General features: G+C 41.4%; 3 protein-coding genes across 7 annotated transcripts in view; 2 read left to right on the plus strand and 1 right to left on the minus strand.

Moving 5' to 3' along the window:
• Positions 1 to 8,506, plus strand: part of zbtb20 (zinc finger and BTB domain containing 20) — a 35,918-nt gene extending 27,412 nt beyond the window's left edge. For all 4 annotated transcript variants that reach the window (XM_061739681.1, XM_061739680.1, XM_061739677.1 and 1 more), the window contains one exon: positions 1 to 8,506. This exon is cut by the window's left edge and continues 732 nt beyond it. The gene's annotated coding sequence lies outside the window, so the exon portion shown is untranslated.
• A 7,737-nt stretch (positions 8,507 to 16,243) lies between these two features.
• si:dkey-251i10.1 (uncharacterized protein LOC100038774 homolog) lies at positions 16,244 to 18,499 on the minus strand. The gene is made up of 4 exons (XM_061739682.1): positions 18,270 to 18,499; positions 17,001 to 17,484; positions 16,769 to 16,909; positions 16,244 to 16,681 (listed from the first exon to the last, which is right to left on the minus strand). The coding sequence occupies exons 1-4, from the start codon at positions 18,378 to 18,380 to the stop codon at positions 16,524 to 16,526; spliced, it is 894 nt and encodes a 297-aa protein (XP_061595666.1). The 5' UTR covers positions 18,381 to 18,499; the 3' UTR covers positions 16,244 to 16,523.
• Positions 18,500 to 25,122: 6,623 nt separating this feature from the next.
• Positions 25,123 to 73,422, plus strand: gfra3 (GDNF family receptor alpha 3). Of its 2 annotated transcripts, none has more exons than XM_061739683.1 (8): positions 25,123 to 25,479; positions 55,507 to 55,773; positions 55,879 to 55,971; positions 56,076 to 56,445; positions 59,167 to 59,276; positions 59,758 to 59,892; positions 68,121 to 68,257; positions 71,052 to 73,422. In XM_061739683.1, exons 1-8 carry the CDS (start codon positions 25,356 to 25,358, stop codon positions 71,253 to 71,255), a joined length of 1,440 nt encoding a protein of 479 aa, XP_061595667.1. In that variant the 5' UTR covers positions 25,123 to 25,355; the 3' UTR covers positions 71,256 to 73,422. The 2 variants fall into 2 exon arrangements, with proteins under 2 accessions (XP_061595667.1, XP_061595668.1); XM_061739684.1 differs by lacking the exon at positions 25,123 to 25,479 and adding an exon at positions 48,470 to 48,823.
• The last annotated feature ends 55,312 nt before the right edge of the window (positions 73,423 to 128,734 follow it).

Raw genomic sequence — 128,734 nt, forward strand, 5'->3', positions numbered from 1 at the left:
AGTTTGACATTGATCTACTGGATGGATCCAAACTACAGGCCTCTAAATGTATGCTTTCCTAAAATACAGATTTATGTGTTGAACACTACCGAAAGGCCTACGAAAGAAACACATACACACAAACACACCTTTAGTGTAGAAATGTCTGAATGACTATAAATGAGCAAATATGTTGGAGCATTTGTGTATTTGCATATGTCTGTCTGTTTGTCCAAACATATGTGTTTGTGAGTGTGTGTGTGTTTGTGTGTGTACATGCCATGAAACATACAGCATGGCAGTTGTGAACCCATACTGACCAGTTTGGAAACTATAGATGTCCAAGCTTACTGTGGTATCATTTACAACTACAATAATACAACAAAAAATAATAATAATAATAATAATCCGGGGTTGGGCTACATATTCCCTCTAAAAAAAACAAAAACTGATGGTCACAAGTTTGCCTTCTTATATTAAAAAAAAAAAAAGGAGAGTAGTTAATTTGACACTGGGTTTTATTTATTCCAATGGTATTAAGGGATTATAAAGCAGCTGTTATCAAGGTACCAATTTCGATCATTTTACTGAAATGTAACTTCCTATCAGAGGTGATGGGGACAAATATTTCTATTATGTTTTATGATTATTGTCCATGAATTTTAATGGTCAAGAAAACGTTTACTAAATTTTCTTGTTTAAATGAGACAGTATTTGAGAATTTTTTTTTTTTTTTTTTTTTTTTTTTTTTTTTTTCATGAAGAACTCTCGACTTATTTCAGCTTATTCGCATACACTGCCACTTGATATCTTAAAAGACTGTTAAGGCTAGTAGACCTCTTCCATTGCAAATTATAAGGAAAAGAAAGACAAATTCTCCTGCCAATTTTCTTAAGCCTTTTACATTCACAGTTATAACATCGTGAAATATGCGACTAAACTCTCTCCTTCATAATTGCTGCTCCCCAACTAACTAGCACCTGACTGTTATCGGTAATAGATTAGAAAAGAAAAGATTTGTCACTTCAACTTTTGTTGTTGTTGAGTAGCCTGAGTGCTTTAAATTACAGAACTAATTTAGGATTTCCGGCGGGAGCGGGGGGGGCTAGTTGTTGATTGGAACAGCAGATGGGATCATTTCATTTGAATCAAACTTAAAATAATTACCATCCTGAGACCACCCGTATAGCCTTTTCATTACAACTGCTAAGCCATCTCAGCACACGGGAGCAAAGTGCATTCCCCGTGTGCTTCTTCTCACTGAAAGCTCAAATGGCCTGCAACGTTTTGAAAGGAAATACAGTCTGAAAGCAAAACAAGTAGCTCCATCGATCAACATCACGCTGTTTTATGATATACCACAAGTTGCTTCTGGACGCTGAAGACAACAGCATTACATTCCTGATTTTTCTCAAACCTAGACACAACATGTTCAATGTAGATTTGGAGGCTTGTGTGCAAGTTGTCATCCATGCATCACTTCACATATGGCTGATTTATGATATTTCAATTTTTTTCATGTTGTATTTTTTTCTTTCATTCAAAATAGGTCACACACACACACACACACACACACACACACACACACACACACACACACACACACACACACACACACACACACACACACACACACACACACACTCATGCAACCGCCTGCAACTACAAACTGAAGAATTTGCTCCTTTAAGTGAGCAAAACAGTTTCGTAGTTGTACAATTTAGAGAATAACTAACTGCTTGCAGGGGTCTTCAAATGACCCCCCGAAAAAAAAAAAGAAGTGCTACTTTGCACATTTTCTTAAAATGCCTGTGCTTAATATTTAATCATTTTCCTTAAATAAACTTTCTTTTATTCAATTTTAAAGGAATTACAAACATTTTGTTTTTAAATCTTGATAAGTGGACTGCATTATTTTCTTGCATATATGTTGCACTGCTTAAACCAATAAGTGCACTACTGTTAACAGAGATATTATAGTTTTAGAAAAGAGGATTTAAAAAAAAAAATCCAACATTTGGTTGTAGAACTCACATGTAATAGAATAGATTTATTTCAACTTCTTCATTAAGTAATTCAGCAGTTCTTGGCTTTCATTATTGCTGGTTGTTACCTACAGTATATTCTTGTGTCATCCTAATGCAAGCATTTACTTTTATTTAAACCATTATGCATGCTCATCTATTTTTTAACCTTTGAATTCTTCTATAAAATCAGTTCCCTATAAGAGTTTATTTGATTGCATTTCTTTAAAAAACATTGCAGACTTTTCCTATGACAGAAATCCAAGCCAAACAACATAAACAGTGAAACAACAACAGTAATATTAAACAAACTCTCATCCAGTTCTGTTGGCGGAGATAATAATAATGATAATTATAATAATAATAATTATAATAATAATTATAATAATTATAATACCTATTATCGTATTATCAATAAACTTATAACGTGTGTGTGTATGTGTGTTACATAGGTGATATGTAATTCCTCGGATGACTTTCTGTGGGTTTTAAAGGTGCAGGAGAGGTGAAGGAATGCAGCTTCTGTGATATCTGTCCGTCACTTGTACACAGTCGTGTCTCTTCCTCAGTGTTCGTATGTCTGCGACTGTTTGTGTGTCGTAATTAGCCTAATCAAATTGTTAATAAGTGGAATATCGCAACTGTAGGGCTTCCTTTGCAATATGCAGTGCAGGTACTATGTGAAGCAGCTCTCCCAACCTTTTTTGGGCAAGTAAGGCACCCGTAACATTGGTTCTGAGATGGGACTAAAGCTTAGGTCAAGTACTGTCAGCTTCGTTGTACTACAGTAGTTTGGAGATGTTAAGTCAAGCGCTTTGATGCTAAATTTCATATATACTAGATTTCAGAGTCACGTGAAGCCAGTTTCACACGAGCCCTGCAGAGATTCTGTACTCTACTCCCTTTAGCTCAACAAATAAGACAAGAAAAACAGGAAATACTCCAAAAGCATCAGGTTGGTCCTCGGTAAAAGTTATTATTGAACATTTGATCGGGCCTGTCTCTATGGTGTGCATATAAGCCTAAACTGTACGGTTCCCATTTGTAGCTGTTGTTGCCAGGAAGGCAATATTGCTGCATGTTAATGCTATATTTGTCTCTACACAGCACATGGAGGGTAATCTCATGCCTTAACAGACAATGCACTAAACAGAATATGTAAGCAACTGCCGAGATCTTTTTTCCAACAGTATTGCCACATATATGGCACACAGCTCATGACGTTGGTGTTTGTTGTCCGTTCAGGTTAAAACACTGCCAAACTAACATCAGCACTTCTTCAATAGCAAAGGCAGAGACATCGATTTTAATTGTTTCAGTGTGTTAAGTCTATTCAGTAACCTAGCATTCCTTCATGGCACCTAAATTTTAGATATTTTTGTGTAAACACATATATAAAATGCACTATTGACTGTAGCTAGAAGAGTACAACCCGCTTTGTGGTATCATTGGTCTATAAATAGTAGGTTAAGTAGCTCGATGTTGTTTTTTTTTGGAATTATTTGATTTCACAATTACTCAATTGTTTCTCTATCACTTTTATTGGAATAACAAAAGTAGCCAATCTTAATCGGGGTGAGGGCGGATGACTCGCCCCGTCATCAGTTGACTTGTGTATCATAGGGTGTTTGATAGCAGACCAGGCTTGGAAGGGGAAGAACCTTTGCTCCAGTGTGTCATAACCCGTCCCCGCGCCCTGTCGCCCCGCGCCCTGTCGCCCTGTCGCCCTGTCGCCCCGCGCCCTGTCGCCCTGTCGCCCCGTCGCCCCGCGCCCTGTCGCCCTGTCGCCCCGCGCCCTGTCGCCCTGTCGCCCCGCGCCCTGTCGCCCTGTCGCCCTGTCGCCCTGTCGCCTCACCCTCACGTTCTCGTCACTGTTCATAGTTATATACTCCTTATATTGCTTCGGCTACTTGTGGTGGTGCTTAACTCTCTTCTCTCAGTGTTGCAGAAAGTCGATTTTAAAAGTTGTCGCAACATAATCCAGAAGATTAGTCTTTATCTCAGTTGTGCTTCATGGAGTTGTAGGTCTAGACTTTATGTTTGCAAAAGTGTGCGCATATTTTCCAGAACAAAACATGTTGAAATGTAGATGATAGCCTTGATCCTTCCGCTGTTTGTGTTGTGTTTTCAAATATAGTCCTGTTTTCTGTTTTGTTGATCCTAGAGTAGAGACACAGGGTCTATAGTACATTGCTGTTCTTCTCGCAGTCAGTTTTATTCACTGTTGAGCTCTCATTTCAGAAATCCTCCTGCTTTTCTCTGGTGACCCTATTGATGTTCATCATAGCTTCACGCTGCTGGACAAAGGATAGTTAGTTCTTTTTCACTGTGTGCTTTACATGCATACGGGCTTTGTGCTGAGATGAAAACAAGGAAATGGAAGAGAATTATTGGTAAGAGTCGTTTTGAGCGAGACACAGGGTCGTTATTTTCCTGATAAGCATGTGTCTGTCTTTCTATTTGTCTTTCAGTCTGTCTCCAGACATTTTTAGCCAGTTTTTCTTTTCATTTAGGCAAAGTCACAAAGTTAAAAGTAGAATGCAGAAGACACCAGTCAGATAGCACTTAAATGCATTTTTTTGTCCTTCAACAATACACATAAAAGTGAAATAGATAACTTCTTACAAATATTCTATATATATTTTAAATATAATCATCTCCACACAGATAAAGAATACATTTTCAGATAGTTTGATAAACTCTTAACTGCAGCTAGAGTATACAATACCTTGTAGGATATAGGGAAATGCCTATCAAGTGCCTATCAGTACATACAGCTACAATACAGAATATTCATAGTTTTTCTCTCCTACGTCGCACAAACTTGGTATATACACAATGGACTATAAAAAATACTATTTATATTATTACTGCTAAAACCTGGTGGTTGTGAGTACAGCATAAGAGAACCCTTTAAAATACATTAAATGTTTTATTATACAGTAAAGGCTAAATCTACAAGCTTTATTTATTTATCTTATTTTGTGTCTCATTTATACCATCTGGAGGATTCAAAGATTCAAAAATGTGATCGCGGCCTCGCATGAATTAAATATGCAAATGCATTTAGTAGTTTTAGATGTGAACTGAAAATCAGATATCAAATGTTTTTATTCTTTTGACGTTGCTCTCTCTCTTTCATTGATCAGTTTTTTGCCATTTTGCCATCAAGCCATATGCTGGACTGTGCTGTGTTGGGGGGGAGAGGGCAGTGGCGGCGCGTGAGCAGCAGGGGGAGCCACACAGGAGATGACAGAGGTGACGTTTACACACCTGCCTTTAGTCGGGGAACCAAAAGCCCAATGAAATCCTTGGATATTCCATAGTCTCACTGTTGGCAGATCTTCCCATTCTACAGATCATAAGATCCTGCATGAGCACGGCAGGCTTTGTCTCCGCTTCCTTTTCACTGAGGGAGATGGTTTGCAGTCTGTAGGAGCTGGAACCTGCTCTTAGGGACGGGGGGGTTGCAGAGAAGAGTGTGTGCGCTTTGATGCTCCCCAGGCCAATGCCCAGTTTCCCCACAATGATTAATTCAGTTTCATCTTATTTAACGACCTTATTATCTATATCAGCAAAGATGTAAAGGGAAAACTAGGAACGATGTGGACAAAAACGAAAAAGACGAAGAAGAAATCATATATTAAACAAATGCTGGCGTGGAATATTTTATTTTTGTCTCCACAACTTGGAGACAGAATGCGACTGCAAACTGAAATCTTTGGCTGCGGATAGACACAGCTTTGTGTTCGCTTCGGTCCTTAAGTGTTTGGACGAACAACATGGAAATAAAACTGGTTGAGTAAAAAACAAAAAGCAAAAAAAACACATAAATCAAGTTTTAGGAATGAGTGGCTGTGGGATAAAAGGTTTGGGGATGGCTTATTATTCCGTCCCCTGTGGACTAATTACCACAGTTTTCTCTCTAACCTTCTCCCGCTTAGTAGCTGTGCCAGTTTTGGGGAGGGGTGCACTTTTAATTATACCTCTATTGTTGCATTAGAAGTGGAAAAACAGAAAAGCAAAAAATTATAGTTCTTTTTATGTAAAAAAGTTTCTGTAAAGCAACTCACGCAGCAAAACCAAAAAAGCAAGTGATTGCCTTCGTTTTGAGTCTTTAAATCCTCCACAAAGCATAGTTTTCAAGTAAATAGGAGAAAACAGCTATGATTAATACATACTTAGCGTCACAGACATTTAATGTTAAAATAATAAAAATGTAATATAGGCAGTGAGTATAGCTAGTCCCTGTCATCCAAAACATCACTCTAACATACAAAGCATCAGTTTAGATTTCACTAATATACAGATTCTGTTTTGATTTTTGAGCTTTACAAACACAGTGTAACAGCAGATTTTAAAGATCAAAACAGTTATACTAAGCTATTAAAACATCTATAATATTATATTCACAATTATGCTTTTTTTTCTGGAAACATGCAGTTATTACACTACCCCTGATGAGATTTTCACTGAGACACCATCGTCAGGTTCCCAGCGTGGATCAGTCCAGTTGAAGCATGCAGTCCTGCCGGCTCTGGCCCAGAGGAGGCTTGTGTTTTCCACAGAGCACAAACTGTATTTTCAAATGTCCCTCAGTAACATTTTCTTTTTCTTTATCGCTGCGATGAGGGGACCCGGGTGTGTTTTAGCCCTCTGAGGACTAAACACTGAACCTCTTTGTGCTCTCCGTCACTGCAATCTTTTTGGCTTTGTTCAGCTTGATGAGACAATTAAGTTTTAAAGTGTGCAGCAGCGTAACTAAAAACTTGCATTCCTGTTTAAGTCCAGCACATTCCAGCTCTTAGTCTGGCATTTGTTTTCCACACTTCACAGGTCTAACTAACATCACACAAAATGTCCACCGATTAATCATTTTTTTAAATATAGTAGTACATTTCCTTGTTTGACTTAGATTAAGCAGAATTAATCTCCCAAAGAAAAATTTTAAAACTTTTTTTTTTTAATCTCATCTTGCTGATCATTCAAAATTTTGTCATGAGATCACACAACTCCTAAGCTTTGAGTGCAGCTCATGCTTGTGTGGACTAGTTTCATAGAGAACACGTTATCACTCTGACTCTCTACATGTAAGTCATTCTTCTATCAAGCAGCGACATTAATAAAATAACATTAAAAAAGATGCATAAATTGCAAAAAAAAGAGAAGTCAAGGTTTTTTTTTTGTCACCACAATCCTGGCCACTGTCTCAGCAAAAGCGCTCTCTGCCGTCACGGCGGGCTTTGACTAAAGGGGCCATGCTAATCACTGTACTTGACAATGTTTGCTCTGCCAACCAAAGAAGGGTTAGGATAATATACGTTTTTTGTTTTTTTTTTTGTTGGAGAAATTAACTTAAAACGTGCTTGTGGTTCCTGCGATCAGGCTTGATTGCTGTTACTTTTTTTTTTATTTTCTTGGCAGGATGGTTGTGAAAATGCGTGTAAGTTTTGTCAGTTCATCGGTCCCTTATAGTTTTGTGGTTGTGTTAATTTGTCTATTGTAGACCAAAATAGATTTTTTTTAATTTTATAAAAAAAAGAAAGAAAATGCAACAAAACATAAAGTGAGTCCGACACAGTAGCTGTGATGTAAACTATGGCATGTTAAAACATGTATCAGATTGTAAATGTTGCATTGTTCCTCTGGCAAAAACATAATAATCAGTAATCATCAGTATGTCTTCTACACACACTCTCATACACACATACACACATTTAGCAAATCAATGTACACCTATTTCACGTTAAATCTAAATAGTTTTTCTTTTTTGACATCATTTTTTTTTAAATATTGACACTGTCTAATATTTTAAAGCTAGCCCTAAAATACTAATCTGACGTTGTGACTTAGACCATTTATACTTGAGATGGACCAAGATGTTAAGTTTTGCACATATTTGTAAGTTGTTTATTTAAGCCAAAAAAAGGAAAAGAGAATAATAATACACGCCTTTCAGTCTTGACTGCTTAAAAAATAAAATTTTGCTGAATTTCCAAACTAAAGAAAGCAACAGAGCCAGCCATCACTACATAATAGACATACGATAAAAAAAAAAAAAAAAATAACTGTAAGATGGGGTTTATCCATCACCACGTGCTCCAGATATGTGATTAGTTACCATTTATCAGTGTGATTTTTTGCAATAACACATGGTCTCTGAGAAAACTGTAAAGCATTTGGTAAATTTTATTAATAGGTATAAATCTAGCTGAATCTGCTGTATACGTTTCATCCTGTGGTTTTAAAATTGGAAATTACATTTCTGTAATTCAGGCGATGTTTTGTACCCGGGCCGAGGATTTTGATATTGTCAAACAAAATGTTCATATACCCAAATAAAAAAAAAGCAGCTTAGTGTTTTTTTTTTCTTTCTTCATCTGGCTTTCAGGCTTTTCGCAGCCATATCTCATATTTAGAGGCTTTTGTAAACATGCACTTGAGTTGAACGATGAAATGTGCTTATAAATATGTGTATATTTTGTCAGACATTTTTTTTAAACGTGTTAGTTTGATACCTTAAATATATATATATATATATATATATATATATATATATATATATATATATATATATATATATATATATATATATATATATATATATATACATACATATATATATGTGTATACACACATTTATGTATAAAATTCTTTTCCCTACAAATTATTTCTTGGAGATAGTCCTGAACTTGGCAGAAGTGGAGCTGTTGTAGTAAAGGTAGTTAACATCACAACTAAGCAACCCTGAGATATATGCTGCAGTAATGTGTTTTCAGTTTGTTTTTTTTGATAATTTATGCTTTGTTTGTATTTTATTATTTTGTTGTTGTTATGAAACAAGCTTGTTTGAAATGTATTGACTGCTGTTTTGAAATAGGGGATAAAGTTGTGTTTTTTTTATGTATGTGCAAGAGCGTTTTTATAATATGATTTGTCAAACACTGGACTGGGGTGAGTTTTCCAACATTTCCAAGTTGAGAAATATATTTGACAGACATAACTGCACAGACGACAGCCGTTAGCACAGATGTGAGTGGACAGATGAGGCGCGTCCCCCCAGCTGTACAGGGGGGGGGGGACAAACACACCATCGGCCTGTTCAAAATAGGAGACATTTGGTTGAAAAATGATAAGATGTTGACTTTGTGCCAGCTAATTGCATTCACTGTGGGATGAGTTATATATAACAGGAAATATTTATTAGGCTTTTCCTTCCAAATTGTTGCATGGCAGAGACTGGTGACAGATTTTTTTTTTTTCCTTCGCTGAAAAAGTAACAGTACTCTTTTAAATCTTCAGAAAAATCAAAAAGGGACATCACATAACAGCAAAGCCGTTATCACAGTCAGCCGGTATGTTTTTTTGTTTCTATGGTGTAAAAGATTGTGTGTCATCACACTAAACACCACTTCAAACCAGAAAAGAGATTTGCACTAGACTGATTTTGGTCTTCTTCTATCAAAAGCAATATAATCAACTCTACTCATTTTTGAACCATAGTTGTCACTGTCCCATTTAGGGGAAATGCTGAGTAAATGGTGATATTTTACAATTTGTTTTTGTATTCAAAAGGTACAGAATCGGCCACCTTTTCCATGTGCGCATCCACATATTGTTTGTAGCGTTTTATTTTTTCTTTACCCAGCATTACCCCGAGTATTAGTGTCCAGAATAAAAGGGGCATTAAAGCTGTTGTTTCTTCCTGTGATTGTTTTGGACAAATCGCGCCGCTTTTTACACATCTGGACGACCAAAGTGGGAGTCGGGATGTCATGAGGAAAGGAATCATTCAATATCAGTCGTCTTCACACAGTCTTTAAAGAAAAACACTAATGCCAAAAGAGAAAACACAGCCGTCCACTGTCATGCTTCCCCGACTAACACTGGTCCTGGATCTCTGCATATTTAGTCGCTTTGAATGCTTTTTTTTTTTCTTTTAAACAAAAGATACTTTGAATTGAATCACTAATGGATAACTTTTTTTTCTTAAAATGCATGTGCAGACACAGCATCAGTGGCTACTTATGTAGAGAACTTCACTTCATCCTTTTTTCAGTGAGGTCGTCCACAGAAACTGCAGTTATTGGCCTCAGTGTCATCATTTTGTTGATGGATAAGTGTAAATGTTCCAATCATCCACAAAGAGCAAAAAAAAAAAACGAAACAAAAAAACGTCACCATTTTAACTGGATGTAGTGGCTTTCCTGTTTTCACGGCTTTATGGTGTTGTTGAAAGATGTGGCGGTTTGTCTAAATATGTTGCGTGTTAGAGGAAGCATAAGTATGTGCCTTCTTGTAATCTCCTTGGTGAGCTCATTATTATTGAGAAGCTGAAGCCAGCCAATTGTGTTTGCACTAAAACCAAATTGCTTTTGTGATGTGGACTATTTAAGCAAGCTTGTTGCGTCACTTTAACCGTACAGTATGCATGAGGGTGAATTTGGTAAGTCTAAGGCTAGAGCTCTCATCTGTTGACCTGTAAACCAGTGCAGCTTTGAGGATCTTTGTGAATATATCTTGGCTTCATTTTTTTCTGCATTTACTTATTAAGTCCATTTCTTTATTCATCAGTTTTATTTTCACAATTTCAACAATAAAATCAAATAAAAATAGAAAAAAAAAAATCAAATAACACACTAATAATACAGCTTTTACTTTCACATACCACAGTTTGAGTTACACAACTGCAGAAGAAATGTTCATTTTTCTGAATCCATGGGAATGCATGAGAATACGAGGTCGCCTCAAGACTATTGGTCAAATTGATTTAGATTGTTTTTGAAACGTGTATTTAAAACATACTTTGGTGACACCTTCAAAAGGCCTACATGCTTTGAGTCTTACAATTGCACCTTATTCATGTCAGTCCATGTGGGGAAATTTAAAAAAAAAAAGAAAAAAAAGAGAAAAGTAAAGAAAAGAAAAAAAAAGGCTGACAGTGTAAAATCTCTAATTTAGCACCTTACTACACAGCATGTTTTCACTTTATGCCAGTTTAGCTTTTCTTCCATATGTATGATTTTGAAATTAAATTGCATATTTTGTGAAACTGTTTCATGGGATGTGCCAAAGTTTGGAGGCGATCTCCCAAGTGTTTATGCTTATCGTTTTCTTTTCTTCCTCCTTCAGTTATAGCAATGGTATGTCAAAACTTTCCTATTACAGTGTGTGGAATCAATTTATCTCAGCAAACAGTATCATTACTTGCCATTTTACAATAAGCCCTGTATTTCACATATATTTACCAGTGATGTGTATTTGTTATTATAAAGAAAATAGCCGTAAAAGCTTCATTATGTTACATAATATTGTGACTTTTTTCGAAAAACTGTGAAGACTTATCTTGCATATACTTTCTAAAGAAGTATTAAGCCTTAATACAAAAGACTAAAAAAAGTGTGGAAGAATAAACTGATTGTTGCTAAGTAAGGATGATTTTTGTAAATGTTACCAGCACTTTTTTTGTAATTTTCACTCTGAGGTATTGTACAAGTTCAAGCTGTTTGTGAAGTTTGATTATGAAGGAATAAAAACTAGTACTTTCCTGTACTTCATAGAAAGTCTTGTTGTTGTTTTCTTTTTGTCCTCTGTCTCGTGGCATTTACACGACTGTCTCAGAAAATTAGAATATTGTGATAAAGTCCTTTATTTTCTTTATTTGTAGCGCAAGAATGTCATACATTCTGGATTCATTACAAATCAACTGAAATATTGCAAGCCTTTTATTATTTTCATATTGCTGATCATGGCTTACAGTTTAAGAAAACTCAAATATCCTATCTCAAAAAATTTGAATATTCTGGGAATCTTAATCATAAACTGTAAACCATAATCAGCAATATTAAAATAATAAAAGGCTTGCAATATTTCAGTTGATTTGTAATGAATCCAGAATGTATGACATTTTTGTTTTTTTTAATTGCATTACAGAAAATAAATAACTTTATCACAATATTCTAATTTTCTGATACAGTCCTGTATACGTGCTATTTTTGTTTTTTATGAATCAACAGTCCATTCACATATAGTATAAATATTGTCTGCTAAAGTTTGTAATCTGTATCACAAAGCGTTCACATTTGATCTTTCAGGACAAGTGATTCAAGATTCCAGTTGTCAAAATGAAACCCCCAGGTAACCTGGTGTGTCGTGGTGTGTGTTGATTCCAATTACGTTTGGAAGTGCACAGAATCTGAACAACAGGCTGGATGTTATCGGCAGGAATCCCCCTGGACGAGCTGTCAGCTGCTTAACAATCCTACCATGATTTAGAAAAAGGTTGCAGTGATTTATTTTTGATTTTTTTTCCTTTACACCTATAGGCAATTCAAGCAGTTTCAAGCGTTGGCCTGTGGGAGGAGACTGATTCAGCTGACAGACATGAAACTAAAAAGAGAAATGAAAAAGAAAGTGCAACACAGCTGGAAACAGGCCAGGAGTTACATCCTTAAGGATGACTAGATTCAACACTTCCCACTCAGCTCGTCCTGTAGTTAACACTGCAGAAGAGAAACAAAAGCTTGTATTTGCTCTTTCTGTTGAGAATTGTCAATAAATAAATAAATAAATAAAGGCATTTAAGATGAATGAAATGAAATCATCAGGAGGATATAAGAACGCCCCGTGATAGTAGACGTATCCTGGTGACTGTAAACAGATTTGTTTCCGTCTGTAACCAATTTAGGTGGAATTAATCTGACATCTAGTGTTCATTGTTTGCAAATCTTCCTATTTGCTAGATTTTGAATCAGATTTGACACAACGTTGCTGAACAGTCTGAGAGACGCGTGGAAAGGAAATAATGTGTTAATGGTGTCAAAATATTCTTATTCGAGGGAACTAAATGTTGATTACACTGTAAAGGCTTTTTTCTTTTAAATGTTATTGTAAATTATTTGTGTAATAAGTGTGTCACTGTCTTGCATTTTTTTGCGTTTTTTTTTTTTTTTTAATTTAGGATTTCAATGCACCGTTATCACATCCAAATAAGACACATTAATGGACATTTACATAAAAACACAAGAGATGCTGCATCTAAAGGAGCCCCAGTACCACGCCCTGTGTACCGGATTATTTCGAACAGGGGCTTTCCTTTATCACCAAGATATTCTAGGCAGGAAGCGATTTTTAAAAAATATATTTTTATTTACTCGGGTGACAAAGGTCAATTTAAACTGAGCCAAAATGCAAGTGCCGTATGCTGAAATGAAGTGAAGTGGCAGCACAGTATTAACATTCATTACTCAGGTAGAAGTATAGACACTAGAGTTTAAAAATACTCCTGTAGAAGTTGAAGTATCAACTCAAGTTTTTTACTCAAGTAAAAGTATAAAAGTACTGGTTTCAAAACTACTTAAAGTATAAAAGTAAAAGTAATGTAAGGGGGAAAAAAGCCATTAAGGACAAAAGCCATTGAAAATGAATGCATCTTAGTATAATGCAAATATATTAAAGAACCATATATGTGTACTATTGAGCATTAACATGTGTTTCAGAGAGCAGCAGATATGATGACTAGTTGCCTATAAGTATTGTAATGGTGCAAAAAGTCAAACTTCAGAGGCATGTTATCATTTATCCTAACCTTTATTGGAATGTACATCCAAGTTTAGTTGCAGGAATCTGAGGGAACGGATGTAAGAACAAAACTGGACAAGAACATCTGAAACAACCACAACCAAATTCACTCTATCCGGATGGAGCAATTTAACTGGATAGTTTTTATTTAAAGGCCGAAATGAAATAGAGTAACAAGGCTGTTTTTAAAATGTAAGGAGTAAAAAGTACAGATAATTGTGTGAAAATGTAAGGAGTAAAAGTAAAAAGTCCTCTGAAAAATAATTACTCCAGTGAAGTATAGATAACCAAAATTTTTACTTAAGTAAGGTAACAAAGTATTTGTACTTTGTTACTTGACACCTCTGCGAGAGATGAGGGGGTGATAAGCAGCCTGATGCTTTGAATCCAATTGAATTGTTTAACTGATCACCAAAAGGTGAGACTGCATCTATAAAAGCTAATATTTTGGCAATATACTTGGCCTGGAGTGTTCAGGTGTGTTAACATGCTCTCCAGGAGAAATTAGTCCAGCAATGACTGTTGCAATCTGGGAAAGATTATTTTCCCCTTCCTCTCCTTTTCAGTTACTTCATTCAATCTGTTGACAAATTACTTCACATCATTACTCCTAAAGGTGCTTCCAGAAACTTTTTTCTAACTTTTAAACTTTTTCTAACTTCATGACCTGTCAAAGATAGGTGTTTTATTCTGTGTAACGACATAAAACTTTAGATGTGTTTCTTTTACAATGTGCCACAAAGCAATTACACGTCACAAGATCCTGGATCTATAAAGATATTAATCCTGGTCCAGCAGGAAAACCTGCACCTCCTTTAGCTGTAAACACTGCCACCAGTGAAGTGGCGTTTGATGTTTTGGTCTTAAATCAATACTCAATGTTCAAAATAGATCTTCAAATCAGCTGGCATTCCTGTGCCCTGACTGCAGACAGTTTAATGCAGGAGGAAGTTTCTGATGTTTTTTGGAATAAACATAATCAAGGCTGGTCTCAGTCGGTAGCTTACTGTTATTCATTTTTCAATCCAAAAACATTTCCTCTGTCATATCCCAGAGGTTTAGCTACAAATGCGGCAATCACACTTTATTTAAATTAAAATGACATCTTTTGCATAATTGGTCTACTGTAAAGTGTTTTTCGTGGCCCTGTGATGAACTGGCGACCTGTCCAGGGTGTATCTGCCTCTCGCCTGAACATTAGCTGGGATAAGCTCCAGCAGACCCCCGTGACCCTGCAAAGGATATAGTGGGTATAGATGATGGATGGAAAGTGTTTTTCAGTTAGGCCCAAAATTCCCTTTAGAATGATTGAATTATCCATTTATCTAATTTGGTGCCATATGAGACAAACTTTCCCTTGGCCTTAAGGGCACACACAAACCAACCTTGATTGCAATAAGTTTAACACAGAAAACAGTTATCTTAAATTGTTCTGCATCCATCACCTTTATTAGCAGGTTTATCACTTTCATAAAACACTAATATTTCCATGCACAGGAGTCTGGACAAATGCTCATTTTTGGCAGGCTATTTTTTTTTATTTTCTTATTTTGAAGCATTGTGCCATTTTGAACAATGTGGTGTGAAGCTCACTATGCTGTTGCAACAATACACCCTGAAACGCATCTATGCAATTTAACCAATCAGTGTTACATTCAGCGACATTAGAATAAGCAAGTATTAATTATGGTTGCGTGCTCCCCTGTGAACAGATGTGAAATGCTGTAACTTAATTGTTTTGGTCACATTAGTTTTAATTAGGAGTTCTTTCCAAGCTTACCAGAGCTTCAAACTTGCTGTGAAGTGGCGCCCCCTGCTGTCAAACCCCAGACTAAGCCGGGGACTGATTCAAGTCCCGATACCCCACGTTAGTGTAGTCTCTTCTGGACATTTTGATTGCACATAACTGGAAAGATCTCCCAAAACAATTGGACATGTTCTAACCAATACCGTGTTGTATGTCACATGCAGAATAATTTCTCTTCACTGAATCAACACGGACATGACTAATTAAGGAAACATGTATCCAACCAATCCTTCATACCAACGACTGCCCCACCCAACAAACAAGACTCGTGTGTAAAAAGTACATCAGCAAGCTGCAAAGCATTTACACATTTATAGTGTGAGAAACATATCTACATGTGGTTAATGTTTTCCAAATCAGTGAAGGACAGCACTCTTAAAAGAGTAGGAAAAAAAAAAAGTTCCTCTGCAGCAAAAATCACAACACTAAAGCAGCACCTTCTTTTATGGTCCCAGCTGATTCAGCTGAAGTCATTTCTATCAGGGAAACGTCTGAAAGACACGCAGGGCTGTGGCTCTGAACAGTGGGACTGTCTACATATCAGTGACATTTGAGTGATTGAAAGCAGTCCCAAACATCTTTTAGATAAGATCTTAGAATAATGTTTCAGATACCTGATAACTGATCAAATCAACACTGGCTATTTTCAGATGACTGTCATGCTGAAAGGAGCAGCCACTCGGGCGTGTTCTCCTGCTCAATCCTAGAAGTGATCATGGTCAGACCGGGGAGGCTCAAGCGGAGATAAGCAGGAGTAAATATAGCAGCCGAGTGTAATCCACTTCGTACACTTCATTATCCGGCGAGGGTTTGTGCCATGCTACGACAGTAGAGGAGAAACTCGACATCAATGTTTAAGTTTGTTCCCCAGAATAGATTTATTCGAGTTTTGGGACCATACAAACCTAGTGAATGACAGGAGGAGGTATTCATATAGCTTTAACAGGAATGACATTGGTAACAAGGATGTGGAACGTTTTAAAATCAAAAGATGCACAACGTACAGCCATTGCTCACAACTACTGGTGAGACACTATTTTTGTTCCCATAAATAAGGCAGAATGCAAAGTCCATAGAAATGGAAAGTTAATACATTTAGCCAAATTGGACTGTGATGTGAACACACGGAGAAATTAGAGGACTTTCTTCAGCTCATCGTACAACACCAGCACGAAGGCACCACCCATGCCTCTGAGCACGTTGGACCAGGCTCCCTTGAAGAAAGCCTTGCCGCCCTCATCGCGTGCAATCTTGCGCCAGCAGTCGATTGTCCCGGTGTACATGATGTCGGCTAGAAAAGCAAAGAAAGTTATTAAACAACTTGTATGACTGCAGCAGCCAGAATGCAAATCCTTTCAAAAACTAGTTATAGTCTTACCTCCTTTGCGTCCAGACTGCATCATCATACGTCTACGGACAGTATCGAAGGGGTACGAGGTCAGCCCGGCCACGGCTGTTACAGACTGTGCAATCATCCAGCTCACCAATATGCTGGCGTTCTTGGGATCTGGAAGCATACCTGTACAGCACAAATTAAAGTGTTAAACTGAGGTGGTCTGAACTTAACGCTGCCTGACTCATCACTCTACATCATCATGAAATCCACGTACCTTTGGCTGTGTCGTACATGCCGAAGTAAGCAGCCCTGTAGATGATGATGCCCTGCACGGACACGTTGAAGCCCTGGTACAAGCCCTTGATGCCGTCGGATTTAGAGATTTTCACCAAGCAGTCGCCCAGACCTTTGAACTCTCTTACTCCTGCCTTTCCCACGTCGGCGGCCAGACGGGTACGGGCGAAGTCGAGGGGGTACACGAAGCAGAGGGAGGTGGCTCCGGCCGCCCCGCCGGAGGCCAGGTTACCGGCGAAGTACCGCCAGAACTGGGTGCGCTTGTCGACGCCGTCGAGGAAGATCTTCTTGTACTTGTCCTTGAAGGCGAAATTTAGGGCCTGGGTGGGGAAATACCTGATGACATTGGCTAAGTTACCTCTCCAGAAGGAAAGGAATCCTTGTTCCTTGGGGATACGGGTAACGCAGTCCATGATGCCCTTGTACTGCATGTCTGCAGTGATCTGCTTGCTGGCATGCTGGACCTGCACAAGTGAAACAGAAAACATTAAAAACCCAGGGAAAGCAATGACTGTGACACATGACAACCACAAGGTCCCCTTGTGGTGACCTTGGCCCATATTATAAGCTGTAAAAGATGATCAAAAGTCCTTTTGCTTGGAGTCTTTAATCAGAACTATCAGCTTTTACCTCCAATCAATGACATCAGGGTTTGAGGTGTTGAGGCTAATTTGATAAATCAAAGCATTTAAAAGTCTTAAATATAAATGCAATTACGAGAGCAGCGACTGAGAAGGGTTTTAATATCAATATTTGTTAATATGTTGAAGGGAAAAGGCTGTAATCTAAGTTTCCAGGGTGAATCCCAGTGTCGGGCCTGGGCTGCAGAATCCCTCCTTCTGGGGGGGAAGGTTGAAATAAAACCACAATGCAAATAACTATTCTGCTGCAGCGGCACTTGCAAATGCAAAATCTGCAAATAAAGAAGATGAGTTGTGGAGAGTTTGTACAAACTGTCCCGATGTGTGAGGGTTTGTCCTTTGTTAGCTGCGGTGGCTAAGGTTAGGCTGCTAGCGCTAGCTGCGCCGTAACCTTAGCAGGTCATTTCCTCCAATGATGACCTCAACCCTCCAAACTCTCTCATCTGCACAGCAAAATCACAGCTACAACATACACACTTCTCTCACTCAAAACTGTGATGCTGTCACAGTTTGGGTGTGTTCTGCCCGTAGGACGCTGCAGTTCTGCGGCTTGGAGCCGCTAGCCGGCTAGCCGGCTGGCTAGTGCCGGGAATCTTCCGGGATTTTACCTGAAGGAGCAGCTTCACTCTCTCGATGGGGGCGACGGCTGTTTTTGAGATGGCGGCGGAGATTCCGCCGGCCAAGAAGTCCTTAGCGAATGAGATGGCTGTCTCACTCATGGTTGCGGTGTTGTTGCTGCTGCTGCGTCTTTCAGGTAACCGTGAACGGGAGAGAGAGCCGACGGAGCCCTGCAAGGGTAATGATGGCCTGCACCGACGAAATGGCCGATCGGGAAGCGGCGCTGCGGATTTATGCAACGGAATACATCGCGATACTTCACGGGAACTCGGGAATTAGCGCATTGGCCAATCTCGCAAGATCACGTGGTTATCCACCAATGAACGTGTAGCATCGCTTTATGTAATTCTGCGCTCCCTAACCAAGTATTGATATTGAATACACGTGAAGTGAAGGAGTGTGCTTTTTAATTGAGAAAAAAGTGACAGAATCAGTAAACATCGGAGGAGGAGGGAGGAGAAAGGAAAGATGTCATTATTTCCAGGTTAAGGATTGGGCATACTGCTCTAAATAGTACTCTTGACATTATGGGTAAAAATCAAGATGGACTATGTTCTGAATGTCAGGAGCCTGAGACAGTGCGACATGTACTGATTTGCTGCAGGAGGTACCACAGAGAGAGAACTGAACTAGTGGCAGAGCTGCAAGAAATGGGTATTAAAGCAATAACAGTCAGAAGTATTTTGGAAGGGGGAGGCAGAGTTTATTTCAATTTTTACATGATACTGGGCTGATGATGAGAATATAGTGAGTTCCTGAAAGATCCTGAAGATGGCGGCAGTGCAACTAATTGGATGCAAGCTGCCGTAAAACTCCAAAGAAGAAGAAAAAGAACCAAGTATTGATATTGAGTATTGATAATGTGCAATATCATTCACTGCAAACGTGCAATTATGTAAATATCCATCTGTAAATATCCGTCTGTTATTTTTTATATACCAGTATTTCTTATTATTAATTTTTCTTATTATTATTATTGTATATACCAGTTTACTGTTTATAATGTGTCATACTCTGATATACTGTGTTATTACTATTTCTATTGATGCCTCTTGTTTTGCACTATCCCCTTTGCTGCTGTAAACTGCAAATTTCCCCTCTGTGGGACTATTAAAGGATTATCTTATCTTATCTTATCTTATCTTATCTTATCTTATCTTATCTTATCTTATCTTATCTCATATCTTACACGTGAAGGAGTGTGCTTTTAGATATTTACAGATGGTTCTAGGGATCCAGAGAGTGGAAGGGCTGGTTTTTGGGTGTATGTGATGCAGTTAGGGAAGGAAATGTGTTTTCGTGTCAGTAACTATGTATCTGTGTTCACTACTGAATGAATAGCTGTGCTTTGGGCGTTATACTGGGTGGAGGAGAGTTTGCCAGAAGAAGTGGTGATTTGCTCAGACTCTGCAGCAGCCCTGAAGGCCATAAAAAGTAATAGTCAGTCTAGACCAGATATACTAAGTGAAATACTATTAGTGTTGTTTCGACTTGAGAGTGTATGGTGAAATTTATGTGTGTACCAGGGCATGCCGGAGTCATAGGGAATGAATTAGCTGATAGGGTGGCGAAAGCAGCACTAAAGCGAGACGGTGTGGATGTTGAGATCCCACTAGGAAAGGCTGAGTATAGGTGTAATATCAAGGAGGGAATTGGGAGAGAGTGGCAGGAAATCTGGGAGAAGGAGGAAAGAGGGAGGCACCTTTTTAATATTCAGCTGAAGGTCAAGACTTCATATTACTATTCTGGAAGTTGAGTTAACGTGGTTAAATTAACCAGATTGAGGCTGGGGCACTGTGGGCTACACCAGAGCTTATTAGTAGTAGGGAAACATCCAAGTGGGTTGTGTGAGTGTGGGAGGCCGGAAACAGTTCAATATGTTCTGATGAAGTGTAAAAAGTATTCTACAGAAAGGAGTATTTTATATAGAACCCTGTTAGATCTAGGTTTATCTTGTTTTTCTGTTAGAATATTACACGGCCAACATGAGGACCACCAACTGATAGCAAGGGCAGTCATACGTTTTCTGCATGCCAATGGGCTTTACTCGAGAATATAGGTGACCTTTGTGAACTAATTCAGTCCCAAACTACCAGAGGAGGGCAGTGATACGCCTGGATGCGTCGAAACCGCCTGGAAACACAGAAGAAGAAGAAGAAGAAGAAGAAGAAGAAGAAGAAGAAGAAGAAGAAGAAGAACCAATTGATATTGAATACACGTGAAGGAGTGTGCTTCTTGGTGTAATGAACCACAGTGTGTGGTTGTGTGTTCTTATTTAGTGTCCTGTTCCGAGTCACAGAAGTCACGGTAGCTTCCAGTCTGACAAGGACTGCAAAGAGGTTTATTCAACCCAAGTTTAACTATACAGTCTGTTTATTACCATTAAACAACTCAGGGTGACAGTCGATGTTGCAGTATGGCCATGGTTGTTTTTCAAGGTGAAATCCACTGAATAAAAGCACCTAGAGACAACTTCTGTTGTAATAGACGCTATATAAATAACATTGAATTGAATTGAATTAATACTAATTATTGCTTGGCCTATAAGACAATAATGGTGTTTTTATTATTATTGTTTATTAATAACACTAAACTATTTCTCGTTTCTTTAACAAAACCTAGACTGTTATGATTGATTTCAAATCCAAGATGTTATTGAGCAATGTCCTCATGTGCAGCTGGTCTACAGTGACAAAAAACATTGATGAACACACTCAATACCTTATATTGAATTAGTTTGTGCTATAGTAGGCCTGCCATGGTGACGGTACAAGTCCATTTCAGGGTCATTCATTCAGGTGTAATTACTATGTTTGGCCACTACGGGACGGCAAAAGACAATCTATGGTTATTAATGGAAGAGCACACTTTAACTCGTAAAAATAACAAAGTAACTACAAGGCAAGTTCAAGGGAATCCAAAACAAGCACTGATACCAAAACAATCATTAGACACAAAACTATTATGCAGTCAGACTAAAACTGAAATAGGCTCACAAACCCCCCGAAGGGTTAAAAAATAATTTATCACAAACGAAACATTTCACAAAATGTTTCATGTCTGGTAAAAAGGTGGTGGTCTTTTATGTAGCTGTGTCAGGGACTCCTTATTGTCTCCCCAGACTTAGAAAAAGTGTCTCAACTGTCTCATCTCCAAACATTATTCAATAGTACAAAGGCATCAGAACTGTAATTTCACCAAACCCTTGCATGTACTTTATCCTTAAACTGAGTTTTGCATCCTGAATATCCCCTACATCCCTCTCTCTATTTTCTATACCATCCCTCCATCCATCTTCTATACCCACTTTATCCTTTGCAGGGTCCCGGGGGTCTGTTGGAGCCTATCCCAGCTCATTACAGGCAGAAGCAGGGGTCCACAAAATGTAAATGTATGTAAATGAAATTGAATTGAATTAAAGACAAAGCCTCAGTAAAGCAACAAAGAAAGATTTGTGGAAAAACTTTGAAAAAAAAGGCCAGTTTTTTAAATATTTATGTGTTAGGTGAAGTCAAATTGTCAAATAGTAATAAGTGAAATATGTTTGTCCAAAATATGTGTAACTTTAAGCAGACTGAAAATGAGCTCTGATAAATGTATAACAATCGCTGTTATGGCACAAGTCCACTTAATGAGGTACCAGAATAGCAACACTGGAACAGCGGTTGCTGTCTGCAGGGGAATTTCAGTCATTTAAAGTGATTTCATGCCTTATTTCTAAAACTTATTTCTACTATTCAATTCATTTGGGAAAAGACACAGTTGAAGACTACGCACGATAAGATTCAAAGGAGTAAAAAAAAAAGTTATTTGAGTCCTGGTCCATGTTTCTTCCCTCCTAAAGGGGAGTTTTTAAGATAAGAAAATCCTCTAATAGTCCCACATAGGGGACATTTGCAGATTACAGCAGCAAAGGGGATAGTGCAAAAAACAAGAGGCATCAATAAAAATGGTTATCACACAGTAATAATAAAACACTATAAACAGTATATACAATAATAAGAAGAAGAAGGAGAAGAAAAAATAAATAATAAGAAATACTAGTATATAAAAATAACAGATGGATATTTACAGATGTTATTTACATGATTGCACGTTGCAGAGAATGATATTGCAATTTTCAAATTGCATTTTCTTGCCACTGTTTGGCTTAAGGTTTTTCTCCCACTAGGGGAGTTTCTACCTGCCATTGTTTATGTAATAATTACTCAGGGGTTTATGTTCTGGTTTCTGGAAAGATCCTAGAGACAACTTCTGTTGTAATAGATGCTATATAAATAAATAAAATTGAATTGAATTTTAAAAATCTGTGATTTATAGGCCTTCAATATAATTTATATTACGGTAAATATAATTACATGTAGTTTCCAACATTCAAAAGGTTGATGAACGCTGATATTACTAGCTCCCTTTTACAGTGTAAAGGAATATTATATTGGGGTAGTGCTGTGTTCAATTTGCCATCAAATAATGGATCCGGTAGGTTGATAGTAAAAGGTAATCATTACAATGTAGTTGTTTCCGAGGCCATGTAAAATGCCTATTCTAAAATAATAATTATTATATTAATAATAAATAATTTGGGGACGTTTGAATCATTTGGTTTTGAGTACAGCTCATGAATAAAGTGTTAACATAACTGGAGTTTATATCCAGCCCAGACAGTAACCTGTAGACGACTCCGCGCATGTGCAACGTTGACCACCAGGTGGAGCTGTTGAGACACAGGGAAGTCGGTGCAGAATCCTGCAGGAATAACCTGCGACGCAAGAGAGACAATGAATCAAAACACAACTGATATATCACACTGGTTTAACTTTTCTTCTTGTTACTTTTATTATTTTATGCAAGTGATAATATGTTTCACATTTAAGCAGCTTTAGCAACAAAACGCAGTTTGATTGAAAGGTAACATCTTTCCATGGTTACTCTAACAGTGTTATGTCTTGCTGTGTTGTTCTTGTTTAGTTTCATGTACATTTTAATGAAAAACAGACATTTTTTTTGGCCTTTGCTGCCTCTGATTATGCAGTAAAACAGGATCCGCAATTTAATCTATTAATCCCTCCGTGGTCTTTTAATTACATTATGAATAGAAGGTCAATCATCTCCACTTGGCATTGTGAAACTTAATTTTGTCTTGATGAGAGGTAAATTGTCATATCTTATGAACAGTTTTTTTTAATTGTATTGAATTAGTTTTTGAACTTCAGTTAATAGTTAAAGAGTTTAAAACACTAATGTAAAAAGAAAGAGCAGTGCTCAGCATTGTTCAAAAAGTTTATGGAATTGCTAAAAAGAAAATATTTCAACGCTGCCATTTGGACATGGGATAAAAAATAGCTGCGTGAAATGTGGCAGATGTTCAATTGCTTTCCTTAAGGACCTGCAGTCTGATCAAATGTACTTAAGTTTTGTTCAGAGGAGGGAGTGATATTGAGCCTTTGCTTGCATGCAGAGAAAACAATAACACCCATCAACCTGGAGCTTGGTAAACCTAAACTCAATTTTTCCAGAAGCCAGCCTTTATGCTGCCAGGTAAACTGAAGCATGAGCAGGTGGAGATACTTTCACTACCAATTAAACTGTAACATAATATAATATGCTGGTTTGGATGCTGTTTTAACTGTTTTGTAAGATAGTGGTGAGTTTGTCACTTATTGGCATCTATTGTTCCATAACAGTGGAATTGTTGTTACATGTGGGAGCAGCAGTCTAAGCTTTCAAAAGACCAGGGGGTAGTGAGAAAAAACAAAACAAGAAGAAAAACCTTCAAATGCATTTGAAGAGGCGAGGTCCAGACCAGGGAAGAAATTATGAAAGGGAAGAGTGTTTTTTTTAGTTTAGTTTATTTCGGTCATGACATCACAAAAAAAAAAAAAATAATCAAAATGACAACAAGGGAACGAATACACTGTTCAAAGAAAACATTACAAAAAAGTTTCCAATATACAAATAACATCTAGACCGAAAAAGGTGTAGGCTGAAGCAAAGCTTATTCATTGCTTACCCTCAAAAAGATTATTTAAAGTAATGAAATACAAGCAAGAAGTAAGAGATAAGACTGCCAGTAAAACAAATTGCCTCCATGGGGATAACAAAGATTCCTCAAGAAATAAAAAAAATAAAAAAAAATAAAGGTGCATTCATCCTTAAATAATCAAATCAAATCACCAATTAAATTAATAAGATAAGATAAGATAAGATATCCTTTATTTTCTCCCTCAGTGGGGAAACTTATTTTTGTTGGCAGCAGTACACTTAGCACACACTGCAGGGGAGGGGTAAAAAGACTAAAAAGTCAGAAATAAAAAATGTAAAAAAAAATACAAAAAATATATATAAAATATGTATAATCACAGAATATGAACAGCACAGTATATACAGTTGGTTGAAAGAAAGAAACAGTGCAAAAAAAAAGCAGGTGGAGTGTTAGTAGACTGGCAGATTGGCAGATATTGCACATCTTGTATTATTGCACATCTTATGTTATTGCACGTATTATTGTCATATTATTATTGTCCACTGGCTACTGCAAATCAACATACAGTAGCAAGCATCACCACTCATTAGTTTGATATAGTTTTGATCAGTTTTTACTCCTGGGTCATGATGGTTGCAACATTGATAGTAGATTATTTTGTTTTTCAATGTAGATTACACACATCTGTTATCCATCAACCTGATCTCCGAACTTGGCTCCAGACAGCCCAGCTGTTCTCACAGGACCCATTTAACGTCCCATGGGTATATTCAGTTTGCTCAGGGGCCAATCACAGTGTCTCCAGCGGAGTGTCAGCCCGAGCTGGAACAACTGGAGCTGAATGCGACACAACAGGCTGAGAGCGCGGCTGATCCTCTGCACAGCAACCTCCAACTTCCGTGGGGGTTTTTAAACCGACATATACGTTCAATCCATAGGAAAGGAATAAGACGAATAAATGGGAGAACCAAAATCGCGAGAATTTGAATCGCTGGGGTTCAGTTTTGCCAACTTTGTGCGCTAGACGGTCCATAGTGCCCCAGTCCGCGCAAAAGCGCAGCGCAGGAGGAGGAGGAGGAGGAGGAGGAGGCTGATGAAGCAGCAGACGGGTCCCCAGCTGCACACAGCTTGTCTTAAGAGATTTCCTTTCTTCAACTCTTCAATGTCACCGGACAGGATGATAATCATTGGACTTTTGCTCAGTGTCCTCCCTCACGGTAAGCAGCACTTTTGCAATTTGGAAACTCATCTTTTCATTTGTTTATACAGTCCAAATTTAGTTATTTACCCGCCAGTAGACTATATTTCCAAAGTAGAATACACATTTTCTTCAAGTATCTGCAACTTAATGAGGGATATCTGCAAGCATATTGCATAGGCTATATCTTATCAATAGTAAAAGCCTCGATCCAACATGCGCTCGAACTGCAGGAATTCCAATTTATTTTGTTAATCAATCTGAAGACTTGAACTTTTTGTAAATTACCCATATATTTGCTGTCCCTGCAAACTTAAAGACAACAGCCGGTCCATTGTTAAAATGGAAGAATAAAGGGAAATTATGAAAAGCCAGTCAGATATTTACTCAACCCACTCCATGTTTAAGTTAAATTTTTGAGAAATCAAATCAATGAAGCTCATTCAATGTAATATACAGAATGAAGCAGCTCTAAATGTTATATGTGAATGACATCATGGGCTCAGGTTTGTTACTCCTGCCTTGGACATGCTCCAAATATATATATATATATATATATCTTCTGCATTGACCAGACTGCTGCAGGTCATGTATCACACATGAACTGTTAAACTGAAAGGGTTTTTCTTTTCACATTTTACTTATGATACATATCAGGAGTTTAAGTGAAGAGCAGGCAGCTAAAGGGGCATAATTCATAGCTCCAGAGTATTAAAAGGAAGGATCTGGTTTTAGTATAAGGGCTTGTGCTTATTTGCTGATGATCAGGTGGAGAAAAACAAAACGGTTTGTGATATCTGACACCTGAGCATGAATTTGGACCCCCCTACCCCCCGCCCCCCCCCCCCCCCCCCCCCCCCCATTCACACTCACACGTTCTGCCTCCTCTAAATGAATTATTATGATCGAAGTCGATAATTTGACTGTGCCTAGAAAAATATCCTTTCCCAGTGTGGCACAGAGCTACAATTCTATCAATTAGATTATTCTTTATTTGAAGCTTTCTAGAGTGTTTTAGTTTGTTTAGTATTTTTTTTACAAGTTGTGTATACTGATCCGCTGTTCTTCCAGACTACATGGAATACCTTTCCTATGAATTACATCTATACTTGACTGCAGAAATGCCTGCAAATACTGTAATTGGTAGGTTTATGCCTGGAGGACATGGAGGCAGCGGCTGCTCAGCATCGTGGGTTGAGGCTGTCCATTAGAGATTCACGCCACAAAAAGATTCATGCTTTCATGTGAATGTCAAACCTTTCAGACAACCTGTATATCATGCAGCGTCACACCCACTTACCATGCATGCACTTGGGTGGAATTACACCAAGAAAAGCAGTTATTAAGTGCTAATTAATCAAGATTTGAATCATTACACAGGCAAATGATTCTGTCATGATGTTGAGTTCAGCCATTAGACCAGATTGCAAGAAAACATATTGCATTTTTTAAATTAGAAAAAAAAAATTTAAGAGCACTGTGTGCAAAAATCTAATTGGTTTTGGAGGAATGTGTCATGGAGCTGCTCTTACATTATTACTATATTGTATTATAGTGTTACTATAGTGTTTTATAGTGTTACTTTTACTGAACACTCAGGCACAGTAAAAGTCAGTAAAAGTCTTTATTAAAGCCAACCTCACAGCAGGCAATAGAGCAGAGTTACATAGAAATAGTCATTCCGAATTAAGGTTTACATGGAAAACACGTTTGATCGGCTTTATCCAATTCCTCTTAAGGTCTGGGGGTTGGGAAGGTTCTGATTGGATAAGGGGACGGACCGGAAATTACGTCTACCGGAAGAAAAAACAATTTAGCTGCTTAGCCGCTACAACTTTGAAAAGTTCACAATTTTTATGTTTCCTGCCATCTGTTCTTTTAATTATTTCCAGGTCCTCCAAACTATTGATTAAATAAATGGTCTCTGCTCTTGACCAGCGTTTACTGCGTGCTGCCATCTTGAAACTTTGTTTTGAAAACAAGCCCAGCGTGGAATATAAGCGTCATGGAGACAGACGGGCGAGGGAACGAGCAGAAAGAAAGACCGGAATTAATTTAAATCGGAATGAGTGTATACATGATCGCGGAATTATTCTATTCAGATTTAAAATCGGAATAAACCAGCCACTTACTTCGGAATTAAGTTTAATTCGGAATGGCCATTTTCATTCAGAATTACGTGTTTACATGGTAATTTTTACTAATTTTAAATCGGATTTAATTTTAATTCTGAATGAAAGAGGAATTAAACTTCCCATGTAAACGCACTGAGTGACGGGCTGGGAGTGGAGTGCTTAAGTAGCAGACCAGGGCTGATTGCAGATGTGGAGCAGGTGTGGAGGGATGGAGAAACCATAGTGACATGAGGAGGCGGAGCTGCAGGTGAGGGAGGCGGAGCTGCAGGTGAGGGAGGCAGGTATGGAGCTGGAGTGGATGTGACACTCACTGTCCCCATGTAGCTACTGTATAAATAGCCATGGCGCCCATTTCAAGCAATGATATTTTAAACTTTGAATGTATGTGACCTTGTTCCACTCTGAGACCTAAACAATGGTGATGGGAACTTTAGACTGAGACGGCAGCCTTCTCATCGCGTCTGTCAACGAGAGTGAAATGTCTGCATGGAAACGGAGAGCTGGATGTGTGTGTGTGTGTGTGTGTGTGTGTGTGTGTGTGTGTGTGTGTGTGTGTGTGTGTGTGTGTGTGTGTGTGTGTGTGTGTGTGTGTGACCCACATCTGCTTCAGAACTTGAACATGAAATGTTTAAGCTGTTTGGTCACTGCTTTGGCTTCAAACTCAAATAACAATTTTTTTTTTTACTCCTTTGAATCTTATCGTGCGTAGTCTTCCACTGTGTCTTTTCCCAAATTAATTGAATAGTAGAAATAAGTTTTAGAAATAAGGCATGAAATCACTTTAAATGACTGAAATTCCCCTGCAGACAGCAACCGCTGTTCGAGAGTTGCTATTCTGGAACCTCATTAAGTGGACTTGTGCCATAACAGCAATTGTTATACATTTATCAGAGCTCCTTTTCAGTCTGCTTAAAGTTACACATATTTTGGACAAACAAGTTTCACTTTTTACTATTTGACTGTTTGACTTCACCTAACACATAAACATTTAAAAAACTGGCCTTTTTTTTCAAAATTTTGCCACAAATCTTTCTTTGTTGCTTTACTGAGGCTTTGTCTTTAATTCAATTCATTTCAAGTCAAATTTATTTATATAGCGTCAATTACAACAGAAGTTAATACCTTAATTTGGGTTAAGGTCAATATTCTGGTTACTGAAACATTGGGAAATATCTGTTTCCATGCATGAGCAAACAGAGTTATCCCTGTATACATGGTGATTAATCATTTGGGATATCTGGATCAAACCAGTGTCATGACGCAATTCCGTCATTTCCACATAACAGCAGCACGGTGGATAATGAACAGGGGCCTCATTTAAAATGGACTGCGTAGGATTCATACTAAAAGTGCACGTACGCTCAAAAGCCGAAAATGCCAGGCGCAAAAAAAAATCTGGATCTATAAAACTGCGTGCACGCAATCTTGCACGTAATGTTCCCTTCATAAATCACAGTCCAGCTGGAAGGTTGCGCAGGTGAATCCGCCTCATATCCCGCCCTCTACACGCCCACGTCATACCAAAAATGGTATTTATTTGCATATGAATGAGCCTGCTGAGCATGCGCAGTGGCTTCCTGCAGCCTGTTTGGCGTCAGAATGAATGAACGTGTCGAGCCACCGTGCCACTGAATTTCACTGAGATCTGAGATCTAGATGTTGTGGATGATGTGGAGAGGACAGTGAAACGAGATTATTTGGTGGTCACAGTAAAAGTAGAAAAAGTATATAAAGAGTATAAAATAAAGCGAGTGAGTGGCAGCACCCGTTGCTGCCCGTTAGTGCCACAACGCAATTTCCACTGGGAACAGGGGGGACATGTCCCCCCCACTTTTCAAAATCATGTATTTGTCCCCCCCGCCCCACTTTTTACAGTTTAAAAACTAACGGTAGGCTCAGCAAATCATCAAGACACTCGGGACGGCGGGACGGCGGCCCGGCAGCCCCTGCTCCCCCTCCTCCCTCCCGTCTCCCCTCAGAGCTGCTCTAGGCTGTTTTATGGTTCCGCGTTATACCAACGCAGAGCCTACGGCGTAGGGTATGCGGCGACGCGTACCCTACGCCGGACCCTACGGCGTAGGCTCTGCGTTGGTGTAACGCAGAACCATAATTCCGGCTTAAAAGTAAACAACATGTGCGCACGTACCTGTGCATGACAGGCAGATACACACGGGGAGAAGAGACTATTTCTTTAATTTTAATTTTTTTCAAAACTTTATCCTTATGAACGCAATTGTTATATAGTCCAGCTTTCCTTATTTTAATCAGAACACTTTCTTTTTTCCTCTTCGGCGTGGAGTAATGGGCTCGGAGCGGCATTCAACCCCCCCCCCCCCCCCCCCCCCCCCGCCACCTGCTCCGTTATCAGCACTATTTTATTATAAGTCTGATATATGTTGTGATATGTGATGACATTATTAAGAGTATGACATGAATCTGACTTCATTTCACCACCTCACAGCCTGCGTCGCCAGTTCCCCGTGTCTTAAGTAAATTCTTACGGGAGGGTCCTGGTTGCCGTAAAGATAAGCAGATTTTTCGGTTAGTTTTTTCTTTTTAGATCCGTGGCTTTGCGTAGATGGTGGCTTCCGCAACTTTCAGGCGGTTTTTCTGCGCAAGCAAGCTTTATAGATGAGGCCCCAGCCCAGTAGAAGTTGCCTTCTTTTGCGCTTTGGTGCTGGTACTGACCCACCACGAGGACTTAACAATATACCGTGTCGCCTTCTTCATTAATGGAAGGCGAGAACGTGAAGAAATGGCAAATGGAGCCGGAGCTGTGCCATCCATATCCATGCTACCCATTTCCAGCAGAGCACCCCGGACACTTTGGATGAAGGTGCAGTCAGGACTGGTGGGAACGGGTAGTAATGATGGAGTTCACCTAAGCCGACTGGCGTAAGAATTTCCGTATGTCTTCCTGGACGCGAAAAGAACATGCGCAGAAAACAAATCCATGTTCCGTTTGATGGGGATATCCCGTTAGGCTTATACATTGACCAAATATTCGGGTTAGAAAAGGAGTAACCCAGGGGTCATATTCAGGTTTTTAAAAACCGGAATATGAGCAAATTTCGGGTTATTCAATGGGGTTATTGGTGTTTACATGGTCGTGCGCAACCGGGTTATTGCTAATATTCCGGTTAGAAAAGGGTTTTTGACTGCATGTAAACATAGTCACTGACAGGTAAAAACTCCCCTAGTGGGAGAAAACCTTAAGCCACTCAGGGGCAAGAAAAACTCCCCTTTAGGAGGGAAGAAACCTGGACCTGGACCAGGATCATAATGGGGGACCCTCCTGCGGGAGGCCAGCTAGTCAGAGCAGGAAAAGAGAAAACAGACAGAGAGAATGAAGAACAGAGAAAGGAGAGACACAGACACAATGGCTAACTGGTGCACTACAGGGATGACTATAGAAGCAGATGTAGACAGCAGGGGGGGGGGCGGCGGCGGCGGCGGCGGCGGCGGCATCCACACAGACACGTGGAAGCAAGCAGTGGGATGATCAGAGGGGGGGACTGCAGGTCAGCCCTGTTGAGCTGAATCTCAGGAATGGATCCCAACTACACTTCCCAGAGTGCACCAGTAGCAGCAAGCAGGCTGCTGGTCACCTGATCACCTGATCAGTCATTATTACTGATTTAAGTACCTGAGAAAGACTGAGGGAAGCTCCGTTAGTCAAACAAACAAACTTCAGAGGAAAGAAGCTCCAAGTCCACTCATGGATTCAGTCCAAAGATGCCAATGGTCGGTGGTTTTGTTTGCTTTCATAGTTTGTGAAATGCTGCTTAATATGGTCAAGTTTATGTTTAACTGCTGTGTAGGTTGGTTAATGGAAGCATTGCAGCATTGTCTTCATTGGTTTTGTGTTGAATGAGTTTGCGCGATAATTGCAAAGATAAATTAAAAAGATAATATTTCATTTTTCAGTAAGAAAATATTTCATTTTGAGTTTGAAAAATTAAAAGTATAGAATATAGAAGGATAATACAAAGGTGAAAGTTACAATTCTGTTGAATGTTAAAACTAAAGCTAAAAATAAGGAAAGTTATGAAATAAGATTTTTCTTTATTCCATTTAAAAGGCTTAACATCTAGGAAATTCATGGAATTAGATTGTCTTTATTCAATTTAAAAGGCTTAAAAGATTGATTAATTTTAAAATGTTTAAGATATTTGACTCATTTAAAATGTTTAAGATTTTAACTTTGTTTTCTGTCTTTAAAGGTTTACAACCTATTGTGATGAAGTGACCAACCAACCTAAAGAAAAATAAAAGTTTGAGTTGAAAATTGGAATTGAGCATGCAGCTCCCAAAGCTCCGGCCTGCAAACATGCACAAAAGAGAAAAAGGTTGTGGGGGGGCATAACAAACTACAAGAACAATGGACAAAAATGATGGCTATGAGATACTTCTAATTAATAACTGAGAAAGGAAAGAGAAGGAGGGGTGATGGGCACCGCTCAGTGGATCATGTTGGAGTATCCCTGCAGCATAGCTCTATAGCAGCGTATCTAACGCGAAGCTATGTTTGAGACTAACTATTATAGTCTTGTTCTATAGCTGCAACTATGACAACTGACTCTAACACACTAGAGTTTACACTACCTAGAGGTTTACTAAACGCAAATGTTTTAAGTCTGGTTTTAAAGGTGGAGGTGGTGTCAGCCTCCTTAAACCAGATTGGAAGTTGGTTCCATAGTAATGGTGCCTGATAGCAGAACGCCCGCCCTCCAAATCTACATTTGGATACTCTAGGAACTACGAGTAAACCTGCACCCTGAGAACGGAGAGCTCTGTTAGGAACATAAGATACTATCAGGTCTTGCAAATATCGTGTTTTGGCTTTATATGCAAATAATAAATTGGATTCTGAGTTTTACGGGTAGCCAATGGAGCGGCGCTAACACTGGAGGGACGTGGTCTCTCCTGCTGATTCCTGTCAGCACTTGCGCTGCTGCATTTTGGATCAGCTGGAGCCTATTCAGCAAATTACTTGGACATCCTGCTAATAACACATTACATTCTAGTCTAGAAGATACACTACATGATACATAATACATGAATCAGTTTTTCTGCATCACTCTGCGAGAGGATTTTCCTAATCTTTGCGATATTACGGAGATGGAAAAACACAATTTTACAAACCTGATTTAATATACGGTTTAAACGACAAATCCTGTTCGAAAACAACACCAAGGTTTCTCACAGTTGCACTGGAAGCCATCGCAACACCATCTTATCCCTTCCGAAGATGCTTTGGACTAAAAATAATAATCTCTGTTTTATCGGAATTTAGAAGCAAAACATTTCCGGACATCCAGTCCTTGATGTCCCTAAAACATGCCTGAAGTTTAACCAACGGTTCTGTTTCATCTGGCTTCATAGACAAATAGAGCGGCGTATCATCAGCGCAATGAAAGTGTATGCAGTGATTCTGGATTATACTTCCCAACGGCTGCATGTATAAACTGAACAAGATTGGCCCTAGCACTGAACCTTGCGGAACACCATAACAGACCTTTGACTGTTTATGCACTCTGCACTTGTAATTCAGTTTTTGGACAACAGCACGCCAAAATTAAACTCGCAAAGTGCCAATAGAATATTACACACATGAAACACATTTTCTGAATATGCAGATAATACAGATGCTTGACTCAAACATCTGTATGACGCAATAGTAACCCTTTTAATTACAATATTTGCATCAAGGTTAACTCCAGCCTGAGAAAGTCTTACAGTGGATCTCATACCAAATAGGTTCTTGAATGTTAATGTAACTTATCTGCCATTGCCAGCTACTCAATTTGTATGTGTCTCTCTGCATCTTGATTACCACTTGCACACACTCGATGGCACAAACAAAAACACTCAGCTCGAAACAGTCAGGGTCTGCATCTAGCCAAGATATTGTATGTCACATTCAAATTTAAGATTGTACTAAGCAGCAAAAGACAGAGCTGAAATAAATGTCTTCAAACACACTGGCTGATGCAACACCTGATGCGTTTAAGCTAGAGCACATTTGGGGGACTAGAGACAATTTGTATTCTAATAGACACTATATAAATTAAATTGAATTGAACTAAATATCTGTTCCACCTTGACTTGCTTATTTATGACTATAAATTGTTGATGCATACCTTCATTGTTTACCCAGTGACTGAAAGGTGACTAGATCTTGTGGCAAAATTGGAGCAAATCATCACTCTTCCACTTGAAAACTGGTATGACATGATGTGATGATAATGTTACGTTTGGTTTGGTGGGGATTTTTGTTTTTTGCTAAAAATGAGAATGTACATTATGACCAAAACAGTTCCTTTTTGGTCTCTTTTTTTCAAAAGGACATCGTGCCTTGGGTCTTGTAGTTTGTTCTGATGCAGGATTGCATCATGTCCTTTTTAAAGAAGAGAGACTTTCTTCTGGCAGCCCTTCCAAAAAAAAGCCATACTTGTCACGGTGTCTGGATTTTGCTTTTGTTATCTCCTCTTTTGATTGTCCAGGTGTTTTTGTGCTCTTATCTTTGTTACGCCTCTATTTTTCATATTATTAGTCGCGTCTGTGTTTGTCCTCAGCCCTTGTGTGTCAGTTTGTTTGTCTTGTTACCAGGTATGTCCTCATCCCTGTGCTGTTTCTCCTTTGTTTTACCCCTGCATTTGGTGTTTTTAATTAATACCCTCATTTTTACAATTCCTGCCTTCAAGTCTCCAGCAATTTTGGTTTTCCCGTGGCTGCATTCATGACACTATGGACTGGTCATAGTGGAGCAGATTATGACCCGGATCGTTCAGTTGCGGATACAAGCATGAAAATTGGTACACATACTCGTCAAACCCCACTCTATTCAAAAGTACCGCGTGCCACGCAAAATTTTAAGGGGACGGCCCCTAAAATCCAAGATGTCCGCCCATAAATGTGGTTTTTCCTTTATAACTCGAGATCCATCGATTTTAAGCCCCATACATATATTGAATGTGATTATAAATGTGGGCATTGCGGAAATTTTGGTACCAAGTACATGTCTGTATCTATTACGGTTCTTGTAATACAGCATATAGCATATAGGTACTTTTACAGACTCGGGAGCAGGGCCGGATTTAGCCTGGCTGACTAGGTCCCCAAGTCCCCAAAATGTGACAAGTTCTGACAGAACTAGTGGGTAAATGTCCTGCTCATGATCAGTAGCACCTGCACCTTTCTGATTTTTTCTGAAGTGGGACCTTTCCCTGTTGTAGAGAGAAGTTAGGCAGCGATAGCGGTACTTAAATTCAAGGGCAATGGCATCTCCTCCACCACCCAATTTGGCCAGGAGCTTACCATCGTTAAGTGTCTTTGCACACTTGTGCAACCTCTGGTGCACCTGTATCGTTTCAACCCTCCTGATATCAGATGCAGGTTCTATTTCCTCACATAAAATGCATGCTTGAACATCACAGGTTTTTCGTCTCTGCTTTGGATAAACATCCTCAGGCTCATTGCTGGGACCAGCAGACTGGCGTTTCCTCGCCCGATCCAATTTGGTGTTGTTAAACATCACGCGGCAGCTGTGGCGGTATTTAGCCTGATTTCTTCTTAAAGTAGCATTAATACCATCACCTTCATCCAGCCTTTCTGGGTCCAGGATCAATGGCATTTGCTTGATTTCATGAAACAACGGTATGTTGGTAGCCATCATAGCATAGCCATCATGTTCAACACTGTAACTAGTTCGAGGTGATATTAGGACTGTGTCTTTTCTGTCTTTCTGACAAAGACAACATTTAGACCAGTCAGTTTTTATTTTTACAACCATGGGGTTTGAATCTGCCATTTTGGGTTTTGATTAAGGCCGAGGGGTTATCCTTTTACCACCAAATTAACCAAAAGAAAGTCACACATTCCTGTATGGGATACAACTAGGTTCAGTTTTCATTCAACCTACACCTAGCCCGATCATTCATCCAGTGCCATTTAAGTCCCGTGTGATCTGTACACCATCCGGGTAACTGAAGCCCCGTTACCCTTGGCTCGGCTCTCCCGCGCTGGCACAGCCTGTCAATTCAGGTGCGGCTATCTAACTATATCTACTAACTAACAACTACAGTTTTCTAGTTAATGGATATGGGGCTGTCAGACAGCATTTGGGACACTAAACTATAACTATACTACATAAACAAGGATAATAATGCATTAGTATATCTAGATTAGCTGACACTGAACCCCATGCTGAGTTACACAGCAGTGATGCCACCAGTGTGCCCTGGTTGTGTGCTGACATTCACTCTAAATTCTGCAATGGCCCCATTGGATGCATAGAACAAAAACATGCATGCCAAAAAAATGTTTCGTAGTTGCTAAAATGATTATTTCAAGTTCATGGCAGCCATCTTGAACACTGGACTTAGAATTTTATAATCCTACTTAAAACCCAACTTTAATAACCCTACTTAAAAAGGTTAGGAAAAAAACATTTTCATATTAGCCTACAATATTCACTGAACAACAATCAATGTTCAAATGTCTATTTCTCCCGCGAGTCTGTAAAAGTACCTATATGCTATATGCTGTATTACGAGAACCGTAGTAGATACAGACATGTATTTGGTACCAAAATGTCTGCAATGCCCAAATTTATAGTCGCACTCAATATATTTATGGGGCTTAAAATCGATGCATTTCGAGTTATAAAGGAAAAACCACATTTCTGGGCGGACATCTTGGATTTTGGAGGCTGTCCCCTTTGAATTTTGCGTGGCACGCGGTACTTTTGAATAGAGTGGGGTTCGAAGAGTATGTGTACCAATTTTCATGCTTGTATCCGCAACTGAACAATCCTTGCTATTTTTGGCCTTAATCTGCTCCACTATCAGCAATGGTAACAGTGAAAGAGATGATCACTCTTTGACCTTTTCAGGAGGGAGGCAGAAGTGGCAAAACGATTGTCTCTGCAACTGTCTTGAGTATTTTGAATATTTATATGTATACTCTTTCTCATTGTATGAAAATATCTTCATCTTGTTTGGAATTTGCTTTATAACAATCCCCATATTGATGGGTGGGAAGAATTGCTTTTCTAAATTATTGCAGATGTCTTTCCTTCATGACATTGTGTTAATACTTGGCTGAATTCAATTTTTCAATTCAATTCAATTTTATTTATATAGCGTCTGATACAACAAAAGTTGTCTCTAGATGCTTTCCAGAGACACAGAACATGACCCTGAGCAATTATTACATAAACAATGGCAGGTAAACACTCCCATAGTGGGAGAAAAGCTTTAAGCGAAACAGTGGCAAGGAAAAACTCCCCTTTAGGAGGGAAGAAACCTTGAGCAGGACCAGGCTCAGAAGGGGGAACCCTCCTGCCGAGGGCCAGACTGGGGGTCGGGGACATCAGTAGCACACAGCAGGCAGGTGGAAGCAGCAGCGGGATGACCGGGGGTGGGGTGGGGACCGCAGGCCAGCACGCAGCTCCTGAAGCTCCGGCCCAATCAGCAAGCCCCAGGCTAGGTGCAGGGTCGGGGAAAGGTTGAGAAGGGGCAGTGTCCAGAATCCTCTGGACAAGCCCGGATTACCCAATGGGCATTATGGGCGGGCGCCCAGGGGCCCACGCGCATCTAGGGGCCCATGGCCGAGCCTCTTTGTTATTTTTTTTTTTTTTTTTAGGGATTGGGGAAGCTAGAATTGGAGAAACCCGTAGACTGTATAACCAATAAAAATCACATTGATTTTTTTTTTTTACCAAAATGGAATGTTTTGATTGGTCAAACAGCTAGCAGTCGGACGTCACTGTCCTTATAAACGAAGCACTGACAGCACCGAGTTGTTGTGGGAAAGTAGGAGTAAAATGGACAAAGAGCTGAGAAGGAGAAAGAGAGAGAGAGAGAGAGAGATATGAATGTGGGAAAAAAAACATTTAGAAAAAAAGTGAGTTAGAAATGAGAGCCACACTTAAATGGAGCTGAGAAGGAGAGGAGAGATAGAGCCACAGGTATTATGTGTGTGTGTGTGTGTGTGTGTGTGTGTGTGTGTGTGTGTGTTTTAGTGTGTTAAGATAACCTATATTACATTTATTTTTCATTTTTATTTAATATCATAAGGCTTTTAGTCTAGTTCAGTGATCTCCAGCCCCCCGGGCCGCACAGAAAGAAAAATAATTTCTGTAGCATCCGCGACTGATGATGGATGACTCTCAAACTGATGGTTCACAATGTTTTTATTCCTTGGATGTAAATACACTGCAAACACACCGTAACAGCTATAAAGGAATAAAATACACTAAAATAGAGTTAGTCTTTCTACATTCATATAAGTTTCATTTATTTTTCATTTATACAGACCGACACAGCTGCTCGCTCAGTCGGCAATAAAGCTACCGTTAACATAATACATGAGACCAAACTCAAGCTGGACATAAATATGGCATAAAATTTGCACAAATCCTCATCAGCAGGTGCTTTTTGTGTCAGTTAGGCTCCACTTTAGCATTCCCGACACTCGTTTAGTCTTGCAGACACACTTTCTACTGCCATTAAAGCTTTACCATTAAAGTCCGAAGCGCTGGATGTTTACAAGGTCTCGGCGAGACACCTTCAAAATAAAGCACTAAATATCACAAATAAAATAAAAGCCTGGCTTTAAATAACGTTAATAAGAAAACAAACATAAAAACACATTTATAGAAATACTCATATTAAAGGTAATTTACAATTTCCATTATTTCATTTTCATTCATTTTCATATTTTTTCGAAAATTGTGTTTTATTTTTTTTTAGTTTTTATCAGCTACACCTTTAGATTGGGCCGTGAAAATATTGTCAGACATTAAACCGGTCCGCGGTACAGAAAAGGTTGGGGACCACTGGTCTAGTTGACCAGTGCTATTTTACATCCTTTTTGTATTAGCAGAACATGATAGGTGACAGCCACACTGAAACAGAGATGATGCATCCGATGAGGAAGCTTACTGAATACCACCCTGGGAGGTGTTTCAGGCATGTTCAGAAAATGATCCGAGGCAGACCCAGGACATGTTGGAGAGATTATATCTCCTGGCTGGGGAGAGGGGCATCTCTAGGGCCTCTCCGTTTAGGCTGCTGTTCTTGTGACCAGGACATGGAGAACCAGAGGTGGATGGATGGATGGATGGATGGATGGATGGATGGATGGATGGATGGATGGATGGATGGATGGATGGATGATGATGATTTTATACCATTTTTAGCCCATTTATATCTCATATTGGCAGGCAGCCTGGGTTTTAGTGAGAAATAAGCAAGTCAAGTTATGAATATTTGTTCATAGATGTTCTGAATAAATGTTTTCATTTTGAAAGTTTTTAAGTTTCATAGATCCCGAGGTGGCATTTCTACTACTGACTACAAAAACGTGATAATTGTGTTAGTGTGTTAGAGTCAGTAGTCATAGCTGCAGCTATAGAACAAGACTATAATAGTTAGTCTCAATCATCTTCATGGTAGATATGCTGCTATAGGCCTATGCTGCAGGGGGGCACCGACATGATCCACTGGGCGGTGCCTCTCACCCTTCTTTCTCTTCTCCTCTTCCCTTCTTCTCTTCTCCTCTTCCATTTTTTATTTATTATAAGTATTGCATAGCCATCATTTTTGTCCATTGTTCTTGTAGTTTGTTGTGCTGGTCTGCGATCATCCCACTGCTGCTTCCACCTGTCTGTGTGGATGTCTGCTATAAGCTTGCTGACATCCTGACCTGCCCCCTGTGGGAGTTTTTGTTGCCACTGTTTGGCTTAAGGTTTTTCTCCCACTAGGGGAGAAATTTACCTGCCATTGTTTATGTAATAATTGCTCGGGGGTCATGTTCTGGTCTCTGGAAAGATCCTAGAGACAACTTCTGTTGAAATAAAATTGAATTGAATTGAATTCAAATTGTAGACTACCTTTGCGTAAATGCAATACTTTTGAATACTTTATTGTGTATTCACTTTGTTGTGTCTGCTGTAAAGGAGGAAAAGAGGAACATGGAACCTGCTATCCTTCAGCGGTACTGCACAAGTGCAACCTACCTGTTGAGAAATAGAAGGTATCCATCCATAAACATTTGTCGATTTCACAGTAGAAAAAAGCTTCTTTTTTTAATATTTAAAAATTAAATTAAATCAGTAGAGATTTGGTACTGATCTACCTGTTGGAAGAATCTTTAGTTTTACAGGGCTCTTTATTACTTTTCACTCAATCTTTTAACTATTTTACAATTCTTTTTTTTTTTTAGTGGGTTTACTACCATGATACTATCCAGTCAATAGTTCATATTAACCAATGTGAAACAATACCCTATTTACACATCCTGCAAAGCCTTGATTATGTCAATTATCACAGATCAAGTCTGATACTTGTCAAACTAATTCTTAATCTTAAAATGTTTACTGTTTTTTCATTTGTTTGCCTTTTTGCGAAAAGTAAAGTATATTTTTTACCTACCTACATGTGTCCTCTATGTGTACCAATATTTTATGTCTGGAACAAGCCTTTGCTTTTAAGCAAAGCACAAATATACTATAACTGGTTGCAGGGGTGATGGTGGAACAAGTCCTGCCTCCTGTCTCATAATCTTCTGCATTTGGGTCTGCCACAACTACAACATAACATAAACATTTTATCATATACATTTATGTGTATCTCCTCAAGAAAAATAAACCCACCAATTGAACTGCAGTTGATATGAAAGAGTGTTATTATTATATAGTGTACCGGTAATTGTTTGCTCAATTTTCTGCAACTTCCTCCTTGAGTCTACAACTCTCTGCACTGCAAAAACGTATATTTAAGACATTTTTAAGAAAGTGTCAAGAAAATTAGAAGACTATTTAAGACTATTTTGCTAGTTTTAAGAATTATAGTCAATTTGTTCTTACCTCATTGGCAAAGATATTTTTTGTTCAATAGATGAGTCTGACTAGATTCATAGATTGGTAGACTTACTTCTAGAGGGGTTGTTTTTGGAGTGTGTCGATGTGTCCCTACCGTCATAACTCCAGAGCTAAATTCACATCAGAATCACACTCTTCTGCCACAGTTTCCTCTCTTGTCAAACTACAGCTGAGCCTTCTGGATGCTCTGCAACTTAACCCACGTGTTTAAGGGAAAGGGAAAAAAAGGAATTTTCCAAACCACTACACTTTGTGAATAACGCTACTGTGTGTGGTTTTCATCACGCTAACCCTCATCAGCTTTGCCTCACAAATTCCATTAATCCCTCCAGTGAGAAATCAATAGAGTGAATTAATGGTCACACAGTAATTCATCCCCCTCTCAGTTTTCTCTTCTTTCATATTTTTCTTTAAAAACATCCTCTTTTTTCTTTCCCGTACGTGCTTTGTGTTATTGTTTGCAGCTTGTTAATCTTAAACACAGCAACATGAATCATACACAGCCAATCTTCCAGCATCATTTATCAGTGTTGGATCTAATCAGTGTTACTTGACCACTATTTAGATTAAAAGTAGCACTTGCAGGGTAAATGTCATCAAGTGTTAGCGTATATTTTGTCTGTGACTACACCTTAATTTCTGGTGAAGAAGCACTTTCCAATTTCGATGCCATTTTATATTGCTGCTGCTCACTGCTTCATGAAATACCAAGTTTTTGGTTAAAAATATATAATCTATATGTATTTGTGCGGAAATATATTGAAAAAAAAACTAAAAACGGCAGTAATATTTTAGCCCTAATTTTTACGAATTGGTGGTTAGCTATATGGGCCAAATTGTTAGCCTTATGGTCGTACATACACCATACCCTGTTGCAGTGGTGTAGGCAGAAATATTTTTTTGGGTGGGCCAGGACAAAAATGGGTGGGCCATATTGTCCCAGAAAAAGCGGACTTATAAAAACTTAAGCAGAAAACATGACAAACAGACAGATTAAAGGCAGTGTCGATTTTACTTTGTAATCTGCATTACAAATGCATTATTTGTTAAACGCAACATGCTCAACCAACAGAGCATGAAAACCTGTCTATACAGGCCAGTAGCCTATTTGCCACTATTGTAGCCTATTTGCTGAACTGGCAGCGCATTGTCTCTTCAGCGCACAACACAATAATTAACAATTTAACTGTACAAAGTGGCAACTAAACATAAACCCAAACAGCAGAGGTGTTAACATACTGCATGACATAGTTTACATCAAAGAGAAATTGCGCCTCTAGCGGCAGGGCTAACCTCCTCTAGCGGCAGGGCTAACCTCCTCTAGCGGCAGGGCTAACCTCCTCTAGCAGGGCTAACTTCCTCTAGCAGCAGGGCTAACCTCCTCTAGCGGCAGGGTTAACCTCCTCTGGGGCTGAGTTTGAAGAAGTGGGCTGGGTGGACTCAGTCCGAGGCACTGGCAGTGGCGTGTCTTATTCAAGTTTTTTTTTTTTTTAAATATAATAATATAATAATCAATGAAGGCTGTTTAGCCATTGTTGTGGCGATAAAGTCGACTGCAGCGCCGGCTAACTAGCTGGCTAAAGGCAGCTCAATCTGTCGGAACCAGAGCAACCGATTATGTCCGGAGTCTCCCTACAACTTGTTTCAACAGTTCCGTTCAGAAAAAAAAATAAAGGCAAAAAATAAAGGCTGAACACAAGTCAACAACAAATCATGTTTATATTTATACCTTTTCTCATATATTTTTTTAGAATATGTTTATGTGAAACATGTATTTTGATCAAAGTTGGCTGGCAGGGCCAGTGAGTAAGGTGGGTGGGCCAGTGCCACCCAGGCCCATTTCTGGCTATGCGCCCGTCCTGTTGAAGTCACTTTGATCCAGTAATTCGCCTTTTTAAAAGTGTTAAAATAACACTCCAATAAGCGGACACATTAACAACCTTTTCTAGTGTTGAATTTAATGCTCTGTGTTCATTTTACACTGGTGATTTTGTTGTGTTGACATCAAAAATTGTTACAGTAATTCTAACCAGTGTTCTAAGAGTTAACAAAACACATATGCACATAGGTTTTTGTCATATGTCAAGCATAATTGCATGTTTGTGTGTTGATGAGTGCATGAATGTGCAGTGAAAGGCTCTCCGAAACCAAACGATCGGGTCATTTTTCTATATAACAGTACGAGGTACGGGGTGAAAGGATATTAAACAAACTGCTCACTGCTCCAGGAAGAAATTGCATGGAAATATCTGAAATTGCAACAGATTACAGTGGACCCTTTGGTATTTTGGCAATTATAAAAGTTGAATGACACACACAGAATGGCAGATAGACATGTAATCATCTCCTTTGTACATCTTGATGAGCTGTGACTATGACTCACTGTCCTGTGTGACACAACCCGCCCGCACGTCCTCCTAGGGAGTCACTGCGGTAGGTTTTTTCTTTTTCCCGCAGCGGCGGTGAAGCGGAGCTTCTGTTTATGATACCAAAATGAGACGTGGACCTCATGCGGCGCCTGAGATTGCAAAACATGCAGCAGCAGAATTGGATTGCAACAGTGCTTTGTGCAGCCTGACAGCAGGAGCTTAATCGAAGTGTGTGACCAATCTGAGTCAAAGCTATGTCTGGGCCTGTATATGAGCTTATGTGATATACAGTATATGTTTATATCCTGAAGCATAAGTACATGTTTGGATTAGATAGGCCCAGACATTTAACAGCCAGGCATTTGGTTTATATTCCTAACTACACAACATACTTTTATGTGCTTAGCAGTCTGTTTCCTTTGTGTTGTTCACATGTGACAGGATACATAAGATAAAGTGGAAAAAGTACATGTATGTGTCCTACCCCAACTATTTTCTTTATAAATCTACAGTCACTGTATATAAATTGTTAATCTCAGGGATTATGTGACACAGTTCAAAAAAATAATTTTCTGAAATGCTCCAACAGAATACTTCTTTTTCAGAGAAAGCATTTATTTGTTTATTTATACAGTTTTTTTCCTCCAGGTTGGCTCTGGCCTTCACACATACTAATAAACTCAGGTCTTTATATCTCTGGCAAGTGCTGACATATCTGCCTGAAGTAAAAAAAAAATTGACATGTACCAAAATGCATTTTATGAAAAGCAATATTTGAAAACTGAAGTTGGCTTATAGGGTGATGCTGAATAGTGTAGATTTTTTTTTTTTGTCTCTAGAGTGATACATGAATAGCCAGGGCCTTACATGGGTGGGATGCTTTTTCCAAATGGATGGTTGGACTCTGGTGAAAACAAGATTCTCTCAATGTAAAAAAACAACTAAATGTTTTTAATGTGCACAAGAGCCTTTAATTCAATTCAATTCAATTCAATTTTAGTTATATAGCGTCTATTACAACAGAAGTTGTCACTAGGTGCTTTCCAGAGACCCAGAACATGACCCCCGAGCAATTATTACATAAATATAACATAAACAATGGCAGGTAAAAAACTCCCCTGCAGGCCAGGATGTCAGCAGGCATCCACCAGACATCCATACGGACAGGTATGGTATGGAACACTAACTAGAGGCTTTACTAAACAGAAAGGTTTTAAGTTTAGTTTTAAAGGTGGAGGTGGTGTAAGCCTCCTTAACCCAGATTGGAAGTTGGTTCCATAGTAATGGTGCCTGATAGCAGAAGCCCCGCCCTCCAAATCTACATTTGGATACTCTAGGAACTACGAGTAAACCTGCACTCTGAGAATGGAGAGCTCTGCCAGGAACATAAGGTACTATCAGGTCTTGCAAATATTGCGGAGCTAAGCCTATTTGGGCTTTATACGAAAGTAATAAAATTTTGAATTGGATTCTGAATTTTACGGGGACCAATGTAGTGAGGCTAACACTGGAGAGACGTGGTCTCTCCTGCTGATTCCTGTCAGCACTCACGCTGCTGCATTTTGGATCAGCTGGAACCTATTCAGCAAATTACTTGGACATCCTGCTAATAACACATTACAGTAATCTAGTCTAGAAGATACAAACACGTGAACTAGTTTTTCTGCATCACTTTGTGAGAGGAATGTCCTAATCTTTGTTATGTTGTATGGATTACTGTATAGGAACTCCATTACCCAGCATGCCCTAGGTGCTTAGCACATGCGCAGAAGCTTCAGCAGAGCGCCAGCTGAAAGTGTCAGTTGTTGTTGTTGCCATGACAGCCGGGAGTCATTATTATAACGGTCTGGGAATAAACGTCTTGATGAGACCAGCTACACGCCTCGTCTGCTATATACATTTATATTAAGACAGACAACACATGGTGTCAGAAGTGGGATGAACGGATCTTCAACTACAGCCTCAGCTGAGTGACAAAGAAATGGTTCAAGAGACTGTTCAACAGGACACAACTGACTCCGCAGAGCCAGCTAACAAAGGTCCTGACCATGCTGCCGGTGGTCCAAAAGCAATGCCCGCAACGCCAGCTGTTGCAAGACAGTTGAGACATAAGAGACTTATTCAGCCACCTAAGAGACTGATTGAGAGTTGCTAGATAGGAATGGATTTTTGCAAACGGACTGTTTTTCTCTTACGACCTGCTGAGAATAAGTGTCGTGGACTTTACTGTTTATGCTGTTTATCTTACCAATCAATTCTTTGAGTCAACAGAAAAAAAAAGTCAACTCAGAATCATGTGGATGAAAGTATCCGTCCTGTTGTGCATCCCTGCAGGAAAGTCCCGTTTGCACTACGGAAGAAACTAAAAGATGAACTGGCCCGCATGGAGAAACTAGAGGTCATCAGGAAAATTGATGAGCCCTCTGACTGGGTCAGTTCGCTGGTCATAGTCCAAAAGAAAACAGACGCCCTGAGAGTTTGCTTGGACCCAAGGGACCTTAATAAGGCAATAAAAAGAGAACATTTCAAGCTACCAACCAGAGAGGAAATCATGGCACAGTTTGCTGGAGCTAAATGGTTCAGCAAACTCGATGCTTCGTCAGGTTTCTGGCAAATGAGACTAGACGAGCAGAGTTCGAGACTTTGCACATTCAACACACCTGAGGGCAGGTACAGATTTCTTCGTCTGCCGTATGGCATCTTGTCAGCGCCTGAAGTCTATCACAAGACCATACACATGATATTTGAACACATACCAGGAGTAGACACTATGATGGATGACATCATCGTATGGGGATCTACAAGACAAGAGCACGACGAAAGACTGAGACAAGTGCTAGACAAGACTAGAGAAGTGAATCTAAGACTCAATAAAGACAAATGCGAGTTCGGAGTGAAATCACTTACCTTCGTGGGAGATGTTGTCAGCGAAGAGGGGGTCAAGCCTGACCCGAGAAAAACTTCAGCAATCAACAACATGGAAAGACCCAAGAACAAGGAGGAAGTCAGACGGTTCATGGGAATGGTCACCTATCTCGCCAAATTTGTACCACAGCTGTCAACACAGTCAGAACCACTCAGAAACCTTCTTGTACAAAAGAATGAGTGGATCTGGTCCCATGAACAGGAAAAATGCTTCCTGAAACTGAAAGAGCTTCTGACAAGTGAGCCTGTGCTAAAGTTCTACGATCCAGAGAAGAGTTCTAGGATCTCGGCGGATGCATCACAGTACGGCCTGGGAGCAGTGCTGCTGCAGCAGCATGACAAGCAGAGGCTGCCAGTCGCATATGCGTCCAGGGCCTTGACGAGTGCCGAGACCAGGTACGCTCAAATAGAAAAGGAACTATTAGCAAGCCTCTATGCATGTGAGCGTTTCCACCAATACGTCTATGGTCAAGCTTTTGAAGTGGAAACTGACCACAAGCCTCTCGTGTCCATAATGGCCAAACCGCTGAATGACTGTCCTGTTAGGATACAGTGCATGTTGATCAGGCTGCAGAAATATGATGTGCACATGACATACACGCAAGGAAAATACATGTACACCGCTGACACCTTGTCTAGAGCAGTGGATAAGGGCGAAAGTGCAGACAGTGAGAAAACCACTGAAATCCAAGCGTATGTGGACATGATAGTCACATCTCTACCTGTGTCTCCGGACAAAACAGAACAAATACGGAGAGAGACTACTGCAGATGAAACAATGAAGCAACTCAAGGAAACAATACAAAAAGGATGGCCTGAAAACAAAAGAGACTGCCCATTGAAAGTACAAGACTACTGGAATCACAGGGCAGAGCTCACTGTGGTGGACGACATCGTGTTAAAGGGGAGCAAATATGTCATTCCATCCTCACTACGTAAACAAATGCTCCAAAAGATACATGAGGGTCACCTCAGAGAAGTCAAGTGTAAACGCAGAGCAAGGGAAGTCATGTACTGGCCAAGAATCAATCACGACATCAGCCAGATAACAGCGTCATGTGAACTTTGCCGCTCCTACAGGGTCCAGACGGAGAGTGGACTGTCTCTGAGGAGAAACCGCACAGATCTTCAACTACAGCCTCAGCTGACTGACAACGAAACGGTTCAAGAGACTGTTCAACAGGACACAACTGACTCCAACGCCAGCTGTTGCAAGACAGTTGAAACATAAGAGACTTATTCAGCCACCTAAGAGACTGATTGAGAGTTGCTAGATAGGAATGGATTTTTGCAAACGGACTGTTTTTCTCTTACGACCTGCTGAGAATAAGTGTTGTGGACTTTACTGTTTATGCTGTTTATTTTACCAATCAATTCTTTGAGTCAACAGAAAAAAAAGGGGTTGACATGATTCTGAGTTGACTTTTTTTTTCTTGTGAGTTTAAAAAAAAAAAGGGAAAAAAGTGTAAAGACAATGTTGATGATACATGATTCTGTTTACGCTGTTTGCGTGTTTATTATTTTCTTTGGAGAGAGTATTAACCAGTTAGAATACTTACTGAGAAAAAGGTTTTTTTTTAAATGCACTTTAGTATAGTGTGTTTTTTTTCTTTAAATGACATTTCTTATTTAGGGGGAAAGATGTGTTGTATGGATTACTGTATAGGAACTCCATTACCCAGCATGCCCTAGGTGCTTAGCACATGCGCAGTAGCTTCAGCAGAGCGCCAGAGACCAGCTACACGCCTCGTCTGCTATATACACATTATATTAAGACAGACAACACATTTGTGATATTACGGAGTTGGAAAAATGCTATTTTACAAACCTGATTAACATATCGTTTAAACGACAAATCCTGATCAAAAACAACACCCAGGTTTCTCACAGTTGCACTGGAAGCCATCGCAACACCATCTAATCCCTTCCTAAGATGCTCTGGACCAAGAATGATAACCTCTGTTTTATTGGAATTAAGAAGCAAAAGAATTGTGGACATCCAGTCCTTGATGGCCCTAAGACATGCCTGAAGTTTAGCTAACAGTTCTGTTTCATCTGGCATCGTAGACAAATAGAGCTGCATATCATCAGCATAACAATGAAAATATATGCCTGTTGGCCTGGAGGGTGAGGGCCTCCTGGCCATGTGTCCGGCCCGGACCGGGTGGCCGGGGATTGCCTGGGTCGCGGTCCGCCGCGGGATCCCTGACTGCTTCTTCCCGTGTTGTGGGGGCCCCGCTCGCCTCGCTGGCGGTGGGTTGCCTCCTTCCTACCTCTGCCCTCTGTGGGGTTGCTGGTGGCCTGGGTTCCGGGTTCTTCCTGGTCGGCCCCTGGTCTCGCGGGTGGCGGGGTTGCTCCCCCCTCTCCCCCACTATAGCTATAGATACACTTCAGGTGGAGCTTTTTTTGGTTTATTACACACACACACACACACACACACACACACACACGCACACACACATACCCACATACATACACATAGCCAAATAGACATATACACACTCACGTACACGTATACATATTCATACATTCATGCATGCACACATACACACACATAGCCACACATATGCATACACACACAGTTACATTTAGCCCCACATACATATACACGCTCATACACACACACACACACTCACACACATAGCCACAAAGACATGTACACACACACACACACACACACACACACACACACACACACACACACACACACACACACACGCATGATCATATACATACACGCACACATACACACACATAGACATACACACTGGCTTGTTCACTTACATGCTTGCTCTGTAGTTTTTGGGGTTAGTTAGCGGTGGCTTAGCTCAGACTGTGATTTGGGTTGATTGCTGCTTGTGTTTTGGTCGGCTCCGTGTTGGTTTTGTTGGTTTTGTGTTTTGTTTGTGGTTTTTGTTGCAGATTTCCAGTGCTTGACGTGTGCCTCCGGGTGTTCCTGCTTCCTGGATTGGCAGTGGATGTCACCCCCCTATGCCTTTGGTTTTTACCTGCATGGTATCAATCATTAATATGTGTGCAGACAAGGTAAAAAAAAAAAAAAAAAAAAAATGTATGCCGTGATTCTGGATTTCACTTCCCAATGGCTGCATATATAAACTGAACAAGACTGGCCCTAGCACTGAACCCTGCGGAACACCATAACAGACCTTCGACTGTTCTGAAGAAACCTCATGTACATGAACAAACTGGAACCTGTCAGATAGATATGATTTAAACCAACGTAGAGCTGTCCCTGTAATCCCAACATGCTTTAACCTGTGCAGTAAGATGCTGATCTACAGTGTCAAAAGCAGCACTGAGGTCCAGTAGAACCAGTATGGGCACTAATCCCCAGTGTTGTGCAAGTTCATACTTCTCATGAACTTGTTCAAAGTTCAGTTCACATAGTTTAAAAATGAACAGTTCACGTTCATAGTTCACCATTTTCATTTTGAACTAGTTCAAATTCAGTTCATTTCAATATTTTTAGGTGAGAAGTACAAATGAAACGCGCCCCCCCCCCATCCTAAAACTGTTCACCGTATACCAGTGGTCTTCAGCCCTGGTCCTCAGGACCCCCTGTCCTGCATGTTTTAGATATTTCCCCTCAGAACCCTGATATAAATGACTGTCATTAACAGACTTGTGCAGACCTGGATGACAAGCTGATGACGGCCATTAATAAGAATCAGGTGTGATGATGCAAGGAAACATGTAAAACATGCAGGACAGGGTTGGAGACCCCTGCTGAATACAATCATGTATTGTCCTAGTGGCGTTTCAACTTTACTCAGAGGCTGTAAATCTCCAACATTGTAGTGCATTATCAATTTGTCTACCTGTTACTGGGAAATCAGACCTCTTGGTCTTTCTGGGAACTTTTTTGATTGTTAAAGAGCATATTGCAGGTTGGAGACCCCTGTGAATCAATGTGTAGGAAAATAATGTAGGAACTGAATTTTCATTGAAATACGCATAAATATATACTACAGTGACCTCTGGAGGTGTTTTTGTGAGAGTATTTTACTTCCGCATCTGAAAAAGCTGAACCGGAAGTGACGTCGCATTGGGGAGCGCGGTGAATTCAACAATAGGAAAAATAATGGATCTTAATGTTAGTTGTGACACTGAAGAGGTTGTGAATGTGTATTCACACCAATATGACGGGCCACAGCCTTATAATTACGAACCCGTTAGTCCCCCCACGTTCTTTTGATTGACAGCTGAAACTCGCTTTTTAAAATGCTGATTTATGTGTCCGCGTTACACCAACGCAGACTCTACGGCGTAGGTTACGCAGCGACGCACAGAACGCTGCATGCGCGGCGTACCCTACACCGTAGGCTACGCCGTCGATTTTACGCGGAACCATAAATCCGCCTTTATTCACTGCAGCACTCCTGCTCCATGCTCCTGAAAGAAACTCCGAAAATAACTCCTAAAAGATGGGTGAGTACTTGTAATCTGTCTACGTTTGTACTTTCTAAACAGAAAACAGGCTTATTATCTTCTCTTTTTTCTGATTAAAGCATCCGAAATATCCGGGTATTTTTAAAACCGAATACTCCCCCCCCTCGTTTATCCACATTACATCGTTGTTAAAAAAAAAAAACCTTCCACACAGAACCGAAGATCTGCGTTTTCGACCACTTTCATAAGCATTCCAAACTTGTAGATCATCTGGTCTTCCAGCCTCCGGGCCGCCTCTGTTGCGCCGCTTCCCCGGGATCCGCGCCTCCTCCTCGGATAACGAGCTGGAGTTTCCCCGTGTCCGCCACGGAGCTGCTGTGTTAATCGACGCAGCCCAGCTGCAGCACAGCTGCAGCCCTGGGGAAGCTGCGCCGCTTCCCCGGGATCCGCGCCTCCTCCTCGGATAACGAGCTGGAGTTTCCCCGTGTCCGCCGCGGAGCTGCCGCGTTAATCGACGCAGCCCATCTGCAGCCCTGCTGCGCGTCGCCGCGTACCCTACGGCGTAGGCTCCGCGTCGGGTAGCAGAGACCATTTATTTAATAAATAGCTTGGGGGACAGATGGTGGATCATCTGCAGTTCTGGATCGCACGTTAGACGTCAGACTCAGAGCAGATTTGTTGTTGTTTTGGAGCATAATGTGACGTTCGAAAAACGCAAAACTCCGGTTGTCTCTGTCTACACCAGGTCTACACGCATCTACATAAACAGAGTTTTCAAAAATCTTCCCTTTGCCTGGAGTTTTTTTAAACATTCGTTTATTTGCGTTTTCATGTGGATGACAGGTCCAAACGTAGGAAAATATCTTCGGTTTAGCAGATACGCGGCTACGTGTGTACGGGGTCTGGGCAGTCAGATGGAGCAGAGCTGTGGAGACGTCTCCCCAGTGCTACGTCATATGACGCGGTGGTCGAAAAAAAAAGCGTTTGTAGGAACTTGGCTAAAATCAGCCACTTTTTTTCCTCTGAATAAGTGCCCTTATGTCTTGTAAAACATATTAAATCCTACATTAACTTCTCACATAGTAATTTTCACATAAGGTCAGGTATCATTTTTGAAAAAATTCTAACCTGCAATATGCTCTTTAAGGACTCGCAGATATTTTCTCCCACTGGGCGGATGCTTTAACTCCACTCCACCGCAGACGGTCAGACTTGTTTTCTCAGCGCAGGTGGACATAATTTGCACAGAAAGGTTAGTTTCCCACCGTCAGACTCTTTGGGAGACGATGTGTAAAATTCCTGCAGATAATGATAAGTGGATCATCATCTGACGGCTAGCTGACGCTGCGTCTTCAACGTCTCTCTTCACCCGTCAAGGCTGATTTATGGTTCCGCGTTAAATCGACGGCGAAGACTACGGCGTAAGGTACGCGGCGACGCGAACCATACGGTTCACACGCCGCGTACCCTACGCCGTAGGTTCCGCGTTGGTGTAACGCGGAACCATAAATCAGCTACATTCGTAAAGACTGCAACGGGCTCGTCGAGCATTTTAAATGTGCGCGCCGCCCACTGGTGAAATAAGAAGGATTATTCCGTAATAATTGGACCTAAACAGTGAAGCTGCAACTCACATAATCTGAACAGTTCAAATTCCAGTTCATGATCTGCAGAATGAACAAGTTCACGTTCAAGTTCTTTATGTGTAAATATGTTGCGTTCAGTTCAACGTTCTCACAGAAATGAACGTGTTCAATGAACGCGTTCATTTGAACGCGTTCATGCACAATAAGTCCAACAAGCTCCTTGGGTAGCTAATGTGAGCTACCCTCACAAAAACATGCAGCAGTCCTGGGCTACACATGCCCCCTCTGGCCAGCCAGATGGGGTGGGGAGGATTCGGCCGGAATAACGTGATCCTTCCACGCGCTACGTCTGGCCAGAGAAGCCCCACCCTGTCTGGTGAAAAGATGCGGCCTGCTCACTCCTCAGGTTAAGAAGGAGACCTTGTAACAACTCATAATGTAATAACGGCTCATAATGTAATAACTTAAATGTAATAAAAGTTCATAATGTAATAATCGTCTCATAATGTAATAAAATCAAGAGTGCATAACGTAATAACGGCTTTGCGCATAATGTAATAATGTAATAACTTATTACATTATGAGCCTTACTTGCGCCGCTCATAATGTAATAACAGCTCATAATGTAATAATGGCTCATATTGTGAGAAAGGTGTTGCATTATCATCATTTTTACCTCTGCCATTCCTGCAGGGGTGGAAGGAAATGCTTTCACCTCTGTGTGTGTCTGTCAGCAGGATCACACAATTTCTGCGACACGCGGTGGTGCATTGGCCAACTTAGATGCCATATAACTCCGCCCCCAATACGCGGCGGGCCACATTAACAGGAAGAGAAGACTTATTGTTTAACGCATCATCCCCTATAGGTCAAATCCATGGTATAAAGGACACAATATAGCACACACTGTCAACAAGAATGGACTAATGGGCAGAGAAGTCTGTGTTTGTGTTTGACTATGATTTGTACGTAGGTGGCGCTACAGTTACCAACTCAAAAGCTGGCAGGACAAGAGGGTGGATTAGGAAGAAGGAGGTGGGCTGTAGTTCATGTAGTTTAAAAGAGCATTTTCTTACTATTGCTACAATAAATGCAAGACACAATAACTTCTACAATAAAAACACATTTTAGATTGGTCTTTTCAAATTTCCTTCCATCCAACCTGATGAGGTCCTTCCAGTCAAAATGTTGCTGTTTTTTATTGCTCGTCTTACTGCCAATTTAAAGCTAGGGTCTACAATATTCAGTTTTTTTTTTTTTTAAAAGGCACGTTCTCCCCACACACACCCTCCCCCCTGTGCTCTGGCTCTCATGATGCTCCCACCTCCGACACACCCCCTCCGGTACGGGAGACAGCTGCTTTCAAATTAAGATATGGGAGGCGGGAAGTAGTGAGGACTGTCCAATCACTGACATTCAGGCAGATTGACCAATAGGCGCCGTTTGGGCCGAACGAAGCGAACGGTGTTTGATAAAAATAAAAAATAAAAATAAAAAAAGTGGCACTGTGCATTATTGGAGGAAATGGGATTGGGGCGGGGTCTGCGGGGGGAGAGAGGGAGTGCGGGGGAGTAGCGCACAGGTGACGCGGTTTGGAACAGCTGATTGTTCACTGTGCTGTTGCCGTCCCTGACCCACCAGTCTGGCCCTCGGCAGGAGGGTCCCCCCTTATGAGCCTGGTCCTGCTCAAGGTTTCTTCCCTCCTAAAGGGGAGTTTTTCCTTGCCACTGTTTGGCTTAAGGTTTTTCTCCCACTAGGGGAGTTTTTACCTGCCATTGTTTATGTAATAACTGCTCGGGGGTCATGTTCTGGGTATGGGTCTCTGGAAAGCGTCTAGAGACAACTCTGTTGTATTAGACGCTATATAAATAAAATTGAATTGAATTGAATTGAATTGCGTCTAATCAATCTCTCTACCTGCGTGTTTGCTGCCGTAGGAGCGCATGTATGTGTGTTTGTGTGTGTGTGTATAGTGACCGACAGTGACCAATAAAGTCCACCATTTCTCTGCCAACACGCTTAACTTAACACGCAGTAGGCTACACTCCTCCTTAGTGTTGTCTTTCTGAAAGGCCTTTGTTCCATAAATTTGTGATTCAGTCTTGTAAACCCAAGTTTGTTTTTCTTTTGTGCAACTACAAACGCATGGAGTGCTGCTGGGTGTATAAAAAGTATACTTCAGGTGCTCTTCGGCATGGGGATCCAAAAGATTCAAAAGATTGAAAAACCGAGGCACTCAAGAAGTTAGAAAAATATAAAAAGCCTTTATTAAATCATGGCTTAGAAAAAGTTAAAAATGCCAAATTGTTTTTCTTTTGTCAGAGAAAGAGGAGAGGTCCACTCTACCAACAACTCTTACAATCAAGCCAAACTTGCTCAGTCATTTTCTTGTTGTTCTGTGTTGAACTACTAGACTTCCAAAATGTAGCTTTTGATCACACTGTAAAAAGCTCTCTCCGATGATTTTCTCCAAATTGTTTAGTGCCTCTTTAATGCTCCACAGAGCAACAGCGTCTCTAAGAACATTGCTGGTGTTTGTCCTGTATACTAGAGGAGGAACATGTTTACTTGTACTTGACTGCAACAAACCATTTTAATTCATATAAAACAGTAAGAATGTTTGAAGTCGTAATACATCTATTGCATTTTGGCTGTGTTGGGATGGATAAATTGACATGATGTAATGTGTCACATTGTATTTTATCTTAGGTTCCACTTGATTCATTTCAGTACTTAGGAAAGACAACATGATTTTTTTAATTTGAATGCATAAAATCATATTGAGAAGAGGTGTACTGTTCATCTTAAGTTTAATAAATTTTAAGTTTAATAAGTTTAATAAGTTTAATAAACTATCAATCTGTTCATCTTGTGGCCCATTTCTGTCCATAATCAATCCAGAATATTATGTTTTGTAGGATGTAGTCATTTAAACAAAAAAGAAAAAAAAGGAAAGAAAGGAAAAAGAAAGGTTTGCAGAAAGATATATTGTTTTTTTGGTTTGTTTTTGTACTATTTAATATAAAAATGCAGCTGTCAGCTAACACTCAGAGGTACGTGAATGAATCATTGAAGAAATGTGAATTTTTTTTGACATAATAATAAAAAACTACTACATTTTGCAAGTTAACATATGTAAAATAAGAAATAGCATAAATGTAGGGAATCAGTGCTCTGCAGTAATTTTTCACTCAGGATATATCACCTTTAAAAGTGTAATTAAATGGATTAATTTTGAAAAAATTGGCAGGGATCATTAAAAGTAAAATATTTTCTAAACTACAAAAAACTAAAAGGTTTGTCACTGTTTCATATTTGTTTACACCAAAATCAACAAAAGCACCTGAAGATTAGAAGATTAAAAAAAAGAGGGAAACAAGTTATATATCAAATATACCGTAAATACTGTAGGAATCCCGATGAAATAAATGTTCTAAAGTTATTATTAACCTCACATAATCGTATTATTATGATGATATTAATTATTCTTTGTGTTCATGTGTTTTTAATAAGATTTCCCCCATACTGCTGCTATTACAGTTGCATTTTCAGTTGAATTGTCCTGCTGGTACCCAGTAGTCTTGTACAGGGTGTGTGAATTCCACATATTTCGCTTTCATGTCGTAATTAAAGTCCATTTATCTTAAGGATGTATACTTGACACTGGGATCATGAAGACATGTTGTTCACAGTCAAGGATTTTTGTACTGACAGTGCTAAACTCTCTTCTAGGTCGTGTGCCAGTATCTGCATCTGTAGACTGCCTGGTGGCGGAGCAGGGCTGCATCCAGGAGCAGTCCTGCATGGGCCTCTATCGACTTCTGGAGTACTGCTCAGCAGAGGAGGTTGTATCCCCCCTCGGCCCAGACGCCCGCCTGGAGTGCCTGGAGGCCCAGAACTCCCTGCAGCGGTATAGGCCCCTTCAAGTCTGCAAGTGTCATCGAGGTTCTCGCAGGGAGGAGCACTGCCTTAGGATCTACTGGACTGTCAGATTTGCAGGTTGTAAAGAAAAAAAAAGCAACTCACTTCGGCATGTTTTTATCCTCCTGCATAATATTCTCAACACTGTAATAAATTTATTCTTTTTTCTGTTTGATTTTTTAGCATATGATGAGTATGAGATGTCTCCATATCAGGAACTGGAGTTCAGTCTCATCAAAAACATAGAAATGTCACGTATGGCCTCCATTGTGGCAGGTAGCATATTTCATGTGGAAATTAAGTGAAATATAGGTCATGGCTTTTATGGTCATTGTATACACAACTTTACTCTGTTGGTCTCCTGAATCTCTCCCCCACAGCTTCCTCTCTTTCTGTGGATGGACAAAACCACTGTCTGAAGGCAGCTCAGGACTGTGGCCTGTATGAGAAATGTGGCTCTCTGAGATCAGAATATGTCGTAGCCTGCACCAAGCGAGCGACAGCCACTGACAACAGCTGTAATCGCCAGAAATGCCACAAAGCCCTGCGGCGCTTCCTAGAGCGTGTGCCAGAGGAGTACAGCTTTGCTTTGCTCTTCTGTCCTTGCTCTGACACTCTGTGTGGAGAGCGCCGGAGGAAAACCATCGTACCGTCATGTTCCTACGAGGAGAACCCCAGAGGGGAGGGAAGAGTGGGCAAGCCCAACTGCCTCAGCCTGCAGAACTACTGCTCCAGAGATGAGTTGTGTAGGTAAGAATGCTATATGGATGTGCTAATGCAATACCTGAGATGCCCCTTATAATAACAGAAATGGTTCTAAAGATGCTGCCAGGTTAACTGTGATACAAATCAAGTCCTGGTTCTGTCTAGCCGGCAATGCAAAACTCATAAAATGAGGCCCTGAGGAGGTACTGGACTCACCTCAGCTGGCTTCTCTTAATTTTCCTCTTAACCTTTTTGAATGACCTTTTCATCATACATTAGGCTAAAGACATGGGTCGACTAATGAGTGAAGAACTTTTCTTTATGGTCTTAACTTCCTTTTGATCATGAAGAGTCAATGCAGTCACTACACCACTGCAAAAGCCGCATCCAGCCTTAACTCACCTCAGCTCTGCAGACACAGAATGAACTGGAGCCAAACATAGATTTAATTTACAATAAAGTTAAAAAGAAACAAAAGGTTTTCCCTAGTGCACTAAGTAACAAAGATGTATTTCAATAGTTGATGTCAGCTCTTCTCAGGCGTGCCAGTTCAAGAAAATAGAGTGAACTTTTGATCTCCTATTATAAGCTCGCAGTTTATGAATACAATCTATTCCTGTAACCTACCAGTCTACATTTATAAATAAGAAAGTGCTTATCAGAGCAAAAAAATAAAAAGAAGAAACAGCACAAAACGCAGTATAACAAAATAAAAGAATAACAATACCTGTGAAAGCAGTAAGTAAGTCAAGTTTGGGGAGCTGAAGTGTGTTTGCAGAAACTACTGTCAATCACACTGTGCTATATTACATCATTCATCAATTATGTAATATACTGATGCTGTTAGCCGCTCCCCTGCAGCTCCCAAGCAGCCGGCCAGTCAGGACGGTTGGGTGACGGTTCGGAAGAAGCGTAGTCCTAAAAGGCGCACGGAACACCACCACCCGCTTCATGTGTCTAACCATTCTTCCCCACTCAGTGACAAACCCGTTGAGAAACCGACCCTGGTGATTGGAGACTCCATAGTCAGGCATGTGAGGCCGACTCCAGCTACCATAGTTAGTTGCATCCCGGGGGCCAGAGCGGGCGACATTGAAGCAAATTTGAAGCTGCTGGCAAAGAGTAATGGAAAATTTGGTAAAGTTATCATACATGTCGGCGCTAATGACACCCGTCTACGCCAGTTGGAAGTCACTAATAGTAATATTGTGTTGGTGTGTAACTACGCCAAAACCATGTTGTACTCCGTAGGTGTCTCTGGTCCCCTCCCCAATCTGACCAGCCGCTGATTGTCTCGGTGGTGTTCAGAAAACGACGTGGCCATTATTGACAATTGGAAGACGTTTTGGGGAAAGCCCGGTCTAATTAGAAGAGACGGCATTCATCCCACCCGCGATGGTGCAGCTCTTATCTCTAGAAATCTGGCCAATATATTATTAGACAATCCCCCTGACAATGCAGGGTCCAGGCCAGGATGCATAGCTGCAGTCTTACACGCTTCTCTGCTGCTTCTCGAGGACCAACACCTGCCAATAAAACTGTAGGATTGCATTATGTGAGATTGAGTGAGAATGAGTTTCACGTGCGGAGTTTCCCGGCACGGCGTGTCCTGCACCGTGGCTGCAGCTGCAGCAGCACCAGAGAATCCCAAACGCGTGTCCTGACTGACGCTGTGCTTCACACACAGAGGGACACAATCAGCGCTATTATATTATAAGTCTGATATGTGATGACATTAAAAGTATGTCATGAATCTGGCTTCATTTCACCACCTCTTCAAAATGTTCGTGCGCTAGGATCAAAGTTTGCTTAAAGATACGCACATTTTCCCGTTAAGTTTTTTTTAAATCCCAACCTTTGCGTAGTAGGTGGTGTGCTTATCTTTCAAGCCCTGTTTTGTGCGCACGCAAGCTTTATAAATGAGGCCCCTGGGCTATACACTGCCCCCTCTGGCCGGCCGGGGCGCCAGATGGTGGGGGAGATCTGGCCGCAATAAAGTGATCCTTCCTACGTCCAGCCAGAGAAGTACTTTTTGATTATATTACTGTGAAATAAAAAACAAAATGTTTCAGCATCTGAACCGGTACGGTCCTACTTTTAGTTTTCTCCTTTTTCGAAACCCCAAACTGAACAGCTGGGAAACTTTTTTAAATTCAATATGTTTAACCAGGTCACACTGATATTTGAACATGTCCATCGAAAATTGGAAATTTTGCTCCAGCCTCTGATGTTGTTGGCCTCTTTTTTCATCACAGCAGTAGCAGGTCTTACTTGGTGTGTGTAGCAGCATTCTCAAAAAGGCAGCAGGCTGCAGTTTTATGATGGTCCTGGTGATGGACACTGCAGGCTGGAGGTAGCAAAGCCTGTAAAACCCATCAAACATAAACCTCAATTATTAGCTGTAATCTTCAGCCCTCATTTGGATCATTCCGGGTTTGATTAGGTTCACGTTTTAGAACGATCATCCGCGGAGTTGAAGCTGGTTAGCCTGGCCAACTGTCCTAATTCCTTTTGTCCTCACTGCAAACAGCTAGTCTGGATTCATATTTGATTTCCAGGCGGCTGTAGCAACAGACACAAAATGGGTCTAGAAAAACTGAATTTCAAGTTTCTCTGCTTTTTGATTTGCCTGGCTGGTTTTGATTTAACACAACCCTCCAAATTAACACGTCAACAAACATTACAATGCACATTATTTCTGTACTGACACATGAAAACCTGTCCTCTCCTCTGTGTTTCAAGGCTGAATTTATGTATGTGTCTCAGATCCCGTTTTGCTGATTTTCAACACAACTGTCAGCCCTCCTCTCATTCAGCCTCCAGTTGTACGCAAGAGAGCAGAGCCATGTGCCTGAAGGCCTACGCTGGACTCATAGGTGAGATTCAACAAAACATTTTGTTAAAATAGTAAAAAGTTCAGAAAGAAATTGACAGAAGCCAGTCACAGAAATTGTTTTCGGTAGCAATTGTATCTCATATTGATATTATGTATTTTTTATTTTTTTACTCTGTAAGGATTCAGAAGTGGATACCTGCCAATAGTTGCTTCTCAGGGAATCCAGTCAGAATCCCTTAAAAAAACTAAATAAAAAAATTACTTTTCCAGCATCTCAACAAAGTAGAGCAGATAATTTTATTTCCTTTCTTTCCCACAATCAAAAAGTAATTTGTGCACCTGCAATTATAAATACTGGGAGCTTGAAAACTGCTGACACCTGATCTGCAGGTCAACTAATATTGTTTGTAGACTGTGTCTACCTCTCATAACAGTATATGCTGAAAAAGGAAACCCCTCAGGGGATATATAATTTAAGTAGTTCTTAAAATTGCTTACTGTCGTCTTTTTGCTCTGACCAGGGACAATCATGACCCCCAACTATGTGAGCAACAGCAGCACAGAGGTGTCCCAGTGGTGCACATGTGAAGGCAGCGGGAATGAATGGCATGGCTGCCAGCGCATCCTGAATATGTTCAGTAGCAACATATGTCTACGTGAGTAAACATTTTTCAAGGCAGGGGGATTACACAGTGCAGCTTCAGGGCCGCTCGGCCGCAGCAGAGTCAGTAGTGCAAATGGACAAATGAATGCCATGACTGTAATGAAAATGATACGTTTCCACAAAATGTTAGGGGGATTTCTGGAAACAAGACCATACAGGTCATATACAGGACTGTCTCAGAAAATTAGAATATTGTGATAAAACAACAATGTCATACATTCTGGATTCATTACAAATCAACTAAAAATATTGCAAGCCTTTTATTATTTTAATATTGCTGATTATGGCTTACAGCTTAAGAAAACTCAAATATCGTATCTCAAAATATTAGAATATCATGAAAAAGTATACTAGTAGGGTATTCAACTAATCACTTGAATCGTCTAATTAACTCGAAACACCTGCAAGGGTTTCCTGAGCCGCACATATAATAAAATAAGTAAATACGTTTTTTTTAATTGCATTACAGAAAATAAAGAACTTTATCACAATATTCTAATTTTCTGAGACAGTCCTGTAGATCTGTTTTTCCCAACCTTGGTCCTCGAGGCACACTGCTACCATGCTTCAGCACACCTGATTTTAATTAATGGTCGTCATTAGCTTATAATCAAGGTCTGCACAACTCTCTTGACACAGCTACTTGTATCATGGTGTGCCGAAGCAGGGTAGCATCTAAAACATGAAGGACAGTGTGCCTCGAGATTACCATACAGCTCACAAACGCCAGTGTTTTTTTAAATGAATATCTTTCATTTTCTGTAAGATAATGCGAAGAATCAGCAGATGAAACTTTATATCATACGTTTATTTATATTTACACTCTGAGGTTTTATTCATCAATAGGTGACTGTACTACTATAGTTTTGGGAAAAAAATGTAAAAACCAAACGTTTTTACAATGAAATACATCACTGAGTGGCCTGTCTTCATGCTGTAACCCTGAAGCTGGGAGTCCTCCCTGTATCAGCATGACATGTCTGGAAATGTTGTCTTTTAGCTGTCAGATGTGAGCATTATCTAAATGAATGTTAAGACGCATGATCTAACTGAGCATTTTAGGCAAGGCAAGTTTATTTATATAGCACAATTCAACACAACGTAATTCAAAGTGCTTTACATCAACATTAAAAGCGGCAAGACATAATTAGACAGTAAATAACCAAGAAAAATTGAATAAAATTATGAGAAAAGAAGGTAAAATAATAAAAAGCACAAGTTGCTGAAAACTAAGGGCAGTAGAGTAACGAAGGTACACATCTCATTCGCGGTTTTCAGTAAGTATTTAATTTAAGAGTACGCTTAAATACCAAATAAATGAAATAAAATGATAAGAAAAGAGGTAAAATAATAAAAAGCACAAGTTGTTAAAAATAAGGGCAGTAGAGTACAGCAGGTAAGTATTTAATTTAGGAGTACACTTCAGTAAACAGTAATGTTTTTAGGCCTGATTTAAAGGATCTACAGTTGGAGCAGACCTCAGGTCTACAGGAAGTTTGTTCCACTGGTGAGGAGCAGAATAACTCAGTATGTGCACATGCAGCGATTCAAACTGGTTGGAGATCATTTGCACACATCGTACTGACTTTTAAACTGCATGTGAACACCTTAAGTCAGTCAAGTAATCTGATCAGACTGGATTCATCAACCCGCTTGCAGCACCTAGATAAGCCAGTCGCAACCGCCTTGTTAATGCCATGTGTACGGAGACATGGATATTACAGTCTGCGCATGCTCGAGAATTTCCCCCGGGTGGGGTTTTCCCCCGGGGGAGGGGATTCACCCGGAAGTGAAAGGAGACGACGCAACGCTGCTCAGTAGTAGCTCCCTGGGGTGTCGTGTGACTGCTTCAGGGGTGTCGTCAAAATATTTCCTATTCTGACATTTCATATATAAATACTGTATTTTCGCGACCATACGGGCGCCGTGTGAAAAGGCATAGCCTCAGTCTTATGTGTCATATTTCTGTATTTAAAACACACACGGCGCACCGACCGAAACGGCACACACACAAGAACACACACACAAGCACACACACACAAGCACACACACACAAGCACAGGAGTGTGCGTATTTAAAAATACAGCGGGAGCAAAACTTTGTTTGATTGTAGGCTACTTTATTTCAGTTTTTACATTAATCAAACCCATTAAGTCTCATCCTCTGTTTCTGCATTAAAGAGCTCCGCTAAATCAGCTGTGCCAGTCCGAATTCCTCGCTGTCAGAGTCACGTTCCGTGCCGTGCGGTGCCTCGGAAATGCACGCTTTTGCAAAAGCTCGCAAAATAATCCCAGCAGACACGTTAGCCCACGCATCAACAATCAATCTGCAAACTGTGGCATAAAAAAAAACAAAATACGCCGTACCCTACGCCGTAGGCTGCGTCTATTTAACGCGGACCTAATGCCGCGTTCCATTTATCCTCGGAAGTGGGGATTTCCCAGTCCCCAGTCGGAATTTTCAACTGGAACGCCCCTCAAAGTGGGGTTTCCCACTGGGAAAGTGGGAGAGTCTTCACCACCCCCGAGTTACCATTCCAAGATGGCTGCCATTCCCAGTTCCCACTTCCGATTTCCGAGGTAAATGGAACGCGCCATAAACTCCGGAGCCGGCAGACATAAATCTCTAAATTTCGGAGCAAATTTCTTAACAGGCGTAGCTACAACTGTTAGATTTCATCTATTAAACCAACATCTTCCTAAATGATTTATTTCAGCCGGCGTGATTCTCAACAGAGCAGCGTCCCAGAGAGAGTTTCTCTCCCGGGGCTGACGCAGCAGCTTGACCCGGCGGACACGTCTCTTCTCGGGCTGTGAGCTGAGGTTGCTCCCCGGGGGCGGCGGCTCTTCTCATCTCCGAAAACATCGGGTCAAATTTCTTAACAGGCGTTATTTGGATAAACTGAGCCCCGGTTGCGGATCTTAAGGTTACCTTTATACCTGAAAAAATATTAAAACTTAATAAAGTGCCATATTAACAGCGCTACAGCTGAAATTAAAACAGCTTTTGGCTCTCTGCTTCCTGATCAGGTTAGGGATGAAAACGAGGGGGAGTAGGAGAAATGGGACAGGCACCTGGGCCAAGTGCCCTAGATCTCAAGTGCCCTAAAATCTCCCCCTTCTTTTTTAGGGGTTAGGGAAGAAAAGAAGTGCGAGTGGAGAAAAGAAGGGCGAGTGAAGGAGAATTGGGATTGGCCCTTAGAATGCACTTTTTCCTTTCCTCGTTGTTAAGCGGAGGTCAACCGGAAGTGGCTCTTTGTTGAAATGGTTACCATGGTTACCTCGGGTACAGCGCCACCTAGCGTCACGGAGTCAGCCATGCTCTGGTTACAGTGGTTTATTCAATCTGATTCAGTCTGATCTCAGAACAGCATGTGTAATCAGACAAGTTGATCCAATCTTCTGCATGTCATTATCTGATCAGATCTCCAACCACCTTGAATCGCTGCATGTGCACGTACTGACTGAACGCTGCCTCACCTTGCTTGGTTCTGGTTCTTGGGAACCACAACAAACCAGATCCAGATGAACCTCAGGGGTCTGGGAGCTTCATAGGAACTAACAAATCAAGCAGGGATTTTGGTCCAAGACCATTCAGGTCTTTGTAGACCAGCTGTAAGATTTTAAACTCAACCCTTTATTCACTGGAAGCCAGTGTAGTGATTTCATGACCGGTGTAATATGGTCCAGTTTCCGGGTGTTTGTAAGGACTCTGGCGGCTCGTTCTGGATCAGCTGCAGCTGCCTGATAGATTTCTTGTTAAGGCCTGTAAAGATGCCATTGCAATAATCCAACCTACTGAAAATGAATGCATGAATACGTTTTTCCATGTCTTTTTTAGACAGAATCCCCTTAATTCTAGCAATGTTTTTTAGGTGGTAATAGGCAGATTTGGTGATAAACTTTAGATGGCTGTTGAAGTTCAGGTCTGAGTCAATAATTACACCAAGATTTCTGGCTTGATTTGTAGCTGTCAATGACATGGAGCCAAGGTGAGCGCTGATCTTTTCCCTTTCATTTTTAGGGCCAAAAATGATCACCTCTGTCTTTTCTGCATTTAGCTGGAGAAATTTCTGGCACATCCACTCATTGATTTAATGAATAAAGTTACTCAATGAGATTAGGGGACTGGAGCTTACGAACTTCTTAGTGACCTCGGCTTGGGTGATGGACGAGCACATTCCTGAGTCCACACTCTCTGCTTCCTCGATGGAAGGCATGTCAGTCGGATTGAGGAGATCCTAAAAGTATTCCTTCCACCGTCCGACGATGTCCCCAGTCGAGGTCAACAGTTCCCCACCTGCACCGTAAACGGTCCCGGCAGAGTACTGATTCCCTTTTCTGAGGCGCCGAACGGTCCGCCAGAATTACCTTGAAGCCGACCGAAAGAGTTTTTGCCTCCAGGATCGCCTGAGCTGTGGCTTGCTTGGCCTGTCTGTACCTATCTACTGGGTCAGGAGTCCCACAGGCTAACATAGCCTGGTAGGACTCCTTCTTCAGTCTGACGGCATCCCTTACTTCCGGTCTCCACCACCGGGTTCGGGGGTTACCGCCACGACAGGCACCGGAGACCCTGCGTCCACAACTTCGAGCCGCCGCGTCGACAATGGAGGCAGAGAACATGGTCCACTCGGACTCAATGTCCCCCGCCAACCCCCGGGATCTAAGAGAAGTTCTCTTGGAGATGAGAGTTGAAGACTTCCATGACAGAGGGCTCGGCCAGACGTTCCCAACAGACCCTCACAATCCGTTTGGGTCTGCCCAGTCTGTCCAACTTCCTCCTCTGCCAGCGCATCCAACTCACCACCAGGTGGTGATCAGTTGACAGCTCAGCCCCTCTCTTCACCCGAGTGTCCAAGACGGTCAGATGAAACGACAACAAAGTCGATCATTGACCTCCGGCCTAGGATGTCCTGGTGCCACGTGCACTGATGGACACCCTTATGCTCGAACATGGTGTTCGTTATGGACAAACTGTGACTAGCACAGAAGTCCAACAACAGAGCACCACTTGGGTTCAGATCGGGGAGGCCATTCCTCCCAATCACGCCTCTCCAGGTGTCCCTGTCATTGCCCACATGAGTGTTGAAGACCTCCAGTAGAACAATGGAGTCCCCAGTTGGAGCACCATCAAGTACCCCTCCCAGGGACTCCAAGAAGGCCGGGTACTCCGTACTGCTGTTTGGCCCGTAGGCACAAACAACAGTGAGAGACCTTTTCCCGACATGAAGGCACAAGGAAGCGATCCTCTCGTTCACTGGGGTGAACTTCAACACATTGCGACTGAGCTGGGGGCTATAAACAAGCCCACACCAGCTCACCGCCTCTCACCCTGGGCAACTCCAGAGTAGTGGAGGGTCCAGCCCCTTTCAAGGAGCTGGGTTCCAGAGCCCAAGCTATGTGTGGAGGGGAGCCTGACTATCTTTAGCCGGCATCTCTCAACCTCCTGCACAAGCTCCAGCTCCTGTTTTTATATCTTTACTACTATGCTGCTAATGAGGAAATAGTTTGTCTTTATTCTTTGTTCTTGCTCTTTTCCTACTTTTAATGAAATGAGGCTCCGGGATAGATGCAATTTTTGCCTAGGGTATGTGCAATGTCGTTCACTGCTGCTTGGTTTCTCACTAATTTTACTGTGGTATTGAGTCTGATATCTGTTGCTGTCTGTATGTGTTTTTATACGCTATGCATGTATTTGACCCTACTGCAAGGGTTTTGGTCCAGGGGCTGGGTCGCTGAGGCACCCTGCCACGACTGCTACCCAGACCACCTTGCACCAGCCTGTCATGGTCCTTCCTGCGGGTGGTGAGCCTACAGCAGTGTTTCTCAATCCTGGTCCTCGTGGGCCCCTGTCCTGCATGTTTTAGATGTTTCCCTGCTTCAGCACACCGTGATAAAAGTACCTGTGTCATCAACAGAGCTGTGCAGACCTTGGTGACAAGCTAATGAGGACCTTTAATTAGAATCAGGTGTGTTGGTGCAGGGAAACATCTAAAACATGCAGGACAGGGGCCCACGAGGACCAGGATTGAGAAGCACTTGCCTACAGGAAGGCAAGTCGCTGTTTCAGGCTGAGCCCGATCGGGTCCCATGGGCGAAGACCCGGCCACCAGGCGCTCGCCTTCGAGCCTCAACCCAAGGAGTAATAATTGCTCGGGGGTCATGTTCTGGGTCTCTGGAAAGCCCCTAGAGCCCAGAAGAAACTTCTAGACGCTATATAAATAAAATTTAATTGAACCTCAGGCCTGGCTCCAGGGAGGAGCCCCCAGACAAACAGAAACCAGAGATGCTCAGGCAGAACTTGTGGTCGGGGATAGAAGGCTGAGGTGATTACCAGGATGGAGACAAGTGAACAGGTCAGGGATAGTCAGGGTCGGCAACAGGTGATCAGTGCTTTGAAAACCACTGGAAAGTCAGGCATGACACAAGAACAATCTGGCAGTGACTGGCTGGGAGCGGAGTGATTAAGTAGCAGCCCAGGGCTGATTGTAGATCAGGGTAGGCAGGTGTGGAAGGATGGAGAAACCATAGTGACATGAGGAGGCAGAGCTGGCAGGTGAGTGAGGCAGGTATGGAGCTGGAGTGGATGTGACACTATCAGCACACAGAGTCAAAATAAACAAAAAGATGTTTAGTATCTTTTTTTTTAAATCAAAACACAGAATTTATCGACATGGGAAAATCAGTCATCGCAGTGAATGTCGGTATCTGTTAGTTTCTAGTTTATCTTGCAGGCCTACACTGGATAAGGTGGTGAGGAAAGCCGGCTCTGTCCTGGGCTGCAGTCTCGACCCTGTGGAGGTGGTGGGGGAGAGGAGGATGGTGGCTAAGCTGTCATCCATCATGGACAATGTCTCTGTAGCAAGCTAGTGCTACGGGGGTCACCCGACAGGACAGAGGACACAGGGTTTCGTGCAGGAAACGGTTTATTTACTCCTCTTTCACCCAGACACACGTTTCAGCACCTTCAGCATCTTCCTCCCAGCAGCCCTCTTGCTGGTGTGTATCTGCTCTTTATGAAGGCAGGCAGGGTGGAGAGGCTGATTGGGCACACCTGTGCCCAATCGGCTGAGTGGCTGCTCCTCCACCCTGCCACACATCCCCATCGCCCAACTCAGGCCGGGGACCATCCGGCCTAGCCAACCACCCCCCCCCCCTTCGGGAGAGGAAGCCAGGAACCGCCATCTGAGCCTCCGGACCTTCCAGGTTCGGCCGACCACCGAGACCAGTCGGGAGGTCACCCACAGGTGTGCCCAATCAGCTGAGTGGCTGCTCCTCCACCCTGCCACAGTCTCCCACCCCATTCATGAGGCTGTCAGAACCCTGGAGAGCTCCATCAGCGACCGGCTCCTTCACCCACGATGCGTCACTGAGAGGCATCGCAGGTCCTTCCTCCCCGCTGCCATCAGACTGTACAACCAGGCCTGCTCTCAGTATCTAAGGGACAATAAATAACATGTACAATAACCATATGTGCAATATCTATGCAATCTGTCTGTCTACCTCACACTCATTCTACCTGCTTTTTCCTTCGCACTATTTTTTAATCTCCACCGCAAATACTGTTTATATCTTGTAATTATATATATCTTTTACTTTTTTACTTTTTAACCCCCTTCACTGCATGTGTGTGTGTGTGTGTGTGTGTGTGTGTGTGTGTGTGTGTGTGTGTGTGTGTGTGTGTGTGTGTGTGTGTGTGTGTGTGTGTGTGTGTGTTTTAAGTGTAATGCTGCCAACACGTGAGTTTCCCCATTGAGGGAGTAATAAAGGACTTATCTTATCTTACACCAAATCAAAGAAAACGGTTTTAAAGGGTGTCATTCCATGTCAATAGACTTGCCATAACACTGCAATGTTTGGTCATTTACTGTACTCCAGAGCCTTAGATGGTGTTATTTTTCTAATATGCTTATGTTGATAAGTTGACTTTAATGTGGACACCAAAGATGCAAGGGCCCGATCAACGCTGCTCGCAGCTTTAATATTTATTATGAATTTTTTTATTATACAATTGATTGTTGGTATTATTGTATTATACTCATTTTCTATTGTATTTGTTGTAGTAATATGTAATCAAATCTAAGAGTTCTATTATTTGAATCAGCATTCGCAGAACCTGTTGCAGCAGTGTGTGGAAAACACTAATTATCAGTCAGTAATGATTTTAAGATGAATGGCTGCATGAAACTAATGAAGATGTCCCCCGGTGATTCTGCTTCAGGCAATGCCATCAGCTCCATGGGAATCTCTGCACCTACTGCAGTGGAGCTCACTTCCATTCCAGCCTCTCAGCCCTCCTCACAGACTTATCAGGAGAGTGTCCACCCTCCTGATAACACTTTCTCTGAGTTCAACAGTGTAAGTACTCTCTCCCCTAACTCTGTCTCAACACATTCTACCTTTTCACCTGATTGCATATCAGGCTTTGACTTGTCCCATATAGAGGGAATGCGCATGATGTCACAGATGCAACTTCACAGAGGGTTACGCCCACTGAGTGTCAGAAAGACTGAGTGTCAGAAAGACTGAGTGGCAGCGTAAACTTTCAGTTTGAGCAACTGGAAAACATCTAAAATGGGAAAGAGCTGTTGTGCGATCGACTGTACTCATAGATTTAGCAAGAAATTGGAGTTATCGTTTTACAGACTGCTGAAAAATAAGCTTAAGAGAGACAAATGGATTGCTGCAATTCCCAGAAACAACTGGATTCCAGGCACCGAAACGTGGATTTGCGGTTCCCATTTTGTATCAGGTAATGTTAGATTTTTGGGTAGCTAATGTTAAGCGGTCAAATCGTTCGGTGTCCTCATCACTTTAATTTTGCGAACAAATCCTGCCGTGAAGTTGGACCAAGCGTCAAGACTTTTGTATACCTTCAAGCTTTGCTTTGTGTATTTCCCCAGCGTAGAAATTCGATTCGTGGCCAAACATTAATGTCCATGGACCACTGGTTCTTGGGGTAACTGTACGGGTCACTGTCAAGTCCAACTGCCTTTAATTTAAGCCGATAATCAGCTGTTATCCCGTCTTCTCCACTAGTTGCAGCTGTTTTTGCTGATGTTTTGCCACTAAGGGGTCCAGTGGGGAAGTGACGTCAATGCATACCCTCTATACACAGTTCACACATTCAAATTTCCTATTTGTTACATATAGCTTTAATAAAATGTTTATATGATGATATACTGTACGAGTACAAAAAAGTGTGCATCTTTTGCAGTATAAAAAAGTACTATGATTATTATTTATTACAACTGGGACACCTAAATCATATATGAAAATATTAATATCTGCTGAAAAAAATGAATTGGTGTGTTACCACATGAAAAGGAAAAACAAGTTTTCTGCTCCAATTTTCATTCTGGCAACATGTTGCAGAGATTTTGGTTGGAGTATAGCGAATAAAACTGAGGTTTCGATCAAAGGTCTGTGATCAAAGCTTAGCCTCTCTCAGAGCAGGGCTCCCTTACACCATCCATGCCTATGTATAAGAGGAGACATCACTGTGTTGAGGGCTATCTCAAAACAGGTAATGGGAAAAGTATGTAGAAAACTAGAGCGCACACTCCCACCCCAAGGCCAATATCCTCCAATTTTAAAGAAAGTGATGTGGACCATAAAGTAAGTGCTCCGCTTTTCCTTACACCCACCTCTCCATCCTGAACATGGCACTATTCAGCAAAATGTATTTATTCATATTCATTACATGCCCAAAGTTACTGATTTTGATGTGTTTGTCCATGTTTGCAGCCACGGCTCCATCTGTTGCTGGATTAGTCAGACTGAAGGTGCTCTGAAAACCTAGAATATATTCAGATCAATTTCTGTCAGTCACATATTAAATAAAAAAAGTTGTGCTTCTGTCAAGATTTTATCCGATTGTTTTGCACATTATGACAGCAGATGGTTTAAATATTGACAGGAGCAGCTTGCAGCAACTTCTTTCGTCAGTCTGCCAGGGCAGCTGCTGCTGTCTGTGGCCTCTGCCACAGTCTTGGTGGTAATTTTGCATTTAACTTGCTTGTAATATGATTGGCTTTGTGTACAAAAAAAAATCTCTCTGATTCAAAGAGCATGCAGCAATTTCTTCTTTCTGATCATACTGCAGCTGTCAAAAAAAAACAACTAATTTCCAGCACTGCTTGGAATAAACTCCTATGATTGGGTTATCTACAAAACTTTAGGGAGTAAAACATTCCTCAGTATTAAAGAAGTAAACTGTTCTTACGGCTCTTGTGTTAGAACGGAAACCTTAAGTGTTAGTTGGCCATATGTAAAGAAGAGGAACTTTGTAGAAATCACAATGGAAGATAACATATATAAAGAACTAAAGATATGATTCAAGAATGATAATAATAATAATGAATGATAACTTTGCATCAAGCTTATCAGTTAATACTGAAGCCAAACATGGCAGAATAGGGTTGGTTTCCAGCCAGTACAGCTGGAGGAGGGCAGCTGCAGCTGTACTGGTTGGAACCACTTTGCTTGCACAGAGTTTTAGTGTCATGTGATGTTATGACGTTCTTTGGCATTTCTCACCATTATTTCCTACCTGCATGTTTTAATTAAAGACCATCGTGCGTCACATCAGGTCACTGCTGCACAGTCCTCGTGTTAATCCAGGCATATCTTCGTCTTTACGCTCAAACATTTATGAGTAATACCGATCACACCAGACTAGATCTAGACTAGGAAGCATTAGAAAACCTATTCAATAAACCTATTATGTTGGCCCATAACGTAAGGCTATGATTTTGTAAATGGACATAATATCAGCAAGTTAATTCCGTTAGTGGGTTGTTTTTTTCGTCAGCGCAGTAATAATTGATGAACATATTTGTGTCTGTGCAGAAAATAAAAATTGTGTATCCACTCTGTATTGCTGCACATGACTCACAACAGGTTTTTTTTTTAATTTACCACAGATTGCTTTAAAACACTCAGATTACAAATTACTTTGAAACCATTCAAATATTTTTTTCATGTGGCCCAAAATTCATGGGCCACATGATTTATGGTTGTTCTGGCTGCAGCTATAGGATATTTTCATTTGTTTTAACCTTTGCATTATGAAGGTTTTCTCCTCCTTCCTCCCCTCCACGCTTCACTGTTCCGGTTAATTGAAGGAATTGCTCTTTTGGTGTCTTTACAGATTGAGAACAGTGAGGAAGAAGAGGGACAGGAGGAAGAGGCCAGTAAGGACTTCAACATTATCCCGCCATATTCTGAGAAGGATTCCAACACTGAATCGGATGCCAAAGGGAGTCAGGGGGGAGCAGCCATCCAAGCAGCGCCGCTGCTGCCATTACTGCTGCTGCCAGCTCTCCTCCTGAGCTGGGGCTGTCCGAGCCACTGAAGCCTCAATCTCATTCTCAGCTTACATTTTCCACGCACTACTGCTGTCAAATACGCCGGCACTCAGAGTGAATTACTGGAGGACAGTTGTGAAGAAGAAATGTAAATGCGCATAAAAATGATCTTTCTTTCATCATAACACTTTTTCTTCAGCCAAGATATCTCTCATCTTTAATGTCTTCAAAAACATGAACATATAAAAGAGTGCATGGATGAGTTGGGACGTGCTGTATGGGCAAATGCTCTTTCTTGAATCTTCCTCTAACTCTAAGTACATCCCCCTCTTAAAAGGAAGCTCATGGCCCAAGGCTACATACACTATACATGCACCCAGAAATACCCATACAAGACTACTCCACTCGCATGGGTACAGCTTTTCATTTCTGTTGCATTTCGGCTCTTCCTCTCCCTTTGTCATGCTTGGGTGGAGAAAAATAATCCACTTTAGGACAAACTAATAACAAAGTGAGCAATGGTTAAACTTATGTAAAATTCAAAATATATAAAGAGTATTCCTAAATCTCCCAGTTTAAGAAGCGATGACATGCAAACCAGTATATGGCTCTTCTTAATGTGAGCACTACTTTTTTTTAAATACAGCACGAAGCATTGTTCCTACCTCTCCAAATGCTTGAGAATTAGATCACAGGCTTCACTGGAAAAAACACGGTGAGAAAAGCAACATAAGCAATTACAACACCATTCAAATTGCTTGGCGTGCAGGGGGACGTCTGCAGTAAGGCTCATGGGAGAAAACTCCATTTACTGCTGTCATACACTTTTACTTTTTTACCCCTAAGAGATCTGTATTTAGTGTCCCTTCCCCATCATGTACTTTAGATGTTTTGAAAGTGAAATGCAGAGATAGGGACGGACACCGGAGGGTGAAAACCCTGCTGGCTGCTCTGATCATTGAGCAGCACATTGAGCCATTATCTCTGGCTGAAATATCCTTAGCTGATGTTAATGTTTTTATTTCTCTTACGGCTCATTTTCCTTTGAAATTAAGCAGCTGCAGGCATGCAGGTAAAATTTTTGTGGGATAAACTTCTCTAATCTGATGACAAGTTCACAAGAAGGTTTTTTCTCATTCTTTTTTTTTTTTTTTTTTTACTGCTTAATCTTTTCTACTATTGATTAATTGTGGGTATTACATTAAATGTTATGTGGAGTAACTGAACTGAAAAATTCAAATGAGACTTAACAAAACACCATCAGTACATGTTCCAATATAAATGTAAGGGGCTTTAGGAGCTCATGGATATTTTCACTCCCACTACCACAATTTTACACTGTAAATGATAGCATATCAACGTAACGACTGTACCTGGAGACAGAAATGCACTGGAAGCTTGTAAGCACTGAATCCAGGTTTTTCCAACTCAAAGTGTATATAAAGAGAGGATGGCCTTTGATAGGATGTTGGAACACATAGTCAGTCAGTGGAACATCCACTGACTGTTGCTCACTTCTGGGTAAAGTGACATCATACTGTTTTTGTGGACAGTAAAGAAAAGGTCGGTTAACAAAGCTCTGGAGTGTGACTGCGACCTTAGCTGAAAACATGTCCTGGTAGAATGATAAAACTGTATCGTCTGGTCGAATGACCAGCTGGTATTCAAATGACTTTAATGCACTCATGGAAGACGCATGCAGCCAAGGCTCATTACCTGTTATGTCACAGTGCAAAAACAGCAGCTCTGCAGAGAGTTGGGAATCAAATGTTTGTACACAGATTCCAGTAACAAGTGTCAGTATCCAGTTCTGTGTTCTGGCCTTGAGTTAACACGACTTTACATGTAATTTCACATCTCTGTAGGTTTGTTTACAATGTAATCCACATGTTCATGTCAAACATTGGTTGTATTTTCTAAGGACTTTCAAAGGAAAGACATTTTCGCTTCAAACCATCCATCTAAATTTTACAGGTAATAGGATAAGATTTCCAAATTTAGACAATTAGTAAATTATTTCAAGAAAATGTATAGAACAATTTCACATGGTAACCCACATGTAAAAACATATCAATTATACCAAATGTTTCTGACTATGATCTGTAATAACTGTTTAATTTTGTGCCAAAGCAGAAAGTATGATTTGTTAGACAAATAAAAATCACAACAGAAGTTTTCATGTCTCACAAAAAATGCTTTTGAGTGACATTAAAAAGAAAATCCTACTGTTTTTGAATATAGGACATTGTATGCTTTTTATTAGGGCCCGAGCTTACAGTGCGAAGGCCCTATTGTATCTGTAGGAATTTTTTTTCTTTTTCTTTCTTTCTTTCTTCCGACGAAAGGAGGGCCTTTTTGCCCCCTAAACGTGCCCCAAAAGTCACCAAATTTTGCACGCAAGTCAGGCCTGGCGAAAAATGTGATATTTAATGCTTTGCATTAATGGGCGTGGCAAAATGGCTCAACAGCGCCACCTAGAAAACTTTGTGCCCCCCACAATACGGTTTGACGTACATGCACGAAAATCGGTACACACGTGTATCATGTCGCAACTTAAAGAAAAGTATCTTGGCGCCATGGCCGAAACCGAACAGGAAGTCGGCCATTTTGAACATTTTGAATTTATGGTGTAATTTTGTCGCAATTTATGCCATTCCTTCGGCAGTTAATTCAGCCCGAACCGTAACGTGCACCCAGGTGTGTTATACATCAAAATGTGCGTCTCCATCCTGCGACGACGCACATTACTTTTCTCAGTCAAAAGCGTTACCGTGGTGACGATAGACGCCAAAAAGCGCGCCCCCCCTTCATCTGGTTGGTCCATACAGATAAAACTTCGTGCCTCAAGCCCCATAATACGGTTTGACGTACATGCACGAAAATCGGTACACACCTGTATCATGTCACAACTTAAAGAAAAGTCTCTTGGCGCCATGGCTGAAACCAAACAGGAAGTCAGCCATTTTGAATGAATCGTGTAATTTTGGCATAATTTATGCCATTTCTTCAGCCGTTAATTCAGTCCGAACCATAACATGCATTGTGTTATACATCAAAATGTGCGTCTAGATCCTGCGACAATGGGCATTACTTTTCTCAGTCAAAAGTGTTACCGTGGCGACGATAGACGCCAAAAAGCGCGCCCCCCCTTCATCTGGTTGGTCCATACAGATAAAACTTCGTGCCTCAAGCCCCATAATACGGTTTGACGTACATGCACGAAAATCGGTACACACCTGTATCATGTCACAACTTAAAGAAAAGTCTCTTGGCGCCATGGCTGAAACCAAACAGGAAGTCAGCCATTTTGAATGAATCGTGTAATTTTGGCATAATTTATGCCATTTCTTCAGCCGTTAATTCAGTCCGAACCATAACATGCATTGTGTTATACATCAAAATGTGCGTCTAGATCCTGCGACAATGGGCATTACTTTTCTCAGTCAAAAGTGTTACCGTGGCGACGATAGACGCCAAAAAGCGCGCCCCCCCTTCATCCGGTTGGTCTATATTTGATAGTTCCTACTTTCTGCCATAACTTTTGCATGGTTTGACATAAAGACTCGTGGGTGGTGTCATTGGATTTGGTTTAGAGTCCTTAACCTTCATTTGTGTAAATTGGCTCCGCCCCTTCTTCGGATTGGTCGATATTTCATAGTTCCTATTTTCTGCCATAACTTTTGAATGGTTTGACATAGAGAGTCGTGGGTGGTGTCATTTCTGATATACTTATGGGGGGCGGTGGCCATGAGTGCGGGGGCCCGTTCATCACTGCTTGCAGCTTTAATTTCTTATTTTGATTGTGGTCCGTAAGATGACAGGGGGGTGTTGTTGGCAAAAAATGTTAACATTTATAATTTAAGTGTAAACTGTAGGCTTAAAGGAGCATGAAGCTCCTTTTAAGAAATTTGCCACGATGGCCGTCGGGGGTACTGCAGCCAACAGTGAAGCCGGCACGGGAGAACGGGGAGAACGCGCATGCAGCGTCATGTGACGTCACATCCGCAGGACAGCGCGGTAAATTCAGCCCCCGAATTGCAGCACATTTTGCAGCACACAGCCTGTTCAAGGCAAAGGAGAGATACACTAGAGGGCTCATTCGTTTTGTTTTGGAACGCTTCATCTGACATTATTACTAGAAAACTTAAAAGGTTTACGAATTTTTTTCATAAATCCTGCCTCAAGCTCCTTTAATTAGTGAACATTTTAAATACATGTTAATCTATGCATACACCTTAATTAGCTTTAATTAAACTGAATGGCCTCTACTGATAAGTCACTTTTCCCCTGCATATTGACTTTGGAAAAACGGACCCAGGACTCTGGTATCTATATTTCACTCTTGACTGACAAAAGTGATTTTAGGGTCTTCAGGCTTTTACAACCAAAATTATGCTGCAGTGGAATGACTTTTAGAATAAAAAATAAATAAAAAATAAAAAGCTGTAACAGATTCCGGCATCAGCCCACACTTTAATTACAAAAAGTGCAGCATGAAGGCCTTGAGTCTTTGTTTTATATGTCCAAGCTCAGACAGATGTCTACAAAGTTAAGTTGTATTAATCCCACAGAGGGGGATATTTTCTACTTTCTACAATTATTTATGAGCTCTCAAGATGTTTTACATGCTTTTACCCATTTACTTCAAGCTTTTTCCACTTAAAATTATAACATTTTATAAAGACTGGTTATATTGCTACTGCCTGAACATAAGTTTTTCACACACAGAAGAGCTATATTTTGGATTGAAACATGACCAGAGATCAGTAGGATGCCCTCTGGCTGGAAGATTGGTAGATCAACACCTAGCCCCATCACATAGATAGGAAAGGGCTATAGATTAGTGACAAAATATTATAAGCACTGTAGTGTCAGTGTGTGTGTGTGAATGGGTAAATGAGAAGCACAATGTAAAGTTGGATGACGTTTAAAAGGTACACTCTTCAATTGATTAGAAAAACAAAAACAGCTTGAAAACCAGCATCATATTCACTTCTTAGTCACAGGGCTCATTAAAGGGATAATGTTGATCATTTTGATGTGATATAGCATCAATGCAAACAAGGACTAAACTTTTAGTATGTTTATATTATTCTTCATGAAAAGTATAGTCTTAACTCCTGGCTGAGATTGTGAGACATCTGGTAGTATTTAGTAGGGCTTTATGGCTTTTGCATCAATTTCGCACCTTGTTGCAGAAAAAGAAAAAAAAAAAAATTCTATCACCGTCAGTTTTTATCGTTGGTTGTGTGGGATGATATTAGATAAATGGCTGTGTGTGGATAAATAGTATAAACTTTGACGGATCACACATCATTTTGTTTTTTGGTTAGCTTTTGTAAATATGTTCTTGTATTGTTGCTGGTGGTGTTCTCAGTCAATGTTACATCATTCTTGACAAAATTAGGGTGCAAAAGAGCTCAGTTGTGAGTGCCACTACAGTCTGTTAGAAATGGGATATTGGAGTCTTATTTGTGTATTCATTGAATTTATAAACAAAACCCTCTAAAAAAAATTTTTTTTCCAGTAATTAAAGATGACATTGGTCATAATGTACAGGCAGCAAGAAATACAGCAATAACATATAAATGATTGATGAGAAATTCAACCTCAAATCAGAAAAAATATTGGGACCTTATTAAAAAGAAGTATCTACTCCGATTGTTCAATTAAGTTAGATTGTTTTTTGAGAATAGATTTGTTTTATTTCATTAGTTAATATAAATAATTTCCACATTTCAGGCGTGAAAAACAATAGAAAAACCGCTGGGCATTCTGGGGTGATAAATATGTTTTTACAAATGTTGTTTTAAACAGAAGATGTCAACCGGTGATTGTAGTAATGATTTTGCACAAAAGCAGAAATACTGACTCTTCATACTGATTCTTCAGTAATTCAGGGAGCATTCACACAGTAAAGTAGACTGAGATTTTATTTTAAAAAAGGCATTTTCAAGGGTGCTAATGCATTTAATTTTAATGCAAACCAACATTCTGCATACATGACAAAGACACAACTGAGAAAGAAGTAAGTTTGGGTTCTGCACCAGCCTGCCCACAGTCGGACCTGTCCATGACTGAGAATGTGTGGAGAATGTTGAAACATATTGTTGTACAGCTTATGGGGGCGAATATACTTGCTGTTCAGAACGCATATGCATCATGGCCGCCACCCGTATCCTGCGTTCGTTTGTCAAGTCGACAGGCACGTTCTCCAAAAAACACTGAACGCGTACGCGACCTGCAGTTCTCACTCTGCCCGCGAGTGGCGCTGGTCCAGATCAGTGTTGCTGGTCTAGGTCAGAGGCGCTGGTCCCGGTCCGATACCAGCTGACCACAAGTGACCAGACGCAAGGTTGGAAACTTGCGGACTGTTTTGAAGAGAAGCTGAGCAGCTGTTATCCTCACATTTATGATGTGACATCGCCGCTGCACAGTGACAAACATGCCTCAAAATAGCGGGCGGCAGATCAACACAGTCCTGGTGCAGAGAGTCGTGCTCATGTCCGCTCGTAGGAAGATGCAGCGGTGATGGCGCTGGTGGGCTGTTTTGCCCACCGATCAAACGTGTGAGGATTTGGAGGTTTTTCAGTCATCGCTCCACCCACACCGACTTTGCTCCAGATATTTCGGTAAATTAATCTCCTGACGACATGCTTCTCCACCTGGCTGCTGCAGCTCGTCCCCGTCAGGTAGCACAGCCAGCTCTCTGCTGCGGTGTGTCTGGTTTTAAGCTGAATCAGCGGGACAATCCCATGATCTAACAAGTCGTCAAACGAAGCGGAGGAAATGCGGAAATATCGCCGCTGTCTCTCATCATCAGTTGCTGCATTGGCAGGACAAACGAGCTCCAGTCTCCCGACGGTTCTGGTTGAACGGCCTGACAAACCAACTCCGATCGCGTTTTCTTTACTGAGATCACAAGAAAAGCAGAGCAGTGATCTCCTTTTCATCTGTGTTGCTGTCTTGTATATTTATCTTTATTCCATCAGCTGGTTTATTAAACTACTACCAAATATTTCATTAGTTTTTTAACTCTGGCTCTGCTTACTGCCCTCAACCGGTCACCCCCGGTACGACGCGTTCTCCTTGCGTACTACGCGAGCAACGATGTTGCTTGGTTGTGAACATGAACGGACGCAAACGCAGGCTCAAACAGCAAGTATATCCGCCCCTTAAGATGTGTTAGCAGGAAGAATAGGAGAAAGAATAACTACCAAAATGTTTCTTCATTTGGCATCCTTATTGCTAGAACACCATTTTAATGCAGAAATGGCAACGTTACAAAAGTGGTAAATGCTTCAGTGAAATAGCCGGATCATGGCAACAAATAACCAAACTGAAGAAGTATTTCAAGAAAGAAAACGGCTTCTCACTTACCATTTTTAAGTTAGGGTATGAGGAAACATCAGCAAATTGTACAGCACAACTCTTTTAAATTAAAACTCAGAATCTCCTTTTGGTAATCACAAGTGACCATGTACCTCCCAGGAGGTGCTTGAATCCTTTAACCGATCACTGTGCTCATAATATGTAAATCATCAGCATTTATGTTAATATATTTATTACTTTAGTACTCAGTGAACTCATTTGTAGATAATTCTGTGTCAACCTACAGGACTTCTCGTCATTTGTTGCGTTGAATAACTCAGACATGAACAATGACTCTTCTAGAGGTAAAGAAAATGAGGTTTTCTTATTAATATGATAATTTAATTTAATTTAATAATATAGGATAAGTGGAAGAAGATGGATGGATGGATGGATGGATGGATGGATGGATGGATGGATGGATGGATGGATGGATGGATGGATGGATGGATGATAATTTGTGTAGGAACCCATCCATCCATCCATTTTCCGCTGCTTATCCGGATCCGGGTTGCGGGGGCAGCAGCCTCAACAGGGATGCCCAGACTTCCTTCACCCCAGACACTTCCTCCAGCTCTTCCGAGGGGAATCCGAGGCGTTCCCAGGCCAGCCGAGAGACATAGTCTCTCCAGCGTGTCCTGGGTCTTCCCTGGGGTCTCGGTTTTGGAGGTGCTAATTCTCATCCCTGCCGCGTCGCACTCGGCCTCAAACCGCCCCAGCACATGCTGAAGGTCCCAGTCCGATGAAGCCAACAGGACAACATCATCCGCAAAAAGCAGAGATGAAATACTGAGGTTCCCAAACCGGATCCCCTCCAGCCCCTGGCTATGCCTAGAAATCCTGTCCATAAAAATTATGAACAGGACCGGTGACAAAGGGCAGCCCTGCCGGAATCCAACATGCACAAGGAACAAGTCTGACCTACTGCCGGCAATGCGAACCAGACTCCTGCTCCAATCATACAGAGACCGGACAGCCCTTAATACAGGGCCCCGGACTTCAGACTCACTGACGCCCCACAGAATGGCACGAGGGACACGGTCAATGCCTTCTCCAGATCCACAAAGCACATGTAGACTGGTTGGGCAAATTCCCATGAACCCTCAAGCACCCTGCAGAGGGTATAGAGCTCGTCCAGTGTTCCACGGCCGGAACGAAAACCGAATTGTTCCTCCTGAATCCGAGGTTCAACTATCGGCCGTGTTCTCCTCTCCAGTACCCTGGCGTAGACTTTCCCGGGGAGGCTGAGAAATGTGATCCCCCTATAGTTGGAACACACTCTCCGGTCCCCCTTTTTAAAAAGAGGGACCACCACCCTGGTTTGCCACTCCAGCGGTACTGTCCCCTTCCTCCAGAGTACTGCTTCCCCCTTCTGAGGCGCCGAACGGTCCGCCAGAATTTCCTCAAGGCCGACCGAAAGTCTTCTTCCATGGCCTCACCAAACTCCTCCCAGACCCGAGTTTTTGCCTCCAGGACTACCCGAGCTGTGGCTTGCTTGCTCCTCTACTGCGTCAGGAGTCCCACAGGCTAACATAGCCCGGTAGGACTCTTCAGTCTGATGGCATCATTTACTTCCGGTGTCCACCACCGGGTTCTAGGATTGCCACCACGACAGGCACCGGAGACCTTGCGTCCACAACTTCGAGCCGCCGCGTCGACAATGGAAGCAGAGAACATGGTCCATTCGGACTCAATGTCCCCCGCCTCCCCCGGGATCTGAGAGAAGCTCTCTCGGAGGTGGGAGTTGAAGACGTCCCTGACAGAGGGCTCAGCCAGACGTTCCCAACAGACCCTCACAACCCGTTTGGGTCTGCCCGGTCTGTCCAACCTCTTCCACCGCCAGCGCATCCAACTCACCACCAGGTGGTGATCAGTTGACAGCTCAGCCCCTCTCTTCACCCCAGTGTCCAAGAGATGCTGCCGAAGGTCAGATGAAACGACAACAAAGTCGATCATTGACCTCCGGCCTAGGGTGTCCTGGTGCCATGTGCACTGATGGACACCCTTATGCCCGAACATGGTGTTTGTTATGGACAAACCCTGGCTAGCACGGCCGTTCCTCCCAATCACGCCTTTCAAGGTATCACTGTCATTGCCCACGTGAGCGTTGAAGTCCCCCAGTAGAACAATGGAGTCCCCAGTTGGAGCACCATCAAGTACCCCTCCCAGGGACTCCAAGAAGACCGGGTACTCCGCACTGCCGTGGATGTCTGCTGTGTGCTGCTGACGTCCCCGACCACCCCAGTCTGGCCTTCGGCAGGAGGGTCCCCCCTTATGAGCCTGGTCCTGGTCAAGGTTTCTTCCCTCCTAAAGGGGAGTTTTTCCTTGCCACTGTTTGGCTTAAGGCTTTTTCTCCCACTAGCGTAGTTTTTACCCGCCATTGTTTATGTAATAATTGCTCGGGGTTTATGTTCTGGGTCTCTGGAAAGCGTCTAGAGACAACTTTTATTGTATTAGACGCTATACAAATAAAAAAAAAAATTGAAACTGCTGTTCGGCCCGTAGGCACAAACAACAGTGAGAGACCTTTTCCCGACCCGAAGGCGCAGGGAAGCGACCCTCTCGTTCACCGGGGTAAACTCCAACATATTGCGACTAAGCTGAGGGGCTATAAACAAGCCCACACCAGCTCGCCGTCTCTCACCCTGGGCAACTCCAGAGTAATGGAGGGTCCATCCCCTTTCATGGAGCTGGGTTCCAGAGCCCAAGCTATGTATGGAGGTGAGCCCGACTATCTCTAGCTGGTATCTCTCAACCACTTCTTCTACTTCTTGTTTTTTTTTGAGAAACCCACAACGGTAGTCTCTGAGTAGCTCAAACCATCTGTGACATTTCTCTTTTCTGAAGAGTGCTTTTGAAGCCTTTAACTGCATGGTGTCAAGTTACAAATGGGAATAACAAGGAGTCCTGGAAGCAGTCTTGGACACTTTAGTTCAGTTACCAAAAGTTAGCTATTTTAGCTTAGCTTACTTAGCTTATGCTAACCTATGATGCTAATTAATATTACATTTATCATAACCAAATCTAGCCAGACATCCTTATTTCAAATGTTGCTACCGAAACAATGCTGCCAATGCTGAAACAAGTCCTGACACAGGGGTGGGCAAGCAACTGCAAGCGTTGGGATGAGCATATTGGCGAGTTCTAGCAGGCTGCCGCCTATTTTCGTTTCGTTTGCCAGGACTCGTTTTGGATGGTTAGGGTCTGGCATTCAACTTGGAAGCTCCTCAAATGATCTGATGAGAAAATCGCTTGACCCAGCTGCTATTAGAAGTAGAAATAGCTGTAAACAGTCCAGCTGGTCTCCCCTGGTTATCCATGGCCCAAACACCTATAGTAGGCTATAGCTTTTCAAATTTCTTTCCAAATTGTTTGCCCAACATTTCCACATTTATGTAAATCTTATCACATTTTATCATACATTTATTATATGCTGTTCATTAAAAATGCAATGAAAAAATACTCTTCTGAAATGAAAGTCAGTCAAAAGAAAACTCCAAAATTGTGAGAAATGCAGTTTTGCAGATACAAATGTAATACAAGTTTGCTGTTTCCAGCTTTGAACCAAAGACGTATAAAAATGTTTTTACTTTCAAGGATAAAAGGGAGAATAGCTCCTTAACAAAGGAGCAGATTGTGTTACAAACCAGCTTCATTAACTTGAATAAACAGCCAATTATGTACAAACTGTAGAGCAGAGATGAAGAGCTACAGAATGCAGGGTCAAATGTCTGAAGGCATTCATCATCCCAAAATGTGGCATTGGTTTCTCTGATTAGTGCACCTCAGATGAGAAAGGGTAAACTAATCAGCAAAATCAAGCACAGTGCTCAATTTGCTGATAGAAAGAAATGAATTTCATCTCGTCTTTTCAGGGAGCTATGCTCATATTTTCGAAATTTGTTCATATTGTCTGTGTATGATTTATATAAAAGTTTGATATTTACTCCTGCGATGTGGAGAACATTGGCTTTCCAGGGGTTGTTTGAGGATTTAGATTGCTTTTATGTATTTTCTCTATGTATTAGTGGTCTTACAGCAGCTTCTGCATGTGTATTTGCCTCCTTCTTCTTCTTCTTATTCGTGTGAGAGGAGGTTGAATGAGGGAGAGAGTGGGAGTGAAAGATATTGGTGAAATTCTCCATAATTCGGTCCTTTTTCTTCATATTTTTTGTCTTGTGGTGGTTTATGTAGGTGTTTGTGGTTGCACGGGTAGATTTTGGGGGGTTAGGTTAGTTTGTATTTTTGTGTGTTTGTCCACGCTGGCCTGAGGCCTGAGGGGTGAAAAAAAAGTAGTTCAGTACGAGAAGAAAAGAAAAGCAGGTAGGATGTGTGTGAGGTAGGGAGATATTGCACATCTCGTTATTATTGTCCATTGCTACTGTGATCAGCCTGGTTGTGGAGTCTGATGGCAGCGGGGAGGAAGGACCTGCGAAGCCTCTCAGTGACGCATCGCGGGTGACGAAGTCAGTCGCTGATGGAGCTCTCCAGGGCTCTGACAGTCTCACAAAGGGGGTGGGAGACATTGTCCATTATGGATGACAGCTTAGCCACCATCCTCCTCTCCCCCACCACCTCCACAGGATGGAGACTGCAGCCCAGGACAGAGCCGGCTTTCCTCACCACTTTGTCCAGTCTCTTCCTCTCTGCTGCTGCTCCAGCAGACCACACCATAAAAGATGGCCGACGCCACCACAGAGTCATAGAAGGTCCTCAGGAGGCCGTCCCTCACTCCAAAGGACCTCAGTCTGCGCAGCAGGTGGAGTCTGCTTTGGCCTTTCTTGTAAAGTGCCTGTGTGTTTATGGTCCAGTCCAGTTTTTTGTTCAGGTGAACACCCAGGTACTTGTAAGAGCCCAGATATACTTGCAGTTCATGGCCGCCAGGCGTATCCTGTGTTCATTTGACGCGTCGACGTGCACGTTCTCAAAAAGACACTGAACGCGTACGCGACCTGCAGTTCTCGCTGTGGCTGCGAGTGGCGCTGGTCCCGGTCAGATACCAGCTGGCCGCAAGTGACGACGCGGAGGTTGCTGGCGCTGTTTCCTTTGCCGAGATCACAACCAAAGCAATGTTATAATCTCCTCTTCATCCAATGTTGTCACGTTAACTTGTTCGTTGTTCTAATCTGCTACTGCTACTACCAGTGCTACTACCGCTACTACTAAATATTTAATCACTTTTCCGATTGGTGGTGCACGCGAATGGACGTGAACGGATACGAACGCAAGCACCAACAGCAAGTATATCTGGGCTCTAAGAGTCCACTATCTCTATGTCCATTCCCTGGATGTTCACCAGAGAGGGTGAACATCCAGTGCCAGTGACTTTGTGCCGGCAGAAGTCTGCTACCAGCTCCTTCGTTTTCCCAGCATTGATCTGGAGGTTTCACTGGCACCAGTCCACAAATCTGTGGTTCAGTTCTAGGTACTCCCTATAAGTCGTATATAAGTCGCTGGTCCCACTGGCCTCTCCTCAGAGGAGATGAATAACTTTCATAGTTATGAACGTATCACTGGTGATAGGATAAAGGAGTTGATGTATTTAATTCCAATGCACTTTTTGCAGGACTTTGCAGTTCTTTTTCAATGATCTTGGGTTCATGTGCGAAGTAGTTTGATTTTTACACATCATTCCTTCATTATTAATCTGATGACAAATACAGTGTGTTTAAAAAGTCAAATAATTGGGGACATAATGAAGCATTTTATGACAGATAAAATTGTAATTACTATGGTTAGAGTCAGAATTGCAAGAATTATTGTTAATCAATGCATTGCCCTTTCAAGCTGAGTAAATCAAAGTCTGATTGTAGAGTTTCAGAGCTCAAATGTCATCAAGTTTTCCTTCCGTCTGGCGTGACATTCTTCTCTCCCTCAAATCTCTCTAATTGACAAAAGAGGCAAATAACATTTGCAGGAGTATATGTACCTTGGTTTTGGCTCACTTTGTAAAAATGATATTGTTGTTTGATTATTTATTTAGCAAGACATAAGTAAAAAAACAAGCAAAATCAACAAATGAAAAAATGATTGACAACAAAAGCTATGACAGCTGCAATGAAAACAGTAGGTGTTTAAAACAAAAACTGTTGCACTTATCATCCCTACATAAATCCCTGGATCCCTGTTGTGTTAGAATTAGAAGCACATCCACACTCTTCTCCTCTATTAATATAATTTTACAATCATCTCATTTATGTGACATTATTGTTCTGTTGGTGATGTCAGACTGTCCAAACCTTGATATTTTTCATAGCATGAATAATATTTGTCCTAATTAAGCTGGATGATGTGAGGTGATAAGGGAGCTACAAATTACAGTCCAATCTTCCAGCATCATCCTCTCTGGCCTCTGACTGTTTTCTGTTTTCACATTACTATAGTTGACCAATTGCACCCTCCACTTACTAAAATGTGCAGTCAGTTACCATTCCTGTAATGTATTTTACTCAGAATGAAATGTAACAATGACAATATACATGTGTTTGCAGTATATCCTCTGCTTAGTATACCTCAGTGAGAAAAAAATAAATACTGAGGGAGAGGTTGAGGTAAGCAGGCCAGAGCTCTAATCCAGCCTGTGAACTCCCACACCCAAAACAAAGTTGGTATCTGAAGGATGCCATGGGATAAACTTAGCCGGGTATTTACAAAAATGAATATTTCACCCTCTACGTTTTGAAAAATACCATCATTTACACAAACCCGCATAAATACGCTGTTAACGGGTGCTATGAGCATGACAAACGTACAGGGGGCAGTGTAACGAGAAGCATAAAGTCATGCTAGCCAATCGGAATCCTGGAAAAAAAGATCAACAAATGACACGAGTAACTTCCAGTTACTTCCCAGATGGAACGAGAGTCTTTCATTTGAAGTGATAGAGAAGTGGAGTTACTTTTAAGTGTGACGTTACAATATAAAACAAGTAAAATACAAGAAAATATTGACGGTGGCCAAACAAATTGTAAACACAGGTCACACTCATGACGCTGGTGACGTTTCTGTCACATAATGTGACGTTCTGAAGCCTAAATGTCCGTTTCCCTCCGTTTACAAGCAAACGTGAAGACGGAGTTTTTGTAAATTCCCACTTTGGCCGGAGTTTTCAGGAATTATCGTTTTTGGTGACTTTGAGCTTCGTTTTCATGTAAACGAACGGCCAAAACGCATGAAAACACCACCGTTTTTGCTACGTGTAAACAGGGCCTTAAAGAGACCTCAACTCTGAGCTGTTTGGACTACTTCTCTGGTAGACCAAACAGTATATGTACTGCATAGTGTTATGAGGGCTGCTGTTAATATGTGACTATAAAAACAGTTATACTCCAGCTAGGGCTGTCAGTTTAGCACGTTAATTAGATTAATTAATGACACTGCTAATTAACGCCTTATGAAAATTAACGCAATTAATTATGAGTGACAATAAAAATGTGGATTTCAAATCTTCTCTTCTTAGTGTATTCAATTGATTAGTCATGCTCTGCAATTTTGCAATTCAATTTCTTTATTTGGGGACCTTTAGCAGATATTGTGGAAGTGAGTAAAATGAGACAATCAGACAGAATATGGGAGTCTCTGTGAACTTTACTTCCAAACAAATCAATCAACACACCTGTAACAGCACTTCCTTATATACCCTTGTAACTCCTCCCATTACCACGCCCAGTGTCCATTCTGAGGTGAGAACTCCACCTAGTGTCCACCACACAATGAGATTAAAATGCAATTAATTAGATTAATTAATTATAAATCCTGTAATTAATTAGATTCATTTTGACAGCACTAACTCCAGCACAACTGTCAGTTAATCACTTCTGTGTATACCTCTATGGCTCATATCACCCATTATACACCAAAACACGAATGGCATATTGACAGTTTATGCAGGTGTTTATTTTGAAATGTACCACACAGTTTATATCAAATGACGTCTCAATTAGCACCCTATTTGCTAGCATTAACTCTAAAGATGTTGCTTATGTCTGAGACCTTAAGCTCTTCACTGATTTTTAATAGGACAAACTACTTCTTTCTTGCAAAAATGAAGTCAAACAACGACCAGCAATCCAATCACCTCGGACTGGTATGAAGGTAAACACTTCAAAAAGTGACATATTATACATTTTCTCCCATGCAGACGGCGATAACCATAATTGGAGTGGCTGTGCATATAACCATGTCTCGAAGGTGACACACATCCACTATCAAGTGTTCAGAATGGGGATTCTGTAGCTCAGGCACGCCAAGCTTTGATATACGGTACTGCGATTGACCCAGAAACATTTGTGAAATAGATTTTCATGAGAACTTGCAGATTTTGTTATGCCAACACAATTTATGTGTTCTCACATATTAACATCGTGCTAATCTGGCATTAAAAGATTTTGTGACGATTCCATAAACTGGATTTTGCAAAATATAAAAAATATAATATCAAATATAATCTTGGGACCAATCTGATTTTATTGATCATAAAGACTCGGGCTGTGATGACACAGGTTGTTGAATTTGAGGTTTGCTAGTTTTTCAGATTCAGCTTGTCATCGGATGGAATGAGTGGAAGATTTGTCATGGTATCCAAATCATTTTGGTGCCACATGTGTGTATATATACATATGAAACCGACCTGCAGTTCTGATTGTTTTGTAGCCTACTCTGAAACTGTCCGATTTGTAACCCATAGAAACCTAAACTGTCTCCAAATGACAGAAAAGAAAAAAATCTGACATTTTTGAGGATTTCAACACAACTGTAATCTCAGACTACTACTGCATCAATCCCGAGAAAATGGATGTATGCAGAAGTGCAAAGCATAAATCCCAGGCTACAATTCAATACAGTACAAGAATGTGAGCTGTTGGAGGAGTTGATGGGTGAAGGGGAGATGGCGGGTGAAATGTTTCTCTAAAGCACATGGTGAGAGACACGGGACAACAGATGTGGGGAAGAGGCTCAGAGAGGCTGACTGCAATAATACTCAGAAATGGGACATGGTGGGGAGTTAAGACCTGCATTACCCTAACAAACACTCCAGCTTTATCAGAATTATGTGATGAGAAATTACCCCACAAACAATACATACATATTAATGAGTCTATCAAACTTAGGAAAAAAACGAAGATGGAGCGGTTAATATCTTGAGAACAGGATTGGCCTTAATTTTAAAATACTACAGAATGAGTCTTGAGTAGACAGGCCTATCAGCACAGGCATAAAAGGTGATGAGTGAGAACTTTGTGCTGTTGAGCATTTGTGCATCAGGATGCATAGTGTAGTAAAAACACAAGTAGAGACCTGGGAATATAAAACATGATGGTATATAACTGCTGGCATAGAAATGGCAGAGCCCCATTTCTTTTATACATGGAAAAAAGAAGATATAAGTAAACATGCAGTACAGCATGCAGACTGTAACTGTTTAAAATCAAGGGACAAAACAGCTTGATGTGGTAGAGAATTGGACTGTAAAAGTTCACGATGTGAGAGCAACCAGAAACTGAACCAGGTATTAAAATCAAGAAATGGATGCAAAACTAAACAAAACCCAACAAAGAGAAAAGCTCTACAAAATGAAACCGGTAGTAAAATTAACAAAGCTTCAAAAGAATAACCAAGAAGACACAAAGGTGACTAGAATATATGATATGACAAACACTAACTGAAGAACAGGACAGGAACCAATCAGGAGATGTGAACAAAGCTTAATAGGGGCTCAGAAGGATGAGTCTGCAGTAAACTAAACGGAAGGATCTAAACAAATAAAATAAAAAGATAATACTTATAGATAATACTATAGCGGAGAGGATGCACTTGAAGTAACAGTACCAGGAGGCCAGGCTGAGGCAAATTGGTTCAGGACCATGTTCACCCAAACAGATGACCAAACATACTTTAACAGATGTTAAAGGGGACCTATTATGAAAAACACGTTTTTTCTTGTTTTAACATATTTAAAGTGGTCTCCCCTCACCCTGCCAACACAGGAAAGATGATACCCCATGAAAATCTGCAAGGTCTGCTCCCCCCCACCCTTACAGAATCCCCCAGTGTCATGTGGTTTCTGTGAGCCGTTTGGATTTGAGCATTTTCTTTACGTCACCAAAATGCAAACCACGCCCTCGGTCTCCTCCGCTGCTTAAAACCACGCCCACTACCAGCTCAGCCGGCCGCTCGAGCTTCCGCCATTGTTCAGCAGCGGTGGCTGTTTCCACAGCGAGGGAGAGTAGAAATGAGGTTTTGCATCGACATTTACCCTCATAAAAGGATCAGATCCCACAGCACGGACCCGGTAACTGCACACGAGTCAGCGGTAAGTTCCTTTTTTTTATGTCATTTATATTTGTACGATCTTTGCATGGGCTAAGTATTTAGCTGAGCTCCGGAGCCCCGACGCCGCATACGGAGCTGCCGGAGCTGCTCACGGACCAGACCGTCGAGGAACTCCGGGTTCGGAACTCCGAACCCGGGGGCTCCGAGCCCGGACATACGAACCCGCCGGCTCCGGGGGAACCGGCAACGGCAGGCCGGCTCCCCCGGGCTCGGGGCTCTATTAGTACCGTAATACATTTTTCTTCTGTGGTTTCAGATCTTTCAAGCACCTGGAGCTGTTCACATTCAGAAGACGCGCGGTCCTTCCTTGAACCAAAAATAGTGCATACATTTTATTTATATATTTTAACAATAAAGTTGCCATTTGTGAAAATTCAGTGTTGTGATTTCTTTACAGTTACATGATTAATTTGTCTTGTAACATAAGAAGTGAAATGATGAGGAATTGGAGTAAATAACCGTGGTGTACCTGTTTAGAATTAAATTCAATCTTCCTGTGTGAATTAGTGTGAAGACGAGGTGACTAAAGGCTGATTTATGGTTCCGCTTTACACCAACGCAGAGCCTACGGCGTAGGGTACGCGTTGATTTAACGCAGAACCGTGGACACGCTTTCCTACGCAGCAGCTGCACTTCTCCCCGGAGCGACGCTTTGTCTCCTCCCCTGCTACACGTCATTCAAGCAGCCAATCAGCGCAGAGCCTCATTATCATAGCCCCCACCGCCCTGAAAATGAATCACAGAAAAAGGGGTTAGAAGCGGTAAAACTATAGACACGGCCCACAGGCTGAATTTCTGATTTATGTAGAAAAAACAAGCTTTAGATTGTTTTTAAGACATTCAAGGCCTGTTTAAAATATACATTAAATGCCATAATATGTCCCCTTTAATGTATTGTGTTGATTGAGATATGTTTCATGGTGGACTTTTTCAGCTGTCCTTCCCTACACAGCCTACTTTGATCCTGTCAACAAATAACTAATATTTTTTCTCACAATCTTTCTCACACTAGCCAGGTGCTATGCTCAGCCAGGATCGACACCCCCTCCCAGTTCTTTTGCTGACACACAGTGCTCCTATTTCAATCATACTCCAACATTATTTGTACATACATTATCATGTGGTTACTTCAGGTTTCCATTTGTTTACTCTCAGTGTGAATAGTACAAGAGGATCAGCACAACATATAACAACACAGAATATATGATGGCAAGTCCACTAACTGTAATACTTGTTTGAGTTTTTCTGCCCTCTCATGTTTTTGATCTTCTGTATTATCAACCCAGTCTCACATAAAAACGAACCCTGCCTACGATCCTACATTGTCAGGATTATAGAATATTACAGGGTATTACATGGTTAAGGGGTAAAACAGGCTTAAAATTAATTTTCACACATTTAACAATTATATATTTAAAATATATGTGCACAAATGTGTGTATCATACCCTTAAACTACTATGTGCAGTCTTATTTTAGTATTAACAACCTCCATTTCTTTGAAAAAAATAATATTTGCTAAGAACTGCATTTCCCTAGAGTCATGTTATACAGCTTTATGCTAATCAGCGCCATATTTGTAGTCACTTGTCATTTGTAGTCAAAACGCATTTTTATGCAGAAACAAACTCAAAATATAGATTTTTTTCACTTAAAAATGAGAAATGTCCACCATGTTTTTTGGTGTCACGGCCAGAACCTTGAAAGTCATGTGACGTGGACGCAAAACGAATAGGCAGAAAAAATGTAACAATGTAACAATTCAAGGGCTATTATTGTAACCCCTCTACGTTTTTGCACTTTGGACCAACGTAGGTAGGGTACGTTTTTATGTGAGACTGGGTTGGTATTATCCACCATCTTCTCTGTGTCCATTGCCGATGCAGCAGCTCAAAGTTGTGGATGCAAGGTCTCTGGTGCCTGTCGTGGCGGCAACCCCCGAACCCGGTGGTGGACACCGGAAGTAAGGGATGCCGTCAGACTGAAAAAGGAGTCCTACCAGGCCATGTTTGCCTGTGAGAGATAGGTACCGGCAGACCAAGAAAGCCACAGCTCAGGCAGTCCTGGCAACCTGAACTCACAAAAATCCGTGAAATGCCCACAACCTCTCACCACTATTTTCCGTGGTACCAACACGGAAAGTGTTATAATTCCATGTGAGCATCACGGATATTGTACCATGCAAAGTCAGTGGGATCCGTTGTTGTGATATATACACGGATTATGACATTATTATTATTTATATATTATTCTTTGTTATAGTGGCTAAATTATGAGTTTTTTTACGCAAGTTTGTTACTGTCAGTTTGTAAAAGCATGTTTTTAAAGCTGTTTTAGCAGTGTTTTATTGTCAATTGTCATTCTGGTTGTTCTGTTCTGGTGGGCCATATTCTTGCTCAGTACTCATGAATGATTACAGAACTCTGAAAAAATACTGCAATGTCAGCATCATGGTTGTCAAGCAACCTCAGGGAAGAGATCACATTTGGTAGAACTCATTTGTTTTGGCTCAAGGCATGACAAAGGTGGTTGGTAACTGTATTGATTGGTTCATTCAGAACTTTGGGCCAGACTGAAATCTATCATGAGTGAATGGAAGTGTTAACATAAGACTAAGAGATGTTTGTTGCACATAGACACACAGTACTGATTATCTTTTTTTTTTTTTTTTTATCACAATCTAATACAGAGACTGTGGTCATGCCAAACATACCAAACACAAGAGTTTTCACTGTGTGGATGCTACCTGTGTGTGATTAAAACCTCACAGAGCTGCCAATTGCTATAAACTCTCAGCCTCTTCTGATGCAGTCGGCTCTCCTGGTTTCGTGTCTCTTTGAGATTTAAAATCCACTTGGAGGTTTTAATCTCTGATGCTTCTGTAACACTGTTTTATTCGACTACACATCCATGCATTTACATGCACACGACATGGAAAAGCTAACTCACTGCAAGAATGATGTTTACGGATAGATATTTCACATCTATAATGTCATAAATGCAACTGCAAGTGAGTGTATGTTGATGTCACAGCACCTATTGATGTTTCTCTTACGTATTAAATACAACATATGACATGGTGAATTTAACTACCGATATAGGGTTTAGTGCATAAATACATTTTTGTGTTTTAGTTTGTGATTTGAAGATATAATACCAGGGAAAAAAAGTCTCCATGGGTCACATGTAAGCAGATTTTTGATTTGCCTTTTAGCCATTTCTGTACACAAGAAGCAGTGGCCGGACATTAAAAAGCCTACACTCTGGCAGGGCGATGTTTAAAAGCACTTCCTCTCCATGGAAACGCTAACAAAGACTGAGGCCCATTTTGAGATCTTTTCTTTGCAGGGGAATTGTGTAACTTAATGGGATTCATCTCAGCTGAGATAGTTGGGATTAAGGGAAAACAGCAAAAAGTCTGGGAATGTGGAGATTTCTGGAGCGATGAAAGGAAATAAGAATGGGAATGGAAAGAGGAAGGAGAAGGGGAGATGGGATACCTCAGAGGTGAAGATATAGCCGCAGGCTTTAAAGCGGTAATTCCTCCCCCTGTGGAGATGTGATTTTTTTTTGCCTCCTCTTCTTGTCATTTTTACTTTCTCTCCATCTCCCACACACATAAATGAAGAAACACACTCCAACAGACTTTCTGTTGTGTTATCAGTAATATCGACTCATTTATATGGAACAGCCCGTAGTAGAAGAACTAAAGTACTTTCCCACATTGATGACAAGGAAACAGTGCACAGGGAACTCTTAAAGGAGCATGAGGCTCCTTTTAAGAAATAAGACTCTATAGCGCCACCCTTCACCACGACGGCCGTTGGGGGTACTGCAGCCAACAGTGAAGCCGGCACGGGAGAACGGGGAGAACGTACATGCAGCGTCATGTGACGTCACATCCGCAGGACAGCGCGGGAAACTCAGCCCCAGCCTTGCAGCACATTTTGCAGCACACAGCCTGTTCAAGGCAACAGAGAGATACACTAGAGGGCTCATACGCTTCATCTGAGCTTATTACTAGAAAACTTAAAACGTTTACGGATTTTTTTCATAAATCCTGCCTCAATCCTGCCTCAAGCTCCTTTAAATATCAGGAGCAGTTTAAATTGCATGTGAACTATTGCCTTTGAGCCTCAGCATTATTCAGCTTTAAATGGGACCTATTATGAAAAACAGGTTTTCTCTTGCTTTAACAAGTGGTCTCCCCTCAGCCTGCTAACTCAGAGAAGGAGGAAAGCAACCAAATTCTACGGTGTGTGTAGAGCCGCCCAGTGTCATGTGACTTCTACGAGCCGTTGAGATTCGGCGCATTTTCGTTATGTAACCAAAATGCAAACCACGCCCACAACTATAAAACTGTGTAACTGCATGCGAGCGTCCGACTATCACATCGCACTGCGTTGTGCAGCTATGCAGCTGCTTTGGGTAGGGGAGAGAGAACACTGCGATTGACAGGATTCATGTGGCAGACTGTGCGGGCAGGGGGGCGTGGCTCTGGACCAAGAAGATCGGTGTGCAAGCCACGGTGGAGAAATTTAGGGGGCTGTTTTTAATTATTGCTTTGAGCATGGGGCATGGGAACAGTGAGGTCAGACAGTCACAATAATCTCAAGGGGTGAGCGGGAGTCTGTAGGGGGAGTGATTCACAGACGGAAGGAGGGACGAAGAAGGCATTGAAGGCAAGGGGGAGTGGGTGTGGCATGTGCCAGTCAATATTTACAAGCAGTGTGGCACAAGGCACAGAGCCACGTTCTAGTGAGAGGCTCTTTAGACTGTAGACCCTGACTATAGATCCTTCTAGTAAAAGATGAGAACAGCTGCCTTAAAACCAGCAACAGTAGCAATTTCAATGAGAAAACACATCTGCTAGACCTATCTCAAACAGCATATTGTGTCTTTATCACCTGCTCCCAAGTTGGTCTAAATGACCTCTGAATCGTTTAAGTCTGTGTTTTGATTCGTCTGAAATAAGCGTTAGTTTCTCTAGTTGCGTGACACTTGAGTGTGCATGTGTTTTTTATAATCAACATGCAAGCAAAGTTTTTAATATTCATAGAGGAGCAGAGGAGGATAAGTTTAAACACTGGAAGCTTGCACAGCAACTTATGGGAGATGCTCTACAAGTAACATTTTTGACTCAAGTGAAAGTTCATTCTGCCAAACTTGACCTTTTCTATCTTTGCACATTTAATAGTAGACAACTATGAATAAAGAACAAAAGTGAAGAAATAATAATTTAGCAATCAATTTTCTGTTCATTAAACCATACATATTGAATCAGGACACTAATGATAGTTGGTGGGAGCATATAGAAGGAGTTGGAAAAGAATGTTTCAGATTAAGAGTGGTATTAATTCTGACCCATAATCTCTCAGCTCCTGTAATTGAGGTCACACATCAAGGGACGCTGAATTTGAGGAGAGAATGCCCTCTGCTTTACTAAGCTCTGCAAGAGGAGGAAACAGACAGAAATGAGCTGAGAGGGTACGATTCTCCCTAGACTCTCCCTGTGGAGTTTGTGTTTGGCGACAGAGTGAAAGGAAACGGGGACACAGTGAGAACTACCTCAGAAAAGTTCAGCCCACAACTCAAAAGAATGTACTTTAAACAGAATTCTGCAGTTTGATGAAATAAAAGTTGTACTAGATTTCAACCTTTTTTTTCTTTTTCAAAAATGTTATCATCAGGAATGTCAACCGCATTTTCAGTACAGAATACATTAATGTACACAAGCTAGTGTTGCCAAGTGATTACATGTTTTGATCTGATTAAATTCATGACTGGGTGATTGACTGTGTTTGTAATCATTAATTGAATAAAAAAAAACTGGTGAGGCTAGCCGCTAGTCAGGTATTTCTCACACCTTGGGAAAGTGGCATTGAGGTTGTTTGTTTAGGTAGTGGAATGAAATTGAGGTGATTGTCCAGGCATATACTGTTACATTTCTCATAGACATCTCCAAAGAATCCAGATAGACCCAGGTTTTACGTAAACTGCAATATAGAAGTTGTTGAACTTGTTCAGTGTCTCAGAAGTGAAAGTTGGTGCAAACTTATGAAGTTGTCTGTCGTTCCCTACTCACATTAAGGATAAGATAAGATAAGATAAGATAAGATAAGATAAGATAAGATAAGATAAGATAAGATAAGAAAACCTTTATGTCAGGAAAATGATGTAGGCTACATATTATCGCCCCATGATCCACTGGGTGGTGCCACTCATCCTTCTTCTCTTCTCCTCTTCCATTTTTTATTTATTCTTATTTATTATTTAAGTATCTCATAGCCATCATTTTTGTCCATCTTTCTTGTAGTTTCTTGTGCCGGCCCCCTTTTTTCTCTTTTGTGTATGTTTGCAGGCCGGAGCTATAGGGAGCTGCATGCTGGCCTGCACTCCCCCCCTCTGATCATCCCACTGCTGCTTCCACATGTCTGTGGGGATGTCTGCTGTGTGCTTGCTGACGTCCTGGCCTGCCCCCTCTCCTTTCTCTGTTTTTCATTCTCTCTGTCTGTTCTCTCTTTTCCTGCTCTGCCCAGCTGGCCTGTGGAACGAGGGTCCCGCCCTTATGATGGTCAAGGTTTATTCCCTCCTAAAGGGGAGTTTTTCCTTGCCACTGTTTGGCTTAAGGTTTTTCTCCCAGTAGGGGAAACATTGAATTGAATTGAATTGAATTGAATTGAATATTATCATTTATTCATGCATTTTCAACTGTTACTTTTCACCGTGTCTTCAACAATACTGTCAGACTGGTAATGGAGAGTTCCAGAGCATAGTCGGCGTCCATTGACACAGCAACAAATCATTGTATGACTCTTGATTATATTATACAATGATCATTGTACGGCTCGTGATTATATTGTCTCATTTCAATCACACCCTTGTACTTCCAATAAAAAGCTGAGCTAGGAGAGACCAGTCCAAGAGAGAGAGTTGGAGAGACACTGGGATATCTAAGACTGCTCTTCCCCGTTTGCAAGCGAATTAAAGTTGTAATCCTTTGTCCGTGTCTTTCTCATTATTTGAGCGTCTGTATGTCTGAGGGTTAAACCTGACACTTTATATCCCCACAAAGGGGAAATTTCAGTTTGCAAGAACATACAGAAAGAGATAGATTAAGGTTGATTAAAGCTATTAGCCATTAGTAGCCCACTGTTGGTGGGATTTGCATTTTCTGTAATATAACTGTATTTAAGACAATCATCGAACGGGAGCACTACTGACTACTTTCCAGAGGTTGGTGTGTTATTGTTTTTAACTGCATAGTACTGAAATTGACTCGCTTTATGACAGCAGCTGTGTCAAATCGAGGCATCTGCATCAAAAAATGGCACTTCTGGTCACAGCATTGCCGCGGTAGCTGCCCCTGCTACATTTTTGGGGGGAGTAGTAGTCTAGTGGTTACAGAGGGGGACCCAGGTTCAAGCCCGGAAGATGGCAACCAAAATATACCACCTTGGGTCCCTGACCAAGGCCCTTAACCCGAATTGCTCCCCAGGCGCCAGAATAAACGCAGCCCACTGCTACTAGTCTAACTAGTGATGGGGAGAACATGCAAACTCTACACAGAAAGGTCCTGTCACCAGCCCCACCCAGGGTGTGGGTGCTGTCAATTCAATTCAATTAAATTTTATTCATATAGCGTCTATTACAACAGAAGTTGTCTCTAGGATCTTTCCAGAGACCCAGAACATTACCCCGAGCAATTATTACATAAACATAGCATAAACAATGTCAGGTAAAAACCTCCCCTAAATTATTGTTTATCTCCCCACTTACATTGAGTTGAAATATGTGTTAAAATTTAAGCATGTTTCATAAAAATATGAAAATAATGCCAGCCATTGATGGGGTGGATCTGGCTGGAATAACCGACCGTGAGCGTAGAAAGTGGCATACGCACATTTTTTGTGCGCTGCACTCTTGAGGCCCCAAGTCTCTAAAACTAAATCAGTACTGCGATTTTCTGTCCCCGAAACTGTGGAGTGAGCATGTAGGTGAGTTAGCAGGTGTGTATCTCTGTGTGTGTGCAAGGTTTGCTTTCAACTTTTAAGCCTCCCAAACTTCACTCCTTTTATTCACTCCATTCTTGTGCATCTGTCTCAAATCAATATTGTAATAACTGGAGAGGAGAAAGTTTCATCATAATCAATGAGGGCAATGTATAGCTGGGAAGAGGTAGACAGAGAGAAATCATTCTGCCCAACAGCGGAGCTGAATGTTTCTGGCACCTCATTCATTACATTATTGAATAATCCATTGGCTTGTCACCATCACAGGAGAACTGACTACAATCTGGTGCGAGCACATCTGCAGTCGCTTACAGCAGGACCAAGATGCAAAAAGAGCCTTTTATATGTTTTGATAACCGAGAGGACTCACATGAGTCTCAACAGGGGCAGGTCGAGATCCAAATTGTAGTATATTTGTGTATAAAGGACTAATGTGAATCATGGAGGGTAAAAATACATTTTCAGGTTTGGATACAGTGAATAACATATACATATGTATCCACACTATGGCTGTTGTAGGCGTACAGAGAGCAGAGGAAATTGTGACCAAATCCCATGACCAAAAAAATGGTTGGCAATATCTCAGAAATTGCTCTCAAAATCTTGATGAAAGTCTCTGTAACTCTCACTATTCGAAGCTGCCGGCAGTCACTAAGCGTACATTTACCGTAATGTTTAGTGTATTACTGTATTTTCGCGACCATACGGTGCGCTGTGTGGAAAGGCGCAGTCTCAGTTATTTGTGCCATTTCTGTATTTAACACACACACACGGTGCACCAACCGAAAAGGTGCCGTCTATACACACAAATGGCGCGCCGCCTTACAACAACACACACACAAGCATACAAGTGTAAGTATTTAGAAATAGAGCGGGAGCAAAACTGCGTCTGCGTCATTGGGCGCGCGGCACATTTTGAAAAAAAAATAAGACGTTTATATCCGCCTAATAGTCGCGAAAATACAGTATATGGTACACCATTGGAAAGCTCTTGTTGATAGTTCTACTATTAATGCTGGGGAATTTTATCTGTGATTGTAAGTGGTGGTACTTCAGACTTGTATATGCACATTAGCACATAAATATGTGTCCAGGTACCTCGCTTCTACTGGCATCTTTCAATAGCTGGTTCAAACTAGACCCACTAGAAAATGAGAAAATCCATCCCAGGAGGGTTATGATATACTGTAATATTTAAACAAAAGCAGAAAAAAATAGTACTTGAAGGATTTCATATTTTTGGTGTTCCTCCTACAGTGACAGCCTGCATGGCTCCCAAAGTCTGCATTTTACCATTCAAGAAAGCTATTACATGCTTTATGACATAATCCATTTACAACAAGACAGCCTACTGGAACTAAAAAAAAAAAGGTTAATCGCTAACCACTAAAAAGCTGAACTTTGATTGTAGGTCCTTGGCACAAGTAAGACATTTACTAATGCTCTTATCAAAGCATTCTCAGGAACTTTTTTCTTTATCTTCAGATCAACTTTGTCTGTATTTGAGTTGAAATTATCACAGGGGCCATGCACGGAGCTGAAAAGTGCCTGAACACAGATGATGAAGGGGGAGAAGAAAATACTTGCGCAATAAGATGTAAAGTCATCATCTCATATACACATGTCCGACAGACAGACAGAATGAGTCACTTCTTCAGAAGTGTTCTTTCAGGGCCTGAAGGACCTGTCAGTTCACTTAGGTGCACATTAAACTCAGGGCTAATAAGGATGTGCTGTTGGGAATTTGTGTGCATGACAGTTAAGCAGAAAGAGAGCGTTTCATAAGCTACAGGCCTGTGCAAAGGGAATGATTGCAAAGAGACCAGTCATAAACCTGAACTGAATTTCGGAATAAAGAAAAATACTGCAGAGGTGCAGCATGATTTTAGGGAATACGGGTATAAGTAAGTACCGTATTTTCGCGACCATAAGGCGCAACTTTTTTTTTTTTTTTTTTTTTTAAATGTGCCGGGCGCCTTAAGAAACGGTGCGCCGTGTCTATTACCTGAATTACGGTAATGTAAGGCCATGAGAACGAGAAGGGTCCAGCTGCAGGCTCGGAGGCTGCAGTTCCAGGACCCGCAGTTTCAGGACCCGCAGTTCCAGGACCCGCAGTTTTTGCAACAGCGCAACTCAATGAATTGGAGTTGTCATTGCAGGTTTGCAGGTCGCAGATTGCAGATTGTATCCGGACTTCGATGACGAACGTAAGTAACATGTCAAGTTATAAGTTGTTATGTTCTCTCATTTACTAGATGCATATAACTATAAAATATATCTATATCGATAGACTGGAATAGATTTTTAAAAATAGATTTTTGAAAATACTAATACATTTATTGATACATTAAATTACATTTCTCTTGGTAGGATATCATTTATGGTCTTGCGTGGACACATAACGTGCCCGTGCTTCAGGCGGAACAGCTGTTCCTTGCTGGGCAACCCTTACATCCAAGGTGAGAGAATAAAATATAAATATATTTCTAACAGAATGACATTAAGTCTTAATCAATTTATGCAATGCGTTACATACTATAATCAAGAAATGTGCATAATTATTGTAATTCCTGTAGCACTTAATGTTTTAAATGTTAAACACATTTCTGTCAATAAAGCTGTGATTTTTATGTCTACTATTTCAGTGAAAGGGAGGAATTTAAAAGGAAGCTCCAAAAACAACTGTTCCAACAAAGGAGACACTGAGGGAGATTTTTTGGGTTGCTTTTGGTCTGTATAAAGTTGAAATAATGTGTGTGTGTGTTTGTGTGTGTGTGTGTGTGTATAAAATAAAATAAAATAAAATAAAAAATATGATTGGAAAAAGAGTTTGTGAATTTGATGGGGAAACATTTAAAGTCTTAAAAAATAGACATGGGTCATTTAATGTGTTTAGATTAAGATTTATGCTAGAATAGAAATGTAGGTTCCTTTGATATATTGTTTGACTTCAGAAAGGCTTCCATAAAACCTGCTGCAGTGTACTACCTAATCTTGTAATAGGAAATCATAATTATCTGTCTCAAATTATACATTGTAGGGTCTATGAATTTGATGTTTGAGAATGTGTAGGAACCCTGGTTGTTAATATTAATCATTTGATTAAATTACAAATATAGAGACATAATCTTAAATCTGCCCTTAGAGGCCCAGCTGTGTGCCTTTCAAACCTTATAAATATCTCAATAGTATCTGGCCAAATATGATTCCATCTTAAGTTTACCTGTAATGAGCTAATTATGCTGATCACAAATTTGCAATTTGTTTGCAACTCTTAGCAACCTATTTGATTTGTATTGCAGAGTAGGCTGTTCAAAGTAATTAATATTTGGTTGGAGTAAACCAATGTACTTGTTAACTATTATTATTTGTTTATCAACTCCATACAAAGTAATAATTTGACGGGATTAACCTCAAGAAATCAAAATATTTGTAATTATCCTTGTTTATTTATTACACATGAAGTAAAAGTATTAATCTGGTGGAATAAACCTTTACACATAAAAATGCTTGTTTATTAATTATCCGTACCTGATTATTAACTTAAACAAGCTTTAAATAAGAATTTCTAACTAAAACTTTAAAAAAGTTATACTTCAATTCATCATGTTAAGTAATCTTTTGGCGTAATAAACGTTTAATTTGCAAAACTGAAGGTCCTGGAACTGCGGGTCCTGGAACTGCAGCCTCTGCAATGACAACTCCAATTCACTGAGGGGCGCTGTTGCAAAAACTACGGGTCCTGGAACTGCGGGTCCTGAAACTGCGGGTCCTGGAACTGCAGCCTCCGAGCCTGCAGCTGTATACTATTGATGAGAACGGTAAAGGGAGAAGGGGGCGGGTGAAGCCCCCGTGAGTTGCGACGTGAATGAGACCATCCACTGAGCTGATTAATGCGAAACAGATGATGAACACTTTTAAGGATTTGCTTGATGTGTAAAGTGAAATAAAATACAATCAAACTAAGTTTTGCTCCGCTCTATTTAAATAAGCACACTTCTGCAGCGCGCGTGTGTTTTGCATGTCGGAACCGTCCACTTTCCCCGGTTAAAGCCGCGGTGATCCGCGCTGCTGCAGCCGACTTCCTGGTTCCCAAAGCGGTCCGATCGACCTGGTTCCTGGCCGCTTTGGGAGCAGAGATTTCTGGGGTCTGTCTCAGGTCTGATCAGCTTCACCCTCCGAAATTTGCAGCCAAATCTGTCGGTTACAAACCCGGTACCGGATCCCGACATGCGCGGGTGTGTGTTCGCGGCGCGACACACAGATTCTAATTTATGTGGCGCTTGACTGGCGCAGCTGATGGACAGAAACCTATGGTGATTTTAAAAGAAAAACTTTGCATGAGACGTTTCCAGCCGGAGTCATTATAAGGACGAATGAAAAGGGGGGGCTGGATGAAGGGATGATGATGATCAAGTGGCTGAGACAGGTCTGGAAATTCGGACTGCGCAGCTGAATTAGCGGAGCGGATCTCCTGATACAACCCGGTACCGGCTCCCCGACAGCGAGTGTGTGTGAGCGGGTCCAGCGCGGCGGTCCCGGGACGCGGGACCGCCGCGGGACCAGCGCGGGGGGGGGGGGCGGACCGGGACCCGGGACCCGGGACCCGGTCCAGCGCGGGGGAGCCGGGAGCCGGGACGCGGGACCAGCGCGGGGAGACGGAGCGGGACCCGGGACCGCTGCGGTCGGGATCCGCAGCACAACGGGGTATGAAAAGTGTATTTACTCTTGTGCTGGCCTGCCACGCTGATGGACAGAAACTGCCGGCTATGTTGATTTTTAAAAGAAAAGCGTTGCCTAAACAGACTTTTCCAGCCAGAGTGAAATGAAGGGCTGGATGGATGAGGAGATGATCGGGTGGCTGAGACAGGTTTATGTGCAGCGCCCCGGTGGTTTTTTTTAATTCTTTAATGCAGAAACAGAATATGAACCTTTGAAGGGTTTGATTGATGTGAAAAGTGAAATAAAATATCAAACTAAGTTTTGCTCCTGCTCTATTTAAATAAGCACTCTTGTGTGTGTGTGTGTGTGTGTGTGTGTTCTCCAGCGCGTGTGTGTTTTGCAACGCGCGTGTTTGCAGCTCCGTCTCCTCCTCCTCCCCCTCTCCTCTTAGACGGCGCCTTTTGGGTCGGTGCGCCGTATGTGTGTTTTAAAACCAAAAATGACACACAAAACTGAGGGTGCGCCTTTCCACACAGTGCGCCATATGGTCGCGAAAATACGGTAAGAGAAAATTGTACTTTGTCTTTCAAAGGCAAAATACACAAAAAGTCTAGTCAAAACCTTGCCAAACACACCTTGCAACACCCACAAGTCTTTATGTCATACCATGCAAAAGTTATGGCAGAAAATAGGATCTATCAAATATCGACCAATCAGAAGAAGGGGCGGGGCTAATTCATGCCAATGAAGGTCAAGTACTCAAAACCGAGTCAGATGAGACCACCCACGACTCTCTATGTCAAACCCGTTATAACACACCTGGGTGCACTTTACGGTTCGGGCCGCATTAACGGCCGAAGGAATGGCATAAATTGCGCCAAAATTACCCAATTAATTCAAAATGGCCGACTTCCTGTTCGGTTTCAGCCATGGCGCCAAAAGATTTTTCTTTAAGTTGCGACATGATACAGGTGTTTACCGATTTTCGTGCATGTACGTCAAACCGTATTGTGGGGCTTGAGGCAAGTTTTCTAGGGGGCGCTGTTGAGCCATTAGGCCACGCCCATTAATGAAAACCATTAAATAAAATTTTTCGCCAGGCCTGGCTTGCGTGCAAAATTTGGTGACTTTTGGGGCCCGTTTAGGGGGGCAAAAAGGCCCTCCTTTCGTCGGAAAAATAAATAAAGAAAGAAAGAAAGAAAGAAAGAAAGAAAGAAAGAAAGAAAGAAAGAAAGAAAGAAAGAAAGAAAGAAAGAAAGAAAGAAAGAAAAAGAAAAAGAAGGAAAATTCCTACAGATACAATAGGGCCTTCGCACTGTCAGTGCTCGGGCCCTAATTATTTACTTTATCAGCAGAGCAGTCATATCAAACAGAACAGGGAGATCAAACAGAGAGAATGAAGAACAGAGAGGAGAGACACAGACACAATGGCTAACTGGTGCAGTACAGGGATGACTATATAAACAGATGTAGACAGCGGACACTGAGGTGGTCAGAGGGGTGGGGACTGCAGCTCAAGATGTCAGCAGGCACCTACCAGACATCCATACAGACAGGTGGAAGCAAGCAGTGGGATGATCAGAGGGGGGGGACTGCAGGGCAGCATGAAGCTCTGGCTTGCAAACATGCACAGAAGAGAAAAGGAGGGGGAGCAGACCAGCACAAAAACTACAAGAACAATGGACAACAATTATGGCTATGAGATACTTCTAATTACTGTATTTTCTGCACTGTAAGACGCACCGCATTATAAGGCGCACATTCAATGACTGACGTATTTTAAAACTTTTTTCCATATATAAGGTGCACTGCATTATAAGGCACACTAAATATATGGTAAAATACCGTACTATAGTGGCTGGGGTTGAGTTACGTATCTACCTGATGGAGCTGCGCTACAGGAAATGCTACAAAATCCTACAGCAAATGCAAAAAAAAAAAAAAACAAGAAGAAGAAAAGTACCGTATGTCAAACTTTATTAACAAAATAAAAACCAGCTTTAATCCGTCTTGTCAAAGTCGCCATTATGCGAGTCAGAGTCGCTGCTGTTGTCTTGAACGTATGTGACGATTCCTGACGTTTTTAGCACCATTACTTCGGCGACACCAACTACATTACCCACAATCCCCCTGACTACAGTAACAAATTACCATACTGATCATATATAAGGCGCACTGCATTATAAGGCGCACTGCCGGTTTTTGAGAAAATTAAAGGCTTTTAAGTGCGCCTTATAGTGCGGAAAATACAGTAATAACTGAGAAAGGAAAGAGAAGGAGGGTGATGGACACCGCTCAGTGGATCATGTTAGTGTCTCTCTGCAGCATAGGCCTATAGCAGCATATATACAACGAAGTTATGTTTAAGACCAGCTGCTCTAGTCTGGTAGAGACTAGAGCAGCTAGAGTTTACACTAACTATGGACTTTACTAGACAGAAAGATTTTAAGTTTGGTTTTAAAGGTGGAGGTGGTGTCAGCCTCCTTATTCCAGATCAGAAGTTGGTTCCATAGTAATGGTTCCTGACAGCAGAAGGCCCGCCCTCCAAATCTACATTTGGATACTCTAGGAACTACGAGTAAACCTGCACTCTGAGAACGGAGAACTCTGTTAGGAACATAAGGTACTATTGGGTCTTGTAAATATCAAGGAGCTAAGCCGTTTTGGGCTTTATCCGCACGTAATAAAATTTGGAATTGGATTCTGAATTTTACAGGTAGCCAATGGAGTGAAGCTAACACTGGAGAGACGTGGTCTCTCTTGTTGATTCCTGTCAGCACTCGCGCTGCTGCATTTTGGATCAGCTGGAGCCTATTCAGCAAATTACTTGGACAACCTGCTAATAACACATTACAGTAATCTAGCCTAGAAGATACAAACGCATGAATTTGTTTTTCTGCATCACTTAGGGAGAGAATGTTCTTAAACTTTGGGATATTACGGAGATAGAAAAATGCTGTTTTACAAACCTGATTAATATGCTGTTTAAACAACAAATCCTGATCGAAAACAACACCAAAGTTTCGCACACTAGTACTAGGGGCCATCGCAACACCATATCATCCCTTCCTAAGGTGTTTGGCACCAAAAATAATAACCACTAAACATCTACATCTACATCCAGTCCTTTATGTCCCTAAGACATGCCTGAAGTTTAACTAACGGTTCGGTTTCATCCGGCTTCATAGACAAATAAAGCTGCATATCATCAGCATAGCAATGAAAATGTATGCTGTGGTTCTCGATTATACTTGCAAAGGGCTGCATGTACAAACTGATACCTGTAAGCAAGCCTTTACCGTATACAGAACACAAATAAATATGTTTTATTTGAATGAATAACCAGGTATAATATTTGTAGCTCAGATCTTCAGCTCACTTCTCAGTATTTTCTTGTAGGATTTGTGTGAACATTTTAAGATGTGTTTGGTCATATTTATGCAGAAAAAGTAACAGTTCCTGAGGGTCTTCAGAGTTCAAAGCGCCATTGTAAATAAGAGGAAAGTCAACAACAAAACATCAGCAGAAACAGGAACTCTTCCTTTTTTTTTTTGAATATATAAAAAAAAAAGAAACAGGAACCCTTCAGACCTGGGGCCTGTACTACGAAGCAAGTTCAACATATCCAGGATATCTTTTCCTTATCCAGATTCACTAAGCGGGACAATTGCAATCACGCTAAGCGGTCACACGACGGCGGTTATCAACTCGGTATATCAACCCAGGTTTCTCCAATCTGGATATGAGCGCGTGCACATAAAAGGGGCAGTGTTTTCAGCGCATGACCAATCGCAAGCATGGAGAAGTCCGCTGTCAGAGCCGCTTATTTCAGTAGCGAAGAGCAAACAATAATTTTACGGAAATATGATGAGTATAGGCATATAATACAGGCAAAAAGCAACACAGTTGCAGCTGCAAAATGCAGGAAAGACAGCTGGCAAAAGATCGCTGACTGTATAAATGCGTAAATTCATAGGGATATAAACATATATTTGAATATTCTGGGAATCTTAATCTTAAACTGTAAACCATGATCAGCAATATTAAAATAATAAAAGGCTTGCAATATTTCAGTTGATTTGTAATGAATCCAGAATGTATGACATTTTTTTTGTTTTTGTGTTTGCATTACAGAAAATCACAATATTCTAATTTTCTGAGACAGTCTGTATATATTGGTTCTATAACTATTGTTGTTGACCGATAACTTGTGCTGATGCTGTACCAAAGAATTGGGTTTTTTTATTTATTTTATTTAATTTTTTATTTTTTCAGGAGGGGGGTATTTAGTATTTTAAAGTGACTTCTCAGAATGTTCGAGGGACGAAATTGAAAATCCCTTTTTTGCTATCCCCTTACAAATGCATCTTCTTTTTCATTTCTTCTTGATTTATTTATTTAATTGGTATTAGTTTTGGATTGACTGTACATCGGATTTTGGGTGATGATTTGTTTTATTTATTCATTGATTGATTTATTTTTTATTTTCTCCTCCACCTCTTTTTTCTTTTCTCCTTTTTTTTTGGATCGTTCATACAGGTACTCATCAGGGAAAGCAAAGGGGTTTTGGTGGTCCCTGAATACGCGTTCTCTTCGGAGGGATCCTCTCACGATCCGCGCACCAAGCTCCACTGGATTCTCTTCGAAAGGGCATGTCATTTTCCAAGAGAGCTGATTGGTCAGTGGGCGGTGCTTTTACACCCGGCGATCTGTATCTCGAACATAACCTTCTCCGGAGCAGGTTAGCGGTTCAGCATAAGTTACCATGGCGATGTGCCCCGCTAAGAAGTGAACCACCGTCGTAGTCCTGAAAACCCAGGGTTAAACCTGAAGTTACCTCGCTAACCCCAAATCCCGCTTCGTAGTACAGGCCCCTGGTCAATTGATCAACATCAACAATGATTGTTTTTTAAGGCTTACAATTTCTGAATGTGTAAAGATGTACTTTAATACATCTTCATTCCCTCGATGAAGGCTTTGAAATATAATTCCTATATTGTATTATAACTTTAGTTGTGGTAGCTGTTGGGTTACCATTAAACACAGTTGTGTTAATAGTGATGGGTGATTGGAATGAGTCTAAGCTTGAACTGAAAACACACTTGAGATGCTAGGTTTGGACGGCTGTTTACAATGAACAAAATAAGCCAAATCCCTTTCGACCCTAGCACCCTGGTATGTTCATGTGCATGTCTCTGTTTCAAGAGTCGAGTCTATTTTTGCGCGAGAAACTTGGTCATCAGATCTCGGAGAGAGGTCACTCAGTCCCTCCCTACTGGTGATCCAGCTGAACCTCCTCTTCAGTGGGATCAAAGAGACTGACCTCGAGGGAGAGAGAACTACAGGCTCCTCCAATCAGAGCGGAGAGCAGGAGGATGGTCTTCGTCATGTCACACTCACCGGCCGTGATCTCAGGGAAATTAAGGGCCAAGGGGAGGATGTGTTGACACAGACTATCCAGCTGTTTGTTGACATCTGGGTCAACAAGTAACAGAGTAAATAATGAACTAAAGGTCAATTTTAACTAAAAAACAAGGACCAAAAGGTGTAGACTGAAGCCTAAGCTTATGACGCCTACCCTTTTCACAAAATAAATGTTAGCTTTTAAAAACTAATGAATTTAGGATTTAGAGGATGAAAGAAAATACATAAATAAATCCATATGAGAAGTTGCCCGAGTATAAACAAAATACCTGTACACAAACATACAGCATAATCCACATGTCATTACTAAATATGATTCCATACAGTATTTATATAAAAGCACATACATACACATACACATATCTACACATATACATACATGCATACACACACACATACTGTATACATAATGTATATAAATACATACATACATACATACATACATACATACATACATACATACATACATACATACATACATACATACATACATACATACATACATACATACATACATACATACATACATACATACATACATACATACATACATACATACGCATATATACATACACACACATACATACACATGTCCATAGGTACATGCCTATGTGTATTATACCTTTGTTTTATATGTATTAATCATTTTACATTTATAGGTGCTTTTGAATTGTAGTAACGTGCTACACATTTTCATTTCTGTATCTGCAATATAACTATATCACTGATAAAAGTTAACTTTAATTATTAGAGGAGAAAACAAAAACAAAAAAATCCATATGTTTTTTATTTGAAGTATTGATTATATATTGAAATAAAACCCCCTCAATTTTTCTGAATAATGTTTTTCCTATCATTATGAATACATTATGTTCATGTACTTTTTATTTAGTTTTTTATGTCTTAGATAATTTCTTGGCTTGTACAAACTTTTTTTAAACTTTTTTGATTAAAGGCGTGGTACAGAGGTGTTAGAAATATATGTATCAAATATGATATATCTGGCATTATAGAGTTAAAAAAAAGTGTAGTGACTGCCACTATCCTGTTTGAATTTCATTATCAATGTTTATGAAGATACAAACTGAAAATATTGTGACCTCATGCACACAAGACATAAAAATGACACAAAATGTCTCTTGAGGTAAAATCTATGCCAGCTTGGCTTAACAGCTCCTGACAGCAAGTGACAAAACGACAGTCTGGGGAATAAGAGGAAAAGCAGAGACAGATTGTAAAGTGAAAGTTGAAAGTAAAATGGAGGCATATTTCAAAAGTCACTATGTTCCCCTGATTCCACATCACAACTACCGACGCTGCCATGTCATTACTGCAAAAAGCATAGCAGGCACTTTTTTCCCTTCTGGTATAAATGCAAAAATGTCTCTTGACATGAAAGTATGATATATTCAAACAGCAGTTAATCACATCTTCATGTAGTTGTTAAGAGACTCCCTCCTACCCGGGCTTCAGTTACCTTGACATTTTTTGGAGGAAAAAAAATAAAGAAAACCCCTAAATAGCCAATAGAAATTAAAATAAGTCAAATTACAGGGCCACAAAAATTAGAAAGAAGATGTACAAATAGTCTACATCTCTACAGTTAATTTTACTAATGTATTTATTTAGAATAGGGACAGTGCATATTAATAAACATTTAAATAAGTACATACATACATGTAAATATGCCAGATATAGCCATCAGGCTAATTTTCATCTGCAATCCCTTGTCAGGTTGATGGCAACAGAATAAAACAAGAAGGCAAGGCAAGGCAAGGCAAGGCAAGTTTATTTATATAGCACAATTCTACACAAGGTAATTCAAAGTGCTTTACATCGACATTAAGAGCGGCAAGACATAATTAGACAGTAAATAACAAATAAAATGAAATAAAATTATGAATAAAATGATAAGAAAAGAAGTAAAATAATAAAAAGTACAAGCTGTTAAAAATAAGGGCAGTAGAGTACAGCAGGTAAGTATTTAATTTAGAAGTACGCTTCAGTAAACAGTAATGTTTTTAGGCCTGTTTAAAGGATCTACAGTTGGAGCAGACCTCAGGTCTACAGGAAGTTTGTTCCACCGGTGAGGAGCAGAATAACTGAACGCTGCCTCACCTTGCTTGGTTCTGGTTCTTGGGACACACAACAAACCAGATCCAGAAGACCTAAGGGGTCTGGGAGCTTCATAGGAACTAACAGATCCAGCATGTATTTTGGTCCAAGACCATTCAGGTCTTTGTAGACCAGCAGTAAGATTTTAAACTTTATCCTTGGATCACTGGAAGCCAATGTAGTGATTTCATGACCGGTGTAATATGGTCCAGTTTCCTGGTGTTTGTAAGGACTCTGGCGGCTCGTTCTGGATCAGCTGCAGCTGCCTGATTGATTTCTTGTTAAGGCCTGTAAAGATGCCATTGCAATAATCCAACCTACCGAAAATGAATGCATGAATAAGTTTTTCCATGTCTTGTTTAGACAGAATCCCCTTAATTCTAGCAATGTTTTTTAGGTGGTAGTAGGCAGATTTAGTGATAAACTTTAGATGGCTGTTGAAGTTGAAGTCTGAGTCAATAATTACACCAAAATTTGTGGCTTGATTTGTAGCTGTCAATGACATGGAGCCAAGGTGAGCGCTGATCTTTTCCCTTTCATTTTTAGGGCCAAAAATGATCACCTCTGTCTTTTCTAAATTTAGCTGGAGAAAATTCTGGCACATCCACTCATTGATTTGGTGAATACAGTTACTCAATGAGAGTAGGGGACTGTAGTCACGTGGTGACACTGAAATATAGAGCTGTGTGTCATCGGCATAAGTATGGTAGGAAATGTTGTGATGTTCCATAATCTGAGCTAGGGGTAGCATATAGATGTTGAATAGAAGCGGTCCGAGAATGGACCCTTGAGGAACCCCACATGTGATCTTGGTTCTCTCAGGCTCATGGTTTCCAATTGACACAAAAAAAGGCCCTATCTTGCAAGTAAGATTTAAACCATTGAAGCACAGTGCCGGTAAGTCCCACCCACTTTTCCAATCTACTGAGAAGAATGTCATGATCAACTGTGTCAAATGCAGCACTGAGATCCAGTAATACCAGAACAGAGGATTTGCCTGCATCATTATTCAGATGATATCATTTAAGACTTTGATGAATACAGTTTTAGTGCTGTGGTGTGGCCGAAATCCAGACTGAAATAAAGTTAAAACGTTTTGCATCATAAAAGCATGGATATGCTGGAAAACGACCTTTTCAATGATTTTCCCCAAAAATGGCAGATTTGATATTGGCCTATAGTTACTAAGTGTTGTAGCATCCAGATTTGGAGGGAGAAGAGGTTTTATTACTGCAGTTTTCAAGGCCTGGGGAAACTGGCCTGTTTGAAGAGAAGTATTTATTATCTGCAATAGGCCTACATCTGGAGCTATGCAGTTAAAAACTGTTTTAAAAACGTTTGAAGGCAGAATATCGAGACAGCATGAGGCAGCATGAGACAGCATGGGCTTTAATTTTGAAACTGTTTCCGTTAGGGTTGTATAATCTAAGATGCTGAACTGTCCCAGATTTACTAGAGGACGGGAAGGCCAGAGTGTTATCATTCCTGAGGTGGATCTGCACATTGCTTGTCTTATCTGTAATATTTTGTTTGTGAAAAAGGCAGCAAAGTCATTGCATGCCTTTTCAGACAGCAGTTCAGGGGGGATTGAGGCTGTGGGGTTTGTCAGTCTGTCTACCACAGAAAACAGTGTGCGAGAATTATTACTGTTTCTATCGATAATCTCTGAAAAATACGATTGCCTTGCATTCTTCAGTTTCTGGTTATAGTTGCGAAGACTCTTTATAAATGTTGTGATATACCTGAAGTTTGTTTTTGCGCCACTTGTGTTCTGTTTGTCTACATATCCTTCTCTGTGCTTTAACCAGTGTGGCATTTCTCCAGGGTGACTTTTTCCTCCCGGACAGAACTTTGGTCTTAATTGGGGCGATAGAATCAAGCATATTCCACAGTGCATGTCATAACATTGGAACTGAAACTGTTAACAAGGTCATCAACTAGAACTGAGGGAAGGGTTGGTGATGGTGTAAAACCCTGGGTGAATAATGCACAGGTGTTATCATTTACATAACGCTTTTATATAACGCTTAGAAGTCACACATGGCCAAAGTTCCGGGAGCCGTCCTAGGGACCGGGCAGACCGGTGAAACAGTTCGGGGGTCGCCCTCGGGGCTGGGCCGACCGGCGGGACAGTTCGGGGGGTCGCCCTCGAGGCCGGGCAGACCGGCGAGACAGTTCCGGGGGTCGCAAGGGCGTTGGGCAGATCGGCGAGACAGTTCGGAGGGTCGCCCTCGAGGCCGGGCAGACCGGCGAGACAGTTCACGGGGTCGGTCTCGGGACGTAGCAGGCGGGTCAGGAGGTCGGTCTCGGGGCGTAGCAGGCGGGTCAGGAGGTTGGTCTTGGGGCGCACCAGGCGGGTCCGGAGGTCGGTCTCGTTGCGTAGCAGGTGGGTCCGGAGGTCGATCTCGTTGCGTAGCAGGTGGGTCAGGAGGTCGGTCTCGTTGCGTAGCAGGCGGGTCCGGAGGTCGGTCTCGTTGCGTAGCAGGCGGGTCAGGAGGTCGGTCTCGGGGCGTAGCAGGCGGGTCCGGAGGTCGGTCTCGTTGCGTAGCAGGCGGGTCCAGAGGTCGGTCTCGGGGCGTAGCAGGTGGGTCAGGAGGTCGGTCTCGGGGCGTAGCAGGGTCAGGCAGAACCCGAGGAGCCGGCTTAGGGCCTGGTGGTGGACGGCTAACTGCTGCCGGGCCTGGTGGTTGATGGCTACATCCTGCCGGGCCTGGTGGTGGAAGCTAGCTGCTGCCGGGCCTGGTGGTAGATGGCTAGAGTTAAATGGACTCAGTGGAAAAAAATATTTCCAAAATGCTGGATGGAAAGCAGTCGTTTATAACTGCACATTTATAGAAAATACAAACCCAGAGCAGCAGAGAAAAAAAGGTCGTAGCACAGGAGAGGGTGGGTTGCCATCAGTGCAAAAGCTTGAAGCAATGAAACATTATGCCAGGATAATAAAGATGGTTCTGCTCAGTCACACTCCTCATTAGCCCAGAGTCAGACCAACCCCAAAGTGTCAACAAGTTAATAGAATGGGTATCAGTGACTCTTTCACATTGCTGCTCTAACCAACTATTTACAGGACTTTTGTGGATAAATGAACATAAATACTTCTACATGATCAGTCTTAGCCACAGCTAAAGGTGTAAGCATTAATCAACATCTCCAATTTATTATTATTATTATTTTTTTTTTGCAGTGTCAATAGTGGCCATAGGCACAGTAGTGATAATGTTTAATAGTGTTTATCTCTTGGAAAAACACAGACAGAGACATCATTCCATCTCTAATTTATTAATTTCTACAATGAAAAAAAAGTCAAACTTTCAATATCATACAGTACAAAAATACAGTATGAAAAAAAACTATATTGTCATCCCTCACACTTTTTTTTTTAGAGAGAATCTACTTTGTTTAGAGTGGGCTGCCCTCTGACCGGGTTGTTGTGGGATTCTCAGCCCGCTCACATGCTGAAATGCCCTTGTACAGAACACTAAATCCCCATCTGCCCCAGCAACTAAAGCCTCACTAGCCAGATTTCACCGGATTTGAGTTTGTGTCCTATATGGGATTGTTCTTGTGGGCACTATTCTTTATTTTTTTTTTTTACATTCATTTTTGTCAGATCTAGTTTTAGCTATCAAAACTACAGTTCAAGTTTAAGAACCTAACATAGAGGTAAAGTTTAAGAAAATATCAAGTTTTTGGGGTAAATTCCACCATCTGCCAAGATGTTGCACAAGTTATAAAGACTTTTACGATTAGACTGTTCTGCACATTCGAAAATGCTAATAGTATCTGTATGTTGAAATATTAGAGGATTTGTGTTAAGATGGGAGGGAGGAGGGATTACTTTGGGTTATTTTACATGATGAGGAAGTTAGGAGTCACTCTCATTCAGAGTGGAGGTGTCAATTATTGGATGGACCATTTATGAGAAGTTCACTAAATCATGATCTGAGAAAAATTCTCCTGAATTTTCAAGACACTCACTCACTCACTCATCTTCTCCCGCTTTTCCGTTACCGGGTCGCGGGGGCAGCAGCCTCAGCAGGGATGCCCAGACTTCCCTCACCCCAGACACTTCCTCCAGCTCCTCCGGGGGGAGTCCGAGGCGTTCCCAGGCCAGCCGAGAGACATAGTCTCTCCAGCGTGTCCTGGGTCTTCCCCGGGGTCTCCTCCCGGAGGGACATGCCTGGAACACCTCCCTAGGGAGGCGTCCAGGAGGCATCCGGTACAGATGCCCAAGCCACCTCAGCTGACTCCTCTCAACGTGAAGGAGCAGCGGCTCGACTCCGAGCTCCTCCCGGGTGACCGAACTCCTCACCCTATCTCTAAGGGAGCGTCCAGCCACCCTGCGGAGGAAACTCATCTCGGCCGCTTGTATCCGCGATCTTGTCCTTTCGGTCACTACCCAAAGTTCATGACCATAGGTGAGGGTAGGGGCGTAGATTGACCGGTAAATCGAGAGCTTCGCCTTTCGACTCAGCTCCCTCTTCACCACGACGGTCCAGTACATCGACCGCATTACTGCGGACGCTGCACCGATCCGTCTGTCAATCTCACGCTCCATTGTTCCCTCACTCGTGAACAAGATCCCGAGATACTTGAACTCCTCCACCTGAGGCAGGACTTCTCCACCCACCCGGAGAAGGCATGCCACCCTTTTCCGGTCGAGAACCATGGCCTCGGTCTTGGAGGTGCTGATTCTCATCCCTGCCGCGTCGCACTCGGCCGCAAACCGCCCCAGCACATGCTGGAGGTCCCGGTCTGATGAAGCCAACAGGACAACATCATCTGCAAAAAGCAGAGATGAAATCCTGAGGTTCCCAAACCGGATCCCCTCCGGCCCCTGGCTGCGCCTAGAAATCCTGTCCATAAAAATTATGAACAGGACCGGTGACAAAGGGCAGCCCTGCCGGAGTCCAACATGCACCGGGAACAAGTCTGACTTACTGCCGGCAATGCGAACCAGACTCCTGCTTCGATCATACAGAGACCGGACAGCCCTTAGTAGAGGGCCCTGGACTCCATACTCACTCAGCACCCCCCACAGAATGGCACGAGGGACACGGTCAAATGCCTTCTCCAGATCCACAAAACACATGTAGACTGGTTGGGCAAATTCCCATGAACCCTCGAGCACCCTGCGGAGGGTGTAGAGCTGGTCCAGTGTTCCACGACCGGGACGAAAACCGCATTGTTCCTCCTGAATCCGAGGTTCGACTATCGGCCGTAATCTCCTCTCCAGTACCCTGGCGTAGACTTTCCCCGGGAGGCTGAGAAGTGTGATCCCCCTGTAGTTGGAACACACTCTCCGGTCCCCCTTTTTAAACAGAGGGACCACCACCCCCCGGTTTGCCACCCCAGCGGTACTGTCCCCTTCCTCCATGCAATGTCGCAGAGGCGTGTCAACCAAGACAGCCCTACGACATCCAGAGACTTGAGGTACTCAGGGCGAATCTCATCCACCCCCGGTGCCCGGCCACTGAGGAGCTTACGAACTACCTCAGTGACCTCGGCTTGGGTGATGGACGAGCACGCCTCCGAGCCCCAACCCTCTGCTTCCTCAGTGGAAGGCATGTCAATCGGGTTAAGGAGATCCTCGAAGTATTCCTTCCACCGTCCGACAATGTCCCCAGTCGAGGTCAACAGCTCCCCACCAGCACCATAAACGGTGCCGGCAGAGTACTGCTTCCCCCTTCTGAGGCGCCGAACTGTCCTCCAGAATTTCCTCGAGGCCGACCGAAAGTCTTCCTCCATGGCCTCCCCGAACTCCTCCCAGACCCGGGTTTTTGCCTCCAAGACTGCCCGAGCCGCGGCCCGCTTGGCCTGCCGGTACCTATCTACTGCGTCAGGAGTCCCACCGGCCAACATAGCCCGGTAGGACTCCTTCTTCAGTCTGACGGCATCCTGTACTTCCGGTGTCCACCACCGGGTTCTAGGATTGCCGCCACGACAGGCACCGGAGACCTTGCGTCCACAGCTTCGAGCCGCCGCGTTGACAATGGAGGCAGAGAACATGGTCCACTCGGACTCAATGTCCCCCGCCTCCCCCGGGATCCGAGAGAAGCTCTCCCGGAGGTGGGAGTTGAAGATGTCCCTGACAGAGGGCTCGGCCAGACGTTCCCAACAGACCCTCACAATCCGTTTGGGTCTGCCCGGTCTGTCCAACCTCCTCCTCCGCCAGCGCATCCAACTCACCACCAGGTGGTGATCAGTTGACAGCTCAGCCCCTCTCTTCACCCGAGTGTCCAAGACATGCGGCCGAAGGTCAGATGAAACGACAACAAAGTCGATCATTGACCTCCGGCCTAGGGTGTCCTGGTGCCACGTGCACTGATGGACACCCTTATGCCTGAACATGGTGTTCGTGATGGACAAACTGTGACTCGCACAGAAGTCCAACAACAAAACACCGCTCGGGTTCAGATCGGGGAGGCCGTTCCTCCCAATCACGCCTCTCCAGGTATCACTGTCATTACCCACGTGAGCGTTGAAGTCCCCCAGTAGAACAATGGAGTCCCCAGTTGGAGCACTATCAAGTACCCCTCCCAGGGACTCCAAGAAGGCCGGGTACTCCGCACTGCTGTTCGGCCCGTAGGCACAAACAACAGTGAGAGACCTTTCCCCGACCCGAAGGCGCAGGGAAGCGACCCTCTCGTTCACCGGGGTGAACTCCAACACATGGCGGCTGAGCTGGGGGGCTATTAACAAGCCCACACCAGCCCGCCGCCTCTCACCATGGGCAACTCCAGAGTAGTGGAGGGTCCAGCCCCCTTCAAGGAGCTGGGTTCCAGAGCCCAAGCTATGTGTGGAGGCGAGCCCGACTATCTCTAGCCGGTATCTCTCAACCTCACGCACAAGCTCCGGCTCCTTCCCCCCCAGCGAGGTGACATTCCATGTCCCCACTGTGAGGGTTTTGGTCCAGGGATTGGGTCGTCGAGGCACCCCGCCACGACTGCTACCCAGCCCACATTGCACAAGCCTTTCATGGACCTTCCTGCGGGTGGTGGGCCTACAGGAAGGCGGGCCCACGTCGCCGTTTCGGGCTGAGCCCGGCCGGGTCCCACGGGCAAAGACCCGGCCACCAGGCGCTCGCCTACGAGCCCCAACCCCAGGCCTGGCTCCAGGGCGGGGCCCCGGTGACCCCGATCCGGGCGACGTAACGGTCCTCGCTGTCTTCTTCTTCATGATTGGCTTGTGAACCGCTCTTAGTCTGGCCCGTCACCTACGACCTGTTTGCCATGGGAGACCCTACCAGGGGCGAAAGTGCCCCCGACAACATAGCTCCTAGGATCACTCGGGCACACAAACCCCTCCACCACAGTAAGGTGGCGGTTCAAGGAGGGGCCTAATTTTCAAGACAAAATTGAAAAAACTGATGGCTCCTGCTCACTGAGGCCATGTTTACAAATAGCCGGGTATTTACAAAAATGGATATTTCCCTCTTCACGTTTTGAAAAATACCATCATTTACACTAACCCGCATGAATAAGCTGTTAAGGGACACTATGAGCAGCCCAACCTACAGGGGGCAGTGTAACGAGAAGCATAAAGTCATGCTAGCCAATCGGAATCCTGGAAAAAAACGTCAATAAATGACACGAGTAACTTCCAGTTACTTCCAAGATGAACGAGAGTCTTTCGTTTGGAGTGACAGAGAAGTGTAGTTACTTTTAAGTGTAACTTTAGAATATAAAACTAAAATACAAGAAAATATTGACGGTGACCAAACAAATTGTAAACACAGGTCGCACTCATGACGCTCATGACGTTTCTGTCACATAATGTGATGTTCTGAAGCCTAAATGTCCATTTCCCTCTGTTTACAAGCAAACGTGAAAATAGAGTTTTTGTAAATCTCCACTTTGGCCGGAGTTTTCAGAAATGATCGTTTTTGGTGACTTTGAGCTTCGTTTAAACGAATGGCCAAAGCGTATGAAAACACTACCGTTTTGGCTACGTGTAAACGGGGCCTTAGGCAGTGGTTGCAGTGATCTTCAAAACAGATCAGATCAGATCAGTTCCCCTGCTGAGCAGTTATGAATGCTTGTGCCCTTTTCCAAATAATTTCTACGAAGAACTTCCCAAATGGGTTTGTGCAACAAACTATTTATTATTTCAGTTTAGGGATTTAAGTGCATATGAAGCTGTTGATTTTTGATCATTTTATTTTTATTAGTGTCCATTTAAACAACAAATAATTTCTATGTAAGTACTTCAACTTCATTAATTTCAAAAAAAAAAAAAAGAAACAAAAGATTGTTCTGTCTTTGGTGAGGCTGAGCAAAAGCAAGCTTTTTTTTCACATCAGGGTGACATTTTTTAAAAATGGCTGTTATTCTGTGCATGGACAGAATTTTATGCTTCTGGAAATGGTTCGGTGAGCTTGTGTAGGCTTCACCTCTTCTTTGCATATAGCCTATCTCTTCCCACGATAATGCAATATAGTCGTCATCAGATGTTGACATCCAAACCACAAATGTCAGCTTCATGGTGTCATTTCACACAGAGAGTGATATCCGTGAGAAATGTCCAAACAATTCATCCAACTGACCTTTTACAGTCTGGACCAAAATTGAAGACCAATATAATAAACAATCAACATTTTCTTTGATTTATTGGTGGTCTCTGTTCACAAGGAGAACCATTTAGTGTAGCGTTCCAGAGACATTACAAAGAAGACCAGAGGCTTTGCTGCTTTGTATTTCAAGGCGTTTTACACAAGATGCCTTGAAGACAACAATTTTGGTTCAAATTATAAATGAAATATAATTGTGTGGTATTTTTTGGCTGAGATGCCATGCTGCAAATATATTAACAATCTGCATTTGTGCAGCTACTGTAGAACTGTAGTATCCAGATATTTCTGTGTTTTGACATATTGTGGTTTTTCTTTAATCTCATAATATATTACAATTCGTATCAAGGGATTAATTGAATTTCCCTTCAGCTTAGATGTTTTAGGGACTTTGAATCCCTAGTCTGATTTGAAAGCAGTAAATATTCAGAAAAGGCAGCCATAAACAAACCAAGCAATCATTTTTTTTTCTCTTTGTTTGAGGTCAATTAAATGGAGAGGGAGCTCTTGAAGACCATTTGTGGCGTTCTATCTTGAGCAATTAAGCTAAGATAGGTTTGACAGCACCAGAGAGCAGATGCTGAGATGTGACAGGCAGTGCAGTGTGCTGCAAGGAACAAATACAATGTTCCTGATGCTTTGGCTTGTAGATAACTTTACAGATCAATTTTGATGATATTGCATATTCATTCAGTCAGATCTGGCTAAACTTTAATTTTGAAGTCTCTTGCTAATTCACTTTACAAAGGAAGATGATACTTATGCATGCAAAAGCAAGGGACCAACAAAACAAGGGGTGAGAAAGGAAACCATTGGCAAAGTCGGTAGTCGTTGCCTCTAGCCATTTATAAGACAATTTGAAATAAAAAAAAAACAATAGATTAGTTCAATCAATGTCTATATCAGTAGTTGTCATTTTGAGTACCTTTGCTTGCAGACAAGTCTAATATGTCTTAATTTTAACTTTTGATATTCAGGGTGGTGTCACATTAATTAGCCAAATTATAGGTCTCAGATTCAAGTTTCAAAGGATTCAAGATCATTGTATTAAAAAAAACAGCTTGTAAAGCAATCAGAAAGGAAATGTCTTCGAGTGACTATGTAGGGAATTGGTGTGTCAGGTTTTCTCAGATGGTATGTTTTATGTGGATATGTTATTCATGGATGATTGATTGATAATGAGGTGAGTCTATTGTGTTTTTTGTGTAAATTACCTTTTTTGTCAACATCTGCCCACTTTTGGTTGGATCACTTTTGGATGGATTGTGATTTAATGAAGACAGTAACTTTGTGGTAGTAGACCACACTAGTTGTGATCTGTGTGTTCAGGACTTTGAATTTGTGGTTGGTCATGTATGTTACATTGATTCTCATGGATCTTATCACACGTGGTGTGTGTGTTAAATTGTGACCATTTGTGCTGCCAGTTCACATCTGAAGTACTAGTTGCTATTTTAGGGTTGTTTAGTAACTAAGTAATCTGTTAGGCTTGGGTGTTGTTTTGTGTTCACTTTTGGGGTTTTGATAGCAGTAGTTCTTAACTTTTTATTTTATTTTGTAACTTTTCTTGATGGGTTTGGCAGTCCTGTTTAGAGACCTGGCAAGGATCAATTTATTTTTATGATGTCCTTATGCATGAAACATTACAATTTAAAGGGGTTGTTTCTATGCAAAATGCATATAACAGGATTAACTTCAAAAGCCATATCAAAAGAAAAAACAAGCTTTTCTTTAAAATATTTGATACAGATAAAGATACAGGGGTTTTTATCTTAAAAACAAAAACTTCATAGGTTCTGTATTACCCTGTTTTATTTTGAAAGCCCATGTCTTTGTGTTTAAGTTCTGTCTTGACCTTCCTGTTTTCCATCTGCCCTGATCATCTGCACTTGTGTCTCGTTAACCTTTGTGTATATCTAGTATTGTCTTTCCCCTGCTCCTTGCTGGTCCGTCCTGTTTGCTCCTCGATGTTTTCCATGTCATGTTTTTGTAGGTTTTGGATTCTGGTTTCAAGTCCTGGTTTTGTATCCTGCTTAGCAGCGTTTTTGGTTAAGTTTTTGTGGACTGCTGCTTGTTTTTGTGAGGGCAGCTCATATTAGCTACCCAAGGGAACAAAGGGAGAACATGCAAACTCCACACAGAAAGGCCCTTTCCAACCCCACCCAGGGTGTGGGCGCTGAAGTCATGGGGGAACTCAGTGCCTACAGGAATTGAACCCAGGACCTTCTTGGTATCCTGTGAGACGGCTGCACTACCAGCTGCGCCACCGTGCCCCTCCTTCACATTGAGAGGAGTCAGCTAAGGTGGCTTGGGCATCTGTACCGGATGCCTCCTGGATCCTCCCTAGGGAGGTGTTCCAGGCATGTCCCACCGGGGGGAGATCCCGGGGAAGACCCAGGACACACTGGAGGGACTGTCTCTCGGCTGACCTGGGAACGTCTCGGAAGAGCTGGAGGAAGAGCTGAAGGAAGAGCTGGAGGAAGAGATGGACGAAGTGTCTGGGGTGAGGGAAGTCTGGGCATCTCTGCTGAAGCTGCTGCCCCCGCGACCCGGTAACAGATAAGCGGTGGAAAATGGATGGATGTGTTGCAATGCTATTCTGTATGCATACCACCACGCTCCATCATTAAATTATCAATGTTATTTCCATTAGCTGTATTTTGCCAGTGACTCTTGTGAAGAGCATCAACTGCTGTGAGTGACAGGTGCTAAATGATTAATTAATTAATTCAAATGAATACCTCTTAACTACACATCAAAAGAGCCATTAACACTCAATAATTAAATCAGAATTGAAAACAAAAGCTCAGCTGCATACTGCCAAAGCAACTTCAGTACAATAACACATCTTAACCAGAGAAAGAAGTAGCAGGAGAATAGAGATTTTCAGGCTTGAATGGAGCATGGGTATCTGTGTCAATAATCCTTGAAGCTGTATAATTGAAGAAAATCTGCACTCAGTTTGGGCTTACTAAAAGTGCAAAATGTGTCACTCAAAATTCTAGCTAAACCAATGTGGAATTGTAGATCAAATGTTGACTGAATTTAACACAAATCGGAGCATGTTTTTATCAGCTGGTTGTAATTTTCTTGTCCTTAATGATTCCTTTGTTACACAAGTTTTTTTTGTATTATTCGGGAACGTTTTAATTAATTTATTCAAGGCCATGCATACTATGTAAGAGCATGAAATGACAGAGACAGAGAGAATGAGGGTTGGATGTTTCTTTTGATTCCTCAGTGAATGTAGCTTCCCAACTTTTAAAGGATCAACTGTTTCACCATATACAAGTGCCTGAGATGCCAAGGGCAACGGGAGGAATAAAGTTCCATAACAAGTCCTAGACAATGTTTTTGCAGTATTCAATTTTTTTAGGTCTCCGTTTTTTATTTCTGGACCTTCAGCTCAAGAATAAAAAATATCAGCTTATTGTCAAACTGCTTTATTGCAAGTTAATCAAGCAAGTGTATTACGTTAGTATCTGTGTTAGTTTCACCCAGTTTTGGCATATTATGGTCAGCAGGTCCCAGCAGAGTCTACACATGCAAAGCGTCTTTATGTTGTGCTTAATGTTACCAAACGTGATGGCAATACTAAACGTGGGAACCTTCCACTGAGATCATTATGTGGAGTCACTTCACAGGAGAAGGCAGTGGCTTCATGCAAGAAGTAAACATGGTCCCAACCATGGATGTGAACTCTCCACAAAGGAAAAATGCACTCTGTGAGCCTCCAATGAGGTGAACAAACTATAAAATTCTGTGTGGAGTTATGCAGTGTTGGGCCACAGTCCTGTGTTGAATATGGAAAGACTTGATTTCAATTCTGAGGCCTAACTCTGAGGCCAGCCTTGATTTCTTACAGCCGGCCGCATGGTTCGAAACAAAGGAACCTTTGGTGATAAGGAAGTGCATAAGGAATAGCACCCTCATTGTGCATAGACCCCAAAACACAGGAAGGGCTGTTGTCGATTTATGGCAGCCAAGGCTCGGCTATAAATAGCAGGCTCCCCCCTTTTCCCTCCTCTTTTTTCCTCCTCTCTTGTTCCCAAGATCTCTTTAACCTCTGACCTGTCCACAGTCCCATGGAGTTCTCTGTGAGCTATGAAGAAGACCACAGCTCCTATTTTAAGATGAAGAGCTACTAGCTATGGACCAGCCTTCTCCATTATCGCACCTGAAGAAGCGTCTGGTTGCCTTGAGATGGCAACCATAATCTGCAGCGCTGCAACAAGTGACCCGCAAACGTTCTGAGCACCAGATGAGCCGAACGAGGGACCCTTGCATGTCCCGACGTGAACGCCTTTGGACCGACCTGGAGCTGAAGGAGGCCCAGCTGCTGTGCCCATGCATTCCCCTCATCCACAGAGGAGAGCAGGAGAGAGAGACGCTCAATTCAATTCAATTTTATTTATGTAGCGTCTATTACAACAGAAGTTGTCTCTAGGATCTTTCCAGAGACCCAGAACATGACTCCCGAGCAATTATTACATAAACACTGGCAGGTAAAAACCCTAGTGGGAGAAAAACCTTAAGCCAAACAGTGGCAAGAAAAACTCCTCTTTAGGAGGGAAGAAACCTGGACCAGGACCTGGATCATAAGGGGGGAAACTCCTGCCGGAGGCCACGCTCTTTATTCGCATCACCTGCAGAGTTTAACCATCCATTCACCAAGGAACGCTGACCGGCCAGACCAAACCACCTTTTTCTTCAACTACAAAGATCCACGTAAGACGCGGTTTTGTGTCTGGGCAGAGAAACATAGTTAACACATTTAACTAGTTTAGTTTTACGATGTGAGCCGGACCGCTGATCCTGTCACAACTGTGTTTATTAGTTTAAGTGTGTTTGTTTATTTCATCGTTGTAGATACTGCTGCATCCACGTTGGATCTTGATGACATGCTCTTCCACAACAGAAAACAAAGCCCCTCCTTATTTCCCAGTTGAATGACCAGAGCGCACATGTGAAGTTCACATTGGTCTCTGTGTGGGAAACATCAGAAGAACTTGGTCTTTTGGTAGTGAGAAGTTATTCTAGTGTCTTGGGTTTTACTTTCCTCTCTATTCCTCTCATCCTCTCCTACTTTGGTTCACCTGTCAGCATGAGAAATTGTGTGCTCTGATTCCTAGCTCTGGCTTGGGTGTTTTCAGTTTTAAGTAGCTCATTTTAAACCTGATTCAGTAGGTAGCCTGTGTTTATTCACATACAGTTTTATGCATGCTCCTAACCAACAAACAACAAAGTTGAAAAGTTCTTGTGAAATCTGGAGCTGAAATCTAGTTTTCTGACTCGACTGTCTGTGGTGTTATGCAGTCCACACTCTCTTACCTGTTAATATGCATTTTTGAATGTGTTAAAGTTAAGCAATATTACTTTTGTGAAGGTTTTACGTTTTAAAAACTGTAATTTTATATGTTCAAAACGTAGCCTAAGTGTAGATATGAAAAAATGTATAGCTCTTTATTTAGCATTGTGGATGAATGTAGCTTCTTACAAACTGAGACTATGTTATCATATGAGGTTCACAGACATTTATTTGGATTTTATGCTTTTTGTTCAGTGCCTTTCCTGTTATTTGTTGTTTGGATTTATTCACTACGCCCATAACATTTAAATGTAGAAACATGCGTTTGTTTTCATTAAAAAGTTATTGCACAGCACCAAACAGATTCAGGTAGAAGCTGACAATTTTGCTGTTTTAAATCAGCTCATCATATACTTACATTGAACAGCTCTGGATCTTTGTGCTGGTCACTTGCAGGTGCTCATTTGATGGTTAAGGTATACTAGATGGATAGAATATGATCGCATCTCCAAAAAGCTTGAGTCCAAATAAAACATTTGAAGCATTCTGACCAATGCAAATTTCCATAAAGGTTCACTGTCACCAGTTTACATACTGAAAATCTGACCTTTCTGAAGAACTGCTGATAGCAGCACGTTGGTAAATATATGTACTGTATGTATAGGCAAGGCAAGGCAAGTTTATTTGTATAGCACAATTTCAACACAAGGTAATTCAAAGAGCTTTACATCAACATTAAAAGCGGCAAGACACAATTAAACAGTAAATAAATAAAATGAAATAATAATGATAAGAAAAGAGGTAAAATAAAAAGTACAAGTAAGGGCACTAGAGTACAGCAGGTACACATCTCATTCTTACAATGGCAAGAATTACATTTCTATACGGTCAAAACGTACAAAGACCGGGTCAAATACAGTATTACAAAAGTAATCTGTGCCGATTTGTGCGGTGAATCAAACCAATTTGACAATTCTATGTCACAATGCCTGCATTCAGGGCTTATCCATAACTTTGCACGGTTTTCAAAAATCACTTAATTTAAGAGTATGCTTCAGTAAACAGTACACAATTAAACAGTAAATAACAAATAAAATGAAATAAAATGATAAGAAAAGAGGTTAAATAATAAAAAGCACAAGTTGTTTAAAAATAAGGGCAGTAGAGTAGAGTACAGCAGGTAAGTATTTATTGTAAGAGTACGCTTCAGTAATGGTTTTAGGCCTGGTTTAAAGGATCTACAGTTGGAGCAGACCTCAGGTCTACAGGAAGTTTGTTCCACCGGTGAGGAGCAGAATAACTGAACGCTGCCTCACCTTGCTTGGTTCTTGTTCTTGGGAACCACAACAAACCAGATCCAGATGAACCTCAGGGGTCTGGGAGCTTCATAGGAACTAACAGATCAACCATGTATTTTGGTCCAAGACCATTCAGGTCTTTGTAGACCAGCAGTAAGATTTTAAACTCTATCCTTTGACTCACTGGAAGCCAGTGTAGTGATTTCATGACCGGTGTAATGTGGTCCAGTTTCCTGGTGTTTGTAAGGACTCTGGCGGCAGCGTTCTGGATCAGCTGCAGCTGCCTGATTGATTTCTTGTTTAGGCCTGTAAAGGTCCCATTGCAATAATCCAACCAACTGAAAATGAATGCATGAATATGTTTTTTCATGTCTTGTTTAAACAGAATCCCCTTAATTCTAGCAATGTTTTTCAGGTGGTAGTAGGCAGATTTAGTGATAACCTTTAGATAGCTATTGAAGTTCAGAGTCAATAATTACACCAAGATTTCTGGCTTGATTTGTAGCTGTCAATGACATGGAGCCAAGGTGATGCTCAGCAGCAATGCTCAGGATCTTCTTTGAGATATCAGACACCATGTCGTTGGTAAAACAGGGTACTTTTGTGCTTTTGCTGCAGAAGCATTTTATCGCATTCACAGCTCCACAGCACAGTATACCTCACCTTTTGGATTTTTAAAATAATTTTTTTAATTATTATTTGGTTAGCCTTTTATTCATGGAATTATTCATGCAGGAAGTGGAATTATCTCATTGGGCATGTTGTTTGACCTATTCCATTTATATTCATCTTGAATGCCATTGTCGGTTTCTTTTTCAGCAGTGGTTGATTTGCACTTTTCTGAAACTGAGCAAGCAGTTTTATCAGTTCATTTTTGCAGCCATGGGAGAAATGTTTTAAAATTCATGATGATAATAACCATAATAATTATGAAACATGTTCTGGAACCCTTTTACTAATTATCAGCAAGTTCCACACAATTGGTAAAAGGAACAGAGGAAGCATAGTACTGCTATGAATTAGTAATATATCTTCAAGGTTTCTTGAAGGGAAGAGAATTGATATCAGTGTTCATGTATAAAGTCATGAATCATGCAATATTAAATAATGTATTTACATAGCCTTGGGTGCAGCAACCCATTATTTCCATCCACATTGTGTGCTGCCATTTTCAACCTGAATTACATCTGTGTATAATTATATTTGGGTGGCTTATTTCATGTCCACGTTCTTCTGTGCAACATCAGTCCTGCAGCTGACCAGAGATACTTTGATATGAAATCATTAAAACGTAAATGTGAAACCTGGCAAATGGTTCTTTTCTTTGTCAGTTACCTTATAATACAGTGTCTGGTTTAAATCACAGGTGCCTCAGACTGACTTAGGGGGATGTGCTTTGACCAGCTGGCTGCTTTAGTGATGGCGACATCAATGCTACCAGCCTAAATCTGCAAGAGCAAAAGTGCAAATGGTGTTGTATTACAGGATATAATATCAGTGGTGTAAAAGCTGATTGTTGACAGAGATTTTCCGTATGAATCAGTCGGTTCCGTGTTGCCAGTGTCCTGTGTAGTTTTATGGCAGCGGGTGGGAGTTGGGTGGTGGCTGCATGTAACATTAGACTTATTGTGTCTGTTCCCACTACTCTCAGCACCTGTCCCAAAAGACACATTAATCCCATAAGCAAAACATATCACTCTGTCCACTACTGAGCACAGACATGACACATATGTCTCAGCCACTGGCCTGCCATGCTTTCAGGACACATCACCGTGCACATTGTTGTCAGAGATGTATTTACTGCAGCATTGTGCCTTGTGTAAAACATTTTTTAGAAAAAATATTTTCTTTTCTTTTCAGAACAAATATCATAAAAACCCTGCACTTGAAAAACTGTCTGTGTACACTGAAAAGCATAGAAACGTAAAACCTTGAAATTGCATTAGTTTCATTAACTTAATCAGCTTAGTTATTTTTATTTTTATTTTATTTTTTATTTTTATACAGAACTGTCCCTTTTCTTTTCTTTTCTTTCTCTACCTCAAACTGCTGCACCTTAAATGTTTATTCTGTTTATTCTGTATCATATAAATTCCACATTTGTTTTATTGTTTATTTTACTACCAAAGAGTGAAATTACCGGAGTCAAATTCCTTGTTGGACAATGTTCGAACCTGACCAATAAAGCTGATTCTGATTCTGATTCTGATTCTGATTCTGAGCTTATTTAGGTTTCTGTGTTTTGTAAGCACTTTGCTATTTTCTTGATTCAATTCAATTTCATTTATATATCATCTATTACAACAGAAGTTGTCTCTAGGATTTTTCCAGAGACCCAAAACATGACCCCCTAGCAATTATTGCATAAACATAACATAAACAATGGCAGCTAAAAACTCCCCAAGTGGGAGAAAAACCTTAAGCCAAACAGTGGCAAGAAAAACTCCCCTTTAGGAGGAAGAAACCTGGACCAGGACCTGAAACATTGCATTGCTGGGATGTCCTATCTTTGCAAGATTGCACAAAAGTCCAGAACAAATCAGTTAGTACTGTAACTGTCTCTGGAAGGGCAATGTGGTGCAGTGCCCAGTGCTCAGGTGGTGACTGCCCTGACGAGACATGGCTATTGGCTGTTCTACATCCAACTAAACAGCAGCAGCGGCCAATCACAAGGTCCTCCACAAGGCCCTGAAGATCAGGCCCACAGGGACAGGCCATGTCTGTAAAGAGTCATATTTTACGCTTACTTACACAAACAGCACAGATGTACAGAAATGCTTTGGTTTAAGAGAAAAAAATGTTTGTTTGTGTGCATGGAAATATGTTGTATTTAGCCCAAGACATGTGATAAGATTTTCAAATCCGCTCCTCTATATAACTTTGCTTTGATATGCAGCTACAAAAAGAAACGACAGAAATAGCAAGATAGCAGTGTTGTCAATGACTCTTTCCTAAGGTGAGAACTTTTTTTAATTTGGAAAAGTCATCCACATTAAGTTCAGTTGAACCTTTGATCTCTTCTATATTTGCACATATAGTATATTATGCATACACTGGATGCAATACGTTTGCATCAATGAGTTTAGCTATTCCCAAAATGTTGGTGTAACTCAAGATGAAAATAAATACCAATGAAGCACATTGTTGTTGTATTTTTTTTTTCCATCAGTCACAAAATTCTATCTCAGCAGCTCTTTCTTGCATGTCATTGCCCCATACCTGCAGCTAGGTTGTGTGTTAAATGAAATACTCTAGAGGCGGGAAGAAAAAAGCAAGGCTTCAAAAGTGTGCATGCATTTGTATGTGTAAGAGGGGGAGAGCTCAGTGGAAGGGATGGACTGTGCGTCCTGTCTCTGCATCTTCTTCGGCCTGGTCACTGAGCCATGTGCCCAGCTTGTAAACTGCAGAGCTACTTGATTACTTTGTCAGTTTCTTTAAGTGGGTTTTGGTCTGTGGAGAAAATAATAAGAAGCATCAGACAGATGATGTCCGAGAGAGGGTATGAAATGTAGGGAGATGACTGCACACTGCATCCGAATGAAAGGAAATTTATATTTTGCTGTCTTGTGAATGAATAATCGAGTACAGTATCATCAGTCATTTAATCATGGCAAGTTTTTTCTTTTTTTTCTAAATGGGCTGGAAATTTTGTATCAAACCAAATAACCAGAACCTCAGTATAATGCAGCACTTCTCAAGGAGACTTTTTTTTCCTCACTACAATGTGTACATAGTTAAAACTGTGTCATCGTCTGATCCCCTTAGGGAGTCTTCTGGGATCAGAGACAATTTATTCCTCAAACCCAAAATTCAGCTCTTTGAAAAAACTTCAAGCAATTAAGAAAGACATTTCAAACACATTTTTCAAAATTATTTTTCATGGATAGACATGGAAGGATGTAGATAGAGAGCTTAATTTCCTGGTCTTGTAATGGAATTATGATCATACAGATGGGTTCAGGAACATATTATAAAAATAATGTATGAAAACAAATGTATTTACCTTTTAAATGTGGATCTCCACTCTGATTTATACACAAAAAGTCAGATTTGCAGCTGAAAAATTGTGGAATTCATCAAAAAAGGTAGACAGTGCCACCTCCTGGCCAAATTAGTTACTCAGTTATTCATGGAACTGATCAGCCGCCCAATAATTGGAAGGATGCGTGTCCGCTCACTACACCCTTAATTATGGCCCGAGTACTGAGGGTGCAAGGACCCTATTGTATCTGTAGTGTTTATTATTAGGGCTCGAGCACTGAGAGTGCGAGCACCCTATTGTATTTGTAGTTTTTATTATTATTGTTAAGGCCTGATAACTGAGGGTGCAAGGACCCTATTGTGTCTGCAATGTTTATTATTATTATTATTATTATTATTATTATTATTATTATTATTATTATTATTATTATTATTATTATTATTATTATTATTAT

The sequence above is a fragment of the Cololabis saira genome, chromosome 14 (genome assembly GCF_033807715.1).
Source record: "Cololabis saira isolate AMF1-May2022 chromosome 14, fColSai1.1, whole genome shotgun sequence".
Taxonomy (NCBI): domain Eukaryota; kingdom Metazoa; phylum Chordata; class Actinopteri; order Beloniformes; family Belonidae; genus Cololabis; species Cololabis saira.

What these genes read in the sequence shown, in the direction of transcription:
- gfra3 (XM_061739683.1), top strand. Translation starts at nt 25,356, where the DNA reads ATGAAGCAGCAGACGGGTCCCCAGCTGCACACAGCTTGTCTTAAGAGA. An exon ending in TATGGCCTCCATTGTGGCAG is followed by an intron (nt 55,972 to 56,075) that starts GTAGCATATTTC and finishes TCTCCCCCACAG; the next exon opens with CTTCCTCTCTTTCTGTGGAT. An exon ending in CTTTCTCTGAGTTCAACAGT is followed by an intron (nt 68,258 to 71,051) that starts GTAAGTACTCTC and finishes GTGTCTTTACAG; the next exon opens with ATTGAGAACAGTGAGGAAGA.
- si:dkey-251i10.1 (XM_061739682.1), bottom strand. Translation starts at nt 18,380, where the DNA reads ATGAGTGAGACAGCCATCTCATTCGCTAAGGACTTCTTGGCCGGCGGA. An exon ending in CATGTACGACACAGCCAAAG is followed by an intron (nt 16,910 to 17,000) that starts GTACGTGGATTT and finishes TGTGCTGTACAG; the next exon opens with GTATGCTTCCAGATCCCAAG. An exon ending in GCAGTCTGGACGCAAAGGAG is followed by an intron (nt 16,682 to 16,768) that starts GTAAGACTATAA and finishes TTGCTTTTCTAG; the next exon opens with CCGACATCATGTACACCGGG.